Genomic DNA, 144,179 nt, shown 5'->3' with positions numbered 1-144,179 from the left:
AGCCACAGAACTCAGTATCTGACATCCCGTTTGTCTGCCTACACATCCTAAAGATCCCTCCAAGAAAGTCTGCACTGCCAACTCAGGTTGGCTGGTGGGAGCTTGGCAGGGCAGGGATACAGGTATTTGGGAGGGAGTACTAATGCATTCCACCACATTGATGCCCTGTGGAGGGGAATGCTCAACCCATGAAATATGGCATCTGTGGACTGTGGTTGGAGAGGATTTCAACACAAGGACCTTGCTGGCTGTCCCTTTAGCTCTCCCTGAAGCCACACATCCCAGTCTCTCCCTATATGAATCCAGTCTGCACTGAGCTACCTTCCCTCTGCTGGAGCCCATGGTGAGTGGCTGGAAACGACATTTTCTGCACTGACTTTTTAAGAGGGTTCTTGGGTTTCTGGCAGACTCCCTTCTCTCCCTAGTAGATGGAATCTCTGATGACTTTCACAGCCAGGAATTAGGTGGGTTTCTCTTCCTTTTGTGGTGCTCCAGGCTGGGGAGCCTGTGTTGCGTTGAGCCTGTTGATCCTGACAGTGGACTTTGTAGGTGAAATATCTCTCCAGATTCTCTACTGCTGCAGGTGTGGGGCCACCTCTTTTTGAGCCTCAGTCCATCCTACCAGTCTCCAAGTGGCTGCTTCTGTAAATCCTTGGTCATAAGACTTCTGTTCAGCTGGACTTCAATTGGTTACTTAGGTTGATTGTTCTGAAATTTAGTTGTACTTCTGGTTTGATCCTGGGAGGAGGTGAGTGTAACTTCCACCTACTCCACCACTGTATTGGATGCTGTTGGGGTTTTTTTTTAATTTAAATACTAACATTGAATCACCTCTCTGTTTAGCCATTATGTGCTTTGTGCAAAAAATAATTCAACTTGTTAAAATAGCTGTTTTCCGTATCCTACAAATTCAGGAACTGTCTTGTCCCATCATGTCTGCTATTTAGTAAGTGCCTAGCTCATTATAGGTGCTTAAAAATATTTGTACAGTTAATATATACTATACTCTTGAAAGTGTATAAAGTTTAGCTGTGATCCTTGCTAATTAACACAAGCTAATATAGATTTAAACAATTACAGCATAACCGGGACAATTAAATTTTTTTTAAATTTGGCATTTTTGAGCTAAATCCGCAAAAGAGAATAAAGTGATAGGTTGTAGATATGATCCAGGGCAGAACTGAAATTATAATCTTAGTTTCCCTAGCACAGTGCCATAACTCTAGGAGGCTTATTATCTCTAGGGGGCTAAAGAGATTTACTCAGCTCCACAATTTATGTTGCCTTTTTAGTATGTAAAAAGCAGTGTCCTTTGGACATGAAAAATGAAATGTGGGTGTATGAAAGTCAAGCCAGGCAGGGTCAGAGGGAAACCATAGCCTCCTCATCCTCATTTTGCTCTTAATGGCAGGAGAGGGACCAGGTGAGGATCACAGCCATCTCTGCCCTTGGGCACATGATACATCGAGTCAACAAATTCAGGCCTGGATATGCCATCAAGAAACATCTGTACAGTTTTTTAGTCCCGCTGCTGCTTTGCTTAGAGGACGACAACACAGAGGTGGTCAAGGTATGGGTGATCTCTGTCCTGCCAACCTCAGCCTGATACAACCCCTTCCTGCTAGAGGACAGCCCCTTCCCTTTAGTCCTCTTTCATGAGCCTTGTCTGGGATCTGCATTCACTGTACACCAGTGGTTCTCAACCTTATGGCCATTTAAATACAGTTCCTCATGTTGTGACCCAACCATAAAATTATTTTCCTTGCTACTTCATAACTATAACTTCATAACTACTGTTATGAATCCTAATGTAAATATCTGATATGCAGGATGGTCTTAGGCGACCCCTGTGAAATGGTTGTTCAACAGCCAAAGGGATCGCGACCCACAGGTTGAGAACCACTGCTCTACACCTCTTTGGTATCATCTTCTGGGCTGAATCTGAGCACTTTTACCCTCTATTGGGTGCCATCAGTCTTAGACTAATATGGTACTCCTCCCTGAGTTATGTACATATTTTCACATGATCAAGGCCCCTGATCCCAGGTACTAATCCTAACCAAACCCCTTGTGGACTAGTTTCATGGTCTGGCCTAGCTATCCAGAATTATAGAAGGTAGACTATGGATTTCCTTGTCTCCATCCCATAGGCCTGTGGAGCAGCCCTGACTGAGTGGACTAATGTGATTGGCTGGTCGTCCTTCACACAGATGTTTCAGCATACCACCCTCAGTGATCACATGCAGGTGTTGGAAGAAACATGCCATCACTTGGTGAGTGAGAGTTTCTGAGGAAGCCAGTTGCATGCTATGGACTCACTGGCAGGCTTGCTGGGCAAAGAGGAGAGGGCTGACAGAAGATATATTCTTTATTTTCCTTGATTCTCATTCTTTCTCATCAGCAAACTCTGAGAACCCACATTTGGGATGCCAGTCCCTGGATCTCCATATTTGATCCTCTTAGCATCCCAAACTCTGCCTCAGAGGCTAGGGACATCATGCAAGGTTAATAGATGCCAATGGGATAGAAGCCTTCTGGTTAGAGGAAGAGATATAGACAGGAGTCCTCAGGGCTTGATATCAACAACCATGGTGGTAACGGTCTGTAGCTTCAGTGACTTCAGTGAAGTCAAGAACAGGCCATAGAGCAGGAATCCTTGTTGAAAAGTAAACATTTAAGGGCTACGCAAGTAGGTTAGGAACTAAATGATTAATTCTAATATTATGAATTTGAATGTTTTACATAGATAGAGCACTTTACCCTGTACACTTTAACATCCATTATCCCATTGGAGCCACTGGTAGGTTCGGCAGGTTTTATTTCAACACTTCAGATGAAAAAGCTGAGGCCAGTGTCAGGGCCAGTATTCAAACATGCGTCTCCTGGCTCTACATCAGTTGTTTTTTCCCTTATCATGTTGGTTCCTAGGGGCAAAATTCTCTTTATGAACTTCCTGCTGAGTCTGCACTGTTGCTGGGGTGGGGGTGTCTGAGTGTCTAGGTTCACATCGTTTAAGCGGACTGAAGACAGAAAATGCTGCTGCTTGTGGACAAGGTGAGAGGGCCAAGGCTGCAAGACGGTCTTCAGTAGAGTTCCCAGCAGCCCCCCCCTCCTTGTCAGCGTTACACCTCTTTGACTTCACAGGTGAATACATGCAAAAGACAATTAGTGGGGGAGTTACTGTTTCAGAGCTTCAGCTTCCTGAAGAGCTCCGAGTCCTTCCTACGGACAGCTGCACTCCATTTCATAGGTAAGGGGTCCCTCCTGTCAATTCCTCCCTTCTCTCCAGCAGGAAAGCCCTCCTTGACCTTTCACTAAAGGGCTAAGCCAGAACCATGGCATGAAGAAGTTGGTTACATCCTTTCCTAGCTCTGACCTGATTTGAGATATGCTGTCAGAATCCAAAATTTGTGTTAGAAAAGCCTGGGGAGGAGGAGTAAGCTATCCGCCTTTGTCCTGGCTCTGTGTGCATCTACCCACTTTGTCAGCATGCTGCTTTGTGAGGAAGAGAAATGTATGCATTTGGAAGGAAAAAGCTGTTGCTTCAACTGGAACCCCATGGATTTCCCAAAATATTTTTTGTTTTAAACTATAATAACAGTATGTGTTTATGTTAGAAAGCATAAAATATTCAGACTGTCTGAAAGAAGACAATGAGTAATACCAGAACTTACATCATTTGGATTTAACCACTACTAACACCATAGAATTATTTTTCTTAAAAATATGCTACACAGACACACACACACACACACACACACACACACACACACACACGCGCGCACACACATATAGCACTTTAAAAAATATATGTTTTTAACTGATTTTAGAGAGAGTAGAAGGGAGAGTGAGAATCATTGATTGGCTGCCTCCTGCATTCCCCCTACTGGGGATTGAGCCCACAAGCCAGGTAGGTGCCTTGACTGGGAATTGAACCATAATCTCTCGGGTCCTGGATCGATGCTCAATCACTGACCCACTGGAGCAGAGCTATAGAACTTCCATTTATTTGATTATTTTAACATTTTTATTGATTTTTTACAGAGAGGAAGGGAGAGGGATAGAGATTTAGAAACAAAACATCCATGAGAGAGAAACATTGATCAGCTGTCTCCTGCACACCCCCTACTGGGGATGTGCCCACAATCAAGGTTCATGCCCTTGACCAGAATGGAACCGAGTACTTTACGTCAGCAGATCAATGCTCTATCCACTGAGCCAAACCAGTTAGGGAAACTTTTAAAAAATAAACTTTGGTACACAGCTCTATCACAAATACAGGCATTACTTACTCATCAACATTATATTTAATGACTACATAATGTTAATTTTATTGTATAGATGGATTTATGAAACCAGTTCTTATTTTTGACTATTGAGACTGTGTTATCTTTTGTTTTTATAGACAGGGACATAGTGGTTAAATCTCTGTATGTCATCATGATTATTTTGTTAAGATACATTGCTTAAAAGTAGAGTTTCTGGACCCAAAGGGTATGCAGAATTTTAAGGATTTGGAACTGGCCTCTAAAAAGTTAGATTCATTTTCTTTTGTCACCAGTATGTATATGAGTATCCATTTTGCCAAACATTTGGCAACCCTAGGTAATATGTTTTTAAAATCATTACCAATTTGATAGGTGAAAATAAAGAAGCTTGTTGTTTTGGTTAATTTTTTTTTAATCAGCAGCTAGGTTATGTATTTTGTCCTGTTTATTGCCCATCCATATTTTACTTTTGCAAATTATTGACTTGCGCCCCTTGTCCATCTTTCTGTTGGAGTAGGAGCCCCATGAAGTTTAACATCCTTGGCGCAGGCTCCACTTATCAGCTGGGTCACAGCTGCTCTGAGGGCTGTTCTTTCACTAGGTCACTGACATGTTGCCAGCAAGGCATCTCTTACATACATTCCTTGCTAAAATCATTTTATAAATTTCCTTGTTCACTACCGAGCCTGGGGAAAAGGATGGCCCAAAGGCTCAGGAATTCTGGATGGACTTTACATCTGTTCTGTCTTTAGCATTAATAGCTGAGAAGATAAACCTGCATTCCATACATGAGGATGATGTGCAGCTGTTACAAAATGGTGAGTCTGGGCCTCGCACCTGGGTTCTGGGTTACATAAGGGGATGGGGCAAGATAGAAATTAGGAAGGGGCAATTCCTGATGTACATGTGACATTATTTTAAAAGTTTACTCTTACCAGTATAAATGTTATATCTAAAAGTTTAAGTGAAGAGAAGTAAGAGAAAGATAAGATTATTTGTCATCATACCAGTTAGATAAAAGCTCTGCTAACAACACGTTCTTGTCACTGCTCCTCTGTCCTGTGCTCTGGGCTGACCCTGCAGAGGTGTGTAAGGCAGACATGGTTCCTTTTCCCCCGAAGAACATGCAGTTTTGTGTTCTTTTTTACTGCCTTAAAATATTTTAAAATTAATTTATATTTATAGAGCCCTTGATATATTAATATTTAAGTTATTTCAATTTTTTTGCTATTCAAACAATGCTACCATGAACATTCTTATATATGCCTCCTTATATGCAAGTGTAATTCTTACTCCAGACTAGATACTAAAAACTTGACTTTTATCATGCATGTTGAACTTAACCAAGTTTAAAGTACAACATTTTAATCTTTCCTACTATGTTGACATGAATTTCAATCACCGCCTTTCCCAATTACAGACTTTTATTAACCAATATTTTAGTTCCTTTTAAAAAATCATAATTTAAATGCTATGATTATTATTGTTATTTTATACAAACCATAGATTGACAAAGTGTTATATGCTCACCATTTTTTTTTTTTTTTTTGTATCTCTGACCATCCCTCAGGGGTCATTTTTCTCCATCCTTCTGGAAGTAACCTTTTAGAAGTTTCTTTAGTGCTGGTATCTTTTTCAAAAATCCTCACAGGAGGACATGTTTATTGCCTTCAGAGGGAGAGAAGGAGAGGGAGGGAGGGAGGGAGGGAGAGAGAGAGAAACATTCATCGGTTGCCTCCTGTACGTGCCCGATAGGGGATGGAACCTGCAACCTATTGGTGTAGGGAATGACACTCCAACCAACTGAGCCACCTGGCCAGGGCTAGTGCTGGTATCTTTTTTTTTTTTACACACTTTTTATTAATTTTTTTATTGATTAAGTTACTGCATATTAGTGCTGGTATCTTGATAATATACTGTCTTAGATTTTGTTTTGTTTGTTAGAATTTCTTCTTACCCTCATCCTTGCAAGATAGCTTTACTAGTTTTAAAATTCTACACCAACAATTAATTTCTCTCAGCATTTTGAAGACTTTCTGCTAGTATTTCCTGGCTTTCATTGTTGCTAACTAGAAGCCTGCTATTCTAGTGGTTTTTTTTTTTTTTTTTTTTTCCTTTGTAGATAATCTGTCCTTTTCCTGTGGCTGTTTTAAGATATTTTAAAGTGTTACTTAAAAGTATAGAGAATCTATCTAATAAAGAGGAAATATGCTAATTGTCCTTCATGCCAATTGCAAAGATGGCAGTGTCCACAGCCAATAAGGAGGGAATATGCTAATTATTGCCCTGCCCTCAAAGATGGCCGCACCCACAGCCATAAGATGGCGGTGCTCAGTCCCCTCAGCCACGCCAGAGCGGCAGGCACGCATGAAGGGAAGGCTGAGCCTGCCCTCAGTGGGCACGGCTGCTCCACTTGCCTGCTTCTGGAGACCTCCAGTCCCCTCAGCCCCCCAGTCACCCAGGTCCAGCCCGAGACTCAAATATCCAGGGCTAGCTGAGGCTTATGCTGCTGACAGGGGCAGCAGCAGAGGTGTGATAGGGCGTTGCCTTCCCCTGATCACCGGGTCACCTCCCACACCTGAGGGCTCCTGGACTGTGAGAGGAGCCCCATCCAGTGCATGAATTTTCTTTCACTGGGCCTCTAGTAATATAGTAACAGGTACCCATACCCCAATTTCAAGAAGTAGCAATTCATGGTCACCTTTTCTTTTTTAAAAGATATGTGGTTTGTTGTTGTTGTTTATTTCAGAAAGCGGAAGGGAGAGGGAGAGGGAGAGGGAGATAGAAACATCAATGATGAGAATTATCAATCGGCTGCCTCCTGCACGCCCCCTACTGGGGATTGAGCTCACAACCAGTCATGTGGCCTGACCAGGAATCGAACAGTAACCCCCTGGTTCATGAGTCTATGCTGAACTACTGAACCATGTTGGCCAGGTCTCCATTATTTTTAATCTTACCAAAGTCCTAAAAAAGAGGTAGGAATGGAAGTTGGTAGTGTGGAGAAAGAGGAGCTGCTATTCCCAATGTCCATCAGAAGAGAAAGTTTTACCTCACCTTTCAAAACACTTTGTTCCCTTCAGTCCCTGAAGAGCCACACCTATGTTTTATATAGGATGTACTTCTGCTGACTCCCTGCCATTGTTCTCTAGTAATTACATTTATTAATTATTGAAAACCTACTGTATACTATGTCCTGTTCTAAGCATGTGATACTGCAGTGAACAAAACTGATAACCTATCCTTCATGCAGTTTACATTCTAGTCGGGAAGGGAGGAATACCCCCTCAACAAATACGTAGATGTTAGATAAGCACTGTGGAGGTCACTATCTCCATAAGGCAAGGGGTAAGAAGGGCCGGAGTGGGGTCCGGGGTACCCCTCCGCTATGGGACATTTAAGAAGACAGCCGGAGGAAATGAGGGAGTGAACCCTATGACTCTTTGAGGGATAAGCACTTGGCATGTTCAAGGAAGAACAAGAAGAGCAATGTGATGGCATGGAGTGAGCAAAAGGACGGGCAGGAGGAGATGAGATCAGAGAACAGCAGTGGGGCCACGTTGATGCGGCCTTTAGCCACGGTAAAGATTTAGGGTTTTACTTGAGTGTAGGGTGCAGCATGGAACACAGTTCTTAACTCTGCTAATGGACACTGGGAAGAGTTTAGGTTGCTTGTGATCAATGGTGGGTGGTATAATTCATTCCAGGACCAAATGGAAAGGATTTTTAAATTACGTATTTTTCACTATTTTTCGTACCACAGTTTCCTTCCTTGATGTAGAGACAAGATGAAGAGAATGTTTGCATTTCTAGCTCCTGTTCCTATGTCTCAGCCCTTTTGTAGTTGAGAGTGTTATGTGTTTGTCTGAAAGTCCTGGCATGAATGCCACAGGCTTGCTGTTCTGGTGTTGCAGATGCCTATCCTCAGGGGCTTTGCCCTCTAGTTTGAGCCCAGTTAGAGTTTCCTGGTGCCTGCTGTGAGGTAATATTTGAGGGATGCTGTTTGTGAGGTAATGGTGGAATCCTGTCTCAGAGGAAATGCCTAGCAAACAACTGGAGATAGACAAGTCCTTGTTGTCTTCACAGCTCTTTGTCCAGAGAGTAAAATGGTAAATGACTTCTAAGGGTACTTTCTTCCACAAAGTTTGCATTACTCAGACCACTGTCACATACTAGATCTCTTGATAATGAGCCATGTGAACTTGGGGTGCCTCAGTTTCTCCATTGGCATCATGAGGATAATAATGCTGATCTTGAACATTGTTTTGAAGATAGAACACAAAACATGGGAAGCACTGAGCTTTGCTGGGCACATAGATGTCCCACAAAACATCTGTGTTGAACTGACTCAGGCTTCTGGACCAGAGGAGGGGTGGTAGTGGGAGGGCAGGTAGGGAGTATCTTTGTAGCTAAGGGAGTATATTTGTTGCTTCCCAGAGAGAAGCCATTCTACTGCTAGCACATTAACCATCAGCTGGTAGCATCTGCCCTCTGAGGGCTTGACCCTGGCTTCAGTTTTGACTCTGACATTTTATATGCTGGCTGCCTTCTTTCAGGTTTTACAGTTGAGGTCTCTACTGTGTAGTAGATACCTATTCCAGCTACAATAGTACAATTTCAGGAAAAGTATATCCAGAATGGAAATCTTGGACTCCTAAGTCTATCAGAGAATTCACCTTGCCTTCCCCTTCCCACCCAGCCTCCTAGAAAGATGCCCAAATACCTAGATAGGAGGAATTTTTTCCCAAGGAAAATACTTCTAATTACACTTCCACCCATGTCTAGTGCTGAGCAAACCTGCGGTTGAGAAGTGGTTCTTTAAAGGATTGTATATTTCTCTATATAGTGCAAGCCCAACTCTTTTTTTTTCTATTCTAAATGAGATCAAAGTGAAGCTGTAGACTTTGATGGCCTGGTTGGCTTTTACATTTGTTGAGCCCACATTCTTCCTGTCCCTTTTCTCCTTTGCAATACTAGTAATTTCCTGTCTCCATCCCTCCGTTCCCACTCAACTCTGAGCTATGCACCCCTATTCCTTAACTGGACCACTTTGTCAGCTCCTGACATCCGGTTCCTCTCTCTACACTACTCTCCATGCAGCAGCCAGGATCTCCTTGAAACATGTACACTGGTTCATGGCACGCCTTTGCTTAAACCCCTTCAGTGGCTCTCCGCTGCTGTTTGGGTCAAAGTTTGGTCCCTTACCCTGGGTCACAGGATCTGAAAAATCTGGCTTCTGACTTGTCTCCACCCTTAGCCTACATCATGTCCCCCTCACTAGAAGGGGCAGCCACTCTGGCTATTTTCTGCAGGATGACGCAATCCCTGCCTCCACTGAGACACTTTCTGCCCTTGATCTTCATGGGGCTGCCATGGAGGCTGGCTCCCATTCTTTGCATCCCAGCTCAAATGTCACCTTCTCAGAGAGGCATTCCCTGACTGGCCTATCTAAAGGGGTCCTTCCCAATTAGCTGTTCTCATCGTCCTGTTACATTTCCTTGTTTGCACTTAATTTATGTTTTCTTTATTCCTCCACTAGAATATTAAGTTCTATTTAAACAAATATCTATTTTTATTGACTTCAAAGAGGAAGGGGAAGGGAGAGGGAGAGAAAGATAGAAACATCAATGATGAGAATCATTGATTGGCTGCCTCCTGCACACCCCACACTGGGGATTGAGTCTGAAACCCGGGCAGGGTGCCCTGACCAGGAATTGAACCATGACCTCCAGATTCATAAATTGATGCTTAACTACCGAGCTGCACCGGCTGGGCTAGAATGTTCTTTACTGTGGGGAATCTGTCTTTCTTATTCACTACTATATCTCTAGGAAGTTGCATATGCCACTTTCCCTTACACCCACTTGGTCAGAACTTAGTTATATGACCACACCTAGTTGCAAAGGAGGATGGGACACATTCTTTTTCTTATAGCACAGTGCATGATGATAGTACTGTAAACCTCAAGTAAGAGCTGTTGATCATTGTTTATAACAGTGAAAAAGTGAAAGCAGCCTTATTGTTCACTAATAAGGTGTTCATCAAAGAAATTATGATAGAATCATGTGATTGGATATTAAGTTATACGGGGAAATATTTTATGGGGAGAAAAATGTTAATCCTATTTTTGTAAAACAAAGTTTCTATGTTAGATATTTAAGAAATACTGCAAGGACAGGTATGAAAATATCGTATTTTTTTTGGCGGGGTTGAGTGCTTTTTCTTCCTTTCCTTTTTAAAAAACAATTTGTATTTAAACATTTTCTGTAATCAAACAATATCCCTTTTACAATGACACAAAATTATTCTAAATGAAGTTATAATGTGACAAGTGGGGTGGAAAACAATGGAGTTTGGGTAAACAGTTTTTGGAGATTGAGAATCTGAGTTGACTTCCTTTCTGGTTTCAGCTCTTGAAAGTATGAGGAATGATCCTGTGGAATCTATCCAGATTCTGGTGACTACTCTTCTTCAAAATATTGAGGAATATGTTAATCCCGAGGACAGCTCCACTTCCATTATAAGTACTCGCTTCTTCGGATTATGTGCCAGGAAAGCCCAAAAAAGAAAGAGGCACCTATTTAAGACTGTCAGACGGGAAGGAGATAATGATACTGATCGGCCCAGGAATTGGCTCCTAGGCCCTCTAAATTTACTGTGCAGCTGGTGCAAGGGAGGGTAAAAAATAATCCCCTTCTAGTAGGCAACTTAGAAAAGTCAACACAGTCACAAGCACCAGAGTCTGAAAGTCCCCCTGAGGAAACTGAATTGATCCCGAAACAAGTTGCTCCTGAGCCACTGTGAACATTTAGAGCCGGTGGCTGAAGCCTTTTCCAGTTGTTTATTCAGAGTCAGTGCTGGACTCTGCCGTGGTCTCTCCCACCTTTTCTCCAACTGCATGGGCGACTTTGGTTTAACCCCAAATAGGTAGTTTTGATCTTAGAAGAGATAGTATAGTCCTTGTTCTTTATCTCCCCTAGGGTACTGTGAGCTATCAGTATATACATTTGTAAATAAACGTTATTTTTTCATCCTAAACAAAATGGCTTCCATCCTAGTTTGGTTAGGGGGTAAACCTGAGTGGCAGCAACAGCTCTGGAATCAGTTCCTTCTACCTTCAGGTAAAGTTTCAAATGGCAAAAGGGAGGAGCAGGTTGGTAGAATCACAGGGCACCTAGTTCTCAATCTTTCCCTCACCTCTGTACAGATTGCATGAAATTCACATGCTTGACACATTTCCACGGGTGTATTCAGATTTCAGGTTAAAGCATAAAAGGCGGGCTGTGGTTTACATACAGTGGAGCAGCAATGACTCTAACTCTCTCGCTCAAAAAGCACATCCAATAGCCATGAAAGCACATATTGTTTAGATAATTTTCAGTCCATTCTAATTTATTTATTTTTATTTTTAAAAAAATATATTTTATTGATTTTTTACAGAGAAGAAGGGAGAGGGATAGAGAGCCAGGAACATCGATGAGAGAGATCGATCAGCTGCCTCCTGCATGCCCCCCAGTGGGGATGTGCCCGCAACCCAGGTACATGCCCTTGACCGGAATCGAACCTGGGACCCCTGAGTCCACAGGCCGACGCTCTATCCACTGAGCCAAACTGGTTCGGCTCTTATTTATTTTTTTGAAATTATTCTAGAACTTAGATTTGAATCCTTGCTCCCTTTACCACAGACCAATTGTTACTGACTAGTTTGCTACACTCTTTCAGTACTCCTTGTGCCTGATTTTTCATCTACAAAATGGTATTATAATACCTCCTGGGTGTTGTCCTCCAGTATCCATCCTTCCCTTCTTCCCTGTTTTGTTATAAACTGTTATAAACTGTGCAGAACAAAGAATATGTATCCCATCCTCCCTTGCAGCTAGGTGTGGTCATATAACTAAGTTCTGACAAAGTGGGTGTAAGGGAAGTGGAATATGCAACTTCCAAGAAGTGTTCTTAAAGGCAGGGGCACATCCATTGTTGTACCACCAGTCTTCCTGGTGACTAGAATGTAAACATAGTTGGAACTAGGCATCTGCCTTGGACCATCAGGAGGAAGTGATATATTGGAAGTGATAGCAGAGCCAAAAGATAGACAGAACCTAGATCAGTTATGAGAAGAGATCTGTTTTCCAGTTTTGATAGCTTACCCTGAAGACTGTTTTTCTGGGGGATGTGGTAGAGATAAAATTTTATCTATTTTAACCAATCTTGAGTTTTCTGTCGCCATCAAATCCAATCCTGATGGATTTACTTAATCTTTCAACATTGCTATAAGGATTAAAAGAGATCATTAATATAAAGAGCTTAGCAGTTTGTCTGGCATGAAGGGAGAAGGCAATACTTTTTTTTCCAAAGTCATGAAACAGTTAGGCTATTGGAACTTAGTTCTGAGAACTTTGAAAGGGGTGAAAAAACCAGAGAACTAGTTCCCACTTTGGTCAAATTGACTAATGTTACTTCTTTGAAGTTAGCAGTGATCAGAATGATTTTGATTGTTTCTAAATTTTATGAACTTTTAGATAAATCTTTTTGAAACTTGGTTTCCTCATATAAAAATGAGAATATTTAAACTTTCTTCATGGGCTTTACAGAATTGAACAAAATAGTGTGATAGACTAGATATATCTAAGTGCTAAATAAATGGCTATAGCTATTACCCAGGTGTGATGGTTAATTTTATTTGTCAACTTGGCTGGGCCATGGTGCCAAGTTATTTGATCAAACATTATTCTAAATGTTTCTCTGAGGGTGTTGTTGGATCAGATTAACATTTAAATCAGTCAACTTTCAGTAGAGCAGATTATGTGTACTAATAAAGCCTAGGAGGCTTTGTGCGCAATATTGTTGCCACACGATGGCTGCCATACAATGGCTGACACACATGGCTTTATGTATAGCAAAGGTGGGGTCTGGCAGCTGCTCTGCACAATGAACCCTGGGGGTCCCATGGCTCCGCGCAGCATAGAAGAGGCCCATCCCAACGTCTCTCCTGCCATGCATGGAGGAGGTGGGTCACGGCAGGGGAGGGCAGTTGTGGGTGATAGGGCTGGCAGGGGAGGGAGGTTGGGCCAATCAGGCTGGCAGGGGAGGGCACTTGGGGGTGATCGGGAAGCAGGGGAAGGCAGTTAGAGCCCATGGGGCCGGCAGGGGAGGGCAGTTGGGGGCTCTCAGGCTGGCAGGCAGACGTGGTTAGGTACAATCAGGCAGGCAGGTAGGCGAGTGGTTAGGAGCCAGCAGTCCCAGATTGTGAGAGGGATATCTGACTGCTGGACATCCCCAGGAGCAGGAAGCGCACGGGCACCGGAAACAATCAGTGCTTCCAGGGGGGTTTGAGGGGCTGGGGCCTAAGGGAGAAATGATTTTAGAGGAAGCACAGAAGCTTGTGAGTGCAGGAGGCTTGGCTCCCAGGTCCAAAATCAGGAAAACAGCTCAGAAAGGAAACCTGAAGAAAGCCCCGGAAGTACCCAAAGGAAAGAAAGGTCTGGGCATCTCCACAGAAAAGCGAAAGGGCACGGGACACAGCAAGACCAGGCGGCTCTGGAAGCGAAAAGGAGCTTCAGGAAAGCGGCGAGCACAGGGGAGGGCGGGAGACTGCTGTGAGGCGGGCCCGGCGTGGGGGTGGTGTACTGGGCTGCATATCTGGTGCTTTGGCCAGACAGGTCATGCTGTGCTGTCTGTTCCTGGAACACATAGATAGGAAGGTACTGACATCAGGTCAGGCCTTGAGATATGGTCTCAGGGTCCCTCCTCAATATGCTGTGCTCTCTGTTCCAGGAAAACATAGATAGGAAGGTGATAATGCTATACGGTGTTGGGAACAAATTGCGTAAACAAGGCTTTGTAACTTTGTGGTTTTTGCAAATAAAAAGGCTGTAACTCTTGCAGTCATTACTGCAGTTCAGCCTCTGCTTCGGCAGAGTGCTGGGACTGTGGCCAGCTGGCCAGCTTAATAAAGGCTCTTAAATTTAAATTCTGAGTCGGTGGTCTATCTCGCTGAGCCAACCCATAACATTTGGAGGCCCCAGTGAGATACCCGGCAGGGAGGAGAGGGACCCCCTATTCAAGGCAGGAGGCTCTCCCCCACTTGTCGCCGGGCACTCAGCGAGATACCCCACACCTGTGAAGAACGACTACCAAGGAGGCCTCCATTCCACCCAAAACTTTCAATTCGGAAACTGAGCCACCTGGACTCTCGAGAGAGGTAAGGACCGGTCGTTAAACAGGAATTGGGACGTTCCACGGAAGGACCTATATGGAGGGCTGGACGCAGCCGTACTCCTGGTCCTGACCTGCGGCCACGACGGTGGCCGGGGTCCTCGTTTGTGCGGCTGTAGGCTGCAATGGGTTTGTCTGTCTGGTATTTATTTGTCTTGGTGTTTATTGACAAAAAGTTGTCTGCTTCTGTGTACACCCTGCTGCAATGTTTTTTGAAAAATTTTCAGGACTTCAAGGAGCGAGCTGCAGGTTCCGGGCAACCTTAGGTTGCATTTGGCTGGTTTGTTTTGTCTCTGTTCTTTGTTGTCTTTGTCTTTGTCAAAAGGGATAGGGTCAGTCATCTTCGTCGACCCCCTATCAGTCAGGCCCACTCCGAGTGAGTGGAAGGGGAGCTTGATCACCTCCCGGGAAGCCATAGAGCTCCCTTAGGCAATTAGTCAGGAATTCGTTGGATTATTTAAACTCTGAGTAAACATTTGGTAGAAGTCAAAAACTTGGACTGTCTGGTATATGAATGTAAGTGTGAGAGTCTGTGTGAAGCGAAAGCTACTTTGATTTATTCTGCTTTCTGTGAACGGGAGTGGCCCACTTTCCAGGAGGGGTGGCCGGATGCAGGGTCTTTTGATCTGACCACTGCCTACCGGGTCCATTATGTCATATACGGACGCCCAGGGCATCCTAATCAAATTCCTTATATTCAGGTTTGGGTTGACATATTGTCCAAGAAACCCCGGTGGATGAGGGCTTGCCTCCCGAGCGGAAAATTGGGACAGAGACAGACAGTCCTCTTGGCTTCGGCCCAGAAGGACAAGACTCCCCCTGTTCTCCAGGGTCCAAGTGAGGAGGCACTCCCCAGGGTCAGGCCTCCCCCATTTGCTCCCCCACCCCCCAGCCCTACGGTGGCTAAAGACCCTGGCCCGGAACCTTTGCCTCCTCCACAGCCGGTTTCCTTTCCTCCAAAAACACCAGTCCAGGACCCAGTTTCGTTCTCCCCTCCTCACATTAGGCAAGGGACAGCATATGGAGAGAGAGAGGGAGAGGGGTAGAACCGGCAGGACCCAGCGGCATCCGCCAGTCCTGCAGTTCCTATGCTGCCACTACGGCAGGCAGGCCCGTTAGATTTGGGTCCAGACGGGCAACCTTTCATGGTCTATGTCCCCTTTTCTACCAGTGACCTGTACTATTGGAAGAACCAGAATCCTTCTTTCTCCCAGAACCCACAGGGGTTAATCTCTCTTTTAGAGTCTGTGTTTTTTTTTACCCATCAACCTACCTGGGATAATTGCCAATAGTTGATGCAAACTCTTTTCACTTCAGAGGAGAGAGACAAGGCAGAAGGGAGGAGATTTGTACTGGGTCCGGATGGGCAGCCTAGCTCTGACCAAGATAGATTAGAGGCTGTGTTTCCCTCCAGGCAACCTAACTGGAATCCCAATAGTGAGAGGGGAAAGGAGGCTCTCGATCGGTATCGCCAGACTCTATTGGGGGGTATCCGAGCTGCTGCTCGGAGACTCACAAACCTCTCTAAGGTGACAGAGACAGTCCAGGGGCCTAATGAGAGCCCGGCAGCTTTCCTTGAGAAGCTGTTCGAGGCCTATCGGATGTATACCCCCATTGACCCTAATGCCCCGGAAAATTGGAGGGCTGTCATTGTAGCATTTGTTTCCCAGTCGGCCCCAGATATTCGGAAAAAATTGCAGAAGTTAGAAGGCTTTGAGGGGAAATCAATCTCTGAATTGGTTGAGGTGGCCCAGAAGGTTGCTAACAATCGGGAGGACCCGACTGCAGGTTTAAACGCCCGGATGGCAAAGATCCTCCTGGCCATAAATGAGGAAAAAGGGGCCTGAGAGATAAGGAGGACAAAGGAAAGCCTCGCGGGAGAAAACGAGTCCAACCCCGGCTTGGGAAAAAATCAGTGTGCATTTTGCAAAAAGGAAGGACATTGGAAAAGGGAGTGCCCTAAACGTGCGGGGAAACCGACTCCCGTGTTGGTGGAGGAGGTGGATTAGGGTTGTCAGGGCTCAGCTGGCCCCTGAGAGCCCAGGATAACTCTGACAGTGGGGGGCCAGGAGGTGGACTTCCTCGTGGACACGGGAGCCACTTTCTCTGTCCTGAAATAGGCAGTGGGTCCAGTCTCTACGACCAAAATCCCCATCAAAGGGGCAACTGGAAAAGTAAAATCTTACCCATAAACTGAAGGTCGGATCAGTAACCTAGGAAACGGTTCAGTGACTCACACATTCCTAGTAATGCCAGAGTGCCCTTACCCTCTGCTAGGCTGGGACTTGCTGAGGAAATTACGGGCCACAATCTCCTTTGGGGGGCCAGGACCTGAGGTCAAATTACAAAACCCAGGGACTGCAGGAATATATCTCCTCACACTACCCTTACAGGAGGAATATTTACTACATGAGGAGGAACCGGGGGAAGTCTCCGCAGATGCCTATCTTCAACAACTAAGACAGGCTATCCCAGGAGTTTGGGCAGAGGACAATCTGCCAGGGTTAGCTAAACACCGGCCCCCAATTGTAGTCCAGCTGACCAGCAGTGCCACCCCAGTCAGAGTCCAGCAATATTCAATGAGCCAGAAAGCGAGAATGGGAATCGCCAAGCACAATACGAGACTGAAAGAGGCTGGAATCTTGATTCCTTGCCAATCTGCTTGGAACACTCCCCTGTTGCCAGTACAGAAACCAAGGACTGAGGATTTCAGGCCAGTACAGGACTTAAGGGAAGTAAACAAGAGGGTTGAGATTATCCATCCCACGGTTCCGAACCCTTACATTCTTCTCAGCCTCCTCAAGCCAGAACACCGGTTCTATACTATTTTAGATCTAAAGGAGTATAGTCAAAGAGGTCAAAAGTAGCAGAGGAGGAGAAGGATTTGAGTCTCTGGGGCTTAGAGTAAAGAAGGAAAAATCTAGGAGGGAGAGAGCAGCTGAGGAAATAGTTAATGCAGAAAAGAGGGGGGCGAGTAAGCAGGGAAAGCAGACCAGAAGTTTTGTTGATTTTTACTTATCTGCTGGACTCAAGGCCGCAAGCTGCTAAGCACAGTAAGTTTTTCTCTGCCCTGTTTTGTTCTCTTTAACCCTTCCAAGACTAAATTAGACTGATACAGTATACTTGAAATTGCATAAGGAAGGAAGCACCTGCTCTTAGTAATCTAAGAAATACTGGCTGTTTACTTTATAGTAATCATTAAAGGATTGAGGTTTCTAGGAATAAGGAATTACTGAGTAGAAGATCTGAGGCATGGTTATGCATTTTTAAAGGACATGGAAAGAAGGTTTAAAGGCTAATTTAAAAGTATGAAATTTATAAAGGTTATGTATGTGATAAGAAGGAGAAGAGAAATGTTGAAAGGAAATTAATCAAATAGTACAGGCCAGTAAGCCAGAGAGAGGAAATAATTTACATTCTGCCTCCCTAAACAGAGGGTAAATAGTTATGCCAAAGTACTTAGGGGGGACTGATAAAAGAAATCTAAGTTATTGTTTTAATTCTGGAGAGTCCATAAAAAGGACTGGCAAGGAAAATCAGAAGATCTTAAGGCAGGTCAGTGGTTTTTTCTCCTTATGTAAGTCCTCTGAAATTTGGCAATGCTTAATAAATCATGGCAATACATTTCTTTGCATAAATTCAATAAGACCGGTTTCCAATAGTGGTTTTATTGAATGAAAACTTTGACTGGAGTATCATGTTTTAGAGAGCCTTGTTTGAGCTCTGAAGACTTGAAGCCAATAAGAATGCCACGGAGAAAGCCTGGTATCTTGCTTGGTAGCCCTGAAAATAGCTGGCGCTGGAGCGTCAGGCCCTACCATCACTGGCGGTTGGTCAGAGTAGAAGGGGAGCACGGAACCGCCATGCACTCTGGGCCACGATGAGTAGGAGGGCTGCTGAGATCGGCCTTAAAACAAGGTCAATGGGCAGCAGATACTGCAGGCAGGCAGCTGGATGGCTTGGCTTCCTGGTCCTATGGGGCACATTGATTCAATCATGAAATTCCAGCAAAGGTAGTCAGTTACCATTCTTGTTGTGTTTATGCAAACAATCAGGCCAAATTGAATACAGTAAATAAATTGGTATTTTAATGAACGGAGGGGTAATTTTAAGGAGAAAAATCCTATTTTAATAGAGGTTAAAACTGAAATGTTTTCTTTCCCTCCCACCAGACCATTTGTTACAGTTTGTCTCTGCCAGGTCACAAGCCCACCTCCTACTATGCCCAGGCCTCATCATCCCTCTGACAGATAGCAAGGATCTCTTGGCTCTGAAAGAAACTTCTGACCCTCCTCTGCTCGAAGTAGTTATAGAAGAGAATTCAATGCCCATTTTCCCTGAAAGAATTCATAGCCAGGATCCTTGAGGTAATAGTAGGCAGTTAGACAGACATGAGCAGAGCAAGGAAGATGGGCCAACTAGCATTGACTCCCCAGAAGCAAGAGGGAACTTGGCTGCAGACGAAGCAGCCCAGGAGGCTGCCCTAAAACCAGTGGGGCCTGTACAGGTTCTAGTGACTCTTCCAGACCCTGAACTACTCATCTCACCAGTTTACTCAAGTTCTTTCAGGTTTTACAGTCTACCCAGAAAGCAGACCAGAAGCACATCAGAGATGATCTGCCTGTAGCCGGTTCATCCCTTCCAACCTGGTGACTCTGTTTGGGTAAAGAAATTTGCCACCCAAGGACTGACTCCTACCTGGAAAGGACCACCCCCACGGCAGTCAAGATCAACGGGATCCCGACATGGCTTCATCACACCTGGCTTAAGACAGCCCAGGCAAAATAGAGATGTCCAGGACTCATTGGACCCTCATTACAGGCCCTTATAAACAGGCCCACTGACTTTATTCGGCAAAGACTTACAGTCCTCAGGGGTCAATATAACTCCCTCCCTAACAATGACCCAAAAGAGTCAATGATTTGACTCATGTACATAAAACCAGGGGGGAATGTACTGGGCTGCATATCTGGTGCTTTGGCCAGACAGGTCATGCTGTGCTGTCTGTTCCTGGAACACATAGATAGGAAGGTACTGACATCAGGTCAGGCCTTGAGATATGGTCTCAGGGTCCCTCCTCAATATGCTGTGCTCTCTGTTCCAGGAAAACATAGATAGGAAGGTGATAATGCTATACGGTGTTGGGAACAAACTGCGTAAACAAGGCTTTGTAACTTTGTGGTTTTTGCAAATAAAAAGGCTGTAACTCTTGCAGTCATTACTGCAGTTCAGCCTCTGCTTCGGCAGAGTGCTGGGACTGTGGTCAGCTGGCCAGCTTAATAAAGGCTCTTAAATTTAAATTCTGAGTCGGTGGTCTATCTCGCTGTGCCAACCCATAACAGGTGGGGGGTGGGTCTGAGGAAGTGGAGGCCCAGGGCCAGGACCAGGATGGCTCCTCAGGAAGAAACGTGCCCCCCCACATTGGCCAGAGGCGGCAGAGACCTGGAGTGACCCGCAAGTCTGGGACGAAAAGTGAAGGAGGACAGCGGGGCACCTGGCAGCAGCAGTGCATGCGGTTTGTGGGAAGGAGACAGAGCCACGCCAGGGTCCTGTCTCCTGGGGGCGCTTCAGCGCCGCGAGCTTAGACTGGGACAACACAAGCAAGCACCCCAGGCTTTAAGGCCTCACTGGGTGCTTGAGCAATTCTTTTTTTTTTATTTTTTTTATTTATTTTTTTATTGCTTAAAGTATTACAAAGGGTATTACATATGTGTCCATTTTATCCCCCCGCCCTAAACAGTCCCCCAACCTCCCCTATCCCCCAGTGTCTTATGTCCATTGGTTATGCTTATATGCATGCATACAAGTCCTTTAGTTGATCTCTTACCCCCCTACCTCCTGCCCCCCAACCCTCCCCAGCCTTCCCGCTGCAGTTTGACAATCTGTTTGAGGCAGCTCTGCCTCTGTATCTATTATTGTTCAAAAGTTTATAATGGTCTCTATTATCCATGAATGAGTGAGATCATGTGGTATGTTTCCTTCATTGACTGGCTTATTTCACTTAGCATAATGCTCTCCAGTTCCATCCATGACGTTGCAAATGGTAAGAGTTCCTTCCTTTTTAGAGCAGCATAGTATTCCATCGTGTAGATGTACCACAGTTTTCTAATCCATTCATCTACTGATGGACACTTAGGCTGTTTCCAGATCTTAGCTATGGTGAATTGTGCTGCTATGAACATAGGGGTGCATATATCTTTTCTGATTGGTGTTTCTGGTTTCTTGGGATATATTCCAAGAAGTGGGATCACAGGGTCAAATGGGAGTTCCATTTTCAGTTTATTGAGGAAACTCCATACTGTCTTCCATAGTGGCTGCACCAGTCTGCATTCCCACCAGCAGTGCAGAAGTGTTCCTTTTTCTCCACATCCTCTCCAGCACTTGTCATTTGTTGATTTGTTGATGATAGCCAGTCTGACAGGTGTGAGATGGTACCTCATTGTTGTTTTGATTTGCATCTCTCGGATGATTAGTGACTTTGAGCATGTTTTCATATGTCTCTTGGCTTTCTGAATGTCCTCTTTTGAAAGGTGTCTATTTAGGTCCTTTGCCCATTTTTTGATTGGATTGTTTATCTTCCTTTTGTTAAGTTGTATGAGTTCCCTATAGATTTTGGAGATTAGGCCCTTATCAGATATGACATTGGCAAATATGTTTTCCCACACAGTGGGTTTTCTCGTTGTTTTGATGATGGTATCTTTTGCTGTGCAGAAGCTTTTTATTTTGATGTAGTCCCATTTGTTCATTTTCTCTTTAGTTTCAAGTGCCCTAGGAGCTGTATCAGTGAAGAAATTGCTTCGGCATATGTCTGAGATTTTGTTGCCTTTGGATTCTTCTAGAATTTTTATGGTTTCCTGTCGTACATTTAAGTCCTTTATCCATCTTGAGTTTATTTTTGTGTATGGTGTAAGTTGGTGGTCTAGTTTCATTTTCTTGCATACATCTGTCCAATTTTCCCAACACCATTTATTGAAGAGACTATCTTGGCTCCATTGTATGTTCTTGCCTCCTTTGTCAAATATTAATTGAGCATATTGGTTTGGGCCGATTTCTGGGCTCTCTATTCTATTCCATTGATCTATATGCCTATTCTTGTGCCAGTACCAGGCAGTTTTGAGAACAGTGGCTTTGTAATACAACTTGATATCTGGTATTGAGATCCCACCTACTTTGTTCTTTTTCAGGATTGCTGCAGCTATTCGGGGTCTTTTTTTATTCCAGATGAATTTTTGGAGAGTTCGTTCTAGATCTCTGAAGTATGCCGTTGGTATTTTAATGGGAAGTGCATTGAATTTATAGATTGCTTTGGGTAGTATGGACATTTTAATGATGTTGATTCTACCAATCCATGAACACGGTATGTTCTTCCATCTGTTTATGTCTTCCTCTATATCTTTTTTCAATGTCCTGTTGTTTTCTGAGTAGAGGTCTTTTACCTCTTTAGTTAAGATTATTCCTAGGTAGCTTAGTTTTTTTGGTGCGATGGTAAACGGGATTGTTTTTATAATCTCTCTTTCTGAAAGTTCACTATTGGTGTATAGAAATGCCTCAGATTTCTTCGGGTCAATTTTGTATCCTGCTACATTGCCAAATTCATGTATTAAGTCTAGTAGTTTTTTGACGGAGTCTCTAGGGTTTTGTATGTATAATATCATGTCGTCTGCAAATAAGGACAGTTTTACTTCCTCTTTTCCAATTTGGATGCCTTTTATTTCTTCTTCTTGCCGAATTGCAATGGCTAACACTTCCAGTACTATGTTGAACAGGAGTGGTGAGAGGGGGCATCCCTGTCTTGTTCCTGTTCTTAGGGGAAATGGTGTTAGTTTTTGTCCATTGAGTATGATGTTGGCTGTGGGCTTGTCATATATGGCTTTTATTATGTTGAGGTATGATCCTTCTACTCCCACCTTGCTGAGAGTTTTTATCAAAAATGGGTGTTGAATTTTGTCAAATGCTTTTTCTGCATCAATTGATATGACCATGTGGTTTTTTTCTTTCAATTTGTTTATGTGATGTATCACGTTTATTGATTTGCGGATATTGTACCATCCTTGCATCCCTGGGATAAATCCTACTTGGTCATGGTGTATGATCTTTCTGATGTACTGCTGGATCCGATTTGCTAAGATTTTGTTGAGGATTTTGGCATCTATGTTCATGAGGGATATTGGCCTGTAATTCTCCTTCATTGTGTTGTCTTTACCTGGTTTTGGTATTAGGGTGATGCTGGCTTCATAGAATGAGCTTGGAAGTGTTCCTTCCTCTTGAATTTTTTGTAGTAGTCTGAGGAGAATAGGTTTTAGTTCTTCCTTGAATGTTTGGTAAAACTCCCCTGTGAAGCCGTCTGGTCCTGGGCTTTTGTTTGCTGGAAGCTTTTTGATGACTGCTTCAATTTCTTCCATAGTTATTGGCCTGTTGAGATTTTTAGATTCTTCCTGATTGAGTTTTGGAATGTTGTATTTTTCTAGGAATTTGTCCATTTCCTCCAGGTTGTCTAGTTTGCTGGAGTAGAGCTGTCCATAGTATTTTTTAACAATCATTTGTATTTCTGTGGGGTCTGTTGTTATTTCGCCTCTATCGTTTCTGATTTTGTTTATTTGGGTCCTCTCTCTCTGCTTCTTGGTGAGTCTGGCTAGAGGTTTGTCAATCTTGTTTATCCTTTCGAAGAACCAGCTCTTGGTTTCATTGATTTTCTGTATTATTTTTTTTGGTCTCTATTTCATTTATTTCTGCTCTAATCTTTATTATCTCCTTCCTTCTGCTCACTCTGGGGTTTTCTTGTTGCTCTCTTTCTAATTCTTTGAGTTGTAGAGTTAGCTGATTTACTACTTTTTCTTGTTTTTTGAGATAGGCCTGTAGAGCTATAAACTTCCCTCTCAGGACTGCTTTCATTGTGTCCCATAGGTTTTGGATTGTTGTGTTTTCATTGTCATTAGTTTCCAGGATGTTTTGAATTTCTTCTTTGATTTCATTGGTAACCCAATCAATATTTAATAGCATGCTATTCAGCTTCCAGGTGTTTGAGTATTTTGGGTTGTTTTTATTGTAGTTTATTTCTAATATTATGCCATCGTGGTCTGCGAAGACGCTTTTTATGATTTCAATCTTCTTCAATTTGTGGATACTTTGCTTGTGACCCAATATATGGTCTATTTTTGAATATGTGTCATGAGCACTTGAGTAGAATGTATATTCCGTGGCACTGGGGTGAAGTGTTCTGAAAATGTCTATTAAGTCCATCTGATCTAGTGAGTCATTTAGTATTGCTGTATCTTTGCTGATTGTTTGTCTAGAGGACTTATCCAGTGATGACAGTGGTGTATTAAAGTCCCCTACTATGATTGTATTGTTGTCGATCTCTCCTTTGATATCTTCCAGAAGATTTTTTATGTATTTGGGTGCTCCTGCATTGGGTGCATATATGTTTATCAGGGTTATATCTTCTTGTTGTATTGATCCTTTTAGTATTATGAAGTGACCTTCCGTATCTCTTGTTATGGCCTTCACTTTGAGGTCTATTTTGTCGGATATAAGTATTGCTACCCCAGCTTTCTTTTCTTTTCCATTAGCCTGAAAGATATTTTTCCATCCCTTCACTTTCAGTCTGTGTGAGTCCTTTCTAATGAGGTGGGTCTCTTGTAGACAGCAAATGTATGGGTCATGATTTTTTATCCATTCAGCCACTCGATATCTTTTGGTTGGAGCATTTAGCCCATTTACATTTAAAGTTATTATTGAAAGGTACTTGTTTGTAGCCATTTCTTTTTTGTGTGTGGCTGTTTTCTTTCTGGGATTTTTATTTCTTCTTTTTACACCAGTCCCTTTAGCATTTCTTGCATTGCTGGCTTGGTGGTGATAAACTCCCTTAGCCTTTTTTTGTCTGTGAAGCTTCTTATTTCCCCTTCAATTTTGAATGATAGCCTTGCTGGATAGAGTATTCTTGGATTCAGTCCTTTGCTTTGCATCACTTTGTAAATTTCCGTCCATTCTTTTCTGGCCTGATGTGTTTCTGTTGAGAAATCATTTGATAATCTAATGGGAGATCCCTTGTATGTAACTTTCCATCTCTCTCTTGCAGCCTGTAAGATTCTCTCTTTGTCCTGAATATTTGCCATGGTAATTATGATGTGTCTTGGTGTGGGTCTTTTCGGGTTCACCTTGCTTGGGACTCTCTGGGCTTGTGTGACTTTTTTCTTCCCCACCTCAGGGAAGTTTTCTGATATTATTTCTTCCAGTAGGTTTTCTAATCCTTGTTCCTCTTTCTGTTGTTCTGGCACCCCTATTATTCATATGTTGTTTCGTTTCATGTTGTCCCAAAGCTCCCTTAGGCTCTCCTCCTGTGTTTTAATTTTTTTCTCCAACTGAAGTACAGTTTGGGTGTGTTTTGCTTCCCTGTCTTCTAATTCACTAATTCGGTCCTCCGCTTCTCCTAGTCTACTATTGATACTTTCAATGGTGTTCTTTATTGCAGCTATATCGCACTTCATTTCTTCTTGGGTCTTACTTAAGTTGTCGATTTTTTCATCTGTTTCTTCTTGCTTCTTGGATAAGTTGTCGATTTTTTCCTCCATCCGGTGTATGCACTCTAGGACCCTTATTCTGAATTCTTTTTCTGTCATGTTGTATGCCTCTGTATCACTTAGCTGCTTTTCTGGTGAGTCCTCCTTTTCTTTCCTTTGGGGATTTCTTTGTCTACCCATGTTTGATCTCACTGACGTATATAGATATTGAGTCGTTCAGTGGCTGCTCCCTAGGTGGCAGTGGCTCCTCGGGCTGTGGTTGCTCCTTAGGCGGTTGTGGTAGCAGCTGCTCCTCTATTGTTAGCGGGTCTTCTGATGGGTGCTGTTCACAGCTGTTGTGGCTCTTCTGGCTGGTGGAGGGAGGCTTCACCTACAGCAGCTGTTCCTCAGACAGAGCGTGTGGAGATCAGGAGCCCGCTGTTGCTTGGATCTGCTGCGTTGATTTAAAGGCACAAAATACAACACAACAAGGCACAACGTACCAGGCACTGAACACAAATGAATTACGGTATTAATAACCCCAAATAAAGATGGCCACCTGAGCTAAGAGAGTTGGGGGGTAAGGAAGAAAGAAGAGAAAAAGATAGAGAGAAAAACAGAAAAAAGAGAAAAAAAAGAAGAAAAAGAAAAAAAGAAAAGAAAAATAGAATGAAGTAGAAGAGGGGAGGAGACTATTCATATGAGGAGAAAACTCCGATAGAACCGCCACTAATCCCAACAAATTCCAGCAATGGATCCCTGGAGTGAATACAAACTACAAACAGCCAATAATATCAAGTGAGGCAAGGGAAAACAGAAGCACAAAAATAACTGGCCGGGGGGGGGGGGGGATGGGATACAGAAAAAGAAAAAGAAAAAGCAGAACAACCTCACATACAATCCTTAAAGAAAAGAAAAGAAAAAAAAAACCCAATATACTCAACAATCGAGCAAGCAACAACAGAACAATAGAGAAAAGGAGAGAATAAAAAATTTGGATAGTGAAGAAAGATAAGGGAGTGGTGGCTAAGGATTTAGAGCAGGTGATTGGAAAAGGGATATATAAGTAGGGTGAAATTTAGACAGGGCGTACGAAGAATAGGGAAAATCTAAAGCAGGAATAGGGTAAGAGAAACAGGACAGCAAAAGGGGAAAAGTGGGGAAGAGAGTTTTAGCATGGCAGCACAATTGAGGTAGAGGAAAATGATGCTAAAGGAATGATGAAAATAGAATGGAGAACCTTAGTCCCAAAATAAAATAAAGAGAAAATAAAATGACACTTTAAAAAAAAAATGGTAAAATGACAGCAGTAATAATACTGGTTAAAAATAAAAATGTAGTAATTAAAAGGGTAAAATCAGGTGATGAAAAAAGAAAATAAATGGTTTCTTAGTTAAAAGGTGAAACAATAATTAAAAAAAAATAATTAAAAAAAAATGGGCTGTAATGAAGGTGCTTCAGATCTTCTGCTCCTCTTTTTGGCACACCAAGTATTCAGGAGAATGTTGAATTTCCCTCTGATACACTGTTCCTCCGTGTTGTAAGCCACAGTCCTGATTTTAAGGCAGGCTACATCGGTTTCCCAGACAGCCCTTATCTGTATTTACAGAAGAGTCAGTTCGTGGCTCTGCCTCTGGGTGGCAGTGCGTCGGGATTGACCTCTGAGGGTATAGGACCTCTCTGACCAGGTGTTCTCTATTGTACAGGAAGCTGGTTTGGAATGTCCTCCGCCCAGAGCTGGTTTTCCAGTAGTCACTCCCCACTCTGTTTCCTAGGCTCCCCCAAAACAGCCTTCCCTTACAAGCTCTGTGACTGACCCCAACTGGGTAGTCCCTTGCACTGGGTTCAACAATCAAACGCACAGATTTAAGAGCCTGGGAAGTTGTGCAAACTCGCAACGCTTCACCTTCCAAATCTGCGCGAAGTCTCTGCGCGCGCTCTGGCTCCTGGCACCGAGTAGGCGGCAAACTGGCGTAATCTGAGGCTGCCCGTTTGTGTCCCGTCCAACTGTGGGCTTATTTATAGCGTTCCCTTCTGCCAGCAGCCCTGGGGGTGCCCTTCCACACTCGTGGGTCACGCTGGCTCCAACGGCCGCGGTCTTTGTGGGGCGCAGAGCCCCCACCCCCCTGCGCGCGTTCCACTCTCCAACCTAAACTGCAAACCGCACCTTTGGGGAAAGTCTAACCTTTCTGTGGGGAGAAGCAGAGTTCCTCCGAGTTCACGTAGTCGCGCTGCTTGAGAGCCGTTGTTGCTGGGTTAGTAGCTGGTCTCTGGATGCCGGTGACAGTCACCCAAGATGGCACGATCTCCGCGGCTGTGCCGGCGCACCCGGAGAGGTTTCAGCTTCAGCCTCTAACCGTTCCCTTTATCTAGGATTTCTCTGTCTTTCCTGGCTGCAGACTGTCTCAGCTGAATCTCCTCTGCTTATTCGGGCTGTATGCTACCCGTTTCAGCTGCCTGCCCTTATCTGCTCCGGGACAAGGCACGGACACGTCTGTCTAAACCTCCGCCATTTTCCGAAGCCCTTGAGCAATTCTTTTAAAAATATATTTTTAACACATTTCAATTTCAAGAAGTAAAAACAAAACCAAGAAAGAAAAACTACGCTTTTGGAGCCTGAACATCCACAGGGACCTCAGCGCGATCCCGAGCTGACACCCGCCCCAGCGCAGGATCCGGCCTGCCATCTGCCACCAGGGGAGTGGGCCTAAGCAGGCAGGTGGTTATCTCTCCAGGGGTCCCAGACTGTGAGAGGGCACAGGTTGGGCTGAGGGACACCCCCCCTTCCCCGCCAGTGCACAAATTACTGTGCACGGGGCTTCTAGTTGTGGATAATGTGTCTAAAGACACGGAGATTAAAAAATCTGCTCAAGTCTCTGCTTTCACATTTTTGAGTACATTCCCAGAAGTGGGATTGCTGGATCATATGGTAATTCTATTCTCAATTTTTTGAGGAACTGCCATGCTGTTTTCCATAGTGGCTGCACCATTTGACATTCCCACCAGCAGACACAAGAGCTCCAATTTCTCCACATCCTTGCTAACCCTTGTTTATCTTCCTCTCTCTCCTTCCTTCCCTCCCTCCCTTGTTCCCTCCCTTCCTTCTTCCCTCCCTCCTTCCCTCCCTTCCTTCCTTCCCTCTTATTCTCCTCCCTTACTGGTTTCTTTCTTCCTTCCTTCCTTCCTCCCTCCCTCCCTCCCTCCCTCCCTCCCTCCCTCCCTCCCTCCCTCTCTCTCTCTCTCTCTCTCTCTTTCTTTCTTTCTTTCTTTCTTTCTTTCTTTCTTTCTTTCCTTCCTTCTTTCTTTCTTTCTCCCTCCCTCCCTCCCTCCTTCCCTCCCTCCCTCCCTTCCTTCCTTCCTTCCTTCCGCCATCCTAATGAGCATGAGGTGGTATCTTATTATGGTTTTGATTTCCATCCCCCTGATGATTAGTGATGTTGAGCACCTTTTTATGTGCTTGCTGGCCATTTGTATATCTTCTCTGTAGAATTATCTTTTCAACTACTTTGCCCATTTTCTAATTGGGTTATCTGATTTTGTTGTTGTTGTTGAGTTGTACAAGTTCTTTATATATTCTAGGTAGTAGCCTTTTATTGGATATATGATTTGAAAATATTTTCTTCTATTCCATATGCTGTCTTTTCACTCTGTTGATTGTGTCTGTTGATGTGCAGAAGTTTTAATTTTGTTTTAGTTCAAGTTACCGATTTTTATTTTTTTAGCCTTTGTGTGTGTTATATCCAAGAATTATTGCCATCCAATATTTTGAAGTTTCCCCCCATTTTCTTCTAAGACTTTTATAGTTTATAGTTATGTTTAAATCCATTTAAGTTTTATAAATGGTGTAAGTTCCAACTTTATTCTTTTCCATGGGGATATAACCTCCCCCCCCCCCTCTTTTTTAAGCTATTCACTCTTTAGAAATCACTTACCATAGGTTTAGTATTATCACTTACCATAGATTTAGTTCTTTTATTCAGGGGTGACCAAATCCATACATCTAGACTGCCTCTTTCCTGAATTCTAGTCCCCCATTTTTAAACACCATGGAATACCAATTGGAGTCAGTGAAAGTGGGGCAGCCTGGAAATTCAGTTTGATTAATTATTGACTATTACATGAGGAAAGAGAATATGTCCCATGCCCACTACAGTGTGGCATAATGAGCAGAAGTAGTGTAATTAGATGTACACTGGACAGTTATCAAAGAAACTGAGGTCCAGAGAGACAAGTATTATTAGGGTACACGTTGTACTGTTCCAGGGAGAGGCACATGGGGTTTGGGGGATGGGAACAACTGGTCTCTAGAAAGGTGTTTTCTCTTACAGGACAGGCAGATTTCATGGGACTTTCTCGGGCCTAGGTAATATGTCTCACTCAAATCCATGTTTTCCTGGTTTTGAGTCTATGATCAATAAGCAATTCCAACTCACATCCGCTTCCCAAGTAGAAAATTAGCTTATGCTCACTGGAAAGGGCTCCTTTATAAATACACATCCATTAGCAAATATAAATTGAGTGATTATGTATCTGTCGTGAACCTGATACTTTCTGAGTTGCTAAGATAATTCAGTTTCTGGACTGATGCTCAGTTAATGACGTTTCCTATAGCTGGTCATGTGGTTTAGATACCATGACCTTTCCTCCCTAGACATAACATCTAGGCCTCAGTTTTATTTCAATTCCAGGGCCAGAAAAGCAGCAAAACAAGGGGGGCAAGCCAGGACCAGCTAACGAATGACCCCCTTCCCTGGCATTGACCAATCAGTGGAGACCATGACCCTGAAAGGATATGCCTGGAAAAGCAGATGAATATTCTATTGAGACCCTTCTCTAAGAACTCCCCTAAACTCCCAGCCTTTAAAACCCTCAAGACAAGGACCCAGCTCTCAGGGAGTGTGCCTGTGCCTTTCCCTTTGCCCTCGTCATTCCCCACAGGTGTGCAACTCCTAAACTCTAAGGGCCTCCAGGAGACTTGCAACCAGGGGAGCAATGGGCAGCGACATCTCATCCTGGGCTAACCCCTCAATCTGTCTCCAAGGCCCCTTTACTCTGAGCCAAAGTAGCCCTGCCTCAGCTAATTTCTTTCCTATAACATTTCCAGAGGCCAAAGCAGACCGCCTAGGTCTCTCCTGTTGCTTCTTCTATCCTAAGCCCTTCCTCTTTTACTATCCCCACTGTTAATAAATATCCTCTTGAAATACCTGGATTTGTGCTGTGAAATCTTTCCTGCAGTAAGTCAAGAACAAACATACAACTGGCCTGCCTGAGGCAGACTGCTGTGGGCCCTGTCTCTGTCCACTAACTAACTCCAATTGATATTAGTGATAGTTAACCTTTTTTAGCTTTTATAATGCAGCATGCAAGGTGCTAAGCCCTTTATGTTACCAAGAGAATTTCAATGATCCCACAAAAATCCCATGGGATAGGTCCTTCCCTCCCGCCCCCAAGCTCTAAGAGAAAACTTATTTCGAAAGTCGCAGAGGTAGAAGAAATGAGCAATAGAAAAATGGGCTCCAGAAACAAGTTGGGGAGGCAATAGAAAAGGACACTTTGAACTTAGGAGAAAGAGAGAGGCAAGGAGGACCAGCCTGGGGGGAAGAAGAGAGAGGAGGGGAAGGGGAGGGGAAAGGCACAGGTGTGCTTCCAGGAGGGAGATCTCTAGGACAGGTCCTATCATTATCTCCGTTTCATAACTAAGAAAACGGAGGCTCAGAGGGTTTAAACAACATCCGAGGCCACCCAACCAGTTACTCGTAGAGGAGGGATCTGAATCCAGGCAGTGTGACGCTTACTAGCACCAACACTTAAAATTAGCAAGAAGTAATGAGAACAGGAAAAGAAACAATGCTGGCCAACGAAGAATTTAAAAGACACACAGTATTTAACTCTGTGATTACTAGGAAAAAGGCAAAGAGGAATACATAACAGGTTTAAATAGCTCTCACTGTTGAGTGATAGAAAGTATATTTGTAAATTATGTGGACCAAGGGTCCTCAAACTACGGTCCGCGGGCCACATGCAAATACAAATATTGTATTTATTCCCATTTTGGTTTTTTACTTCAAAATAAGATATGTGCAGTGTGCATAGGAATTTGTTCATAATTTTTTTTTAACTATAGTCCAGCCCTCCAACGGTCTGAGGGACAGTGAACTGGACCCCTGTTTAAAAAGTTTGAGGACCCCTGATGTGGACAAAAAGGGGCCACATCTAAACCTGACAAGCTCAGGGGAGGCCTTACAAACTCAGAGACCTGAAGTAACCACATAGGATGGTCTGAAATTAAAACTCTAAGCAAAAGCAGTTCTTGACAGGTAGTCATGTCTTAGGCTAGAATCTTCCCTGACAAAAGAATCTTTCCCTTAATTGAACCTGTCTATTGCCTATTTTTTTTCCTGAGCCCATTTCTTCTATAGCCACACTGACTGGGCTAACAGGACTTCTTTAAGGAGAAGAGAAAAGATCAAAAATATGAATAAGAAAATATAGGGAAGCCCTGGCTGGTATGACTCAGTTGGTTAGAGCAATGTCCCATATACACCAAAAGGTCATGGATTTGATTCCCAGTCATGGCACATGCTAGTACCTAGGTTATGAGTTCAATTCCAGGCCTGTTCAGGAGGCAACCAATTGATGTTTCTCTCTCTCCTTTTCGTTCTAAAAAAAAAAAAAAAAAAAAAAAAGGAAAACACTCCACAAACAAAACAACAAAAACATGTCCTCAGGTGAGGATAAAATAAAAATTTTTAAAAAAAGAAAATACAGGAAAGACAAAGCTGATTAAGGCAAACAATAAAAGCAGTGGATCAACCAACTATACAGCTAGTACAAAGGTTAAAAGGTACGTAGGAAGATCATGTATAATTACAACAATAAATTAAGAGACACATAAGAACTAAAAGTAATGATAAAAACATAAATGTAAAGGGGATGAGTAAAAATTGTAGTGATTCTAGAATGTGTTTGAACTTACGTGACTATCAACTTAAAATAGACTGCTATAAACATAGCTTGGGACAACTAAAATAATCCAACCCTGGAAAACCAAGATGGCGGCATAGGTAAACACCGGAAATTGCTGCCTCCCACAACAAATTCAAAAATACAACTAAAAGACAAAACAGACATCATCCAGAACCACAGGAAGGCTGGCTGAGTGGAAATTCTACAACTAGAAGGAAAGACAAAAGCACACTGAGACTCAGAGGAGGTGCGGAAGTGCAGAGGTACGGAGGCGCATGGGGCAAGGGCTGGCAACTGAGGATGCGGCTTTCTTTTTGAATTCGGAGGGAGTCACAAGCCTCCAACTGCTCTGAACTCCAGTTGCGGGTAAGACTCTGGGGACATAGACTCATTCGGGGAGCAACTGGACTGTCTGGAAGTGGGCAGAACTCTGAACTCGAGGGCGGCTTTCTCTCAGAGGTACTTGCAGAGATTACCAGGACACTGAGACGCGGGGCCTCTTAGGGCAGGGCTGAGGATCAGCCATAGCTGCTTGCTCCACCCTGTTGATTCCCTGAGACCCCGCCCCACCCAAGCTGTGACAGAGGCTTTTGCATATGAATGCCCTGGCCCTTTGCAACCTGAAAATTACCTAAAAGACTGCAGCTGGGCCAGACAGACCCAGAACTTCCAAGAGAAGGCCCAAGCCCCCACAGGAGCTTGCATTGCTTCATAGCTGGGCCTCATTTGGGCACCTCCAAACCCCAAACAAGGAAGGGGAATCTGCAGATCTCCTCGTAGCTCCTGCTGGGGAGCCTCAGGCAGAGGCTAAATTAGCACCTCCTTAGATCCAAGAGCCAGTGTACCCAGTGGTCAGAGTGGGACAATCCAAGTACATCTCCTCATATCCATAAAGGACACATTCAGTGGGCAGACTCAGTGAGCACCAAAGCTCCACTGAAGCAAGTTTTGCCTCATAAGGGTGTCTTCAGCACAGAAGTTCTCCCACCGTAGACACAGCTGAATCTCACAGCCAATTGGCCTGGAGGTCAATTCCTCCCAGTGATACCTACAACAATCAAGGCTTAACTACAACAAGACCATGCACAAAGCCCACAAAGGTGTGCACCAAGAGTGTCCACCTCAGGTAATTGGGGAGGCTGAGCCACTGGGTCCTATAGGACACCTAGCACACAAAGCCACCCTACCAACACAGGGAAGCATAAAAAATGCGGAGACAAAGAAACAGGTCACAACTGATGGAAATGGAGGAAAGAAAATGACTGGATATAGAGTTCAAAACCACACTTTGAAGGTTTTCAAGAACTTTCTAGAAACCGCCGATAAATTTAGTAAGACCCTCAAAAAGACTGGTGAGACTGCCGATAAATGTAGTGAGACCCTCAAGAAATCTAGTGAGACCCTTGAGGTTATGAAAAAGGACCAACTAGAAATTAAGCATACACTGATATTATGCAGAGTTCCAACAGCAGACTAGAGGATCGCAAGAATCAAGTCAAAGATTTGAAATATGAAGAAGCAAAAAACACTCAACCGGAAAAGCAAAATGAAAAAAGAATCCAAAAATAAGGAGATAGTGTAAGGAGCCTCTGGGACAGCTTCAGGCGTACCAACATCCAAATTATAGGGGTGCCAGAAGAAGAGAGAGAGCAAGATATTGAAAACCTAGTTGAAGAAATAATGAAAGAAAACTTCCCCTACCTGGTGAAAGAAATAGACTTCCAAGTCCAGGAAGCGCAGAGAACCCCAAACAAAAGGAATCCAAAGAGGACCACACCAAGACACATCATAATTAAAATGCCAAGGGCAAAAGACAAAGAGAGAATCCTAAAAGCAGCAAGAGAAAGAAACTCAGTTACCTACAAGGGAATACCCATACGACTGTCAGCTGATTTCTCAACAGAAACTTTGCAGGCCAGAAGGGAGTGGCAAGAAATATTCAAAGTGATGAATGCCAAGAACCTACAACCAAGATTACTTTATCCAGCAAAGCTATCATTCAGAATTGCAGGTCAGATAAAGAGCTTCACAGATAAGAAAAAGCTAAAGGAGTTCATCACCACCAAACCAGGATTATATGAAATGCTCAAAGGTATCCTTTAAGAAGAGGAAGAAGAAGAAACAGGTAAAGATACAAATTATGAACAACAAATATGCATCTATCAACAAGTGAATCTAAAAATCAAGTGAATAAATGATCTGATGAACAGAATAAACTGGTGAATATAATAGAATCAGAGGCATAGAAAGGGAGTGGACTGACTATTCTTGGGTGGGAAAGGGGTGTAGGGGATGCGGGAAGAGACTGGACAAAAATCGTACACCTATGGATGAGGACAGTGGTGGGTGAGGGTGGAGTGGGGGTGGGAACCGGGTGGAGGGGAGCTATGGGGAAAAAAAGGAGGAACAACTGTAATATTCTGAACAATAAAGATTTAATTAAAAAAATAAATAAAATAAAATAATCCAACCCCAAAAAACAACAACAACAACAAAAAAAACATAGCTTGGTATAGCACAGTGGTTAGCAAGCTCATTAGTCAACAGAGCCAAATATCAACAGTACAATGATTGAAATTTCTTTGGAGAGCCACATTTTTTAAACTTAAACTAGATAGGTAGGTACATTGTTATTAACTTAATTAGGGTACACCTAAACTGGCCTTTGCTAAAAACGTCCTCAATCTGATTGAAGTACATTCGCTGAGGTCGACCCCTTCCAACTCTCCCATCCACACTCCTCTTTTTTTTTTTTTTTTTATTAATTAAATCTTTATTGTTCAGATTATTACATTTGTTCCTCTTTTTCCCCCCCATAACTCCCCTCCTCCCAGTTCCCACCCCACCCTCCGCCCTCACTCCCCACCCACTGTCCTCATCCATAGGTGCACGATTTTTGTCCAGTCTCTTCCCGCATCTCCCACACCCCTTTCCCCCCCAAGAATAGTCAGTCCATTCCCTTTCTATGTCCCTGATTCTATTATAATCACCAGTTCATTCTGTTCATCGGATTATTTATTCACTTGATTCTTAGATTCACTTGTTGATAGATGCATATTTGTTGTTCATAATTTGTATCTTTACCTTTTTCTTCCTCTTCCTCTTCTTAAAGGATACCTTTCAGCATTTCATATAATCCTGGTTTGGTGGTGATGAACTCCTTTAGCTTTTCCTTATCTGTGAAGCTCTTTATCTGACCTTCAATTCTGAACGATAGCTTTGCTGGATAAAGTAATCTTGGTTGTAGGTTCTTGGTATTCATCACTTTGAATATTTCTTGCCACTCCCTTCTGGCCTGCAAAGTTTCTGTTGAGAAATCAGCTGACAGTCGTATGGGTATTCCCTTGTAGGTAACTGAGTTTCTTTCTCTTGCTGTTTTTAAGATTCTCTCTTTATCTTTTGCTCTTGGCATTTTAATTATGATGTGTCTTGGTGTGGTCCTCTTTGGATTCCTTTTGTTTGGGGTTCTCCGCGCTTCTTGGACCTGTAAGTCCATTTCTTTCACCAGGTGGGGGAAGTTTTCTGTCATTATTTCTTCAAATAGGTTTTCAATATCTTGCTCTCTCTCATCTTCTGGCACCCCTATAATTCTGATGTTGGTACGCCTGAAGCTGTCCCAGAGGCTCCTTACACTATCCTCGCATTTTTGGATTCTTTTTTCATTTTGCTTTTCCGGTTGGGTGTTTTTTGATTCCTCGCATTTCAAATCATTGACTTGATTCTTGCGCTCCTCTGTTCTGCTGTCGGGAGTCTGTATAATATTCTTTATTTCAGTCAGTGTATGCTTAATTTCTAGTTGGTTCCCCAATATAACATCGAGGGTCTCATTAGTTTTCTTGTAGATCTCATTAAGTTTATCGGCGGCTTCTAAACAGTTGTTGAGAGACCTTAAAAGTGTGGTTCTGAACTCTAGATCTTCCATTGACAATTTTGTCCTGTTTCTTTGTCTCCGCATTTTGTTATGCTTCCTTGGTGCACCCCCTAGTGGTCTGAACTTCTGTCCTCTAGGGAGGTGCTAATCTAGCCTTTGCCTGAGGCTATCCGGCAAATGCCTCTGTGCAGGGCTTGGGCAGGGTGGGTCGCACAGGATCAATGGGGTGGGCCGGAGAGAGCAGTTATGGTGGCTCTCAGTCCTGTCCCCAGGGGCTCTGCCTCTCTGAGTCCCAGCCCCGCTGCACACCTTGGAGAGAAAGCTGCACTCGCTCTGACCGAGGCCAGACAGTCCCGCTTCTCCCGTTTGAGTCTGGGTCCCTAAAGACTCGCCCGGATCTGGAGCTCAGAGTCTGCGACTCCCTCCCGATTGAAAAACGCTAACCGCACCCTCCGCCGCCAGCCCGCTCCATGCGCGCACTCCGCACCTCAGAATTTGATTTCAGCACGGCGCCTCCTCTGAGTGTCCGTATGCGTTTCTCTGTCCTCCTAGTTGTAGGACTTCCACTCAGCCAGCGTTCCAGTGGTTCTGGGTGATGTCCGTTCAGTCTTTTAGTTTTACTTTTGAAGTAGTTGTTCAAAGCAGCAAACTCCGGCGTTAACCTATGTCGCCATCTTGGTTCTCTCCACACTCCTCTTGTATACTTGTTTCGCCTATCTTTTGTCACCTGCGCGCGATTTGCGGCCAGGACTAGCACTAACCACTGCACAGGACTAGCACTAACCATGCACAGGACTAGCACTAACCACTGCACGGACTAGCACTAACCACTGCACGATGAGACTGCTGACTGACTGGCTCACTCAACTCCTGCATGAATTGCGCGCCTCCCCAGCGCTGCGTATCCTCGGCCCGCCTGTGCCTAGTCTCCCTTCCCCTGACAGACTGACACCCCTCACTTCTAATGCCACTTCTTCAAAATAGACTTGCCCAGGCTGAAAACCCACTTCTGCCCATAGGCCTCAGTTTCTATCGCACTGTACATGTGCGCCCTCACGTGGTATTTTGTGGAAGAGCCACACTCAAGGGGCCAAAGAGCTGCATGGGGCTCGCGATCCGCGGTTTGAAGACCACTGGTATAGCACATACTAACCACAAACCAAAAATTGACAAGAGATACAAAAAATAATAAAGAAATCTAAGTATAACACTATTGAAAGTCAATAACATGCAAGAGAGAAAGCAAGGGAATAAAAACAAACTGGGAAGAACAACAAAAATAATTAGAAACCAATGAATAAAACGGCAATAACTATGTACCTACCAATAAATACTCTAAATCTAAATGGACTAAATGCTCCAATCAAAGAGATAGGGTGGCGGGATGGATAAAAAAGACCCATAGTATATGGTCTATAGGAGACCCACTTTAGATTGAAAGATACACACAGACTAAAGATAAAGGGGTGGGGGGAAAAGGTATTTCATAAAAGTAGAAAAGAAATGAAATAAAAATATGGTAGCAATACTTATGTCAGACAAAATAGACTTTAAACCAAGGGTTGTAACAAGTGACTAAGGCACTTCATAATGCTAAAGGGATTACTCCAACAAGAAGGCAAAATTCTTGTAACTGTCTATACCCAATGTGGGAGTACCTGAATACATAAAACAAATATTGACAGACATTAAGAAAGATATCGACAGTAATACAGTAATAGGAGGGGACTTTAACACCCCATTGACATCAATGGATAGATCAATCAGTCAGAAAATCAAAAAGGAAACAGTGGCTTTATTTTTTTTTTTCAACATAGACATTCATTCATGTTGCCTATAACATCTTTGTCAAGATTTTGTACCAGAATTATGACAGACTTATTAAATGAGTTTGAAGCCTTTCCCTATTTGGCTCAGTGGATAGAGCGTCAGTCCATGGACTGAAGGGTCCCGGGTTTGATTCTGGTCAAGGACACATACCTTGATTGCAGCCTCCTCCCCGGCCTGGGCCCTGGTCAGGGCTCATACGGGAGGCGAATAATTGATGTGTTTCTCTCACATCGATGTTCCTCTCTGTCTTTCCCCCTCTCTTCCACTATTCCTAAAAATCAATGGCAAAATATCCTCAGGTGAGGATTAACAACAAACAAAAAGCCCTAGCTGGTTTGGCTCAGTGGATAGAGTGTCGGCCTGTGGACTGAAGGGTCCCAGGATTGATTTTGGTCAAGGGGCACATGCCCCGGTTGCAGGCTCAATCCTCAGTAGAGGGCATGCAGGAGGCAGCCAATCAATGATTCTCTATCATCATTGATGTTTCTATCTCCCTCTCCCTTCCTCTCTGAAATCAATAAAAATATTAAAACAAACAAACAACAATGTAAAAAACAACACAAGTTTGGAAGTGTTTCCTTTCTCTATTTCGTAAAATAGCCTGTATTAATTAAGTACTATTTTTTCGTTAAGTGTTCTATAGATATCACCAATAAAACTATCTGGGCCTGTAGGTTTCTTTGTGAAAAAGGTTTTGACAACAAATGCAATTTCTTTAATAGATATAGAGCTACTAAGATATTCTATTTCATTTTGTTAGTCTTGTAAGTTATGTTTTTCAATTAATTTTGCACATTTCATCTAGATTGTCAGAAATGAAGGATATACTAACTGAAACAAAGAATAATTTATAGGGAATCAACAGCACAGTAGATGAAGCCTAGATTCAAATCAGTGATTTGGAATATAATGAAGCAAAAAAAAAAAAAATACCCAATAAGAACAGCAAAAAGAAAAAAAGAATCCAAAAATATAAAGATAATGTAAAGAGCCTCTGTGACAAACTTCAAACATACCAACATTTGCATCATGGAGGTGCTGGGAGAAAAAAGAGAGAAAGCAAAATATTGAAAAACTATTTGAAAAAAACAATGACAGAAAACTTCCCTAACCTGGAAAAGGAAATAACATACAAGTCCAGAAAGCACAGAGAGTCCCAAAAAAGATGAACCCAAAGAGGCCCACACCAAGACACATCATAATTAAAATGCAAAAGGTTAAAGACAAAGAGAAAACCCTAAAAGTATCAAGAGAAACGCAATTAGTTACCCACAAGGGAGCTCCCATAATACTGTCAGTGGATTTCCCAACAGAAACTTTGCAGGCCAGAAAGGAGCGGCAAGAAATAGTCAAAATGATGAAAAGCAAGGACCTACAGCCAAGATTACTCTACCCAACAAAGCTATCATTTAGAACCTATGGACAGATAAAGAGCTTCCCAGACAAGAAAAAGCTAAAGGAATTCATCACCACCAAACCAGTATTAAATGAAATATTGAAGGGTATTCTTTAAGAAGAAGAAAAAAATATGAATAAAATGGCAGTAAATACATATTTTAAAACAAATGAATCTAAAAATCAACATAAACAAACAAGCAGTACAGAAACAGACTCACTGAAACAGAACATTTTGATGGTTGCCCGATGGGAAGGGGGTTAGTGGGATGAGTGAAAAAGGTGAAGGGATTTAGAAGTACAAATTGGTAGTTACAGAATAGTCATGGGTATGTAAAGTACAGTATAGGGAATATAGTCAATATTATTCTGATAAACTATGTATGGTGTCAAATGGGTGTGAGATTTACCAGGATGATCACTTAGTAAGTTATATAATGTCTAATCACTGGGGTATACTCCTGAATATAACATAATATTGTATATTAACTGTAATTGAAAAAAAAGATTTTTAAAAAAACAAGCCAGCAGGGTCGGGCCTGGTTAGTACTTGGATGGGAGACTGCCTGGGAATACTGGGTGCTGTAGGCTTAAAAAAAAAAAAAGAAAAGGAAAGAAAAGAAAAAAGCCACCTGGCTCAAGAACTTAACTACACTTTACCATCTACTTTTCAACAAAATTAACAAAGTATAGAGGTTTAGAGAAATTCCAGTTGCCTCAGGTCCAGGTCAATGACAACAGAGACCAAACTGAGCCTTATATTCAGATCCCTTGACATAGCACATAGGCCTCTATTATCTAGCCTATCTCTCCAATACCGTTTCTAGCTGTACTTTACCCTCAAACTCTACAGTCCAGTGACACAAAACCATATGCAGTCTCATAACCTCTCAAATCAGTACGATCTTCCTCTGCCTGGAAGGAAGAAAGGAAAAAACATTTCTCTTAGAAAAGGAAAATGTATGTTTTCCGCTCTGCCTGGGAAAGCACTAGACCAGATGATTAGAGGCAGCCAACTTGAATGAACTTAGCCCACCCTAATTTGGATTTTCTACATATTGGAATCCCCCAACTTTCAAATGACTCATACATACCACAAACAGCTGCCCAGACCCTATCCCATGCCCACTGCCACTGCAACAGAAATCATTTTGGAAAATCAAAAACAAACTAGGAACTTCCAGAGTACCTGTGGATTCAGAAGCTATGAAAAGAAGAGTAGATGAGGTGAGCTGACCCTGTAGGACTTATTCTGAATTAGAGTTGGTCTACTTAGAATAGCATTCCTGCTCCAAAATATGTACTCTACTGTTCCCCCTTTGACTTAGCTAAAATCCTATATCTAAAGAATTGGGAATTTTGGTGAGAAAGTGAGATGAGCAGAGCATGTCCACCTGGTTGGGAGAGAGGGTATGGTAGCAGATGGGTGAAGGTAGAATCAGCACAAATGGGGTGCATGTGAACAGGGGCCTTAGTAAGTAAAAATGAGACATAAAGGAGAGAAAAGAGAGTGTATCAAGAGCAAACTTCAGCTGTTTCAGAATTTAGTCTAAATCAGTGGTTCTCTACCCAAACAGATTCAATTCCAGGAATGGTATTGCCAAGAATTACATTTTCTAAAATGGTGACAAACACTTGGGAAAGTTCAAAACAATCTTCCCCCAGTTGCAGACCTGGAATTCACTATAGTTTAAAGTTGTGCCAATACTTTGTTGTTTATATGCAAAACAGTTGGATTCTAGGTTTATATAATCTAAACAGGTAATTCACCCACATAACCATCAACAACATTCCAAAGTCGAAAAAGACAAATGATAATGCTTCTTTGCGTGAAATTATTCTGGGAACTGCATGACATCAGCATATCTCAGCTGCTCATGATATGCTGGGCACATTCCTCAATCACAACCCAAAAAGTTCTTGCAGAGATATAATGATCTCAATGATCTAAAAGATCTTACTCCAAGAAATAGGAAAGAAAAAACTTTTCCTTCTTCTACTTCATCTTCCCTCCTACTTCAGATAGTCCCCAACAACCAAGACCCCCATCTAGTGAGCTTATACCATATGTGGTTTTTTTGGGTTATTTCGGAACCCTACTCAACATTATCACACTATTAGAGGCCCAGTGCATGAATTCGTGCACCAGGAAACAGTGGCTTTAAATGACACATTAGACCAGCTGGAGTTGGTTGATATTTTTACGACATTTTACCCCAAGCAGCAGAATATACATTCTGTTCAAGTGCACATTTTCCAAAATAGATCACATGTTAGGCAACAAAACAAGTCTCAATCAATTTGAGAAGATTGAAATCCTTTCAACCATCTTCTCCAATTACAATAGTATGAAACTGAAATCAATTACAAGAAGAAAACTGAAAAACACAAACATGTAGAGGCTAAATAACATGATACTAAACAATGAATGGGTTAAGAATGACATCAAAGAAGAAATCAAAAGAGACCTTGAGACAAGTGGAAATGAAAACAAAACAACCTAAATTCTATTGGACATAGCCAACTCAGTTCTAACAGGGAAACTTACAGCAATACAAGCCTACCTCAAGAAACAAGAAAAATCTCAATAAAACAATCTAACATGACACCTAAAGGAACCAGAAAAACAAGAAACAAAGCCCAAAGTAAGTAGAAGAATGGAAATAATAAAGATCAGAGTGGAAATAAAGTCTAAAAAAAAACAATATAAAATATCAATAATGCCAAGAGTTGGTTCTTTGAAAAGATAAATAAAATTGATAAACCTTTGCCAGACTCATCAAGAAAAATAGAGGGCCCAAATAAGTAAAATCAGAAATGAACGCGAAGTGACAATCAACACCACAGAAAAACAAAGCACTATAAGGAAATACTATGAACAATTTTATGTTAACAAATTGGACAACCTGGAAGAGATTATAAATTCCTAGACATATACAATCTTCCAAGGCTGAATCAGGAAGAAACAGAAAATCTTAAAAGACTGATAACTACAAAATCAAATCAGTAACCAAAAAGTTCCAACAAACAAAAGCCCTGGACCAGATGGCTTCACAGGCAAATTTTACCAAATATTCAAAGAAGAATTAATACCTAGCCTTCATAATTTATTCCAAAAAACTTGAAGAGCAGGGAAGGCATCTAAACTCATTTTATGAGGACACCATTACTCTCATACCAAAACCAGACAAAAGATCAAAAAAAAAAAAGAAAGAAAGAAAGAAAGAAAGAAAGAAAGAGAGAAAGAAAGAAAGAAAGAAAAGAAAATTATAGGCCAATATCTCTGATGAACGTCTGATGAACATAGATACAAAAATTCTCAACAAAATATTAGCAAACAGAATTCAGCAATACATTAAAAAGATCATACAACATGATCAAGTGGGATTTAATCCATCAGGCTGTTTTAATATCTGCAAATCAATTAATATGATATACCACAAAAACAAAAATGAAATATTAAAATCACATGATCATATCAAATAGATGCAAAAAAAATCATTTGAGAAAACCCAACATCCATTTGTGATTAAAAAAAAATCTCAGCAAAATGGGTATATTGGGAACATATGTCAATGTAATAAAGGCCAGATATGACAAACCCAGAGCTAACATCATACTCAATGGTGAAGAGATAAAAGCTTTTTATTTTCTTTGTAAAATTTTTAAATATCTGATAAAATTAAAAAATATATTTTTATTGATTTCAGAGTGGAAGGGAGAGGGAAAGAGAGATAGAAACATCAATGATGAGAATCATTGATCAGCTGCCTCCTGCACACCCCACACTGGGGATCATGGCCGCAATTCATGCATGTGCCTTGGCCAGAATTGAACCCAGGACCCTTCAGTCCTCAGGCCGACACTCTATCCACTGAGCCAAACTGACTAGGGCTAAAAGCTTTTTCTTTAAGATCATGAACAACAGAAGGATGTCCACTTTCACCACTTTCATGCAACACAATCTTGGAAGTCCTAGCCACAGCAATCACACAAGAAAATGAAATAGAAGGCGTCTAAATTGGAAAGGAAGAAGTAAAACTGTCATTATTTGCAAGTGGCTTAATAATATATATAAAAAACTCTAAGGAATATACTAAAAAACTATTAGAACTAATAAATGAATTCAGTGAAGTTGCAAGATGCAAAACAAAAAAAGAAATGCAGGAATGTGTTGCATTTTTATACAGCAAGTAGAGGCCCAGTGCATGAAATTCATGCATGGGTAGGGTCCCTAGGCCTGGCCAGTGATCAGGGCCCATCAGGTTCCTCGTCTCCCTGCCTTCCTGCCTCCTCTTTCCCTCACTGCCTGCTTGCTGTCACTGTTTGGGTCCCTATCTCCTGCTTTCTCTTGCTCCCTCAGTGCCCTGACACTGGTTGCCTGCCATGTTCTGTGCCACCCCCTGGTGGTCAGTGCATGTCATAGTGAGTGAGTGAACTCCTGGTTGAATTCCTGAAGGGACACTTTGCATACTAGTCTTTCATAAATAGATAGATAACAAACTATCAGAAAGAGAAATTAAGAAGAGAATCCCACTTACAATTGTATAAAAAATAAAAATAAAATACCTAGGAATAAATTTTATCAAGGATGTAAAAGACCTGCACTCAGAAAACTATGTAAGACATTGAAGAAATGCGCTGAAGAAGATACAAAGAAATGGAAGGGTATAGCACGCTCATAAATAGGAAGAATTACCATCATTAAAATGCCCATACTACCCAAAGCATTTTACAGATTCAATGCAATCCCTATCAAATTACCAATGTCATTCTTTTATTATTATTATTATTATTATTATTATTATTATTATTAGTTAAACCAATGTCATTCTTCACAAAATTAGAGCAAGTATGCCTAAAATTTAAATGGAATCACAAAAGATCCTGAGGAGCCAAAACAATCCTGAAAGAAAAACAAAGATGAGGTATTAAGTTACCTGATATCAAACTATACTACAAAGCTACAGTAATCAAAACAGCATGCTATGGCATAAAAGGACACATAGATCAATGCAACATAATAGAGAGCCCAGAAATAAACCCACACCTCAGTTAATCTAACACAGTGGACTCAAGAATATTCAATGCGGTGAAGACAGCCTCTTCGATAAACGGTGTTGGGAAAACTGGACAGATGCATGCAAAAGAATGAAGCTGGATTGCTTTCTTATAACATATCCAACAATAAACTAAAGTGGATTAAAGACTTAAATGTAAGACCTGAAACCATAAACCATCTAGAAGAAAACATAGGCAGTAAACACTTTGACATTGCTCTTAATGATTTTGTGTGTGTGTGTGGCAGGGGGGCGGGGAGGGGGGTGGTTATCTCGTCCGGGAAGGGAAACAAGAAAAAAAAGGAAATGGGACTGTCAAACAAAAAGTTTTTGGACAGCAAAGGAAACAACCAACAAAAAGAAAAGGCCACCCACTGAACAGGAGAACATATTTGCCAATGATACATCAACACCAAAAAACCCCAAACAACCCAACTTAAAAATGTGCAATGGACCTCATTAGACACTTATCTAAGGAGGGCATACATATGGCTATTAGACATATGAAAAGATGCTCAACAAACATCATGAATCATCTGGGAAAGCAAATTAAATTAAATTAAAACCACAATGAGATATCTCCTCACCCCTGTCAGAATGGCTATCATCATTAAATCAACAAACAAATGTTGGCAATGATGTAGAAAAGGGAATCCTTGTGCACTGTTGGTGAGATTGTAAATTGGTGCAGCCACTGTAGAAAACAGTACTGAGGGTCCTCAAAAAAATTTAAAATAGAACTACTTTATGACCAAAAAACCCACTTCTGGATATTTATCTAAAGGAATCCAAGACACTAATTTGAAAAGATATATGCAGCCCTATGTTCACTGCACCATTATTACAAGAAACAAGATATGGAAGCAGCCTAAGTGTCCATCCATAGATTGATAAAGAATGAATAAGGAAGATGTGGTACATATATAATGGAATATTACTCAATCATAAAAAGGAATGAAATCTTGCCACTTGCAACAACACGGATAGGCCGAGAGGGTGTTATTCTAAGTGAAATAAGACAAACAACACAGGATTTCATTCATATGGGGAATTTACAAAACGAACAAACAAGCAAAACCAAAACAAAATCACATAGAGAACAAATCGTTGGTTGCCAGATGGAAGGGGGTTCAGGGAAAAGGTGAAGAAATTAAGTACAAATTGCCAGTTATAGCCCTATGTGGTTTGGCTCAGTGGATAGAGCATCCCCCTTTGGACTCAGAGTTCCAGGTTCGATTCCCAGTCAGGGCACATGCTTGGGTTGCAGGTGATCCCCAGTGCAGGAGACAGCCAATCAATGATGCTCATCATTGATGTTTTTGTCTCTCTCTCCCTCCCCTTCCTCTCTGAAATCTATAAAAATATATATTTAAAAAATTGCCAGTTATAAAAACAGTCAAGAGGAAGTAAAGTAGAGCATACAGGAAAGTCAATAACATTTTAATAGGTAAGTATGGTGTCAGGAGGGTACTAGATTTAATTGTGTAATCACTAGGTAAGTCACATAAATGTCCAATCAGTATTGTTGTACTCCTGAAACTAATATATTGCATGACAATTGAAATTGGAAAAAAAGACGTCCAAGTTACTGTACAACCCAGTTGAGGCGAGTACTGTCCATTCAGAGGTAAAAATAACACGTTCACATATTAAGGCCCGGCAAGAGCGAGGATCAGAATACTGGTTTCTCAATTTTCTGCTAGCCTTTTTGCCTGCAGTGTTTGGTAAAGATGAGCCCATTTCTTCAAGCCAATCATCTGTGGAGATTAGAACATCTGCGCCAATAGGCGGAGGATCAAACATCCTGCACAGGGCAGGACTGCAAGGGAGGTCGCAGGTTGGCATGAACCCCAAAGGCTGTGTGTGGTCAGAAAGGCTGGCCCAGGGTCCACCACCTGCAGCCTTCCTACCTCCAGGAAACAGTCCCTGCAGGAGCCAGCCGCGCAAGCGCAGTGGTGCAAAAAGAGACCACGCCCAAGTCCCCAAGGGAGCACGCGCAGTGGCGCGGGGCCTGGAAACGCAGCATGCTCCTCTTAAGCTCCGCGACCTCATCTCTCATACCTCAGCCGCCTGGCCTGAAGCGAAGCTGTCTTGCCCGAGAACAGAGTGGTCACGGTGTCGCGTGGTAACAAAGCTTAGGACGAGGAGAACCTACATGAGAAAGGACGTCCTCCGGTGTAAGTGCTAACCAGTGGCTGTTTGCGGAGGGGCGGGGGGCGTCGGGAGCGGGGAAAACCTTTCCGGCACGGAGGGGCGGAGCTAACGTGTGATTGATAGGCGAGAAACCCGTGCAAGGGCGAATGGGAGGTGAGTGAGGGCGGGATCTGCAGTTGAACTGGAGTGGTGCTTTGGAGTAATAATAACTAACACGCACCAGGGACTTCAGTAACCCATCTGTGCTAACCGCTTTTTATAAGTTACTTATTTAGTGGTCACTGCAACCTTATGGATATGCAGTTTTATCTGTCTCTCCTTTACACGCGGGGAAACTGAGGGTTAGGGCTATTAACTTAGGCAAGAATACAGCTGGGGTCCCAAATTTAGAAGCCTGACCTCAGAGCCCATACTGGTAATGGCTCTGCCCTTCAGAAAAGCAAGGTGGAGTGGGGTCCAGTCAAGAGGGTTCGGTTGAATGGAATTGACCAGATTGTTGGAGGATGTGCAATGAAAAGTGGATAAAACACCAAGTAGCAGGTTTTTTCTACAGGATGTGAGAGCTCTGAGGCTGGAGGTGGGAGGCCGGGCCATGTCCCCTGCTGTGGGAGCATTGCAGCCCCGCTGGTGCTGTGCCTGGATTAACTGTAGGTGCAGAAAACGTGTTCTTTTGGGGCTGTGTTGTCTCCCAGGCGTGTGAAGTTAAAGCATTGTAGGGACTTAAAATGGGGATTGTGCTTTTAAATTGTTTCTGTCTTCTCTGGCTGCCATAACAAAATGCCATACATTGAGTGGCTGAAACAACAGAGTATTTGTTTGTTTGTTTTTGTTCTATTTTAATTCTCACCCGAGGATATTTTCCCCATTGATTTCTAGAGAGAGTGGAAAGGAAGTAGGAGATGGGGAGAGAGAGAAACATCGTGGGAGAGAAAGAGATTGGTTGCTCCCGCCCCTACCAGGGCTGGGGAACTTGCACCCCAGGTACCCTTGACCAGGACCCTTGGATCTGCAAGCTGATGCTCTAACCACTTAGCAGCACACTGGCCAGGGCCAGAGTTCTTTTCTTTTCTTTTTTCTTTTTCCTTACAGTTCTAGACATTGGGAAGTCGAAGATTAAGGTCCCAGCCTATTCTGTTCCCTGTCCAGGACCCTTTTCCTGTCTTGCAGAAGGTCGGTTCCTTTCTTACTAGTACTTGTCCTCACATGGCTGGTAAGGAGAGAGCTCTCTCTTACTCCTAGAAGGCCACCAATTGTAATAAGGATTAGGGCCCACTGTTATACCTTAATTTAATCTTAATTACCCTTTTCATTTTATGTTAATTGCCTCCTAAAAGCCCTCCTCCAAATAAAATAGAGTCTCATGTTGGGGGTTAGGGCTTTCACACATGAGTTTGAGGGAGGGTGGGACACAGTTCAGTCTGTAGCGATAGTTTATCCCCAAGTAAAGAACAAGTGGTAATTGAAGACTGAAGAAAATGAACACTTTCAAAACTTACACTTCCACATAACCTCTTATTACCTCATTTAATGAGCATGAGGTTTGTGCCTTAGCACTGGTGGGGAATTCTAGGGAGAACTTGTGTGGAAGGTCATGGTTGTCCTTCAGGCAGCCAATCTGAAGAGGTCAGAAAAAGCTACACCAAGCATTCTTAAAGCACACATAGTGTATCTACTATTTGTGGATTTATGTAAACCCTTCTTTAACTTCTGACTGAGCTTGTGCTGTTTCTGGAATAATGAGATCCATAATTACCATCCACGGGGAATGAAATAATAATTACTTTTTTTTTCTTTTAATCCTCACCTGAGGATATTTTTCCATTGATTTTTAGAGAAAGTGGAAGAGAGAGGGAAAGATAGGGACATATCGATGTCAGAGAAACATATCAATGGGTTGCCTCCTGCCATGCCCCAACCAGGGCCTGGGCCCGGGGAAGAGCCTGCAACTGAGGTATGTGCCCTTGATTGGAATCAAACCTGGGACCCTTTGGTCCACACGCTGGCGCTCTATCCACTGAGCCAAACCAGCTAGGTCAGTCATTTTTTTCTGTATTGTTTCCTGTTGTTATTCCTAAAGTTTGGTAAACAAGTCTATTTTCACCTTACCCTGGTGAGAGAAGAATGAGGAAATACAAAGCTTAGGAGCTTGAAGGTCTGGCAGATGTGCGTTCAAATCTTGGATTCAGGCAATTGCTATGTGACTATCGACATGTCACTTAACTTTTTGTTTTGAAAACAAATTTTTTATTGATTTCAGAGAGGAAGGGAAAGGGAGAGAAAATCATTGATCGTTGCCTTCTGCACACCTCCTACTGTAGATGCAACCTGCAACCCAGACATGTGCCCTGACCGTGATTTGAATCGTGACTCCTAGTGTCATAGACCAATACCCAACCACTGAGCCACACCAAGTGGGCAAGTGACTTAATCTTCCTGTCAGTTTCTTCATCTGTAAAATAGAGCTAGTAATAATACTGACCACATGGTTGTTGTGAGGTTATATGAAGACAGTTTGAAACGACTAAAGAACTGGCCTTGCACTAGATATTTAAGTTATGGGACATCCTCCACTGACACCTCTGAAGAGGTTTCTATAACAGAAACCTCCACCTACAGCCCCCATGTCAAGCTTGCTGTATATTCATCAAATTTTTATTGAATCCCTGCTACTTGTCACAGCACCTGGCATGCTGAGTACTAGGGGCAGGGAAGAACAAGACAGACAGAGTTCTTTCTTTTATGCATCTTATACTGTAGTGGGGAGGACTAAATGAATTGAGTTGAGTGCTAAGAACTATGAAGAAATTAAATGCAGGGTAATGACATCAAAGAGTGACTTTCCGTAGAGCGGCCTGCGTGTGTGCATGCACACGTATTTGGAGGGAGGGTGTTTGAGCACTGTAGGGGGGCCAACTAAAAGGAGAGACTTCCTGAGGAGCTGAGCTGTCGTTGAGGACTCCTCATTCCCTGGGGAGGGACAGAAAGTGCAGAGCTGATAAGATCAGGCTGGATGCCTTAGATATCTGTAGGCTGACCTGTGATCTGTTTTAAAAGGGCAGGAGCCAGACAGAAGGCTCTGATTCTTGAGGCCAAAACATTTTTTGGAGGCAGCTCTGGTTTGTACAGAAATGGAAGGTAGAATGAACTAAGCAGCAAACTAACGGTGTCTGTAAAACAAAGTTATGTACATTAACCTGTGCCATGTCAGAAAAACTGTAATTGTACTTGTAATTCTCTGCCTGTGTGTCATGATTCTATTTACAGGTCTCCCATCAGGATAAAGCAGCATTTGTCATGCAAATACCGCCCTGTGCAGAAGTGAGGGAAGACTGCTGCAGAAGTGAATACAGGCAACATCTTTGATCCCAGGGCACAGGTCTTTGAGAAGAAATCTCCAAGCCTCTCGAAGAGGCATTAGAAGGCTATCCAGGCAGCAAAAGTACCTCAGGTGAAATGCAGGGAGTTTCTGTATAAGGGCTTTCGTATTCTGCATTCTTCTAGAGCCCTTTGTGATAAATGTCGCTGGGTGGATTGCATGATTTGGTGTGGCTTCATGGGGATATGCACATGATGGAGAACATGATCTCTGCTTGCCAAATAATGTAGAGCCTAAGGAGAAAATCCGTAATCAGTATTGAGACTGCTCTTAAGAACTGTTCTAGATTTCAAGCCTGTTCTTCCTGGTTCATCAGAGAACTACCAGATATTTTTCTCCCCTTAGGATCATGGCTGATAAAAACCAGGAGATCGGTGACACCCATTCCCCTTTTCCCTTCACACCCTATTCCATCCAGATAGACTTCATGACAGTGCTGTACCAGGTGTTGGAGGATGGCAAGATTGGGATATTTGAGAGTCCAGCTGGCACTGTAAGTATGAACAGTTGCCCCAAGAGGGCTCTTGGGAGACCCTGATTACGACTAGTCAGAGGTTTATTTGCCTCTGCAGAGATTTTCATGGTTTGGAGTTGGGCAAAGTAGTTTTCTCAGTTTACCTTTCTGAGTAATGCTCACTTCCCTCTATTAAATTGTTAAACACAACCCCGGGTTCTAAGGAAAGTTAGGCTACAGGCTAAGGAGAATTTGAATGGCAGTGGTTCTCCTTCAGGGAGCAACATAGAAATTTATTGCCCTGCCAGGTTGGGCTCAGTTGGTTGAGCATTGTCCCATGTACCAGGAAGTTACTGGTTTGATTCCTGGTCAGGGCACATGCCTGGTTTGTGGGTTGAACCCCAGTAGGGGCATGCAGAAAATAGCTGATCAATGTTTCTTTCTCATTAATGTTTCTCTCTCTCCCTCTCCATTCCTCTCTCTGAAATAAATGAAAACATTTTTTTAAAAAAAGTCAAATTTATCTAATTTGGCGTGATGGGCTGGTGCTTTTAATTCTTTTGTCTGTTTCTTAAGAAATGTACTTTTCTCATAGCACATTTTGAAATTATAACCTATGTGCTCTTGTTTCCTGATTTGTGGATTTTAGTGATTGGTACCTGCCTCTTGTGATGGATAAGATGTAGCTTTCTTACCATGCCTTTTCCTTGCCACTCCTGATGTCATTAGCTGTTTTTCGTCTCTGCTAAGTCATTATACTATGATTGTTTTTTCATGGAATAATGTTATTTTTCTAGAGTTAATAATTGCCTTTTAAAAGCTTGTTTAGTGTTTAATATGCTTATGCTAATACCACACACATCATCCAGTAGTCTCTCAATATGATGCAGATTTTCACATTGTCCAGAACTATAGTTGGCCCTTGTCTGTGCGTCCTGCACCCATGGGTTCAACCAACTCCAGATCAAAAATATTGGGGGGAAAAAGCTACCTTGTTGCTGACATGTACTATGTAGTTAGACCTATGACAGTTGCTGAACATGTAGAGACTTTTTTCTTATTATTATTCCCTAAACAATATAGTATAGCAATTATTTATATAACATTCACATTATATTATCATAAGTAATCTAGACATGATTTAAAGTATATGGGAGGATGTGCATAGGTTATGTGCAAATACTAAGTCCTCTATCTACACTAATAAAGGGAAAGATGCTAATTGACCGTACCTTTGCTACACCCACCAGCCAAACATAGTGACTATGCAAATTAACCCAACAAAGATAGCATACCCAGGTGTGGCAGGCAGCGTCAGACGCTGCTAGTCGGTCTTGGCCCCAGAACGGCACCCGGGGAGACAGGCCGGGCAGCGAAAGACACCGCCCGTGGGGTCCATGCCCCAGATCGGGGACCCGGGGAGGCGGGGCGGTCAGCACCAGAAGCCACCCGCAGGGTTCGGGCCCCAGATTGAGGACGGGGGAGATGGATGGGCAGTTCCAGATGCCACCCGTGGAGTCTGGGCCCCTGATTGAGGACGCGGGGGAGGCAGGGCGGGCAGTGCCAGACACCACCCCTGTGGTCCGGGCCCCAGATTGGGACCTGGGGAGGTGGGTGGGAAGCTCCAGAAGCCACCCACGTGGTCGGGGTTCCAGACCGGGGAAAGGGTAGCTTGGGTGGGCAGCACCCGACGCCACCCGGGGAGTCAGGGCGGGTAGCGCCAGACACCACCTGTGGGGTCCGGGCCCCAGATCAGGGATGGGCGAGATGCTGCCCACAGGGTCCAGTAGAGCGAGTAAACTGGTGTCTTGGGGGGCGTGGTTCCCTCTGTCATCCAGCTTCCTCATCATAGCTGTGGAAACTGACAGCAGGGAGGAGGAAGTCCCACCCCCACAGAATTAGCCAGAATCAGCCGTTGGTCACACAGCTGTCAGCCGCCTGACAGCCAGGACTCTCATTCCCCTGTGTCTCAGACCATGACAGTAGAGAGGTGGGACTATGTCCAAAGAAGAACTGTTGATACAAGGTAGTTCTGCAGCCGAATGATGCCTGCATTATCAATAGAAAATGTCTGAAGAGCAACCTGTGTCTGATCTTGAAAGAAGGCTGCGCCTGCTACAGAATATATCTGAAGACCAGCTACTGGAAAAACATCACTGTGAAGCTGAAAAACACCGATGTCATTGACAGAAAATGTCTAAAGACCCACGTGCCTTTCAGGTTGAAAGAAGGCAGTGGTGATGACAGTCTAGAGAACAGTCATCAACAAGTACTACCAATACTGGTAGGAACTGCCTTCTCAGCAAAAATGTTGTACATGAGGATGCAATTCTCGAACACAGGTGTGGTGGAATGACTGTTCAATGTGAATTTTGCCGATCCCTAAATTTCTCTGTTGAAAAACCATCCGATGGGAAATTTACGTGATGTTGTAGCAAAGGGAAAGTCTGTCCAAATGATATACATTTTCCAGATTACGTGGCATATTTAAAAAGATTAATGACACATGAGGATTGTGACCGTAAAAATTTCATGAAAAATATTCGATCCATAAATAGTTCTTTTGCATTTGCTTCCATGGGTGCAAATATTGCATCGCTATCAGGGTATGGGCCGTACTATTTTAGAATACCTGGAAAAGTTTATCACCATACTGGAACTTTATATCCTTTGGATGGTGTTTCTCGGAAGTTTGCTCAACTCTATATTTTGGATACAGCCGAAGCTACAAGTAAAAGATTAGCAATGCCAGAAAATCAGGGCTGCTTAGAAAGACTCATGATCAACATCAACAACCTCATGCATGAAATAAATGAATTAACAAAATCGTACAAGGTGCTACGTGAGGTAGAATAGGAAGCCCAATCTGAAGCAGCAGCAAAAGGTATTGCTCCCACAGCAGTAACAATGGCAATTAAATACGATCGTAACTGTGACCCAGGTAGATATAATTCTCCCCGTGTAACCGAGATTGCTGTCATATTCAGAAACAAAGATGGAGAACCTCCTTTTGAAAGGGACTTGCTCATTCATTGTAAACCAGATCCCAATAATCCAAGTGCCACTAAAATGAAACAAATCAGTATCCTGTTTCCTACATTAGATGCAATGACATATTCTATTCTTTTTCCTCATGGTGAAAAAGGCTGGGGAACAGATACTGCATTAAGACTTAGAGACAACAGTGTAATCGACAATAATACTAGGTGAAATGTAAGGACACGGGTCAAACAAATGCAGTATTATGATTTCATCTCTCTGTGAGGGACACGTTCAATGCTATTTTAAATGCAGGAAAATTAACAGTTTATTGTGGATTCGTATTCAAAAATGGAGGCCAATCGGATAAATTTCATCAAAGCAAACCAATCTAAGTTGAGAGTTGAAAAATATAGTGGTTTGATGGATTATTCAAATCTAGATCTGAAAGTGACAATGTGCCGATTGGTAAAATGATAATACTTCCATCATCTCTTCAGTGTAGTCCCAGAAATATGCAGCAGCGATATCAAGATGCTATGGCAATTATAACGAAGTATGGCAAGCCCAATTTATTTATAACCATGACATGCAACCCCAAATGGGCAGATATCACAAACAATTTACAGCGCTGGCTAAAAGTTGAAAACAGACCTGACCTGGTAGCCAGAGTTTTTAATATTAAGCGGAGCGCTCTTTTAAATGATATATGTAAATTCCATTTATTTGGCAAAGTAATAGCTAAGATTCATGTCATTGAATTTCAGAAATGGGGACTGCCTCACGCTCACATATTATTGATATTAGATAGTGAGTCCAAATTACATTCAGAAGATGACATTGACCGTATAGTTAAGGCAGAAATTCCAGATGAGGACCAGTGTCCTCGACTTTTTCAAATTGTAAAATCAAATATGGTACATGGACCATGTGGAATACAAAATCCAAATAGTTCATGTATGGAAAATGGAAAATGTTCAAAGGGATATCCAAAAGAATTTCAAAATGCGACCATTGGAAATATTGATGGATATCCCAAATACAAACAAAGATCTGGTAGTACCATTTCTATTGGAAATAAAATTGTCGATAATACTTGGATTGTCCCTTATAACCTGTATTTGTGTCTCTAATATAACTGTCATATAAATGTTGAAGTGTGTGCATCAATGAGAAGTCTCAAATATCTATTTAAATACATCTATAAAGGGCATGCTTGTGCAAATATTCAAATTTCTGAAAAAAAAATATTATCAATCATGACGAAGTACAGGATTTCATTGATTCCAGGTATGTGAGCACTCCTGAGGCTGTTTGTAGACTTTTTGGAATGCAAATGCATGTCCAATCTCATGCAGTCACAAGATTAGCTATTCATTTGCCAAATGATCAGCATTTGTATTTTCATGCCGATGATTTTGCTGAAGTTTTGGATAGGGCTAAAAGGCATAAGTCGACTTTGATGGCTTGGTTCTTATTGAATAGAGAAGACTCTGAAGCACATAATTATTATTTTGGGAGATTCCACAGCATTATGTGTTCAATAATTCTTTGTGGACAAAACACCGAAAGGGTGGGAATAAAGTATCAGGTAGACTGTTCACTGTGAGCTTTAGAGAACCAGAACGATATTACCTTAGACTTTTGCTTCTGCATGTAAAAGTTGCGATAAGTTTTGAGGATCTGCGAACTGTAGGAGGTTTAACTTATGGTACATTTCATGAAGCTGCTAAACACCAAGGATTATTACTTGACAACAGTATCTGGAAAGATACGACTGACGATGCAATCATCCTTAATATGCCCAAACAACTACGGCAACTTTTTGCATGCATATGTGTGTTTGGATGTCCTTCAGCTCAGACAAATTATAAGTTGAGAATAAATCTCATTTTATTGAAGATTTCTGTTGGAAATTACACTGAAGAGAAGGTGCCTGTGTGAACTGTGAAATTCATGCCCTTAACGAAATTCAGGAGGTATTCACATTGCATGGAATGAAATGTTCACATTTCAAACTTCAGGACTGTCCTTTATTAATGAATGCAAATACATGTGATGAATTGTATGAGCAACAACAGGCAGAGGTTTTGATAAATTTTCTGAATGATGAACAGTTGGCAGCCTTTCAGACTATAACTTCAGCCATCAAAGAGCAAACTGTACACCCCAAGTGCTTTTTCTTGGATGGTCCAGGTGGTAGTAGAAAAACATATCTGTAAAAAGTTTTAACACATTATATTAGAGGTTGTGGTGGTACTGTTTTGCCCACAGCATCTACAGGAATTGCTGCAAATTTACTTCTTGGTGGAAGAACCTTTCATTCCACATATAAATTACCCATTCCATTAAATGAAACTTCAATTTCTAGACTTGATATAAAGAATGAAGCTGCTAAAACCATTAAAAAGGCCCAACTTCTTCTTATTGATGAATGCACGATGGCATCTAGTCATGCTATAATCGCGATAGACAGATTACTAAGAGAAATTATGAATTTGAATGTTGCATTTCGTTGGGAAATTCTCCTTCCTTCTCAAAGGGGATTTTCAACAATGCCTCAGTACTGTACCACATGCTATGCGATCGGCCATAGTACACTCAAGTTCAAAGTACTGTGATGATTAGGGATGTTTTTGAAAGTTGTCTCTTAAAACAAATATGAGATCAGAGGATTCTGCTTATAGTGAATGGTTAGTCAAACTTGGAGAAGGAAAACTTGATAGCAGTTTTCATTTAGGAATGGATATTATTGAAATCCCCCATGAAATGATTTTTAATGGCTCTATTATTGAAGCCACCTTTGGAAATAGTATATCTATAGATAATATTAAAAATATATCTAAACATGCAATTTTTTGTTCAAAAAATGAGCATGTTCAAAAATTAAATGAAGAAATTTTGGATATACTTGATGGAGAATTTCACACATATTTGAGTGATGATTCCGTTGACTCAACAGATGATACTGAAAAGGAAAATATTCGCATTGAATTTCTTAATAGTATTACTCCTTCAGGAATGCCGTGTCTTAAATTAAAATATAAAGTGCGTGCAATCATCATGCTATTGAGAAATCGTAATAGTAAATGGGGTCTTTGTAATGGTACCAGATTTATTATCAAAAGATTACGACCCAACATTATTGAAGCTGAAGTATTAACAGGATCTGCAGAGGGAGAGGTTGTTCTGATTCCAAGAATTGATTTGTCCCCATCTGACACTGGCCTACCATTTAAATTAATTCAACGACAGTTTCCCATGATGCCAGCATTTGCAATGACTATCAATAAATCACAAGGACAAACTCTAGACCAGGGGTGGGCAAACTTTTTGACTCAGGGCCGCAATGGGTTCTTAAACTGGACCGGAGTGCCGGAACAAAACTATGGATGGAGTGTTCGGGTGAACTAATATAAATTCAAAGTAAACATTATAACATAAAAGGGTATGGTCTTTTTTTTTTTTTTTTCAGTTTTATTCATTTCAAATGGGCCGATCCGGCCCGCAGGCCATAGTTTGCCCACCGCTACTCTAGACAAAGTATGAATATTCCTACCTGAACCCATTTTCGCACATGGGCAGTTATATGTTGCATACTCTGAAGTTCGAAGAGCGTGGGATGTTAAAGTTGTAAATACTTTATCCCAGGGGAAATTAGTCAAGCACTCTGAAAGTGTTTTCACTCTTAACGTGGTATACAGGGAGATATTAGAATAAGTTTAATCACTTTATCAGTCACTATTTGCATCAATATTGTTTTTATATCGTGACTTTGTTGTTATTATTTATTAATAAAATTATGTATTATTTTCATATAGAATGTACTCATTTCCTTTTATTTCTCACACTTTTACTATAGAGAAAGGGCAAATAACAATATTAAAATATTTCCTGTAATTAATTCCTTCTCAATGTGCACGAATTTCATGCACTGGGTCACTATTCTAATCTAATAAAGGAGAAACATGCAAATTGACTGAACCTCTGCTATGCCGCAAGCCATGCCCATCAGCCAATCAGAGCGATTACATGCAAATTAACCCAACCAAGATGGCGGCTGGCAGCCATGGAGCTGGAGCAAGCAGGAGACTTGGTTGCCCCGGCAATGGAGGAAGCCAGCTTCCCGCCTGCCCTGGTCGGTTGTGGCCTCTGCTCACGGCAACAAAGTTTCAATTATAGAAGATAAATAAATCCCAGATACCTGCTTCCAGTTACTGGGAGCTCTACTGGGAGCTTGGGTGGCTGGGGGCCGTGGCCAACCTGCAAACAGCCATAATCCCCTCAACCAGACTGGCCATGCATCCCAGCAGGACCCCCCACCACCCTGAAGGGAGTGTGGCCAGCCTGAAATGGCCCTCAGCCCCTTGCCCAGGCTGGCCAGGCACCCCAGCAGGGAGCCCCACCCTGAAGGGGCTTTGGCCAGCCTGCAAACAGCCATCAGCCCCTCACCCTGGCTGGCCAGGCACCCCAGCAGGGAGCCCCACCCTGAAGGGGCTTTGGCCAGCCTGCAAACAGCCATCAGCCCCTCACCCTGGCTGGCCAGGCACCCCAGCAGGACCCCCACCCTGATCTGGGACACCCTTCAGGGCAAACCAGCCGTCCCTCACCCATGCACCAGGCCTCTATCCTATATAATAAAAGGGTAACATGCAAATTGATCCTAACAGCAGAATGACTGGGAATGACTGGCCACTGTGACACACACTGACTACCAGGGGGCAGACGCTCAATGCAGGAGCTGTCCCCTGGTTTTCATTGTGCTCCGACAGGGGGAGCTCTGCTCAGCCACAAGTCAGGCTGATGGCTGCCCATACAGTGTTGGTGGTGGGAGCCTCTCTCGCCTCCTCACCAGCGCTAAGGATATCTGACTGCAGCTTAGGTCTCCTCCCCGCTGGCAAGTGGATATCCCCCGAGGGCTCCTGGGCTGCCAGAGTGATGTCTGACTGCCAGCTTAGGGCCAACCCTCCGGGGGTCAGGCCTAAGCCAGCAGGTGGTCATCCCCCAAGGGGTCCCAGACTGCGAGAGGGCACAGGCCAGGCTGAGGGACCACGCCCCCCCCCCCCCTAGTGCACAAATTTTTGTGCACTGGGCCTCTAGTCTTACCTAATAATAGACAAACATGTAAATTGACCATACCTTCGCTCTGCTAACCAGCCAATCAGGAGAGTGCAAATTAAGTAAACAAAGATGGTGGTTAATTTGCATACATATGCTCCAAGCGGTGGAGTGAAGCCTGATGGCCCAGGGCTGGCGGATCAGCGAGGCCTCACAGCCCCAGGGGCTGGCGGAGCAGCAAGGCCTCTCGGCCCTGGGGGCCGGTGAAGCAACGAGGCCTGATGATTCCAGGGCCGGCAGAGCAGAGAGGCCTTATGTGTCCAGGGCCGGCGGGGCAGCGAGGCCTCACGGCTCCGGGGCCAGCAGAGCAGAGAGGCCTGACTTCTCCGGGGCCGGAGGATCCACGAGGCCTCATGGCTACGGGGCCAGCGGAGCAGCGAGGCCTGACGTTTCCGGGGCCGGCTCCGGCTGGAGCCCGGCCAGAGCGAAGGCCTGGATCCTGGGTGCTGGAGGCGAACTGGTGCCAGCAGCCAGGGGAAAGGAAGGTCTATTGCACGAATCTCTTCGTGCAACAGGCCTCTAGTCCTATCTAATAATAGACAAACGTGGTAATTAACCGTACCTCCGACCTGCTTCCCATTGGCTAATCAGGGCGTTATGCAAATTAACTGCCAAGCAAGATTGAGGTTAACTGCCAACAAAGATGGCGGTTAATTTGCATACATAGGTGCAATCATGGGAGGCGAAAGGGATCGGAAACCCAGGCGGCAGGCAAGAGCTGGGGGCTGGGCAAAGGCGGCCCTGCCGGCAGGCTTTTCCCACCCCAAGCAGGTGATCGCCATAGGAAAGCCTGGCAGCAGGGGAGGCAACAACCCCAGGCTGGGGGTGCGGGCTGCCTGTGGCCTGTGATCGCAGTGTGGATGAGAGGGAGAGAGAGCCCGGCTGGCCTGCTTCCCCGTGATCGCCATGGCTATCAGAGGGAGAGAGAGCCTGGACGCAGGCCAGCTGGCATCCCTGGATCCCCGGGGCGGGGGGCGGGGGGACGGGGTGCTGGCTGGCCTGCTTCCCCGTGATCGCCATGGCTATCAGAGGGAGAGAGAGCCTGGACGCAGGCCAGCTGGCATCCCCGGATCCCCCGGGGGGCCGGGTGCAGGCTGGCCTGCTTCCCCGTGATCGCCATGGCGACCCCGGCACCTCAGCACCTGAAATGCAAAGGTTGGGGGTGAAATGACTTTTCCCAACCACATCTGCAAATATCCTGGGGAAGGCATCACTGAAGAGTTCACAACAACCGTCTTACTTGGCAAGGAAGAAAACAGTTGGCAACGGAAACAATCCCTTACATCAAAGTGAAGGTCCCTCTGAGTAAAAAAGAATATTTCCAAAGTAAAGGAGGGAGCAGGCAAAAATAATAGGTTCTCATGACTTCCACTGAAGTTTGAGCATATGACAGAGTCAACACAAACAGACAAATTAAAACAGACAGTGGGCCAAACCAGTTTGGCTCAATGGATAGAGCGTCGGCCTGCGGACTGAAGGGTCCCAGGTTCGATTCCAGTATAGGGCATGTACCTTGGTTGCGGGCACATCCCCAGTAAGAGGTGTGCAGGAGGCAGCTGGTTGATGTTTCTCTCTCATTGATGTTTCTGACTCTCTATCCCTCTCCCTTCCTCTCTGTAAAGTATCAATAAAATATATTTAAAAAAAAAATAAAGACAGTGAACATTCAAATGACCCAAATCAACTGTCACTGTTTGTCCCAATAGCAGCAATGATTATGTGATAATATAGTTTAACAAACACAAAACAAGTCACATGATAAGAGAGTTTTGGCTTCTAAAGTAAATTGAATATGTTCTTTAAATTTCTCATGTCCTCCCCTCTGACTATAATTCTTAATTTTCCAATCAGAAAATTACCCCAGGTGATCCAGTAACATGTAGAACTCCAGTAACCTAACTTATTTAAAACAAACAAACATCCCAACCATTTTTAAAATATTTAAATTCACATTTTGGGGTTAAAAATTGTAGAAGATATTTAGATCCAAATATATTTTCTGAATAGAAAATATTTCAGTTTTTGATTTTAAAAAAATAAATGTAAAAAAATATGCGACACATTTTCCCAAGGAACTCTGAATTAGTACCTTTCCCTCTAACTTTCTTCAAATTAAGAGAATGTATGGCGTTCCCTATACTGCACAAGTTTTAATGAAAGAAAATAAGACTTTCTAAGAGCATCAAATACATGTTTTCTTATTTACAAACATATATACTCCTCTCTCTCTCTCTCTCTCTCTCTCTCTCTCTCTCTCTCTCTCTCTCTCAAATATATTCTCACTGATTCAGAGAGGAAGGGAGAGGGAGAGAGATAGAAACATCAATGATGAGAGAGAATCATTGATCGGCTGCCTCCTACACACCCTGTACTGGGGATCAAGCCCACAACCCGGGCATGTGGCCTGACCAGGAATCAAACTGTGACTTCCTGGTTCATAGGTCGATGTTAAACCACTGAGTCACACTGGCTGGGCTCAATTCTTTTTTTTTTTTTAATATATTTTATTGATTTTTTACATAGAGGAAGGGAGAGAGAGAGTTAGAAACCTCGATGAGAGAGAAACATTGATCAGCTGCCTCCTGCACATCTCCTACTGGTGATATGCCCGCATCAAGGTACATGCCCTTGACCGGAATCAAACCTGGGACCTTTCAGTCCGCAGGCCAACGCTCTATCCACTGAGCCAAACCGGTTTCGGCTGGGCTCAATTCTTATTCATAAATTCATTCCAAGGACATGTACAGCTTGAAAAGCTTTGGAAGTAGTTTCAAAAAAACTAGCTTTTAAGTAACAAGAAAACAGTTATAGAAGAAAGTTTAAATTAAAAGAAAAAAATTGTTTTAATTTATTCAAGAGTGGGAACATCATGAAAATGTGCACATTGATGTGGATGGCTGGGTGGTCTTATCACACCTTAGGAATTCAAATGCTTTTTACAATGAAAAGAAAGAGAGTTTCATCTCATTTCTCTCCCAGGGTAGATGTCTGTCAACAGAAGGTGGACATCAATAAAAGGAGGGGCTTGCACAATCAATCCAGAAAGTCAGCAATCTATGAATAATCCAGAACCCAGTATTTATCTCCTCTGCCACACACCCTCCCTCCCAGCCAGTGAGCAAGATAATTACTCTCAAGTCAAGCTAAGTGCCTCCCAATCACAGTGGCCCAATGCTGACATACAAAGCATACAAATAATTCTCACTCTGGCATAAAAGTGACAACTTCTCTTGGAAGAAAAGCAGATACTGTAAATTTCTCAAAGTCTTCCTGAAACATTTTTTAAAGTAATTTTTACTTCTTTAGAAAAAATGCATACATGGCGCACCATCTGTAATAAAAGGCCCATTCTATAAAATTTTACCTGGTCCTACTCATATCTGCAATCATAACCATATTTACAGACAAATATATCTATACTAATAAAAGAGTAATATGCTAATTAGACTGGGAGACTTTCCAGGAGACCTTCCAGATGTTCTTCTGGACAAAGCCATGGTGGCGGGCCGAGGTAGAGGCGGTTAGAGGCCAAGAGGGAGGGCAGTTGTGATCAGGCTTGTGGGGGGCTGGGCCGTTGGGGGTAAGCAGACCAGCAGGGGGGCCAGTTGGGGGCAAGCAGGCCATCAGTGGAGGTCAGTTGGAGGTGATCAGGGCAGCAGGGGTGGGGGCAGTTTGGAGTGAGCAGGCCAGCAGGGGGAAAGTTGAGGTTGAGCAGGCCAGTGGGGATGGAAGGTAGGGACAAGCAGGCCAGCAGGGGGGGCAGTTTCGGGTGATCAGGCTGGCAGGGGGCATTTGGAGGCAAGCAGGCCGGCAGCGGGCGGGGGGGGGGTGCGACCAGTTGGGGGCGAGCAGGCCGGCAGGCAGAGTGGTTAGAGGCAATCAGGCAGGCACGCAGGTGAGCGGTTAGGAGCCAGGAGTCCCGGATTGCGAGAGGGCTGTCCGACTGCCGATTTAGGCCCGATCCCTGTGAACTGACAGTAGGACATCCTTTGAGGGGTCCCAAATTGGAGAGGGTACAGGCCAGGCTGAGGAACACACCCTCCCTCATGCACGAATTTCATGCACTGGGCCAGTAGTTTATTCTAATAATAGACAAACATGGTAATTGGCCGTACGTTTGCTACGCTTTCCATTGGTTAATCCGGGTAATATGCAAATTAACTTCCAACAAAGATGGCGGTTTACCGCCAACAAAGATGTCGGTTAATTTACATACGTAGGCACAATGCCAGGAGTCGAAAGGAGAAGGACGGAAGAAGCCACCTGCCGCTGACGGTGATCGGAAACCCAGGCGACAGGCAAGAGCTGGGTTGGCTATGGGAGTGCACCGACCACAAAGGGGCAGCTCCTGCATTGAGCATCTGTTCCCTGGTGGTCAGTGTGTGTCATAGCTACTGGTCATTCCAGTTGTTATGGCATTCCGGTCGCTTAGGCTTTTATACATATACTAGTAGCCCGGTGAACAAAAATTTGTGCACTTGGGGGTTCCCTCAGTTACTAAACGTTTATCGGCACAACACTGACCACGGTAGTGGTGGTCTTATCAGAATGTATTCTATTATGCAGATGAAAATCTATTTAAACAGATTTGATGTAGATATTTTCAAAGATGTAAGAATTGTCTCTGTCAACTATTTTTGTTGATTCATGTCTTCACTAATTGTCATCATTGCAAAGTTTTCAGTCCCCCTGTGGATTGCTGGATATAGTAGGTCATGCATCCTTGAAGCCTGCCATGTTCCACGCCACCCCCTGGTGGTCAGCGTGCATCATAGCGAGTGGTCTACCTCCCGGTTGAGGGGACAATTTGCATATTATGCTTTTATTATATACGACATCTTCAAATACTCTAGTATTCCAAATTTCCAATGGTCTGACATATTTTATATAATGTATTTTTTTGAACCACGATCCAAATAAAGTCCTACTTTATGATTTTTGAATTTGTTTTCTTGCATTTTTAAAGCAATTGTTCTAATTTATTTTTACTTTAAAACACTTTTAAAGCTATGGTTTTATTGATTTTAGAGAGAGGGAGAGGGAAAGAGAGACATAGAAACATTAATGATGAGAGAGAGTCATTGATCAGCTGCCTCCGGCATGCCTCACACTGGGACCAAACCCACAACCCAGGCATGTGCCCTGACTGGGAATTGAACTTCGACCACTTGGTGCATGGGTTGATACTCATCACTGAACCATACCGCCTGGGCTTCTTGGATTTTTTTGAACTTTGGTTTCTACTTTGATCTCTTGTTTTTCTTCCCTTGAAATTTATTTATTGAAGAAACGAGGTCATTTTTCCATATTTTGGATTTTGCTAATTATGTCTTCATGCAGTTGTCTAACATGTTTTTCTGTTCTCTGTATTTACTATAAATTAGTAGTTTGATCCAAAGGCTTGATCGGCCTGGCCAGTGTGGCTCACTGATTGAGTGTCAACCCATGAACCAGGAGGTCACAGTTTGATTCCTGGTCAGGGCACATGCCGGGGTTTGGGCTCCTTCCTCAGTGGGGGTTGTGCAGGTGGCAGCGATCGGTGATTTTGTCTCATCATTGATGTTTCTGTCCCTCTCTTTCTTACCCTTTCTCTCTCTAAAGTCAATGAAAACATATTATAAATATTTTTAAACATAAATAAAGGCTTGATCAAATTCAGGTTAAATATGGAGGGACAACAAATATTTTGCTAAGTTCTATCAGGAGGTACACAATGTCTGGTTGTCTATTTTTTTTTGGTGATATTAACTGTTGATCCATTATGGATTGAAAAATGGTGGTATTCTTATATTATTTCTTCATTGATTAGCTGGTATATTTCTATAAAGATATACTGTCCCTTATAAACTGTTTTGTTACCCAGTGGTTATATATATAAATATATATATATATACATATATATATATATATATATATATGTAAAAGTCTGTATATAGCTTGATTTATTCTTTTTATTTACAATTTTAAGATAATTGGTTGTTTCATACCTTTCAATTGCAACCAACTTTATTTTTTCTTAAGCATCAATTCCCCATCAGGACACATATAAGACTCAATCAGTGAATGCATAAATAAATGGAACAACAAATTGATATTTCTCTCCTTCTCAAATAATTAAATTTAAAAATTTTGAACCTTATATTTATAGTCAACTGATTTTTTTACAGAAGTGCCAAGAATTGTATTAAATATTCATAGAAGCGCTAACCACAAGAGCCAAACTGTGGCAACAATCAAACACCCATCAACTGATTTAAGAATAACCTAAGTGTAATATGTCTATATAATGAAATACTATTCAACCATAAAAAGGAAGTACTAATACATACTACAATAATGATGGACCGTGAAAATGTGTGTTCCATGAAAGAAGCCAGAGACAGAAGAACACATATTGCAAACTTTAATTTATATGAAATGTCCAGAATAGTATATGTACTACTTGGTATGAATATTGCACCATGTGGGTATGTTACCATGTTGATATATATCCTTCCAGTTTTTCCCTGCATTTCTGAATGATGATTGTCTTGTAGTTTAGTTGTAATTTTGATGTGGTTGTGGGAGGATGCGAGTACCATGTTTCCTGTGCTGCCATCTCGATTATAAGCCCCTCTAACCTCTTTTATTTATTTATTTATTTACTTACTTACTTTTTTATTTATTTTTTTGGTTAATCCTCACCCAAGGATATTATTTTCCCATTTATTTTTGAAAATTTAAATATATGCATATTTTTAAATATGAACCCCAGACATGTGCCTTTTACCGGAATCAAACCTGAGACCCTTCAGTCCGCAGTCCAACCCTCTATCCGCTGAGCCAAACCGGCTGGCCTAAATAAATATATTTTTATTGATTTCAGAGAGGCAGGGAGAGAGAGATAGAAACAGAAATGTTGAGAGAGAATCATTGATTGGCTGCCTCCTGCATGCCACCCACAACCCGGGCAAGTGCGCTGACTCAGAATCAAACCTGAGATCCTTAGGTCTGTAGGCCCATGCTCTATCCAAAGTGCCAAAATGGCTAGGTCCCCTTTGATTTTTAGATAGCGTGAAAGTGAGGGGCGGAGGGGGCGAGACTAAAAAACATTGATATGAGAGATACATGGACCAGTCGCCTCCTGCACAGGTCCTGATGCAGGTTGCTGAGGCCTGCAACCCAGACACATGCCCTTGACCGGAAATCAAACCCGGATCTTTCTGGTCCATGGGCCAATGCTCTAACCATTGAGAAAAATGGGCCCTTTTTTGCTTTTTTAAAAAATAAATCTTTATTGTTCAGATTATTACAGATGTTCCCTCATTTTCCCCCCATAGCTCCCCTCCACCTGGTTCCCACCACACCCCCTACCACTGTACTCATCCAGAGGTGTACGATTTGTGTCCAATCTCTGCCCGCACCCCTTACACCCCCTTTCCCCCGAGAATTGTCTGTGCATTCCTTTTCTATGTCCCTGCTTTATTATATTCACCAGTTTATTCTGTTCATCAGATTTTTTTTATTGACTTAATTTTTAGATTCCCTTGTTGACAGATACGTATTTGTTGTCTCTTTGTTGTTCATAATTTTTATCTTTAACTTTTTCTTCTTCTTCCTCTTATTAAAGAATACCCTTCAGCCCTACCCAGCTTGGTCCAGTGGATAGAGTGTCAGCCTGCCGACTGAAGGGTCCCAGGTTCGATTCCAGCTGAGAGCACATGCCTGGGTTGTGGGCTCGATCCCCAGTAGGGGGTATGTAGGAGGTAGCCGATCAATGATTCTCTGTCATCATTGGTGTTTCTATCTCTCCTCCCTTTCCCTTCCTCTCTGAAATCAATAAAGAAATATAAAAATGAAAAAAAAAATTCAGCTAAGTAAATTTGAAAATCAAATTGGCTTAAAAAATAAAAAAAGAATACCCTTCAACATTTCATATAATCCTGGTTTGGTGGTGATGAAGTCCTTTAGCTTTTTCTTGTCTGTGAAGCTCTTTATCTGACCTTCAATTCTACATGATAGCTTTGCTGGGTATAGTAATCTTGGTTGTAGGTTCTTGCTATTCATCACTTTGAATATCTCTTGCCACTCTCTTCTGGCCTGAATGGTTTCTGTTGTGAAATCAGCTGACAGTTGTATGGGTACTCCCTTGCAGGTAACTAACTGCTTTTCTCTTGCTGCTTTTAAGATTCTCTCTTTGTCTTTTGCTCTTGGCATTTTAATTATGATGTGTCTTGTTGTGGTCCTTTTTGGATTCCTCTTATTTGGGGTTCTTTTCGCTTCATGGACTTGTAAGTCTATTTCTTTCATCAGGTAGGGGAAGTTTTCTGTCATTATTTTTTCAAATAGGTTTTCACTATCTTGCTCTCTCTCTTCTTCTGGCATCCCCATAATTCAGATGTTGGTACATTTGAAGTTGTCCCAGAGGCTCCTTGCACTATCTTCTTATTTTTGGATTCTTTTTCTTTTCAGGATGGGTGTTTTTTGCTTCCTCATATTTCAAATCTGTGACTTGATTCTTGTGATACTCCAGTCTGCTATTGGATCTCTGTATATCATTCTTTATTTCAGTCAGTGTATGCTTAATTTCTGACTGGTCCTTTTCCATTTTTTTGGCATTCTCATTAAGATCCTTGAAGGTCTCACTAAGTTCCTCGGAGGTTTGTTGAAGATTCTTGAGTAACCTCATAACTGTGGTTTTGAACTCTATATCCAGTAGTTTGCTTTCCTCCATTTCTTTCATTTGTGACATGTTTCTTTGTCTCTGCATTTTGGCTGCTTCCCTATGTTGAGAGAGTGGCTTTGTGTGGTATGTGTCCTATTGGGCCCAGTGGTTCAGCCTCCCCAATCACCTGAGGTGGACATTCTTGGTGCACCCCTTTGTGGGTTGGCTGTACAGTCTTGTTGTAGTTAAGCCTTGATTGTTGTTGGTATCCTTGGGAAGAAATGACCTCCAGGCCAATGGACTGCAAAGACCCGCTGTGTATATAGGGGAAGAACTGCTGTGCTGGAGACACCCTTATGGGGCAGGACTTGCTTCAGTGGTGCTTTGGTGCTCACTGAGTCTGCCTCTTGAGTGTGTCACTTGTGGATGTGAGGAGTTGAAATCTGGTATCTGAGCACTGGGTACACTGGCTCCTGGATCTCCAATGAGGTACAAAATTAGCTGCTGCGTGAGTCCACCCAGCAGGAGCTACAGGGAGATGTGCAGATTTCTCCTCCTTGTTTGGGGTTTGGATGTTTTTGGAGCTCTTTGATCCATCTGCAGTTTGTTAGGTTAGGCTGTAAAAGGAAAGGCGATTCATTTGCACCTCTGTGCACAGCGTGGGTGGGGTTGTAAATTGGGTGGGGCGGGGTCACAGAGAATCACCAGGGAGGAGCAAACAACGATGGCTGTCCGTCAGCCATCTAAGCATCTCTGCGACTCCGCGTCCTCGTGTCCCGTGCCCCCACAGTAACAATGATCACTGCGAGCAGCTCTGCGAGAAAGCCACCCTCACTTTCCGACCCACTGCCAGACAGTCCAGTTTCTCCCCATAGGAGTCTGGGTCCCCAGAGTATCGCCGGAAACGAGTTCAGTGCAGTCGGAAGCTTGTATCTCCCTTCCGAATAAGAAAACTGCGCACCGAGTTGGAGCCTGTTTTGCGTGCTGGGGTACCTCTGCTCTTGGTACCTCCACACCTCCTAACCAGTCTAAATGTGCTTTTTTCTTTCCTTCTAGTTGTAGAACTTCCACTCAGCCAGCTTTCCTGTGGTTCTGGATGATAGCTGTTTTGTCTTTTAGTTGTAATTTTAATGTGGTTGTGGGGGGTGGCACGTACCTTATGCCGCCATATTGGTTCTCCCTGTTTTTGCTTTTTAAATTTTTTATTTAAATTATTGTAGTGATATTGGTTAATAATATATAGGTTTGAAATGTAACCTCTTTTTTTTTTGTATTAAAGTTTCTTTTTAATTTTGCTTAAAGTATTACAAAAAGTATTACATATGTCTCCTTTTTTCCCCCCACCCTTGACAATCCCCTGCCCTCCATTACCACCCCGTGTCTTATGTCCATTGGTTATGCTTATATGCATGCATACAAGTCCTTTGGTCTTACCCACCCCCCTCCTGCCCTCGCAGCCTCCCCGGCCTTCCCGCTGCAGTTTGACAATCTGTTTGAGGCAGCTCTGCCTCTGTATCTATTTTTGTTCAAAAGTTTATAATGGTCTCTATTATCCAGAAATGAGTGACATCATGTGGTATTTTTCCTTCATTGACTGGCTTATTTCACTTAGCATAATGCTCTCCAGTTCCATCCATGCCGATGCAAATGGTAAGAGTTCCTTCTTTTTTATAGCAGCATAGTATTCCATCGTGTAGATGTACCACAGTTTTCTAATCCATTCATCTACAGATGGGCACTTAGGCTGTTTCCAGATCTTAACTATGGTGAATTGTGCTGCTATGAACATAGGGGTGCATATATCCTTTCTGATTGGTGTTTCTGGTTTCTTGGGATATATTCCTAGAAGAGGGATCACAGGGTCAAATGGGAGTTCCATTCTCAGCTTTTTGAGGAAACTCCATAGTGGCTGCACCAGTCTGCATTCCCACCAGCAGTGCACAAGTGTTCCTTTTTCTCCACATCCTCTCCAGCACCTGTCGTTTGTTGATTTGTTGATAATAGCCATTCTGACAGGTGTGAGATGGTACCTCATTGTTGTTTTGATTTGGGTGATTAGTGACTTTGAGCATGTTTTCATATGTCTCTTGGCTTTCTGAATGTCCTCTTTTGAAAGGTGTCTATTTAGATCCTTTGCCCATTTTTTGATTGGATTGTTTATCTTCGTTTTGTTAAGTTGCATGAATTCTGTATAAATTTTGGAGATTAGGCCCTTATCAGATATGACATTGGCAAATATGTTTTCCCACGCAGTGGGTTTTCATGTTTTGTTGATGGTTTCTTTGGTGTGCAGAAGCTTTTTATTTTGATGTAGTCCCATTTGTTTATTTTACCCTTAGTTTCCATTGCCCTAGGAGCTGTATCGGTGAAGAAATTGCTTCGGCATATGTCTGAGATTTTGTTGCCTTTGGATTTTTCTAGTATTTGTATGGTTTCCCGTGGTATATTTAAGTCCTTTATCCATTTTGAGTTTATTTTTGTGTATGGTGTAAGTTGGTGGTCAAGTTTCATTTTCTTGCATGTATCTGTCCAATTTTCCCAACACCATTTATTGAAGAGACTGTCTTGTCTCCATTGTATGTTCTTGCCTCCTTTGTCAAATATTAATTGAGCGTATTGGTTGGGGCTGATTTCTGGGCTCTCTATTCTATTCCATTGATCTATCTGTCTGTTCTTGTGTCAGTACCAGGCAGTTTTGAGAACAGTGGCTTTGTAATACAGCTTGATATCTGGTATTGAGATCCCACCTACTTTGTTCTTTCTCAGGATCGCTGCACCTACTCGGGGTCTTTTTTTATTCCAGATGAATTTTTGGAGAGTACGTTCTAGGTCTGTGAAATATGCCATTGGTATTTTAATGGGAAGTGTGTTGAATTTATAGATTGCTTTGGGCAGTATGGACATTTTAATGATGTTGATTCTACCAATCCAAGAACATGGTATGTTCTTCCATCTGTTTATGTCTTCCTCTATAACTTTTTTCAACGTCCTGTAGTTTTCTGAGAAGAGCTCTTTTACCTCTTTAGTTAAGTTTATTCCTAGGTAGATTAATTATTTTGGTGCGATGGTAAATGGAATTGCTTTTTTAGACTCTCTTTCTGCACATTCACTATTGGTGTATAGAAATGCCATAGATTTCTTGGCGTTAAGTTTGTATCCTGCTACATTGCCGAATTCTTTTATTAATTCTAATAGTTTATTGATGGAGTCTTTAGGGTTTTTTAAGTATAATATCATGTCATCTGCAAATAAGGACAGTTTTACTTCTTCTTTTCCAATTTGGATGCCTTTTATTTCTTCTTCTTGTCTAAATGCAATGGCTAATACTTCCAGTACTATGTTGAACTGGAGTGGTAAGAGTGGGCATCCCTGTCTTGTTCCTGTTCTTAGGGGAAATGGTTTTAGTTTTTGTCCATTGATTATGATGTTGGCTGTGGGCCTGTCATATATGGCTTTTATTATGTTGAGGTATGATCCTTCAATTCCCACCTTGCTGAGAGTTTTTATCAAAAAATGGGTGTTGAATTTTGTCAAATGCTTTTTCTGCATCAATTGATATGACTATGTGGTTTTTTTCTTTCAATTTGTTTATGTGATGTATCACGTTTATTGATTTGCGGACATTGTACCATCCTTGCATCCCTGGGATAAATCCTACTTGGTCGTGGTGTATGATCTTTCTGATGTACTGCTGGATCCAATTTGCTAAGATTTTGTTGAGGATTTTGGCATCTATGTTCATGAGGGATATTGGCCTCTAATTCTCTTTCATTGTGTTGTCTTTACCTGGTTTTGGTATTAGGGTGATGCTGGCTTCATCGAATGAGCTTGGAAGTGTTCCTTCCTGTTGGATTTTTTGTAGTAGTCTGAGGAGGATAGGTTTTAGTTCTTCCTTGAATGTTTGGTAAAACTCCCCTGTGAAGCCGTCTGGTCCTGGGCTTTTGTTTGCTGGAAGCTTTTTGATGACTGCTTCACTTTCTTCCATAGTTATTGGCCTGTTGAGATTTTTAGATTCTTCCTGATCAAGTTTTGGAATGTTGTATTTTTCTAGGAATATGTCCATTTCCTCCAGGTTGTCTAGTTTGTTGGAGTAGAGTTGTCCATAGTATTTATTAACAATCATTTGTATTTCTGTGGGATTTGTTGTTATTTCGCCTCTGTCATTTCTGATTTTGTTGATTTGGGTCCTTTCTCTTTGTTTCTTGGTGAGCCTGGCTAGAGTTTGTCAATCTTGTTTATCCTTTCAAAGAACCAGCTCTTTGTTTCATTGATTTTCTGTATTGTTTTTTTGGTCTCTATGTCATTTATTTCTGCTCTAATCTTTATTATCTCCTTCCTTCTGCTCACTCTGGGCTTTTCTTGTTGCTCTGTTTCTAATTCTTTGAGCTGTAGAGTTAGATGATTTACTACCATTTTTTCTTGTTTGTTGAGATAGGCCTGTAGAGCTATAAACTTCCCTCTCAGGACTGCTTTCATTGTGTCCCAAAGGTTTTGGATTGTTGTGTTTTCATTGTCATTAGTTTCCAGGATGTTTTTTATTTCTTCTTTGATCTCATTGGTAACCCAATCAATATTTAATAACGTGCTATTCAGCTTCCAAGTGTTTGAGTATTTTGAGTTGTTTTTGTTGTAGTTTATTTCTAATATTATGGCCTTGTGGTCTGAGAAGATGCTTGGTATGATTTCAATCTTCTTGAATTTGGGGAGACTTTGTTTGTGACCCAATATGTGGTCTATTTTTGAAGATATCCCATGAGCACTTGAGATGAACGTATATTTTGTGGCTGTGGGGTGAAGTGTTCTGAAGATGTCAATTAAGTCCATCTGATCTAGTGAGTCATTTAGGATTGCTGTTTCTTTGCTGAGTTTTTGTCTAGCGGATTTATCCAGTGATGTCAGTGGTGTATTAAAGTCCCCTACTATGATTGTATTGTTGTCGATCTCTCCCCTGATATCTTCCAGGAGTTTTCTTATGTACGTGGGTCCTCCTGCATTGGGTGCATATATGTTTATCAGGGTTATATCCTCTTGTTGTATTGATCCCTTTATTATTATGAAGTGGCCTTTCTTATCTCTTGTTATGGCCTTCACTTTGAGGTCTATTTGTCTGATATAAATATTGCTACCCCAGCTTTCTTTTCATTTCCATTTGCCTGAAAGATATTTTTCCATCCCTTCACTTTCAGTCTGTGTGAGTCCCTTCTAATGAGGTGGGTCTCTTGTAGACAGCAAATATATGGGTCATGTTTTTTTTTTTTTTATCCATTCAGCCACTCGATGTCTTTTGATAGGACCATTTAGTCCATTTACGTTTAACGTTATTATTGAAAGGTACTTGTTTGTAGCCATTTCTATTTTTTTGTGTGGCTGTTTTCTTTCTGGGCTATTTAGTTCTTTTTTTACACCAGTCCCTTTAGGATTTCTTGCATTGCTGGCTTGGTGGTGATAAACTCCCTTAGCCTTTTTTTGTCTGTGAAGCTTCTTATTTCCCCTTCAATTTTGAATGATAGCCTTGCTGGATAGAGTATTCTTGGATTCAGTCCTTTGCTTTGCATCACTTTGTAAATTTCTGTCCATTCTTTTCTGGCCTGATGTGTTTCTGTTGAGAAATCATTTGATAATGATTAATGGGGGATCCTTTATAGGTAACTCTCTGTTTCTCTCTTGCAGCCTTTAAGATTCTGTCTCTGTCTTGTACATTTGCCATCGTTATTATGACGTGTCTTGGTGTGGGTCCTTTGGGGTTCATCTTGCCTGGGACTCTCTGTACTTGTGTAACTTTTTTCTTCCCCATATCAGGGAAGTTTTTTGACGTTATTTCTTCAAATAGATTTTCTAATCCTTGCTGCTCTTCTTGTCCTTCTTGCAGCCCTATTATGCATATGTTACTTCGTTTCATGTTGTTCGGAAGCTCCCTTAGGCTCTCCTCCTGCTTTTTAATTTTTTTCTCCAGTTGCTGTTCAGATTGAGCTTGTTTCTCTGCCTTATCTTCTAATTCACTAATTCGGTCCTCTGCTTCTTCTAGTCTGCTGTTGAAACTTTCCTTGATTGTAGCTATATCACTTTTCATTTCTTCCTGATTCTTGCATAGGTTGTTGATTTTCTCATCCATCCGGTGAATGAATTGTACAGCCATTATTCTGAATTCTTTTTCTGTCATGTTGCATGCTTCAACTTCATTAATGTCCTTTCTTGGTGACTCCTCATTGTCTTTTTTCTGGGTGTTGTTTCGTCTCTTCATTCTGATTATCTCCCGATGGTTCAAACGTCGAGTTGCGTGGGCCTGGGCTGTGTGCAGTGGGAGCCTCCCACCTCCCTAGTGTCACTGAGGAGCTCTGACACTAAGATGTGTGGTTGTTGTGGGTTGGTGAGAACCAGGCTCGCTCAGAGTCAGTGTTGTCAGCGCTCAATATGTCTTCGTATGCGCCCTCAGAATCAGGGACCCTGCCTGCACCATGCTGAAACAGAGACCCCCCTAAAGCGTGTTGAAAACCAGAGCCCCCTAGCGTGCGCCAGGAGTCAGAGTTCCCCAGAATCCAGTATCAGAGTCTCTGTTGCTTCGCGCGACCTTGCCTTGAGAATCAGGGTCCCTGTGTGCCCTTGCACCAGGAATTGGAGTCACTGGCTCTTAGTATGAATGCACAGGAAATCAGGATCTCAGGCGCAGGTGAAAAGAAACACAGTCAAGTCTCTGGTGCTTGGTGCTTCCACCTGCCCAGAGAATCGGGTCCCTGGGCCTGTGATATGTGGGACAAATTCCCGGTGTTCGCGCGATTGCTCCCAGCTCAGGGCTCAGAAGCAGGCAGTGCGCTTAGGCTCAGTTCCTGTGGTTTGCGTGTTTGCTTCCAGCCCAGGGCTCAGAAGCCAGCAGTGCTTTTAGGCTCATTTCCTGGGGTTCTTGCGTTTGCTCCCAGCCCAGGGCTCAGAAGCCGGCAGTGCGCTTAGGCTCAGTTCCTAGAGTTGGAGCGTTTGCTTCCAGCCCAGGGCTCAGAAGCTGGCAGTGTGGGTAGGATCAGATCCAAGGTGCTGGGGCGCTTCCAGGCTAAAGTTCCTGGAGCGCTGAGGCCCCGGCAAGGGGTGGGTCTATCAGTTAGTTACTCTGGTGCTGCCCACAAGCCTGCGGGAAGGGGGGATGGGCTCTGTTACTCACAGATCTGCCGCAGGGATTTCTGAACTTTTGGTGTCCGCATGTCTGTAGCTGTGGTCACAGGTCTCTGTCCCTAGTGGCTGCAGGGTCCTGGTATTCGTCTGAGATTAGACTGGGTGGTGCTGAGGCCAGGATCATAGTCTCAAGCAGCTCTGTTTCCCAAGATGGCGTGGTCTCCGTGCCTGTGCTGGCCGCCCAGGAGTGTCCGTGCAGGAAGCGGGACTCTGCCGCCTAGGACTGCCCGGTTTAGCAGACTCTAAGAAGACCTGCAGAATCTAACTGTCCCTAGCTCATACACACACACCACACACGTCCACACACTCCTCTATCACTTCCTTGTGCTCTCACACTCTCTCCCTCCCTACCTTCCTGCTGGTCGCCATTTTGGAAGTCTCCAAATGTAACCTCTTTAAAAAAATATTTTTTTATTGATTTATGAGAGAGAGGAAGGGAGGGGTGAAGGGAAGGAGGGAGGCAGGAAGGGAGGCAGGGTGGGAGAGAGGGAGGGAGGGAGAAAGAGAAACATGAACATGAGAGAGAAACACCAATCCGCTGCCTCCCGCACGCCCAACACGACTGGGAATCGAGCCCGTAACCTGACCATGTGCCCTGACTGGGAATCAAACCAGTAACCTGAAGTGCCTGAGACAACACTCAAGCAAATGAGCCACATCAGCCAGGGCATGAAACCTCTTTTTTGAAACTTAATGTAGTATGAACATTTTCTTATGTCATTAAAAAGTATTTAAAAATTATTTTAATGAATTGCATCATGTATTTGAACTGTAATGTACCTATATACTGTGAAATGCCGAGTATTTTGAAGTTTACTTATTGATAAACTAGAGGTCTGGCGTACTAAATTTGTGCATGGGTATGGTCCCTAGGCCTGGCCGGTGGTCAAGACCATCTTCCCAGGTGCCCGCAGCCAGCCCCCCCCCACCCCCCGTTCCCATTTTGCCATCAGGTGATTAGTGCCTGATGGCTGGGGGAAGGGACTGAGAGGTAGGCTGTTCCCGCTGGCTCTTTTTCCCCACACCTGCTGCAGGTGGCCATCGGGCGATGGGAGCCGGCTGGCCGGGGAAAGGGACCAAGAGGTGGTCAGTGCGCCTCATAGTGACTGGTCCAGCGGTTATTCTGCCCTTACAGTCAATTTGCATATTACCCTTTTATTATATAGGATAATGTCATCGTGAACATATATTTGTATATCTCTCCTTGTGCATAATTTTGATTCAAAATAAGAAAAAATAGTTCATTTATGTTATGCCCAGAGCTCGGGGTCCCCAGTAATCCACCACCAGGGAGCCTCCTCCGATGCAAAAGCAACGAGTCTTTATTGATCAATTCTAGAATTGGCTCCCAGCCTCTATCCGGCACAGCGGTGAGGCGAGAGAGAGAGACCGTATCCCAGGAGAACAAAGGTTATATAGGGCTAGCTATTTGGGGTGGGCTTTAGGGGTGGCGTGAGTTATAGAGATTGGTCAGGGTTTTACAGCATAAGGGTGAGGAAGTGACCATCACATTCTGAAGGTTGGAGCCGTCCTCCACTATAGCCTTATTAGGACCTTAGCTACATTTCTGGAGCTTCATTGGTCCACTCAGGTGGGTGGTTGGGAGAGTTAGGACAATACCAGCATTATTATTGTGGTCACTCTCGGGGGGGGGGGGTGCGGCTTGGGCTGGCTGAGGGCCCAGCCTTGCAAGACAAGATAGAGGAGAGGGAGAAGAGTATGTCCCTGCTTCGTCCTTGGAGAGGGAGGAGGGTGCATTTCTGCTTAGTTCTGCTTAGTTCTTTCAAGTTCCATTCTGTCCCTTCATTTACTCATTTTTTATCTCAACAGATATTTATGGAGTAACTGCTTTGTGCCATTTCTCTCAGGAGTCAACATAGGGGGGAGGGGCTTTCCATTCCACCTTAGGTTCTTTAGATATGAGCTGATTGGTCAGTTACAGTTGGGCATTCTAGGCTTGGTTGCTAAGATACGAATATTACTCAACCGCTGAACAGTAGTCTCAGGAGACATTTCTGTGTCGTCTGACTGCTTTCTCATAGTGCTACTTGCGCATTGGTGTTGGTGAGAGAATAGAAATAGGCTTAGGCCTAGAGTGGAGGTGAGTTCGAACATGAGAAATAAAGTTGGACAGTGGCTGTGTCAGAATAGCAAAGGGATGGATTCAAGGGGTATTTCCTAAGTACAATTTTCTGTTCTTGAAGGGCTGTGGGTGGTTCGAGAGAGAAGGAGTAAGACTCAAGCACTGCCTAGCCACAGAAATTAAGTTTGAATGGAGAGCAGATACTAAGTTCAATGTGAGATGTACTCAGTTTGAAGAACTGTAACAAATAAGGAATTCTAAAATATAGAGAGAAGGGTTTGCAACTCAAATAAGACTGGAGATATATATATTTTGTAACTCTAAAAAATTTTTAAACATTCATTCTGACTATATTTTTCTAGCAAAGGTTAAATTTCACTAATTCTCTATATTCATTCTGAACAAGCTAAGGGTCTCCAACCCCTTAATTGCCGTGTAATTCACCTTTCTCATCTTTTCTGTTGTGTTGGCTAATGTTTTAGTTCTATCACGACTTAAATTCTCTCAAATTAGGTGATTATTACTACATCATAACAGTTAATAACTTATTTAAATTTGCCAGCTTCTTAGTCAGTGTCCTAATAGAAAACAGATTACATACTCAAATTAGGACAATTCCAGGAGAGTTTAACAAATAAATTAATTAATTAAAGCAGCTTTATCTAATGAGTATGTATGGGTAGAGAAGAAGAAACCCACAAGAGGCAGTTTAATGTGCCAGAGCTTGTAACAACCAGAGTTTTAGCACTGCTAGGCCTGAAGGGATTTGGGAAAGGAGCAGTCGTAGAAACCTGAAAGAAGAGATGTATGTACGGGGTTATCTTGAGAGAAGCAGTGGCCTCAGAGAATTAACATAGTGCATTTCATCAACATCATGAAATCGTAGTGATATAGTAACTCAGGGAAAGTTCCTCATATGTTTCTCATTCAGATAGTTTCAGCAATTTATATGCATTATGGGGGCATCAGTGTTACTCCATCTGTCGTCCTCACTCTCTGTTTCTTTTTCCCAAGCCAAGGATCATCATGCCAGGAGGAACCATGAGACCATACTCTCTGACATGACCATCCTCCCTTTCTGCAGTGTCCTATTGGGGCTATTCATTGGCAAAACTCAATTGCAAGCAAGAGAGTAAGGGAACTTAGTTGATGTAGTCCATACTGGGCAGCCTCCATGACACTTAGAGTGGAGCAGGGTGTAGGGAAGATTTGGAGAGCCAACAGAAGATATTCAGGGTGCCATGTGTTTTTACTAATTCCTAGTACATAATTTCTCACATCCCACTACTCCTTTCCAGGTTTATTTTATTTCTTGGTGAAGAAAATATATTAGATTTTTTTCAGTGAGGGCTTATGAGTAATACATGTCTTAGTATATCTGAAAATGTATTCATTTTGCCTTTCACTCTTGAATGTTATAGCTGAGGATAAGTTTCTAGATTGATAGATATTTTCCTTCAAAACTTGGAGGCTATTATTGCATTGTCTCATCTACTATTGCTGACAAGAAGTCTGCCGTTGGTCTGTTATCTCCTCTGTAGTTCATCTTTTTTCTCTGAACTTTTTATGATTCTCTCACTCTCCTTGATCTTTCATCTTATTCCAATGTATCTAGGTATGAATTTATTTTTATCCTGTGAAATACTTGGTGTGCTTTTTCAATCCGAGGATTCATATCTTTAATTCTGAAAGATTCTCAGCCGTTATTACTATTACCTTCTGCCCATTCACTCTATTATTTTTGAATTCCCATTAAGCATCTATTGGAGTTTTTCATGCTATCTTTCATCTCTCTCAACATTTTTCTTCATCTCTCTCTCTATACCTGTACCATGTTCTGAGTCACTTTAGTCTACTTTCCAATTCACGAATTCACTTTCAGCTGTGTCTAGTCTACTATGAAATCTTTCTACTGAGGTGTTTAATTCATCTCGATGTTTTTCTTTTCTGTATCTGTCATGTAAAAAAGTAACTGCTGCCCTGGCTGGGTGGCTCAGTTGGTTGGAGCATCATCCTGTACACCAAAAGGTGTGGGTTTGATTCCCATTTAGGGCACATACCTAGGTTGGGGATTCACTCCTAGGTTGGGGTTTATATACAGGAGGCAACTGATCGATGTTTCTCTCTCACATTGATGTTTCTATCTCTCCCTTCTTTTTCTCTAAATAAACATATATTCAGAGGAGGATAAAAATTAAAAATATATATTTTTGTTGTTAAATAAACATTGAAAAACATACATGAGCCAATTGTGTAGACCTCAATGATTTATCACAAAGAAGGTATCAGTGTTACCACCATCTAGGTCAGGGGTCCTCAAACTACGGCCCGCGGGCCACATGCGGCCCACCGAAAACATTTATCCGGCCCGCCGGGTGTTTTTGCCGCCACTGTGTGCATAGGAATTTGTCCATAGTTTTTTTTTAAACTATAGTCCGGCCCTACAACGGTCTGAGGGACAGTGAACTGGCCCCCTGTTTAAAAAGTTTGAGGACCCCTGATCTAGGTAAAAAAATTGACATCACCAGAACTCTGGAATTCCCTATTGTGATCCTTCCTAGTCACAATTCCCTCCCAGCATAGCCCATGAAAACTTTATAAAAATCACTCCCTTGCCTTTCTTGAAAGGTTTACTACCTAAGTTTACATCCCTAACCACAGTAGTCTATATATGCCTGCTGTGAGCTTTTTATAGATGCAGTAATGAAGTTTGTGTTATTTTGTGTATGGTTTTTTTTCATTCATTTTACATTTGTTAGATTTATACATATTATTACATAAGATTGTCATTTGTTCATTTTCATTGCTGTAGACGATTCCATCAGATGAATGATATATAAATATATCACAACTTATTTATCTGTTATGATGATGATGGAAATTTGACTCACAGTTTGGGGCTATTATGATGGCACTATGAACAGGCATGTGTGTCTGCTGCTATAAGTGAACATGCATTTTTGGTAGGCGCATAGCTAGGAAAGGATCATAAAGTAGATAATACCAAATTGTTTTCCAAAGTGGCTGTTTTGTTTTACACTCCCACTAGTAGTATAAGAAAACTTCTATTGTTCCACACCCTTGCCACATTTTTCATTGTAAACCTTTTAAATTTCAGCCATTATGGTGAGTGTAGGATACATTTTTGTGGCTCTCATTTCCACTTCCCTAATCCCTAGTGAGGTTGAGTCACACTTTTTAAGTGTTTATGGACCATTAGTATATCCTCTTTTATGAATTCTTCACAAGTGTCTTCTTATCCAATTTTTCTATTTGTCTTTTTTCTTGATATGCAGGAAAGTGTTATATATTTTAGATGTGAAGCCTTTGTTGATTTTATGGTGACATTGCCCTTTTTTCATGCTGTAGTTTACCAGTTTTTACTCACCTATTGATGTCTTTTGATGACTAGTAGATTTTAATTTCTCTCCCAAATTTGATTTGAGAAAATGCCAAACCTATAGAAAAGTTGAAAGAACAGTACAATGAGCACCTATTATTCTTCAACTTACATTCACCAAATTGCTAAAGTATTTTGCCATATTGGTGTTCTCTAGTTCTTTTCCAGTCTCTCTCTCTCTCTCTCTCTCTCTCTCTCTCTCTCACACACACACACACACACACACACACACACACACAGGTCTGAATCATTTTGGAGTAAACTCAGATTTATATTATGATACTATTAGTATTCTGGCATGCATCCCCTTTGAAAAAAGCAAATTCTAATAAAATTATTATACTCTAGGAACTTACTGATACAATAACATTGTCAATATAATATAGCCTATGGTCAAATTTCCCAAATCTCCTCAAAATTTTCTTTATAGCTGTGTTTCCCCCACATAAGTTCCAACGAAGATCATGGATTGCATTCCCCTTTTAGCAAAACATTCCACCAATAATTTGTATCTTTAGTTGCCTTGTAGACTGTCCCATAATCTGGATTTCAGTGATTGTTTCCTCATTAGAGATTCAGATTAAATGTATTGAGCCAAAATGCTGCATAGGTGATGTCATATATTTTCTTTTGCATCATCAGAAGGCACATGATATCAGCTAGTTCCATTATTGGTGATGCCTAGTTTGATCCCTTCGTGAAAGTGGTTTCCATCAGGTCTTCCCATTGTAAAGTACCTTTTGTCCTTTTGCAGTTTGTAAGTAATATGAATGGTGATACCTTGAGGCCATGGTTATCTCTTGTTTCATTGATGCTTCTTGTCTGCATCAACTATTTCATCTGTAGTTGCAATTCTGTCATTTCTTCTATATTTATTAGCTGGCATATTTTGGAGTGGAATCCCCTCTTCCAGCCATCGTGCATTTTTGGTTCCAATTTGGACTCATGGGTTGGTATTTCTTTTAATATATTTTATTGATTTTATACAGAGAGGAACGGAGAGGGATAGAGCATTAGAAATATCAATGAGAGAGAAAAACATCAATCAGGTGCCTCCTGCATACCCCCTATTGGGGATGTGCCTGCAATCAAGGTTCATGACCTTGACTGGAGTTGAATGCTCTGTCCACTGAGCCAAACCAGTTAGGGCCATGAGTTGGTATTTTATTCAATGGGCTTTAATCTATTCCCATCATTATTTGTTTTGATGTTCAAATTGTTTCTCATTTCACCAATGGGAGAACCCTTTAATCGGAAACTTCTGTCCTTTTCATGTGTACCCATTAGTTGTTGAGCACTTCCTTAGTTCTGGCATAAAAAGATACTCAGATTGCACTTTTCCTCCTCCCAACCAGTAGTCAGCTCCTTCTCCAAGGAGCCGTTCTTGTTACCGAGTGCTGTGGGGACGACGTGTGGGAAGCAGCATTTGGGCAGTAGATGTGCTTTTGCTGCTGGAGTGTCATTGCTTCTAGGCTTTTCCAGTGAACAGCGATAACGATGAGTGGTGGATGTTTATTCACACTTCCAATTACAACGGGAACATCGTAAGGCTCCCATTACACATTACATCTCACATTTTCCATGGCAAGAATCCTGTTTCCTGAAAAGCATCACTACCTTTAGCACAATATGCACAATAGGTGCAGCATTCCCACCATAATAACACTACCAATAACAAACTCATTAAGCTGGTTTCAGGGCTTCTTTGCAAGTATTTTTATCCTTAGATTATATCACACTAAGGATGTCCAGTTAGAGCAGTGTTTAAAGTTACTTGAATTATTTTTTTACTGCATTGCTATTTAATCAGTTTTGTATGCAGTTAGATTCATTTTTTTTTGTTGTATTGAGTTTTTGATCCAACTGGATTTAGTTTATTTTTGAATATGTACAGCATTTACATGGTTTAAAAGTAAAAACTTTATGGAAAGGTAAAGCCAGAGGAGTTTCTTTTTTTTTAAATTAAATCTTTATTGTTCAGATTATTACATTTGTTCCTCTTTTCTTCCCCCCCCATAACTCCCCTCCTCCCAGTTCCCGCCCCACCCTCTGCCCTCACTCCCCACCCACTGTCCTCATCCATAGGTGCACGATTTTTGTCCAGTCTCTTCCCGAATCTCCCACACCCCTCTCCCCCCCCCCAAGAATAGTCAGTCCATTCCCTTTCTATGCCCCTGATTCTATTATAATCACCAGTTCATTCTGTTCATCAGATTATTTATTCACTTGATTTCATGATTCACTTGTTGATAGATGCATATTTGTTGTTCATAATTTGTATCTTTACCTTTTTCTTCCTCTTCCTCTTCTTAAAGAATACCTTTCAGCATTTCATATAATCCTGGTTTGGTGGTGATGAACTCCTTTAGCTTTTCCTTATCTGTGAAGCTCTTTATCTGACCTTCAATTCTGAGTGATAGCTTTGCTGGATAAAGTAATCTTGGTTGTAGGTTCTTGGTATTCATCACTTTGAATATTTCTTGCCACTCCCTTCTGGCCTGCAAAGTTTCTGTTGAGAAATCAGCTGACAGTCGTATGGGTATTCCCTTGTAGGTAACTGAGTTTCTTTCTCTTGCTGTTTTTAAGATTCTCTCTTTATCTTTTGCTCTTGGCATTTTAATTATGATGTGTCTTGGTGTGGTCCTCTTTGGATTCCTTTTGTTTGGGGTTCTCCGCGCTTCTTGGACCTCTAAGTCCATTTCTTTCACCAGGTGGGGGAAGTTTTCTGTCATTATTTCTTCAAATAGGTTTTCAATATCTTGCTCTCTCTCATCTTCTGGCACCCCTATAATTCTGATGTTGGTACGCTTGAAGCTGTCCCAGAGGCTCCTTACACTATCCTCGCATTTTTGGATTCTTTTTTCATTTTGCTTTTCCGGTTGGGTGTTTTTTGCTTCCTCGCATTTCAAATCATTGACTTGATTCTTGCGCTCCTCTTGTCTGCTGTCGGGAGTCTGTATAATATTCGTTATTTCAGTCCGTGTATGCTTAATTTCTAGTTGGTTCCCCAATATAACATCGAGGGTCTCATTAGTTTTCTTGTAGATCTCATTAAGTTTATCGGCGGCTTCTAAACAGTTCTTGAGGGACCTTAAAAGTGTGGTTCTGAACTCTATATCTTCCATTGACAATTTTGTCCTGTTTCTTTGTCTCCGCATTTTGTTATGCTTCCTTGGTGCACCCCCTAGTGGTCTTTGTGCGCAGTCTTATAGTTAAACCTTGATTGTTGTAGCTAATACCAGGGAGGGTTTGACCTCCAGGCCAAGTGGCTATGAGAATCAGCTGTGTCTGCAGTGAGAGAACTTCTGTCCTCTAGGGAGGTGCTAATCTAGCCTTTGCCTGAGGCTATCCGGCAAATGCCTCTGTGTAGGGCTTGGGCGGGGTGGGTCGCACAGGATCAACAGGGTGGGCCGGAGAGAGCAGTTATGGCGGCTCTCAGTCCTGTCCCCAGGGGCTCTGCCTCTCTGAGTCCCAGCAATGGCTGCAATCCTCGGAGAGAAAGCTGCACTCGCTCTGACCAAAGCCAGACAGTCCCGCTTCTCCCGTTTGAGTCTGGGTCCCTAAAGACTCGCCTGTATCTGGAGCTCAGAGTCTGCGACTCCCTCCCGATTGAAAACGCCAACCGCGCCCTCCGCCGCCAGCCGGCTCCTCGCACTCCGCACCTCAGAATTTGACTTCAGCACTGCGCCTCCTCTGAGTGTCCGTATGCGTTTCTCTTTCCTCCTAGTTGTAGGACTTCCACTCAGCCAGCGTTCCTGTGGTTCTGGGTGATGTCCCTTCCGTTTTTTGGTCTCACTTTTGAAGTAGTTGTTCAAAGCAGCAAACTCCGGCGTTAACCTATGCCGCCATCTTGGTTCTCCCCCCCAGAGGAGTTTTAATGCCATCCTTAGCCCTTCCGTTCTCCTCTTACGCACCCCAATAGTAATCATTTTCATTAATTTCTGGGTTTTATTTCTCTGTGGTCCTCTCCCCTCCTAATAAATAAAACTATACACATTAATAGGAATATATATGTGCACACAAATGTACACTTATCCTTATTTTTTTTATTACTCTAAAGGTAGCATAATTGCACATTGTTCCATAGAGATCTTACTTACACTTTGATTGCATAATACCCCACTGGGGAATATGCCGTACTATATTCCTCCAGTCTCCAACTCATAGGCAGTTACATTGTTTTCAATATTTTGCTGTTACAAATATGAAACGATATGTGGACAAAGTTACTCATTATAGTGACATAATATAGTTTCATATTAATGGCAGGGGATTTTTCAGGGTAAATTCTAGAAGTGAGAGTTTGCTGAGGGGAGAGTGAATAAAATCTGATGTTAGATGTTATGATACTTCACTCCAGGGGGTCGTGCTGGTGTGCGTTCTCACCAGTCCTGTGTGGCAGAGCTTGTTTTCCCAGCATTGCATGCTTTAAAAATTGTGTCAATCTGATATGAGAAGAAATGGAACCTTGGTGTGGTTTCAGTTGTTTCATTTTTATTAAACTTGTAATGAATTCTTTCTCCTGCCCCCATTGATTTTCAGAGAGAATGGAAGGGAGGGAGGAGTGGACGAGAGAGAGAGAGAGAGAGAGAGAGAGAGAGAGAGAGAGAGACATTGTTGTGAGAGAGACACATAGATGGTTGCCTCCCACACGTGCCCTGACCAGGACCAGGGAAGAACCTGCAACTGAGGTATCTGGCCTTGACTGGAAATCGAAGCTGAGATACTTTGGTCTGAGGGCCAATGCTAAAATTGGCCAGCGAGATTATAATTCTTTAAATAGATGTTTCTTGATCTGCAGGCCAATGCTCTTACCACTGATCCAAACCCGCCAGGTGTGGCTCAAGTGTTGAGTGTTGACCCAGGAACCAAGAGGTTACTGGTTCAATTCCCAGTCAGGGTACATACCTGGGTTTTGTGCTCAGTTCCAAGTAGGGGGTGTGCAGGATGTCTGAGAGGCATCTCAGACATTCATCTCAGACCGATGAATGATTCTCTCTCTCTTTTTTTTAAAAAAATATATTTTATTGCTTTTTTACAGAGAGAAAGGCAGAGGGATAGAGAGTTAGAAACATCGATGAGAGAGAAACATCGATCAGCTGCCTCCTGCACACTCCCTACAGGGTATGTGCCGCAACCAAGGTACATGCCCGTGACCGGAGTCTAACCTGGCACCCTTCAGTCCGCAGGTCGACGCTCTATCCACTGAGCCAAACGGCTTAGGGCTGAATGATTCTCTCTTATCATTGATGCTTCTAGCTCTCTCTCCCTCTCCCTTCATCTCTGAACTCAATAAAATATATATTTAAATTTAAAAAAAGATGTGATCCAAAGGGCAGGCTGAGATCCTAAAAGTTGGTACCTAATAACACATATCCAATCTCTTAGGATTCTCATATTGATTTTTATTACAGTAAGTTTTCGAATGATGAATAGAGTCTCCAGGATTTAATGAATTGCCAAAGGATATATTGCTAGTGAAGGGCAAAGTCATAATCAGCAACCACACTGGTCTCTTCTGGTTTTTCATTATTTTTTGTATGATTTCATCATACTATGTTACCCACTTTTGAAGAAAAACATACCCAATTCCAGCAAGAGAGAAACAGTTCCCCTCTACCAACCCTCTTTATTCCTTACAGAGATATTTAGAGCTATGGCAGTTTCCTCAGCTAACTCGAAAGGGAAGTTGAGCCAGTATATCTCAAAAGAAGACATCGAGAAATTTATGATGGCACTCAAAGTTGGAGGTCAGGTGAGGACATCTCAGACATCTTCCTGGCACTGGCCCCAGGGTGGAACCACCTCCATAAAGGTAGCTGGTTGGATGCATACCCATTCTGTCAGGAGGGGGGCAAGTATTTCCAGTCAGCAGAGCACTACTTGGCTCAGTCCCTTCACAGCTCCAGGTCAGGTTCCCATGTCCCTAGGTTAACCCATAAACTTCTCCACCTAGTTCCCCCCAATCCTGGATCCAGCTTTAATCTTCTCTCTAGACTCAGTCCTCCTCTTCCTTTCTCTACCATGGATCACTACTCTTTCTTTCTTTCTTTTAACCCTCCATCCTTCAACCTTCCTTTCTTCTTGAATCCCTTCTCTCCTCTAGATGTCAGAAGATGATATCATAAAGACCCTCAAATTACTGGAAGTCAAAATTCTAAATACTAAGATGCCTAATACATTCTGCCGGAAAATTACAGGTGTCCTTATCAACTACCTGAGGAGAATGGTGAGGAGCTCATGCCTGTGGGTTGGGGGCTATGGGGAAAGAAAGGATTCCAGATCTAAAGCCAGGAGTTCCTTTCTGGTGGGTGATGACATTTTGAAGTTAAGTAGTATTTGGGAGATGAGTACCTCAAGTTTCTAAACAGTTTCCTAGAGCGTATGTCTTATACCCTGAACATGTCTCAAGAACTGTGACCTAAAAGTTAAAGTAATGAAGGAAGGTGGTAGGGTGAAAGAAGTGAGATGGAAAGGGGGAAACGGATTTAGGCTTTGGGCCTCAAAATCTAAGCTGTCCTAATCCTCCTCCTGGGATATTTTAGGCAGTCACACCTTTGCTGTTGCAACTCAGCTAATCACCTCAATTTATTTATTTATTTATTTATTTATTTATTTATTTATTTATTTATTTATTTTTTGCTTAAAGTATTACAAAGGGTATTACATATGTGTCCCTTTTTTCCCCCCACCCTAGACAGTCCCCTATCAATTTATTTACTAACCTATTTAAATCCACCCACTTGCCTGCTAGCCCAACTTTGGACTGAACATTCATGACCACTACCTATCATCTATCCAGATACTATTATACTTAATTTTCCTGGTACTGGGTAAATCTGGTTTCTGATTTTCTTGGTTAACTGTCTACATACAAGGTGTCTTCCATTTTACCTGCCTTCTTTGGCACACCTGTTTACTGATCAAGACCTGACCCTTCAAGAAATTTTCAAAGTTACCTCCATAATGTACCCACACCTGTGATGACGGTTCACTTGTAGCTTCAGGGAAAGCTCTGTGCTCTGGAAATGCCAAGCCCCATTCCCACCCCAACACAAGCCCGGAGACTTTGCAGTTTTTCATTTCCTGCCCTCTTGCATACTCTAGGAAGCTCTTGCCCTCTATCATGGGAAAGGTGTATGTTGAGTGTGGTTGTAGGATGAGATAGGATAGTTACTGCCCTCTAGATAGAGGAGAACCACTTACTGAGCAAAGCCAATTCTCAGAAGCTGAGGGACTCATCTTGGAGATTAGTCTTGGAACACTGAGTCTTTCTTTTTCCAGGAGACAAAGGGAGAACTGGAAAAGGCCTTCACTGTGGTCCTAATGGCTCTGGGGTCACATTTTCCAGAAGTGATCATTGTCAAGCTATGGGACAGACCAAATATATACTGTCTGCCCCCAAGGAGCCTCATGGTTGCAGTGGGGAAGATCATCCTTTCCCAAGGTATTGGTCCCCGTGGTGGAAGAGTTTGTCTGAGAAAGGAACAGGGGCTACAGGCCGTGGGGGTGCTGTATGGAATTTAGAATATAGCTTTATTCTCCTGACTCCTTTCACTGTACTAGTATATCTCCACTTAGATTAGTCAAGGGTGTGTGTGTAGGGGCGAGGGGGGAAAACTAGCATCCCTGTGGGACCATTGGGAACTCAGGAGGGAGTTCCTGGAGAATAGGAGTGGCACAGGAGAGCATATTAAAGCTCAGGAAACTGTGGGGCTGGAGGTAAGACTAGGAGAACTAGAGGGAAGGCTGAATAGAAAGCCCCCATTCAACAGAGGTGGGGAGGGGCAAAAGAGAAGTGAGGAGTGCTTTGCTTAGGGCAGGGGTGGGCAAACTTTTTGACTGGAGGGCCACAATGGGTTCTTAAACTGGACCGGAGGGCTGGAAAAAAAGCATGGATGGAGTGTTTGTGTGAACTAATATAAATTCAAAGTAAACATCATTACATAAAAGGATAAGGTCTTTTTTTTTTTAGTTTTATTCATTTCAAACTGGCGGGATCCGGCCCATGGGCCGTAGTTTGCCCACGGCTGGCTTAGGAGAACCTGAAGTTTTGAATTTGATTAGAGGTTTGGAAGGTAATAATGTAGTAGGATGAGGCAGAGAATCACCACACAATCTCCATCCTGGTGGCTGTTGGTGACAGCATTAGTTCTCTTACCCATTGTATTCCCCTCCCTCAATCAAAAAGTGTTGAGGAAAAAATCAGGTCATCAGGCAAATGCCAGACCCTGCCCTTTCTTTGCCACTTGGACCTTGGGCCAGAGAGATATTGGGGGAAGTCAGCTGGCCTTCTGGGCATTAGGTTCAAAATGACAAGGCTTATGGTTTGGGCTGCATAGCAAACTCAGAGGACACAACACAGAAGCTGGAAATGTGTCTCTTGATCTAATCAGGGCAAATGTTCTCACTTTAGAAGAGTGAGAGAGCTTCAGGCTGCACAGATCTTTGCTCCATAAGGGTCCTTGGAAGGGAGTGTGCATGTGTAGGGTGTGGCAGTACCATGCATCTGCATGCTGTGCTAGCATCCATTATGGAGCTTCATTATCCCAACAGCCCTGTGAGGTGGGCACATTAGGAACTGTAGTCCTATTTAACAGCTCAGGACATGGAAACTAGCATAAATTAAGTATCTTACTCTGGGTTGCCCAGACTCTTTGGAGGCAGAGCTAGGAGCAGAACCCAAACCTCCTGGTCCCTAATCATAAGATTTTGTACACTAAGGCGGGAGGCTCCTTTCCTTTTACTCTCCCTCCCAGATACAGTTTCCTATGTTGGTTCTATATGGAGATATATCCAGCCTCTTCTGAAGTTGGCCCAAGAGAAGAATGACATGTTGGCGATATGTCATGGTAAGGGTCAGGAGGGTCTGGGGAAAGGCTTAATTGGAATCCGGGAGGGAGGAAAGAAGGCCAGGAAGAGACTGGGTCCCTCTGAATTTGGATCTCTTCAGTCTATGGAAGGGGAAGATGATGGCTGAGAGCAGGCCAGGTATGAGTACATGCTCTTCTCCATCTGACCTTTCTTGGCCTGGTTTGGGGCAAGGAGCAAACTTGATAGGGAGGCTGTAGGTGTTGACCGCCTTTCTCTTTCACTTTCCCTGCCTATCCTGGAACTAGGTGAGGTCAGAAAGGAACGATAGTTGGGGAGGTGGTGGGCAGGTGGGTCCTTCCCAGAACAGGACCCCCAAAGCCCTTTTTGGGTTGGAGAGGAGAGGACTGTACATATAGGTGTGCATGCTTTACTTTGTGGGATGGGAAAGGTGATGGGCAGCTCTAACTCCCTTCCCTCCGTACAGTATTCTATGGATTGGCCATCAGTGCCCAGAAACACCTGGATTCCTGGGATGATAAGGTGACGGGCTTTAGTCAAAGGGAAATGTCCATGAAGGCCTACATCACCTTCCGCATCTTCCTCAACCGTTGGTCTTTGAAGAGCAAGGACAAGGTGGGAGTGGGAGATAACAGGGGTTGGGTGGATGGGCTGAAGGGGTAAGGCTTGAGCCACAGGTGGGCTCAAGTTTGTCCACTTGCTGGTGGAAGGCTGACTCACGAGGGTCTTCTGGGAGAGCAGGTGTTCCTCCTCAGGCTCCTCTTACCATGCTCCAGAAAAACATAGAGTAAAAAAACACCGCACTGTCCATTCACTTATTTGTTAAGTGTTCAATTTACATTTATTGATTAGTCTCATTTGCCAGGTATGATGCTAGGCCCTGGTCATACAAATATGAATAAAGCACAACCCCTGAGGACTTTTCTTCCTTCATTCTATTGCTGATGCAAGTTTCTATATCTCCGTAGGCACAGGTGACAGAGCAGGTTCTGCAGATAATGGGCCACCTTTTCTTTTTTATGCCATCATCCAAACTCAAGAACCAAGTAAACCGGTTAACACGATGGTTAATGATTTTGATGTCCACGAAAGTGACACCTTTCTACATTTCCCAGGTGATTGGGTTGTGCGTGAGAGGGAAATTTGACTCGTTCATGTATTTCATATTTATTGCGTAGTTAATGTTGGAGTGGGCAAAGCTTGGCCCATAGGTCAAATCCATTCTGAAGCTTATTTTTGTAAGGAATGTTTTACTGGAACTCAGCCATGTCCATTTGTTGAATTCACCTCATGCTTTGAAACTCTCTGACTTCCTTGTCTCTGACCTTTAGAGCCAGCTTGAAAGGGCCTATGAGATAAGATCAAGCCTACCTGGAATACCTCCCTATGTTAAAATCAACTGGTATGGTACCTTACTTATAAATGGTGTCCCAAAATTGATGCAAGAAGTAATTTTGATAGAAAACACAGGTTTATAATTAAAAATTGTAATATTTTTATTGATTCATGAAGTATACAGTATAGGGTTATGTATAGAATAGCATATTGGGTAAAAGGCTTCTCGAAATGTCCAATTCTTGACCACAGTGCCGAATTGATTTCCTTGGACTCTCAGCTACACTCTCATGAACTGCTTTGATGTTTTGTCTTGAACGACTTGTTGAAGGACGGCCAGAGTGTTTAAGATCACTAATTGATCCAGTCTGTCTAAATTTTTTAATTAATCTCTTCACAGTTGATGAAGTAAAATCACTATTCTGACCATATTTTGCATGAAAATTGCTAACTGTAGCTGCCAAACCATTATTTTTAAAATATTGCTCAACAATGAAAACGTGTTGTTCTTTCATGCAGTGCTCCATTTTTAATAATCCTGAACTGTCAGCTGTCACGCTATCTTTTTTCTTTTTCCATTGGCAACACTTGACGGCACCAATGGTGTAAAATTCAAATCTCGGGTGAATTTTGGGACACCCTTTATCTGCAAAATCCTTTCACATCAACACCAAGCTTAGTGCTTGATTGAAAAACCAGGAGAAGGTGTGTGTATACCAGGGACCTGGGATTTTAAGGGCCATTTCAGAATTATGCCTGTGATAGAAATGTTATACACATATTAGGTATTTTTATGAACAGAGTTTCAAGAACCAGAACACAAATGTTCTGATTGTTGTTTCAGTTTTCCTTCTAATTCAATGGCATTTCTCAAACCGAGTTCCCCCAACTTCTAATGAGTATTCCACAAAAAGAAGGCGTGTTATTTAGTAAACTGGGTGAGAAATGTTGAGTTTAAAATTAAACAAATTTCTTACCTGTAGGACTTCTCCGAGTGTTCAATATGTGGGTTAGTCTGGTCCTCTAAGAAGCAGATACCAACCTGGACTAGAGGTGCAAGAGAGTTATTGGAGGGACACCTGTGAGGAAAAAACAGGGAAGGAGCCAGAGGAGGCTGGGAGAGCCATCAGGCTGAGTAGTAGTTCTGACCATTGATAAGGAGAAGGAGAAGGGGGGAAGAAGGGGGAGAAGGGAAGAAGAAAGTAAAGTTTTACATTAGAGTGTCGTTCTAAGAAAGCTCAATGCCAACAGGGAGTCAATGCCAACAGAGTCATCAAGCCAATGTCCTACATCTTGCATATGTAGGCCTGCTTTAGTGGGCCTGCCATACTCAGTCATTGGCTGGAAGAAACCTTTGGGAATCTAGCCGCACTTTTAAACAGTGACGGATTTTCAAGTAAAGAAGTTGGAGATGTCGTTCAATTATGCCCTCCAGAATAGGCATCTGAGAGGCACATTTTTCATGGTTGCTCAATATGTTAGTATGCACTTGTAAATTTCCAACAGGAGATTTTTTTTCTTTTTAGTGCAACCCCCATTAGCATCAAGTTTTCAGGGATCACCATTTGTGGTCTACCATTGCACTACCACCTCACATGCACTTTCTTTGGTGTGGGAAGATTTACCTTCCTCATGTATGTGCTCTGAGCTTTGTCCTTTAGTGGAGCAGCCAGTCTCTCATTTACTAGTACCTACCCTCCTGTCATGTGTCTGCATGTTGCCTCAGGTAAGGTCTATGAACCTGGAGCAGAGGTTTGCTCTTTGAGGTCAGTTAGCCAGTTAGAGGATGAAATTTGTAACCTACCTGCTAGTCTGCAGATTGTGCAGGTAGAGATTGTACCCTACATTTTACGGACAGTGGAAATGTTTTGGCTACTTCCTCCTCCTCTCTCCTTCTCTGTCACTCCAGGGGATAGTGATTAAGAATCGAGATATTTGTCAATCTGTAGTACAATTTGTTTGGACAGTAACTAGCACTAGCCAGCTCTACTTAGGGAGGCTGGCCCAATGTGGGGGTCTATCGGCAAACCAAAGGGGAAGAAATGTTAAATATTTAAAATCCAGTGGAGGGATTTCTGCTCTGGCAAAGATGGAGTAACCGAGGCCACAAATACTCTCTTCTCTGAAACAACTAAAACACTATGCAAATATATGAAATAATGGTTCTCAAACTATTGAACAGCAGGCAACAAACAACAGTGTCCCTGAGAGACAGTGGAGACATTGCATAAGCTCTATTGTTGCCCCTATTTACTTCCTTGAGAAAATTTCCAGTCAGTGGCAGAGGAAAAGAAACCCCAGGAAGAGTTGATGGACTTTCTGATTTGAGAAGATAGGACTGAGAGGCCAGGGAGACCAGCATAGCTAGAGTTTACAGGGTGGAGTACTAAATAGTCCGTGTGTGTGAGTAAATGCTTCCAGGTGAGGAAAACGCCCAAGCCTGAAAGAACAGTAGCCAGAACTCACACAGGGCCAATTCTTATACCTGTTCCCACCAACCAGTCTTAAAACCTTATAATTCATAGGTCGTTAGGTAGATGGGTGGCTTGGGGACCAAAATTAATGGTAGGCTGAATGCTTTTCTGTTCCTGCCTAACTAATTTTAAAAGCAAGACCCAAAGGATCAAATTATTTTCAAGTGACTTTAACTGTGTTCCAGGGAAAACTCAAGAATATTTATAGGAATACTAAAATGTCCAATACCCAATAAGGGAAGTTTACAGTGAGTCACATTAATTTTTTAAAAAATAACCAGGCATGCTTAGCAGCAGGACAATATGACCTATAATAAGGAGAAAAATATATAAAAAACTGACCCAGATCTCACACAAATGTTAGAAGTAGCACACAAGGACATTTAAACATGTTTTATAACTGGTTCTATTGGATTAAAAACTAGAAGAAAGTTTAAGTAAATAAGTAAAAACCAGGAAAATATATTTTAAAAGGACCCAAGTTGAACTTCTAGAGTTAAAGACTAGAATATCTGTGATGAAAAACACTGGATACTATTAATGACAGATTAGACATTGCAAAAGACAGTACTTGTTTATTGAAGACTGCAATTGAAATTACACAAAATGAAACAGAAAAAGTGAAAAAAATAAATAAAGAAGAAAGCATCAGCCTGGCCAGAGTGGCTCACTGGTTGAGCGTCGACCTATGAGGCAGGAGGTCATGGTTTGATTCCGGGTCAGGGCATATGAGCAGGTTACAGGCTTGAACCCCAGTGGGGGGCATGCAGGAGCCAGCCAGTCAATGATTCTCTCTCATGGTTGATGTTTCTATCTCTCCCTCTCCTTTTCTTTCTAAAATCAATAACACAATAAATTAGGAAAAAAAGCATCAGTGAGGCATGCAACAACTCTAAGCAGCTTCATTTATGTGCAATGTGAGTCCCCTCATAAAGGAAGAGTCAGAAAATGTATTTGAAGAAATAGTGGTTGAACAATTCCGAAATCTGAAGAATAGAATAAACCTACAGATCCAACACAGTCAATGAACCCAACACAAGAAATAAAAAAAACTACTCCAAATCATGTTACAATCAAATTTCTCAAAACCAGTGGTAAAGAAAAAAGGATTTTTAAAAATTAACTTTATTGAAGTGACATTAGTTAGCATGAACATGGAGGTTTCAGGTGTGGGCTTCTGTATTATAAGATCTGTATATTGCTCCCTGTGTTCACTACCCAGTTAGATCTTCTCATGTCACCATATATTAGTTTCCTCTGCTCTCCCCACCCCTTTTGATCCAGTTTGAATTCATTTTTGTACGTGGGACCAAACTGTAACCCACTTTCATTCATTTGCATGTGACTTTCCAGTTTTCTCAGCACCATTTATTAAAGAGACTATCTTTATGGTGTGTTTCTGGCTCCTTTGTTGACAATTATCTGTCCATATACATGTGGTTTTATAGCCTGGCTCTCTATTCTGTTCCATTGACCTGTGTGTCTGTTTCTATGTCCGTACCATGCAGTTCTGATGATCATAGCTCTGTAGTATAATTTGAAGTCAGATAGTTTGATACCTCCAACTTCATTCTTTTTTCTCAGTATTGTCTTGGCTATTTGGGGTTCCATACAAATCTGATGATTTCTGATTCTATTTCTTTAAAAAATGACATTGGAATCTGTATATTGCTTTGGGTAATATGGCCATTTTAACTCTTTTGATTCTTCCAATCAATGAACATGAAATATTTTTCCATTTTGTTGTGTCTTTTTCAATCTTTTTAAATATTTCTTTATAATTTTCAGTAGATAGGTCTTCCACATTCTTTGTGAAGTTTCTTCCTAGGTACTTTATTCTTTTGATTGCAATTGCAAAAGGAATTATTTTTTTCATTTCCTTTTCTGAAGTTTTGTTGTTAGTATTCAGAAAGGCAATGGATTTATTTTTTCTTGGTGCATGGGGGGAGGCTCCACCAATTGCGCCACAGCCTCCAGGCAGTTTATTAATGAGATATTGTACATTCTTTTTTAAAAGTGTTTTTAAGTCCTCAGAACCTGTTGTGTATTTTGCACTTATGGCATGTCTCAGCTCAGACTGGCTGTTTTCAGTGCTCAGTGGCCACACATGGGTAGTGGCTGCCTGATTGGCTGGTGCACTTGGTCATCCCCATGTCATTGGCTGTGAGGCAATGTTTTTTTGCACATTGATTTTTGTATCCTGCAACTTTACAGTATTTGTTTATTGTTTCTAATAGTTTTGTTTTTTTGGTGGAGTCTTTAGTGTTTTCTATATACACTAGGAAAATGTCAACTGCAAAAACTGATAGTTTTATTTCTTCCTTCCCTATTTGGATGTCTTTTCTTTCTTTCTCTTGCCTTTTTGCTCTGGTTAAGATTTCTAATACTATGTTGAATCAGAGGTGTGACTGTGGACATCCTTGTTTTGTTCCTGTTCTTAGAGGAAAAGTTTCAGGTTTTCACCATTGAGTACGATATTAGCTGAGGATTAATATAGATGGCCTTTATTATGTTGAGGTACTTTGCTTCTATTCCTATTTTATTGAGTGTTTTAATCTTACATGGATGTTATATCTTAACCAGTGCTTTTTCTGCATCTGTTGATAAGATCATATGATTTTTATCTTTTCTTTTGCTGATGTGGTGTATTACATTGATTGATTGGTGTATGTTGAACCATACTTGTGACTCTGGAATGAACCCCACTTGACTGTGATGTATTATTATTTTTTTTTTGTATATACTGTAGTATTTGATTTGCTAGTATTTTGTTTAGGACTTTTCATCAGAGATATTGAACACAATATCTCTGTGTTCATCAGAGATATTGGTCTGTAATGTTCTTTCTTGGTGTTATTTTTGCCAGGTTTTGGTATCAGGGTTATATTAGCGTCATAGAATGTGTTAGGAAGTATTGCCTTTTCTTCAATGTTTTGGAAGAATTTGAGAAGGATATGTTTTGAAAAAGAGAAAATCTTAAATACACAAAAGGATGTTTCATATGGAGGAATAATGATAACAATAATAGATTTCTCAATGGAAACAATGGAACTGAGAAGATCTATAATAAAAGAGTAATATGCTAAATAGACTGGACATCCTTCAGGACATCATTCTGGACATCCTTCCGGACAAAGCCAGGGCCAGAAGGAAGCCAGCTCACATCCGGGGTGCCTACAGGTGGCCAGAGGGAAGCCAGCCCGGCCTGTAGAAAAACACTGTCAACGATAAAAAAGAATGAAATCTTAACATCTGCAACAACATGGATTTGCCTAGAGCAGTGATGGCAAACCTATGACACGCGTGTCAGAGGTGACACGCCAACTCATTTTTTTAGTTGATTTTTCTTTGCTAAATGGCATTTAAATATATAAAATAAATATCAAAAATATAAATCTTTGTTTTACTATGGTTGCAAAAATCAAAAAATTTCTATATGTGACACGGCACCAGAGTTAAATTAGGGTTTTTCAAAATGCTGATACGCTGAGCTCAAAATGCTCACAATCACTGGTCCAGAGGGTGTTGTGCTGAGTGAAATAAGTCAGTCACAGAAAGACAAATGTCATATGATTTCACTTATTTGTGGAATCTAAGAAACAAAATAAACAATCAGAATTGTAACAGACTCATAGATACAGAGAACATTTTGATGATTGCTAGATAGGAGGCAGGTGAATGATGGGTGAAAAAGATGAAGGCATTAAGAAGTACAAATTGGCAGTTACAGAATAGACATGGGATGTAAAGTACAGTATAGGGAATATAGTCAGTAATACTGTGACAACTCTGTAGGGTGTCAGATGGCTACTAGATTTATCGAGGTGACCACTTTGTAAGTTATTTAATGTCTGGTGACTGGGTTGTGAATTGTAAATGAAAAATAAAACTTGATTTTATTTATTTATTTTAAAAAGATTTAAAATAATAAATAGGAAGGGAAAGGGAGAAAGAGAAACATCAATGGGAGCAAAGCATTGATCCTTTGATGGGCTGCCTCCTGCAACCCCCCATCAGGGAACAAGACCGAAAGCTGGGTATGTGCCTGACCAGGAATCAAACCTGCAACCTTTCAGTGCCTGGGACAATGCCACATTGGCCAGGGTGAAAAATAAAACATGATTTTTAAAACCTGGATTAATAAATTGGACTTCATCAAAGTGAATACTTTATTTTTAAATTTTATTTTATTTTTTTTCCATTTTTATTGAATGTATGGGATGACATTAGTTAACAAAATTATACAGGTTTCAGGTGCACAATTCTACAACACATCACCTGTACACTGTATTGTGTGTTCACCATCCCAAGTCAAGTCTCCATCCATCACCACTTATCATCTCTATACCCTCCTCAACTTCTCTGTCTCCCATCCCTCAGCTATCCCCACACTGCTGTCCCTGTCCATGAGTTTTTTTTCTCGTTTTAAAATATTTTGCTCAATTTCTCCACCCCCTTCACTCTCTCCACCCTCCAAAAGTGAGTAAATTCTGTTCTTTGAAAGTTGTTAAGAGAATGAAAAGACAAGTCTCAGACTGGAATAAAACATTTGCAAATCATATATATATGTATCCGGAAAATATAAAGAACTCTCAAAATGCAATTTAAAAAATTAAAAAACTGCCTAGGCCAGTGTGGCTCAATTGGTTGGAGCGCTGTCCTGTACACCAAAAGGTTGTGGGTTTGATTTCCATTCAGGGTACATATCCAGGTTTTGGTTTGATCCTAGGTTCGGTCAGCGCACATGTGGAAGACACCTGATTGATATTTCTCTCTCACATTGATGTCTCTCTCTCTCTCTCTCTCTCTCTCTCTCTCTCTCTCTCTCTCTCTCTCTCCCTTTGCTCCTCCCACCCGCCATCCTCTCTAAAATAAATTTAAAAGTATTTTAAAAATTGGCACAAAAATTGAATGGATATGGGGATAGCAAATTAGCACAGGAAAAGTTGCTAAACATCATTTAGGAAATTAAAAATTACAATGAGATGCCACTATACATCTGATAGAATGTAAATTGGCACAACCATTTAGGAAAACAGTTTGGCAGTTTTTTAAAAAGTAAGTGAGAGATTTATAATGACAGAGAGCAGATCAGTGGTTGTCTGGGGAAAGAACGGTGTTGGGAGGGCAGGGCAAGAGGGGTTAGAAAGTGACCAGAGGAAACTTTTGGGGATGATGAGTATGCTTATTATCTTAATTGTGGAGATGGTTTCAAGGGTGTTAACATTTATTAAATAGTATATTTTCAATATGTGCAGTGTATTATATATCAACTGTAGGCCGAGTGCATGAGATTCATGCCCTCGGTGGGGGAGAGGTGTGGTCCCTCAGCCTGGCGTTCACCCTATTGCAGTCCAGGAGCCCTTGGGGGATGTCCCGTGCCATGGACCCAAGAGAGGCTCCTGCAAATACAGCTGCAACTGCATGAGCCCTGCCTCTGGCTGAGCAGCACTTCCCCTGTGGAAGCGCACTGACTTCCAGGGAGCAGCTCCTGCATTGAGCGGCTGCCCCTGGTGGTCAGTGCACATCATAGTGACCAGATGTTCTTTCATTCAATCAATTTGCATATTCCCCTTTTATTATATAGGATTAGACATCAATAAAGCCTTTTTTTAAAAAAATAAAATGGCCCTAGCCGGTTTGGCTCAGTGGATAGAGCATCGGCCTGCGGACTGAAGGGTCCCGGGTTCAATTCCGCTCAAGGGCATGTACCTTGGTTGCGGGCATGTCCCCGGTAGGGGGTGTGCAGGAGGCAGCTGATAGATGTTTCTTTCTCATCGATGTTTCTGGCTCTCTATCCCTCTCCCTTCCTCTCTGTAAGAAATCAATAAAATATTAAAAAAATAAAATGGACTGCTTACACATGTGAAAAGTAAGGCTATTTGTAGCCTCTCATACAAGTGAGAAGAATAACCCATAAAACAGTACAGTTCACTAGGTAAAGGGTAGATATTTAGGCTTTAAAACGTGGTTTTCTGAATTTTGAAAGTCGGAAAATAGAACCAGTTCTTTCTTTGACCATGATTTCTTTATCCTATTTCTTTGAAATCAGCCAACACCTGCCATGTTGAGTTGCTCTAAAAGTTACCGTGAAATAATGAGGTTATTTGAAAGTAAGTGTAGCTTCTTGGGTGAGGTGAAAGAACAGGTCATGGCTGTATTTGTCTGTGGAAAAACTAGCCCCTGGGCCTCCTTGCAAAGGTCCAAGAGGGCATGTGAACTATGATACTGGGCCACCTCTAAGAGGAGATCTGAGGACAGAGGCTCTCCGTTGAGGCCGTGGCAAGGGCTGGCTGAGTGGCTGACTCTGTCCTTACACACACAGTGTATCTACCAACTCGTGGAGGCTCTGGCGCTCAGCGGCTGTGGAGGTGTAAACTTGGAATCCCAGCTGGAAAACATTACAGGCATGCTGTTCCAGCAGGTGAGTGCTGGAGGCTGCAGGTATCCTGGGCTTGGTCTTCCCCTCTTGTTTGGAGGTGATGGTTCCCCCAGGGCAGGTCACTACCTCCACACGGCCCTGGGCTTTTCTCATGGTGACTGTAACTGCACACACCTCAGGCTTCCCTGCCGGGATTCTAGTCACAGAGTGGATATTCTCTATGAGGTAAATTGGATACAGTTCTGTATGTTTCTGGGGGTGGAGGCCATTGTTGCTCCCTCTAAACTGGTTAAGGGCAGAGAGTCCAAACCGACCCATTATGCCTGTGGGAAATGGCAGGCCTTCTGTGTTGTAGCCTAGAGGAGGAAGAGGACAATTGAACATTTTGCTAAAAGGTGTTACCGTCCATATATTTGCTGGCCACTGTCTTCTTTTCTTTGGGGCTGTGTAGGTGTATTCCTGGGTCCTATTTTCACGTTCTTATGGGCAAGTGCCGCAGTTTTTCTGGCTGCATACCTCAGTTTCTCCATCCATGCCCAGAGCCCCAGATTTTTCAGTGCTCCCAGGTCTGATGCCCTTGGTCTCCCCACAGCTCTGTGAGCGAGTGAACCCAGCAGACCCTCACTCTGTGGAGAACCGCAGCCTCGCCCTGAGGGCTATCTTCATCCTGGGTAAGTCCACACATTTTCCTAACCCCAGGTATGGGCCCGGGGACCTTGTACTCAATGGGAGGCTAGGTTCCCAAGACAGCCTTCTTTCCTTCAGACAAGATGCAAAGTAATCCATGTAAAGTTTTCCTGAAATTCAATGAATCTCCAAGGGCACAGACATTCTCCCTTCCCTATCCCTTTTGTTACCACTCCCTTCCCCTGTGGTTGGCTTCCCGTTCTCCTTTGGTGATCCTGAGCTCAGAAAGGTGATACTGTGATTAGAGCACTGATGGTCACGAAAGAGGTTCTGACCTAATTGGTGTGCACATGGCGGGGCAGGGGAGGGACAGGCCTAGGTTAGGAAAAGCATCTGCCCCCAAGCCTGGCACATGGTAAATGCTGGACAAACACTGGCTCTCTTTCTTCCTGCTTCTTTTCTCCAGCCTAATAGACCCTAATTTATCCAGCCCATGGCATCAGTGGTTTGCTGTGAGCATGATTTACTTCTACACACCACCTCCCACTTAAACATACCCCTGACTCCCTTTATTCATGCCCTCTAATAGCCAAGTTATACCAGGATCAGATGGTATCCCTATTACTAACCGCCATGGAATCCAGTGATCCAGCCAAGATGGAATCAGCCCTTCAGGCATTCACAGATGTGTTCCAGGATTGTGAGTAGGAAACAAGCCTGGTCCTAGGGATCTTCTCAGGAAATCTCCTTGCTCTGGCAGATAGTCCCATTGAGTAGTTAAACGCACAGCTTTAAACTCAACATAAACTCAATGGGTTCAAATCCTGATTTTGACTCTTAATAGCTGTGCAAACTGGGGCAGATTACTTTTAGTCTGAACCTCTATTTCCTCATTTGGAAAATGGAGTTGCCTTGGCTGGGTGGCTCAGTTTGGTGGAGTGTCATCCTATACACCCCAAGACTGTCAGATCAATTCCCCGTCAGGGCACATACCTATGTCGCTGGTGTGTTTCCTGATCAGGGGCATATGGGAGGTGATTAATCAATGTTTCTCTCTCTCTCTCTCTCTCTCTCTCTCTCTCTCTCTCTCTCTCTCCTCTCCCCCCCCCCCCGCCCCCATTCAATAAAATAAAAAAAAACAACATATCCTTTGGGTGAGGATTATAAAAACTAAAAATGTAGGTAACAATTCCTACCTTTAGCCATTTTTAGTGAGAATTAAAAGACAAAACATATCTTGGATTGTAGGTTTTAACTTCAATCAAGTGTCCATCAAAACATTGCTGTGTGACTTACAGTACGAAGCACAGAAAGTACACACTTAAATAAGATATGGTCCTTGTTCTGAGGAACTCAGTCAAGGAGGGAAGATGAGACTGTTCACACAGCAAAAGGATACAGGCTAATATGTGATAAATTACTTAAATGCGATGGCAATGGGCAACAGGAATGCAGAGAAGGCGTCAGTCAGGAGATAGGGTAGACTGTGTAGGAGCAGAAAGGAGACTGTGAGTGAGTAGAAGGAATTCACACAGAAGAGCAGTGCTGGCAGTTCTAAAGGTTGAGATAGGCAAAGGGTGAGCAGAAGAGCTCCGCCAATGAGGTTGACTTGTGTGGTCAGCTGTGGGAACCTGGCAAGCGCTGAGGGGCAAGCGCTAGCTTGATGAAATACTGTTTTAGGTCACTTTCTAGTCTGGTTTGAAGCAGGGGGTGGGGGAGATAGCCTTTCGGGTTTGATCTGGCCTTGAAGAGCAGGACTGTATCTAAAATTTCTCCTGCCTGTCTGTCTTCTCATGCCTCCTAAAGCAACAAAGGGAGAGGGAGGAGACTGACCCCTCTGCATGTCTGTCTTTCCTTTAGTGCCTCAGACCAAGAAGCTGCAGCGCATGGTACTGAATTCAACCATTCTGGTGATTCAGGAGGACCTCAAACCAGTGAGCAGAATGGCAGAATGTTGGGGCTGGGAGGGCAATTGCTGTTTTGAGAACTTGAGGTGTGGTAAGATGGAGAGGGGAAGGTTTGGGTGAATGAAGAGAGAGGTAAGGCCCCCTTGCCAATCTAGTTCTGGCCTCAGACTTCTGCCCTTGGGTTACATTTGGGCTTGTCAAAACCTGAGAAAGGTTTGAGAAGTGGAAAGGTGGTTGCTTCCTATTTTCTGAGCTTTTTCTGTGGGCAATACTGTGGTGAGCCCAGTAGGGACATGGAGCTCTGAAAGATATTAATTTTGCTCCCAGAGAATCCACAGTTTGGTTAGGGAGAGAAGTCCTGAAACATCACATCTTGCATGAGAAGATATATATATATTATCAATATATGCCTATCTTTTCTTTATATACATATATATGTAAATTCTTTAAAATTTTTATTCAATTACAGTTGATATACAATATTATATTAGTTTCATGTGTACATCCTAGGGATTAGACATTTATTTATATAACTTATGAAGTGATCACCCCAATAAATCTTGTGTACACCCAGCACAGTTATTACAAAATTATTGACTATGTTCCCTGTGCTGTACTTTACATCCCATGACTATTGTATAATTGCCGATTTGTACTTCTTAATTCCTTCACCTTTTCATCCATCCACCCACTCCCCTCCCATCTGCCAACTATCAAAATGTTTTCTGATTCTGTGAGTCTGGTTCAGTTCTGCTTGTTCATTTAGTTTGTTTTTTAGATTCCACAACTAAGGGAAATCATATTGCATTTGTCTTTCTCTGTTTGACTTATTTCACTCAGTACAACACCCTCTAGCTCTATCCATGCTGCCAATGGCCAGATTTCATTCTTTTTAAGGGTTGAGTCATATTCCATTGTATATATGCACCACTTCTTCTTTACCCATTCCTCTATTGATGGACATGTAGGTTGCTTCCAGATCTTGGCTATTATAAATAATGCTGCAAGAAACATGTGGATGTATATGTCTTTTCAATTTAGCGTTTTGGGTTTCTTGAGATAAATATCCAAAAGTGAAATTGCTGGGTCCTCCTTTGGCTCTCCGTATAGTCTTTGTTTTAAAGTCTATTTAGTCTGATGTGAGTATTGGTACTCCAGCTATTTTTGTTTTGTTACCGTTTTCATGAAATACCTTTTCCATCGCTTTATTTTCAGTCCGTGTATGTGTGTTTTGACCTGAAGTGACTCTTGCAAATGGAAGCATCTTGTGTTCTTATCCATTCAATCATTCTATGTCTTTTGATTGGAGCACTTTATTTTTTTTAAAAATATATTTTATTGATTTTTTACAGAGAGAAAGGGAGAGAGATAGTTAGAAACATCGATGAGAGAGAAACATCGATCAGCTGCCTCCTGCACACCCCCACTGGGGATGTGCCCGCAACCCAGGTACATGACCTTGACCGGAATCGAACCTGGGACCTTTCAGTCCGCAGGCCGACGCTCTATCCACTGAGCCAAACCGGTTTCGGCTGATTGGAGCACGTTATTCATTTGTATTTAAAAGTACTTGTTGATAGATATGTACTTATTGCCATTTAATGATTCATATTTTTGATATTCCTTTCTTCTTCTCCTTAAAGAAGTCCCTTTAACATTTCTTGTAATATTGGTTTGGTGTTGATGAACTCCTTTAGCTTTTCTTGTCTTGGAAGCCTTATCTCTCCTTGAATTCTAAAGGACAGCCTTGCAGGTTAGAGTGATTTTGGTTGTAGGTCTTTGCTTTTCATCACTTTGTGTATATCTAGCCAGCAAAGTTCCTGTTGAGAAATCAGCTGGGAGCTCCCTTGTAGGTAACGAACTGTTTTTCTCTTGCTGCCTTTAAAATTCTTTCTTTGTCTTGAACTTTCTGCATTTAATTATGATGTGTTTTAGTGTGGGCTTCTTTGGGTTCATCGTGTTTGGGACTCTGCACTTCCTAAACTTGTATGTCTATTTCCTTTACCAGGTGAAGGAAGATTTCTGTCATTATTTTTTCAAATAAGTTTTCAATTCCTTCCTATTTCTCTTATCCTTCTGGCACCTGATGATACGAATATTTGTATGTGTGCTATTGACCCAGATGCCCCCAAACTATCCTCATTTTATTTTGCTGTTCTATTTAGGTGTTTTCTGCTACCTTACCTTTCAAATTGATGACTCAATATTTTTTGAGAAACCTTATTTTTTAAAAAGCTCTTCAGACAGGGCTGGAGACAGCAGAGACTGCTTCAGTTCTGGATCACACAGAATAGGGGAACAGAAGAGGAGGGGAGCAGTGGTTTGGGGTACCAAATGCATGACAATAGCATCATCCCTAAAAATACATTCCAGAAGGTTCATGGAAAGCTTGGAATCTTGAGGGATTTATTCCTGGCTTTCACTAGAAAGGCCAGACCATGGGACTGCCCTGGACTCAGATTCTCCCCCAATCCCACACTCCTGCTAATTTTCATATCTCTGGGGAAATAAGGTGAGGGCAAGGTAAGTACTTAGAGTTCTCCAGGGAGGTGGTGGGAGCTGAAGCGGTTAGAACTTCCGGGCAAAGTACAGAAGTGGTCAGGGTTAGTGGCTTGTGGTCTGTCATTATTGAGAGCCCACTGTAGAGTCTCACTGGGTTTAGTGTCAGGAGATCTGATCCCCTCACCTGCCTTGGTCCTCTGTGTCCTCACCTGGATTATGAAGGGTCACACTGGTAGTCCCTGACATTCCTTTCTGTCTTGTCATGTGATGGTCTGTGACTCCACAGGTGCCGAAGGTCCTCGTGCACTTCATTGAGATGCTGGGTCAGCATAACTACTTGGCTTTGCCCCAGGGGAACACTCTAATCAGCTTTGTCATCAAGCTTGTGGAGTCTGAGTCATCAGTGAGCAAGGGGCTGGGCAGGGAGGGGACCGAGGATGGGAGCACACCTCAGGGGATGGAACAAGAGGAAGGCAGGGTTGGGAGCAGGAGGGAAACAAGAGGGTATGCCTGGCACATGTGAAGGGTCTTTGGCCTGTAAAACCCTAAGCAGTGAGCCAGGGAAGGCCCTGAACCCAGAGACTTAGGTAGCATTGGTTTTAGATTTAAATCTTTCCCTTTCTCATTCTAGAATGAAGAGGACATCCGAATAATGTGTTCCAGAATCCTACAGATGGTATAAACAGCTAGGGCCAAACAGACCTCTCCGTTTACTCCTCCCCTGGCTCCCCAGATCACTACCCTGACCCCGGCCCCACCCCCAAGTACCTCACACCTTCCCCCTGCATCAGATGCCTTGTGGTGTCTCTGTCACCTCAGCCCACCTACCTTTCATTCCATATAAGTGCCTGGGGTTCCACTGAGAAGTGCTCAGTGCAGCAAAGGAGGGTCACGGGGTGTGGATCTGGAAGCCAGAGTCTGAGTCCTGATCAGCCAGTTTTCTAGCTGTAAAATCTTGAATAACTTGTTCTCCCAGCCGCAGTGTCTTCTTTTATAAAAAAGGGGGTGATTATATTTCCTGACTGTTCTCAGCAACGTCCAGGGATTCTGGGAGGCTCATATGAACTGATTTGCATCAGCACTGAGGAAAGGGCTGTGTTGTGGGAGGAAAAGGACTTTAGATTTATTCTCCCTCCCAGTGAGCTCTGCCTCCTGACCTTCAACATGTCTCTGACTCTGGAAGGTTCCTCAATGAAGGTGATTACAAGTCACACATTCCAAATTTCAAGAAGTCCTCATTTATCAAGTCAACTTATGCCTGCTATAATTTTAATCAGGACCTTGGTTATACTTTTCCAACCTGAAGTGAGGGGTTGGGGGTGGGGGTGGTGGGGAGAGAGAGAAAGAAGAGGAAGAGGAGGGAGAGAATGAATATGAATGGGTTAAGGGGGCTCTGTATACAGGCCTCAAATACTCAGTCCTGAAAGGGAGACAAGGTCTTGGGGTTGGAGACTGATGATGGGCTGACTTGGGGCTTGGCATTGAAATTCTTGCCACATCTCCTGCCAGGTATCTTTGCCCAAACTGGTCACATTGGTGTGTGAGCCCAACAACACCTTGGCCTTCGTGCCTCTGTGTAAGGCAGCCATACAAATGGCTCTGAAGGCCCGTTCCCTGGGCCAGGTTCCTTACCTCAGCAGCTTTCACCAGGATCGTAAGTACAAGGGTGGGCAGCCTGTGGAGAGGTGCTCACTGTGAAATTAAGTCTGTTTGTGGGCATGGAGTGTTGGAGTTGGGGGCTGGCTGAGACACTGTAGGGGTGATGGGTGTGGGGAAGAGGATGAAGAGGATGCTGGAGGCAGGGTTGTAGGTCCCATGCTTGGGCCATGATGGGAAGAGTAAGGCAACTACTTAAGGCCATTTGGCCTCATGAATGTAAAGGGGATGCCTCTCAAAGTCACAGTTCCTTCTTGCCTTCACTCCTCATTATAAAACACTTGATTCAAGATGTACAAACATTGTTAATTACAAAGTAATGAATACACACACTCCTGACCCTTAGTTCTTCCTTTGCCCTAACTCTGAGCCTCACTCTGTGCTCACCCCAGTGGGACTTAGGGTTAGAGTTAGGATGTCTGTTCAGCATATCATTGATGTGTGTGTGTTTTTTAAAGGCTGAAGTTGTAATGGTTTGTGTTTTAGTCTGAATCAAAATGTCACAGCCCCCGTGGCATTGACACTGATGTTCCCTCTCCTCTTTGCTCTTTCTCCTCCTCTGAAGTACTGATGGGGAGCTGCCAGTGGAGGCTGGGGGTTGAGCATCCTGAAGTGTGCACTGACTCTGCCCTCTTCTTTTATCCTCTCTCTAACTTAGCTACCGAGTACGTTTCCCCTCAGAAACTCCTGACCCATCTTATGGTAAGTGATGCCAGAATGAGTTCCACAGTCATATATTCTTCCATCCACTCATCAACCCACTCATCTATCCACTCATTTCACAAAGAGCTGGTTACTACTTTGTCTCAGGCATTATGCTGGATATGGAATAATGAGATAGGGGCCAAAGAGCATGGAGGAGGGACCTGGGAGTATAGTGGTGAGGCCTCGAGATGAGGATGTGGGCAATGGGAAAGGCCTGCCTTTCTCCTATGTGGCCTTATTGTAAGCTGCTCTCTGTTGACAGTGGACAAGCCCACATACCTTTCTGGATCTCTGTGTTGAGTTTCTCTGTTAGCCCAGACATTATGTGCTAGACATTATGCACACTTGGAATGACAGAGGTAGACCTCCCCTTGAGGTGTTCACAGACTTAGTGGGGAAGACAAGTGTGGGAATAGCTATCTATAGTCTAGTGTGACAGATGTACTAATAGATGAATACATAAGGTGCAACGGGACTTAGAAGAGCACCAGGCTGACATGGTCTCCAGGAGGCAGGAAGGCATCACAGAAGAGGTGATGTTTCCAGAGCATCTGGGTGGATGTAGGAGTTCAACAGGTGGCAAAGAATGGGCAGGGCCTAAGCTCCAGCTCTACCATTCTATGGATTTGCTTTCATTTTCTTTGTTTTCTTCTTTTAAATATTTTCTCTGCCTTCTGCTTGCTTCTCAGATGTGTTCCCGGAAGCCCTACAGGGAAAAGGAGTTTGGTACAAGCTCTCTGAGGCTATTATCTGCCCTGCATCCTATCACTTCTCTGCATCCTGTTAGAAACCATAGTGTTGGCCAGCTGTGGAGGAAGGTGATCCCACAGATGTTGGAGATACTAGATGGTAAGGGCTTGGTTAGCAGGGAGAGGAATGAAGCTGGGGCAGTGGCCAGACTCAAAAAGAGATGGCGTCCCGAGGTGCAGGATGGACCTTCCTTGGGGTGAGGAGAACTGGAACCAGTCTCTCTGTCCCTTTGAGGTGCTATTGGATGGGTCTGCTTTTGGGGGCAATGTTGTGAACTGTGCAGAAACACAGTCCAAAGTTCTGTGGCTCCAGGGTTCCCAGAATGACTCCTGCACTTTCTTATGGGCAGATCAGGGAAGAGTGTGGGCTTTGGAAACAGACAGACCAGTTTTGTATCCTTGCTCTGACACTGGTCAGCTGTGTGTTTTTGACCTTTGGAAAGTCATTCATCTTCTGGAGCCTCTGTAAAGTGGGAGAGCAGTTTCCTTGTAGGCTGAGAGCCGCATAGTACTTAAATGTTTTCTTCTCCCTGGCTGGGACCTTCTGGTTGAGTCGGTACCCATGCTGTCTCCTTTCCTAGATCATACTGAGAAGAGCCTGAATCAGGAGGAGTGGGAGGACAGGCTGTTTTGCGTAAGCACTCCCCAAGACCTTTCTCCCTCCACACTTGCCTTCTTTCCCATCTTCAGGAACCTGAGGGAGGATAGCCCCAAGCCCCCCAGAGACTGAGGCCATGATGAAGGGCCTAACTGCTCAAGCAAACCTCTTTCTGTGGTCCCCTTGCCTCCTGGCCTCTGCCTCAGAGTATCTGACTGTGTGCTAAGTCTTGAGCCCCCTTCCATACCCTTACGACCCTATATCAAGAGGGAGTAAGGGAAAGGGCCCTAGCTGTATGTCCTTGGTCAAGGTATTTAACCTTTGCATGTCTCAGGTTCTTCATAGGTTAAATGGAAGTTCTTCCTGCCTTCTAGAATTAAAAAGGATGATATCAGAGAGGACCTTGGAAATTGGAAAGGGCTTTACACATGTAATTGGCATTACCATCATTGTCACTGTAATATCATTCTTCAGTCCTAACTCCCACCATGTGTTTCCCCTTTTTTCTTTATTTACAGGCCATAAGCCCTGTCTCTTGCTTCTTCTTCTTCTTCTTCTTTTTTTTTTTTTTAAAAAATATATTTTATTGATTTTTTACAGAGAGGAAGGGATAGAGATAGAGAGTTAGAAACATCGATGAGAGAGAAACATTTATCAGCTGCCTCCTGCACACCCGCACTGGGGATGTGCCTGCAACCAACGTACATGCCCTTGACCGGAATCGAACCTGGGACCCTTCAGTCCGCAGGCTGACGCTCCATTCACTGAGCCAACGGGCTACGGCTCTTGCTCCTTCCTGACCCCACTTTTCTGGGGCAGAACAGCCTACCACTGACCTTTGTGGTCCTCTTCTCCCTTCTTCTTCCTCAGTTTTTGAGTCACTCTTTAGTGGCTATTGATGATGACCGCTGGCAGGAGCAACTCATCAGAGCCATCTTGGAGAGGATGTGTTATGTCGGCGATGATGGTGATGAGAAGGTTTGTCTGGGTGTGTGGTGGTTGCAATGCCGGGGCGGAGGGGTGCGTTGAAGGTGGCGGATGGTGCTGAAGAAACCTGGTGCTCACACAGGTGGCTGAGGAAATGTGAATGAGTACAGGCCTTGGGGAAAGAACAAACCAGTGTTCCTGCATCCTGGGAATCAAGGGGTGGAGAGGACCACAAACTGGTCGTCACACTGGCATGACAAAAATATCAAAGTGTCTTACTTTTGCTTAGCCTTTTAGGATTTATCAAGAAGTTTGCCATCTGTTGTCTTCATTGAAATCTCCTAATATTCTTAATAGAATGGAGCTTGTACTTGGTGCAGTGGAAAGATTGTTGATTTTAGAGTCCTATTTAAGCAGTCAATTCAAGTAATATTTGAGGGCATCCCATACACTGTGCTTCATGTTGGGGATACAGAGTTGAGGAAGAAATATGGGCTCCTTTGCTCACAGAGTGCAAGGTTGGTGGTGGTGATGGCCTGGGGTCCTGCCCTGGCTTTTCCATGTGCTCCCAATTCAGTCTTGATAAAGTGTCAACAATAAAGATTTTTAAAATATTAGCCTAAATAACCTATAGCTGTCGTCATCCCTACCTTGAAGTTGAAGAAACACAATCCAGGAGGATTTAAAATCTTAAGAAAATTATTGGTAAAACTGGCACCTGAATCCAAGTTTTTTTTTCCCTTCCTTCCTTCCTTCCTTCCTTTCTTCCTTCCTTCCTTTCTTCCTTCCTCCCTTCCTTCCTTCCTTCCTTCCTTCCTTCCTTCCTTCCTTCCTTCCTCTCCTGAGGATATTTTCCTATTGATTTTTTAGGGAGAGTGGAAGAGAGACAGAAAGACAGAAATATCTAGGTGAGAGAAACACATCAATTGGTTGCCTCCTGCATATGCCCTGACTAGTGACCAGGCCAGGGAGGAGCCTGCAACCGAGATACATGCCCTTAACTGGAATCAAACCCAGAACCCTTCGGTCCGCAGTCCAACACTCTATCCCCTGAGCCAAACTGGCTAGGGCCTGAATCCAGGTTTCTTGATTTCGATTCCTATTTTCCTGTCACCGAGAAATACTTTATTTGAGCTCTGGAGGTTTCCAGGAAAGTGGCCTTATTTCCAAGACGGTTTGTTCTCTCATTATTAACAGTACTTATGAAGCACCTAGTGTATGCACATCTTTGTGGTTGGTAGATTAGGGACACAAAATGAAGCAAGCGAGAATTCTGATCTTTTCAGTTCAGTTATTTAAAAGGTGCACTAGCCCTAGCCGGTTTGGCTCAGTGAATAGAGCGTTGGCCTGTAGACCGAAGGGTTCCCAGGTTCGATTCCAGTCAAGGCCACATACCTTGGTGGCAGACTCCACCCTTTCCTGGGCCCTGGTCAGGGCGAGTGCAGGAGGCAACAATTGAGGTGTCTCTCTCACATGGATATTTCCCTCTGTCTTTCCCTCTCTCTTCCACTGTCTCTAAAAAAAAAAAAATCAATGGAAAAATATCCTTGGGTGAGGATTAAAAACAAAGTGCACTAAATGCCTAGAGCAGAGCAGACACTGAGCTGGGCCCAAGGTTTTCATGTGAAACCAGCCTCTGCCTTCAGGAAAGCATCATCTGCTTGAGTGAATAGACAAGAGAGTGGGCAATTATTCTAAGCCTTGTAGGTTTCAGGGTGGAAATATGCACTGTGTGCTTGGGAGCAGGGAGGAGGCCTGAGGGGCCTGGGCAGAGCAGCTTTGTCAGAGGCGATGCGCTGTTTAGGTTTGCTCAAGACTGTTTTGATGTTAGTGCTGAAAGTTCAGTGTCTGGGGAAGCCCTCAGTGCTGGGCAAAATGGGAAGATGAGTCTCCTGCAGAGGAGGGGATAAGTCTGGGAAGATGAGTAGTCTTTGCCAGTGAAGCAGAAAAGTAGGTGCCATAGGTCAGGTTTAATTGATGCAGAGCCTAAGGTGAGGATTCTTGTCAAGTGACTTGGCGAGGAAATGCTCTCAGGAGACCTTGTGATAGAGTGAAGGACACAGGATAGGGGAGAGGAGAAGCCAAGCCAGGATGTGGCCTGATCCCATGGGAGCCCTGCTTGGAAACTGCACAGTCTATCCTGCCTGGAGACAAGTGAGGGGGCTTTTGTACCCTCTGCCCCCCAGGTTGTTTGTCATTGGCTCCAGGTTTCCAAGGTTGGTCCTGTGCAGGGAGGGGAGAGAGAACAATGCAGCGCCTGAGCATCTGGGGTAAGGAGGCCCCAGTCACCTCAGGACAGTTCTCCCCCAAGGCTGCAGGGAGTAGCTGTTCAGAAAAGTTCCTGCAGCCAGTTGAAGGGAAGGAACCCTGAGGTCTGGGCAAGGCACCATGAGCATCTGCTAGAGGGGAAAGGATACCCATAAGAGGGGGAGCTAAGCATTCATTGAACAGCAGGAATGTCCTGTTTGCCTACTGCCTCAGGCACTGATAGCAATGGGACAGAGTAATGAACTGGGTAGACACTGCTCTTGAGCGCCAGTCTCACCTGAGATGTGGGGTTGGTGCAAGTTGGGAAGTAACGGAATAAATCCACAGACAAGATGAGTGATTATGATGAATTCCTGAAAGAAGGAAACAGGGTGATGAGCTGGAGAGGGACTTTGGAGGTCAGAGATGCTCACTGAGGTGATATCTGAAAGATGAGAATGAGACTTTTTTTTTTTAGTTTATTGCTTAAAGTATTACAAACGGTATTACATATGTTTCCATTTTATCCCCCCGCCCTAGACAGTCCCCTAGCCTCCCCTATCCCCCAATGTCTTGTGTCCACTGGTTATGCTTATATGCATGCATACAAGTCCTTTAGTTGATCTCTTACCCCCCTACCTCCTGCCCCCCAACCCTCCCCGGCCTTCCCGCTGCAGTTTGACAATCTGTTTGAGGCAGCTCTGCCTCTGTATCTATTATTGTTCAAAAGTTTATAATGGTCTCTATTATCCATGAATGAGTGAGATCATGTGGTATGTTTCCTTCATTGACTGGCTTATTTCACTTAGCATAATGCTCTCCAGTTCCATCCATAACGTTGCAAATGGTAAGAGTTCCTTCCTTTTTAGAGCAGCATAGTGAGAATGAGACATTTTAAAAAATATGTATTTTATTGATTTTTTACAGAGAGGAAGGGAGAGGGATAGAGCGTTAGAAACATCGATGAGAGAGAAACATCAATCAGGTGCCTCCTGCACACTCCCTGCTGGGGATGTGCCTGCAACCAAGGTACATGCCCTTGACCGGAATCGAACCTGGGACCCTTGAGTCCGCAGGCTGACGGTCTCTATCCACTGAGCCTAACCGGTTTGGGCAAGAGAATGAGACATTTTGAAGAGCCTGGGGAAGAGGGTTCTACACAGAGAAAATGGGGAGTGCAGAGACCCTGAAGAAGGGAGTGGTGAGTCCACACAGTCTGGTATTACAAGGTGGACAGGACGGTGTGCAGTAAGCAAGGATAAAGGCCACTGACATTCAGAGGAGGGAGAAATAATTACTTAAAAGTACTTCTTCAATTATATAATTTTGGTTTTAAAATTATGCAAGTTTAAGGAACTTTTTAATTTCCTAGCTGTAAGTGGGAGTTAGGGGGGTCAGAACAAGTTCCTAAAGGATGATCCCTAAGAGGCTGAGACATTGGAAAGGCAGCTTTCTCTTCCCTGTAACTTGAACCCCTGCTCTATAGGATCACTGCCTTATCCAGATGCCTCTAGAGAGCAAGGGCCAGGGTGGAGGATGGGGCTGTGGGCAAAGGTGGTGGCTAGTATAGGAAATGCTGCCGTACCCTCATTTCAAGCTCTGCGTGACCCTGCTCTCCTTCCTTTCCTAGGCTTTTCTCTATAAATTCTTTGGCTTCGCCCTCTGGACCTCAAGAAGTGAGAAACTGGTGAAGATGATGCTCTCCGCCATCCTTCAAACTTCCCATGAAAACGTGCAGGAGAGGGAGGTGAGGCAGAGTGCATTGGCAAAGCATTTTCAGGTTGAGTCAGGATGGCAAGGTGGCTAAAAGCTTGGGCCTGGCAAACCAGAGCACCTGGGTGAGAGTTCCAGCTCTGCCACCTACTAGCTATGTGCCCTTGAGCAAGTTACCGAACCTCTCTGTGCCTCAGTTTCCTCCTCTTTAAGACAAGGCTATGGTACCTTCCTGATAGGATATTTCTTTAAAAGATTTATTGAATTTTAAATAATTTTATATTTAGAGGAAAGTTGCGAAAAAATCCCAAAGAATTCCTATTTATTCTTCTCCCAGATTCCCAAAATATAAATGTTTTTCCATGTTTGCTTTATCATTCTCTTTCTTATAAATTACATAATTTATTTAATAGCATTATTACTATATTTTTTTAATCTGAAATGAAAGCTGCAGTCATGAAGCTCATTTACCCTTAAATACTTTGCTGTCTACTAGCTAAAAATAAAGATATTCTCTTACATAAGCACAGTACAATGATCAAAATCAGGAAATTAACATTGCTACACCACTGATATCTAAATTATAGACCCAGTTTGAAAATCATCAATTGTCCCATCAATGTGTTTTAGAGCAGAAGAAATTTTTTTTTTTTTTTAGTCCAGGGTCTAATTCAGAATCAAGCTGTGCATTCAGTTGTCATTTCTCTTTATTCTTCTTTAATCTGGAACAAGTTCCTCATCTTTATCTTTCATGGCCTGGACATTTTAAAAATGCACAGACCACTTATTTTGTACAATGTCTCTCGGTTTTGGTTTCTGTCATATTTCATCGTGATTAGATTCAGAGTGTGCATTGTTGGTGGAATACCACAGAAGTGATGTGTGTTGAAGGATGGTTTTGAGGATTAAAATGTAAAACCACTAAGAGCAATGCTGGTACATAAGCACTCTCTACTTGCTGATTACTGGTAGTGCTGGTGTTCATGCCCTAGGACCTCCCTCTCCACGGCCCTTCTCCTGCCAGATTCTCAGAGCATCCATCAGCTCCACGATCAGCAACAGGTATTTACTAAGCCTGAGTTGCAAACAGTATCAATGAGGAGAAAGACATATACAGGAAGGAAACGGCTAACTATACTCAATGGTCTTCTAAAGGCTACATGAGCAGTCATTGTGGCATTGAGGCTGGCTGGGACTTGGGTTGGTTGGGGCGAGTTTAGGAGAAGGAGGGAGGCAGGTATTCCCGGTTGACATAACATTCTGAGTCAAGATTCAGGATCAAGACTTTGGGGAGCACATCTAGAGAACAGTCAATGGTCTAGTGGGACTGGAGTGCAGAGTTCTTTGACAAGGAAGTAAAAGTGACCTCTTGCTAGCACTTGGGAACAGATTGAATACAGGAGATAAAGATAAGAGGGGAAAGGGCCTCTGGGATGATTCTTGGGTTTCTGGTCCAAGTGGGAGGAGAATGGTATCCTTCCCTAAGGCCAGAAACCCAGGACAAAGGGGGAGGCAGTAGATGTAGTTAGTTTTTGACTGGGAGGGGTTGGAGTGTCAGGTGGACATGTACAGAAGCATGTAGACCTGGATCTCAAACCTGGGCTTCGTGTCTAGATTTGGGAAACATATTTTTCCTGACTGTTAAATGGGGACGACAATATTTACCTCAATGTATTAGTGAGGATTAATCAAGTAACATGTATAAGGCTGGTAAACATTAAGCACTGATGTTCTGATGATGTCAGTTATGATGATGATGTCATATGATGATGATGACCAGAAGGAGTGGTAGCCATGGCTAAGGGAGGACATAAGAAGAGGGACAGAATAGAACCCCCTTCTGATGCTCCACTAGTCCCTCTTTTCTAAAGAGGTAAAATTTTCCCTTTATCTACCTGATATCCAATGGTCTACAAGTCCCACTAAAATTTCCTCCCTCTCCAGGATCTGTGTCCTGGAGCCTGTCACTGTCCCGAGGGTCCCTCCATCTGTCTGCTCTTGCTGCAAAGTCGAATGGTGGCCCTTCCAGCACAAATGAGCCCATTTGCTAACAGCTGGTACCTGGATGTTTGCTTGAGCATTTTCTTAGCTCTGTGCTCAGTCATCCTTGTTGAGTAAGCTCTAGGGAGGGACTCAGCTGACACTGTTGTCAAAAGGGCCTGCTATGAGGCTGAGGGGTTAAGTTAAAGACTGTTCCTGGCAGGAACCACAGAATCCCGAAGTCTTCATGCTTTTGACTCTCTCTAGGTTGTGATTCCCAAACCCACTGGCACTGACAACATTTCCACTGAGTTGTTTTGCCATGATCTCCCACACAACACATTCAGAAACTCACTCTTTTCTCTCTTTCTCCAACTTAGACAGGCCTCTGTTTCACCTGCCTGTTTTGGTCAGAGTTACTGATGTTTCCTGTTCTCCTAAACTAGAAATATTGGAATTCTCTGCAAGTCTTCCTGTCTTCCATCTCCTCTCTGACTAGCTATCCAATCCTGTCAGCAAGGTGCCTGGGATTTGTTCTTCCTTCTGTTCCCTCCTCAGAGTAACCATTCTCTGAATTCCTAGTGCCTATAAAAGCATTCTCAAATGTACAGGGTTAGGTTTGACAATACCAAGAGTTTCTAAATCTGTGACTATGATTTTTCTTAATAATTTAGTTCTTCAATTACTTCTCGCAAAGATATTTGGTGCTCCACCTGGATTTTCAATAGTTCAAACGTGGAGAACCAAATCTCTTTTCCATTTCTTTCCTCTCCTTCCCCTTCCCCTCCCTCTATGTATATCCTGCTTGTGGGGGAACATAGCATGTGTCTGGCTCACCCCGAACTGTGGCATGGGGTTGAGGCTCTCTTTGTTACAGGGCATTGCTGTGGCGTTCAGCATCGTGTCCAAGAAACATCTGAAGACAGTCCTGGAGCAACTGAAAGTGTATAGTGCTGTCCTCACTGACAAGGAGTCATCGTCCATCCTCACACTGGCAAAGGTGATGTCATTCCCAGGGTGCTCTACCAGCCTCCCATACAAATCCTTCCAAGGCATCCCCATCACCCCAGCCTCCCAATTCTCTGAGGCCTTGTGACTCATCTATAAATGCTTCTCTTTCCCTGGAAACAACTGTGGGAAAGTTTCATCCTTGATCCTTTTCTCTTGCTCTGCATTTCAGGCCCTGGTATCACCAGCTACATGCCCACCCTGTCCCCCAAGCTGCTCGCCATCCCACAGTCCCATCTTCTTTCCCAAATCGTCTGAGCAACCTTTTCCTCTCTGAACCTCTGTTTCCCCCTCCCCCCTACAGGAACATCAGCGAAAGGAGTGGGTGCTTGTCTGTAACACCATCTACTTAAGCTACAGCAAGATTATTTTAGAGAGCAAGGGAGATATTTTCATGCATTTCGATGCCGTGCTGGCTTTGATCCTGCAACACTACCACAACTGCATTTTGGAAAAGGTACTTCCTGCTTACTCTACTTCTCCAGCTTTCCATTTCTGCCATGTCCTCTCTTACCACCCAAGAAAAGATGCTTGGCCTTAAATGGGAGTCACAGGCTAGTACAGTGACTTCTCCCACATTTTAATCCTTTCACTTAATCCTGCTACTTGGAGACTCTAATTGGCCCAAGGAGGAGACCACAGTAACTTTAGGTCTGTTTCACAGTGTGTCCTTCCTGCTGACAGAGCTTCGTAACCTGCCATTGAGCTCTTCACTGCCCTCTCTGATGAAGGGATGAGTAAAACCTAAATTCCCTAGTGTTTGTAGGAAGAAGCATTCAGGAGAGGCAGCGGAGCGGCCATACTGCTCTCTTGCCTTTGCTATGTGTCCAAAGCATGGGTCCCGGGTTGGAGAAGAATCCCTTTCCATTCCCAAGTCAGATATCTTTTGGTAAAACTTGTTCAAGGGAAAGACAATACCTTGAGAGACCAGGAAGCTTGATGTGTCCTAGTTACAGAGTAACATGAGGGTGGCTTCAGAAGGGGGTTGGTGAGAGGACTGGCTCTGTCCACCACAGGGATGCACTGGTCTACCCTCAGAGGGAAGATGCAGAGCATCAGCCTAAGGAAGGCTAAAGAAGGCTTAGGTCCTCACCCCGCAGACTGTGTAGGTAGTGTGCCCTGGCACAGATCCATTGCCACCTTGGAGAACCCTGAGCATACTGGTTCATTCAGGATAAGAAACTGAAGCTGGATTACCTGAATGCCCTCATCATACTGACAAAAGCCCTGGGCAGGCAGCAGCACGTGGCCTTTCAATTCAAGTTCCCCCACAAGCTGGCAATTGTTTCCATCATGCTGGTAAGTATCTTGCAGGAGGATGGAGGCCGGAATGCAGAGAGGAGGGAGGATGGGTCCACAGGGAAACCATTGGTGGCACTCCTAGGCTGGAGCTGAAGGTAAAAGCCCAGATTTTCTAGTTTCCTTTTCCCGCCTTAGTGTTCCCTTTGCCATCCTCAAGGCTGGGGTGAGTACTGTAGGGAAGGTGTGGTGGGGAGTAGGAGAGAGGTGCTGTCCTCAGAGCCTTTGCAAGTCACTAAACATTCTAAATTCCACCTTGTTATGAACACAGCCTGGAGTGGGAGGAGGCAGAGGCAAACAGGAAAAATATGTTCACCATCCTTTTGGTGTGTGTGTGTGTGTGTGTGTGTGTGTGTGTGTGTGTGTGTGTTAGGACCTAATCAAGGAGGAGCCATTGAACTCCATTTCCAGCTCTATTAGACAGAAGGCAATGAACATCATCAATAACTTCAGGTAACAACACACCATCCACTCTGTCTTCCTTGACCCAGTTCTATTGCAGCTCTTTATTCCCTAGTTGATCCCCCCTCTTAGTTTCTGCTTCTGCTTCTAGCATAAGGGAATAGTAGAAATTTACTGGCCAATATCTGCCACTTCTTTTGGCCAAGATTTTTTGAATTGGATTTTCAAAGGACCTAGTAGAGATGGCCTTCTATCTCTATAGACACTTGCTGTTAATTCTGCCCCAGGCATCCTTTTGCTTTCATCCCTGTCCCTGATAGGCACCTCCATCTCCATCAGTGATGTCCCGTTCTCTCAAAAGCTCTGGGGAACTAACAAGTAATAATATATCATCCCAAATTAGCAGCACCCTTTCCTGTAATAGTCATGCCTCCTCTCTTTCCCTAGTTCCTTTCTTTCCATCTTCCTGGCTCTTTTCACCCTTTCTTACTGTTACTCCTTTTCTTCTTTTAATACCCTTTCTTCTGATATCTTCCTCTTTCTTGCTCCGACTTATTCCTCTGTCTCCATCACTCTGTCTATACCCTTTTCAGTTGTTATTCCTGCGCACACTGGTTACACTTCTTCTCCCTGGATCGTAGGATGTTCCGGCCCCTCTTAGAGATAGAAGAAAGAGTAGAGCTCCTGGGAACATGCTTCAAGAGTGTGTTCTGCCTGCCATCCAGAGAAGTGTTACGAAAGGAGGCATCTAGTCCCAAGAAGGGCCAGGCCAATGTGGTAAGTAACTCTTTGATGTTTGTCTCTCTGGTCTCATTTTTTATTTTTTTCAGAGGTTAGGAACTATAGGTTTGGCAGTTTTATGTAATAGTCTTCTGCCTTCTTTAATAAAAACACAAAATCATTGGAAGGAAGCCCTCCTGTGAAGAAGAGGTTGTAGGTCATGTAGTCTGAACACTACTCCTGAGATCTAACTTCCTCCTTCTACCCGTTGATTACCACTGCCACCACTTTAACACTCTGGCCCAAAGGCAGACACTTGATCCTTCCCTTTATAACTGCTGTGTGATTGAAACGAGACTAGAAGGTTCAAATATGATTTTACTAACGGTTGACAGGTAAGTAAATCCAGGAAATCCCAGGAGCAAGCAATCAGAGTCTATTTCTTATAGTGCCTGCAGTGTTTCCTTAAGGAAGGAAAGAGAGATTCAGTTTTTAATTTATATTCACATATTTAATTCCTAGGAATTCTTTCATGTGTTCTGATTACACCTTTATCTTGCCTGGTCGTTCTTGTTTTATTGATGCCATAGTCTCTTGAAATGTTTTTGAAGCTATTAAAAAGAATTTAAAAATACAGGTTTCTATTATTTACCAAATTAGCTTGATTTTCTTTACGGTCAGTTGGTTTGTTCCTCTTGGGCCTCCTTTTCATCCAATTTCTGGTAATCCTTAATTTTTAGTTCACAGTTATGTCATGAAGGAAAGACTGGTACATATAGAAAAGGCGGAGGTGGGTTTTCTCTGGCCTCCCTCAGTGTGAATCTGCTTTGGATGAGGAAGTTATTTTGACAGGATTTCCCTGTGTTTGGAGCAAGCTGGGAGTTCCAGCTGCCCAGTACAAATAGCTTTACACCTAGGTAGGTTTCTTCCGAGTATTTTATTCCAGGGAGAGCTGCCTTTCTTTTTCTCCCCCCTGATTTTCAGTTTTTGTGGCTGGGATCTATCACAATGTTGCTCTGGTTCTCCCAGCAGGCCCTACGTTTAGAAGCCCTCCTTGGCAGATCACCTACTCTCTTTATAAGGCTTTGGGCAAGGCCACTTGGTTCATTCAAGGATAAGAGGGAGAAACCCACTGTCCTAGATTTTGTGAATCAGTTACTCTGCAGACAGCCAGGCCAGTCCTCCTCCCACCTGGAGCCAGTCAGCCTGTCAGTCCTGGCTGCTTACTGAAGCTGTATCCCTGGGACCAGAGTCCCAGCTGAGCTCAAGTTAGGGAGTGGGGATGGAGGAGGTGGGTAGCTATGTTGCAGGGGAACTCCCAGTCCACCAGGACAAACTACACACCAGGCAGACATTTGTGCTCTGGTGAAACAACAGAAGGATTAATTGAAGTGAATGATGGGCCAGTAGTGCTTGAATGTAGGGAAGTTTTTGGAGCAGGCTTTCTCAAGGAAGGCTGGGACAGCCAGAATGCTGAGCAGTTTAGAAGGAGGGTTGGGGCTGATAGGTCGGTAATTTTTTGAGTTTCTTTTCCCCCTCAGGATCTGTTGGAGGGAACCATGCAATCCCTCCTAGGACTAATGGAGACACTTATTGTTGAGATGCCCACCCGGATACAGAACTGCTTGCAGGTTCGTGGGAGGAAGTCCCTGAACGTCGGTTTATTCATTTCCTAGAACTGCCATAAATAAATAACACACGAAGTGACGTCAAACAACAGAAATACATTCTCTCAAGTTGTAAAGGACAGAAGTCCCAAATCAAAGTATTGGCTGGTTTGGTTCCTACTGGAGGCTCTGAAGGAGAATCTGTTCAGTGCATCTCTCCTAGCTTCTGGGAACTCCTGGCAACCCATGGTATCTCTTGGCTTGTAGACATATCATTCCAATCTGAGCCTCCATTTATTTTCACAGGGCATTCCTGTGTGTGTGTGTGTGTTTCTCTTCTTTTTTTTAAAAAAAAATATGTTTTTATTGATTTCAGAGATGGAGGGAGATGGAGAGAGAGAGAGAAACATCAATGACAAGAGAGAATCATCGATGGGATGCCTCCTGCACAACCCCACTGTGGATTGAGCTCTCAACCCGGACATGTGTCCTTGACTGGAATCCAACCCAGGACCCTTCGGTCTGCAGGCCACCCTCTATCCACTGAGCCAAACCAGCTAGGGCTCTTAATAAGGACAGCAGTCATTGGGTTAGGACCCACAAATCCAGTATGAGCTCACCTTAATTTGAATCATCTGCAATGACCCTATTTTCAAACAAGGTCACATTCTGAGTTTCTGACTGGACATGAATTTTGGGGGGACACTATCGACCTGGTGCAGTTGGGAACAGACCAGGGGAACTGTCTAGGAACTGCTTATTTTCCCAGTCAGAAAAACTAAGAAGTAGAACTGCTGATGAAATTTGGGTGCATACTTTTAGGGAAATGATAATAAGGGCTAAGATCAAATAACTAATATTGGTCTTGCCTTTAGAGGAGAAAGCTTCCTCCTTCTTCCCCTTCAGCCATAGCTGTGGCCAGCTTCTCTCTCAGCTGCCCACTGCTCCCACATAGCAGTTAACAGTTCAAAACACAGGCTGGGGACTGCCATACACTATGGTTCCAGATGGTGGCTCTGCTGTTTGCTGTATGGTCTTGGGAAGTTGTTTAACGTCTGTTTGCCTCAGTTTTCTCTTGGAAACTGGAATGACATAGAGCACCTAGTTAATACAGTCATTTGGTAATGAGTGAGGTGTTTACAAAGTGCTTGGCTCAAAGACGTGAGGTGCAGGTACAACTGATTTGCCCATTTTAAAATTGTCTTTTTATTGACTTGATGTACTCTATGCTACTGTCATTGGGATACTTGGCTTTCTCCTGAAATTGCTATTCCCCAGTTACCACAGGGAGTTCAAGACTTCTTTGCAGTTCCTGTTGTTATTAAAATATAGGTCACTGAGGACTATATTCAGAGTATTGCGTTTAAAAGTTACTTGAAATATTTTTTTCTGTATGATTATATTGTCAATTGATATAATTTTGACTTGTTTGTCTTAAATTATAGGGTTTTTCTTTTACTTAACTGAAGGGCTTGATGATATAAAGATTTACATAGTTAAAAACTTGCTAGTAAAACCATGTAAAGCTTTACTCAGAGGATTTTTGCTCCCAAGCTGATCCTCTTAACCTTATTCGCACTCACCCTCTATAGATAACCATTTTCATTAACTTCTGGTTTGTCCTGCCTGTTTTTCTTATTGTGAAAATAAGCAAATCTCTGTTTATGGTGTATTCTTATTTCCCTTTCTGTTTTACACAGTCATTAACACATTCTGTTCAGTGCTCTTGGCCTTGCTTTTTTCATTTATCCTCATCAGTTCACAGATAGATTCCTTTTTTTATGGTTTTATATATTGTGTGCATGTAATATAGTTTATTCAATCAGTCCTCTATGGATGGATGTTGGACTGCTTGTAATTATTTTGCTACTGGTTTTCTTCTTAACTTTTAAATTTGAAAGGATTGTAGATTCACTGGGAGTTGCACAAATATTACATAAAGCGTCTATTAAAACCACGGAATTTCCTTGCCAGTATGGCTCAGTGGTTGAGCATTGGGCCATGCAGCAAGAGGTCACTGGTTCAATTACCGGCCAGGGCGCATGCCTGGGTTGCAGGCTTGATCCCCATTGAGGGGGTTTGAGGGTGTGTGCAGGAGGCAGACAATAAATGTTTCCCTCTGATCAATGTTTCTCTCTCTCTCTTTCTCCCTCTCCTTTCCTCTCTCTCTAAAATCAATACAAACATATTTAAAAACACACAAAAAACCAGCGAATTGATGTTGACACGCCATTTTAAGACATAGACTTTATTCAATTTTCAACAATTTTTAAAAATTGATTTCAGAGGGGAAGGGAGAAGTATAGAGGGAGAGAAACATCAATGATGGGAGAGAATCATTGATTGGCTGCCTCCTGCACACACCCTAATGGGGATGGATCCTGCAACCCGGCCATGTGTCCTTGAGCAGAATCAAACCCAGGACCCTCCGCAGGCCGACCCTCTATCCACTGAGCCAAACTGACTAGGGCAGGACGTGTTTCTTCTGGTCAGTGTAGCATCAGTGTTCTTTTGAGTTGCTTGTGGATTTTTCACCTGCTACTCTTCTTCTTTTTCAATTATATATCATGGTCTGTGTGGTTGCATCATTGTCAGATTGATGACTGTAGATTGACAAGTAGCAGTGGTATTTAGTACCCATAATTAACCAAAGGTGAGACACTTTTCCATTGTGTTTCATGTGAAACCATTTATAGTGATATTTTTCAAATAGATTTACACACACTTTACTCTGGAATCTGTGAATGCAGTGACTGTTATTTTTTATCACCAAGTTCGTTTTCTACTGAAGAATGGGAGGCGGAGGGTAGGAGAACTCAGAGGTATGTTGAATCACTGAAGTGAATAGAGTGGATATATTTTGAGAGCCACTGTTGAACCTGAAGGAAGGGGGTTGGAATTGAGGAGATTTCTATCACCTAGACGAAGGGAAAATATGGGGCTGGAGGATTTAATACCGCGTATACTTGATAGGAAAGAGGAGAGAATGAAACCTCTGGTGCCAGACCCACATATAATCTGCCTCTTGGCAAAAGAGGTCCTGCTGTCAGAACTCTTGTCCTAAAACTTTGTAAAAGCCAGGTTCAAGAATATCTTTCTGTTCTCTGGGACACAGATGAATGGGCATCTCCTTTCATTATCTTCTTCCTCCAGCTTATGGATCCTTGGCTCAATTCCCAGAAGGATAACGAGCGGGAACGGGCCATGTGGTGTGCTGCACGTATTTTGGAGTTTACAGCAAAAATGGAGGACTTCAATGTGAGTGGGAGGCGGCCGTGGAGTCTGAATTATCATACCCTGTCTGGTTGCCCTTATCCCTACCTTCATCATATATATTACCCAGCCTCAGTCACTCATTCTCATCCTCATTCTCCCTGGCCCATACTATTTTCTCTTGTGGATCCCATCCTGTTCTCTCCTTTTCCCCTTCTGTCATCTTCTACTTGGTGTTTTTCTCCATCCATCAGTTTTATTTCATCCCACTTGGTTCAGTCTGATGTTATTTGTCTGAACAAGCAATGACTAAACACTCGCCTTGTGCCAGGCGCTGTGGTAGGTGCTATAGCGAATACACAGATGACCAAGATAGTTTCTGACTTCATGAACCTTACAGTCCACTGGGGAGAGAGGCATGCATAGAACAAACTTAAAGAGAAGGTGATAATGAATAGATAAACTGAATATAGTGGGACTAAAAGATCAAAACAAACAATTACAAGTTGAGGGGACAGGGAATGCGTCATAGAGAAGAAGGCATTGAACTAGACTTGACAGATGAGTGGGGTGTCAAGGGGCAAAGATGGGGGATAGAGTAAGGTAATTATAAAACGATGACCTCTGATGTCCTTTATGGCCACAACTCATCTATCGAATTCCATTCCCATTAACCTCACATAGTCTCACCTTTCATGTCTCTGGTATATGCATTTCCTCCTCTGAGTTCTTCCTGTGATTGCTCAGCCTAAGGCAGGGGTGGGCAAACTTTTTGACTCGAGGACCACAATGGGTTCTTAAACTGGACCGGAGGGCCGGAACAAAAGCATGGATGGAGTGTTTGTGTGATCTAATATAAATTCAAAGTAAACATCATTACACAAAGGGTACGGATTTTTTTTTTTTTTAGTTTTATTCATTTCAAACGGGCCGGATCCTGCCTGCAGGCCATAGTTTGCCCATGGCTGGCCTAAGGGAATGGCTGGGATAACTTGTGACTTCCAGCTTCCTTCCCCAGATGGCAATTGAATTCACCCGGCTGGGGCGCCTGGTAAAGCTGCTGGCCATGCGCTGCCAGGACCCAGTGGACAGCATCTGCTTCCTGTCTTCCAAGGCTGTGTATCACCTCTACTGTATCCTCTTGAAGAAAAAGCGTATGAGGAGCCTGCTCTTACCCCTCCCCCTCCAACCACACACTTAGGCCTGGCCATCCCCACACACTCATCCCAAGACAGTGAGGGCCAAGAAGCTGCTTGAGTACCTCATTTCCATTGAGGAACCTACCCCCAAACATCTACAGATAATCTCTTGGGAAAAAATACCTACATAGGAAATACTTCTTTGGAATTAGTTTCTTCTTTTTTGGCTCAGCCCCATCCTTTTACCCAATTCTATCTCTGCTCTGAGGCAGGCAAGATAGTTTGTTTGTCTTTTACCTCAGCTCCCACCATTTCTTATCTTAATGCTCATTCCTCTACTCCCAGCCCCAAAGGACATACATAGCCCCAGTAGGAGCTTTGGGCTAGAAGGTGGGAAAGGAGGAGTTTAACATGCCTTCTGAGTGTCTGAGAGGTGGGGTCGGGTGTCTCTGTTTCAGAGATGAAGAAGAAAATACAAGGCTTGTGGATAGAAGAGGACATGAATGAAGTCTATAGTGCCAACTTGTTCTATAACAACACCTTTAAAATTGCCGAGGTGAGGGAGCAGGACCAGAGACAAAGTGAGGGAAGCCTGGGCGTCTCATTTACACGCTGTAATAGACTCCTGGGGTGGGACTCCTATCCTGTCTCTCTTCCCATTCTGTTACTGGATGTGAACTTTTCCTTTGGGGGAAATTTTCCTATCACATGCTACTATTTGTCCCCCCTTGAGCATCAATGGTCCTGATCCTTGTCTTCCCCTGTCCCCCCAGAAGCATTTGCTTCATGCTAATGCTGCTTTGTGAGCAATGTGTAGACTCAGAGATGTCACTGAGGATCTTAGCCCCAGCCCTCCTCTCCTGGGGTTCTGCTCTGCACCCCCTGACCTCTGAGCCCCACATTGCACTTGAGACCAGTGTTTCCTCCCTTCCATCCCCAGGACTCTGTCCCCAGGAAAGGGTCTTCTAGGAGTTAGGCAGACAGCACAAGCCTAGGACAGAAGCACAGAAGCTCCCAAGAGAAGCCCTCCCTCACCAGGAGGAATGGCACAGGCTGTCTCGGGCAGGGGGAGCCCTGCATCCAGACTCATCGCACCATGTGATCCCACCCTGTTGCAGGCCTTTGCAGAGTACTTCACCCAGAGGCAGCTCACCAACCTGGTGCTGACATCCATGGAGGAGCTGACGGGCAGCAGGGCTAACGTGTCTCTGGCTGCAGCCCAGTTGATGAGCGCTGTCATGAAAAAGCGGGGCTCAGATTTGATAAAGGTAGTGTGGTGCTGGGTGGGAGCTCTGGCCTGAATGTCAGGAGCACTGGCTCATGTCCTGGCTCTGTTACCAAGCAGCCAAAGGGCTGTAGCCAAGTCCCTCTCCTCTACTGGCTTTAATTCATTCACTTCTAAAATGTAGGCTTGCACTACATTTCCTCTGTGGTCTCACTGAGCTCTGACATTTGTAATCCTGAGCTTGTAACTGCAGTGCCTCCTATCTGGGCGGCCGATTCCTCAGTAATGACAGCCATGTGCAGGGGTGTAGGCATTGTTGGGGGACTCACCCCAACCTGCTGGGGTGTCTGGAGCTTAGACTTCTGTGAAGGGGTAAGGCTGTGGATTGGAAACAAGGAAGTTCACAGAATGACTGACCTATGCATAAATGTTCTTTTAAGCTAGCATAAATATGGGAAGGCCTAGCATTTAGAAATCTGTGCCTCACATCACTAAGAAAAAAACAACTTTAAAATCGGGTCACATAGTACTGAGTGGCCATCATCCCCTGTCATGGGCTGTCCACCCCCTTCTCTCTATGAATCCCCAGACACCGGTTGCCTTCACTCATTTATGTGACTGCCGTGGCCTAGGTACCAGAAATGGGCGGGCACCATGACAGTCCTTGAGATATTACAATGAAAAGGACTTCCCAGAGGTCCATAGTTTAGAGCTCTGAGCACCAGTTGAGAACCCTGTGGTCTTTCCACATCCAGTGCCACTGTCCCTGCAGTTTCAGGACTGGAAGTTGACCTTAGCTGGGGGGAAAGGCCTGAGTGCCTCCAGGGCTTTGGCTTTCTTTCTGGAGGGTCTTCTGTCTCCTGAGCAACCTCAGACCACCTCTCTGGACATTGGGGCTCTGGACAGGCATTTGCTCTAGTGGGCCTTGGCCCGAGCTCCCTTTTTGGGCCCTGCTGCTCTGGCCTTTGGCACCCCGCAACTCTTCCTTGAGAAGAGAGTCAGGGACAGGATTGCAACTATGCCTCTTGAGTTTGAGGACTCAGTAGAGAGGGAGGAGGAAGGAAGGAAGTAAAGAAGGACTGACGGGGTGTTCTGGCTCTCCCCTGCAGGTGGAGGAAATTGTGGCGGGCATCCTGGAAAGGCTCAAATTGCAGCTGGAGCCCAACACAAAGGAGGAGACCCTTCGGGCCCTGTGCTTGCTGGCAGGCAACAGCACCCACAGCGTTGTGCCCCTGCTGCTCAACAGGCCCCTCCCTTGGGATAGGTACCTCTCCCACACCCAGGAGCACACTCCATCCCAGTAAACCCTCCCCTGCTCCAACCCAAGCCCATGTTAAAATCACTGCACAACGATGCATTCTTCTTGATGCCAATCAAACTTCATATTCTTTGGCCAAGTCTTCTTGGGCCTCACTCCCTCTAGAACCTGAGAACTGGCCTTTCATAGGCTCAAGACCAGATTGGTACTAGAATATGATTACCAGGGCCCATGACATAGCTGTCCCTGGCTCCTGCAGAACCATTCTGGCCGTGTGGAAGGTGTTCGGCACCGAGCGAGAGACCACAATCAACGTCCTGCAGCTGCTGATAGGCATCCTGGAAAACCACTCCACAGAGGGCACGATGGAGCAAGCCCTGCAGCCCGTGGAGGTCAGCATGGGGAGGGCGGGCAGGGGGCGGAGGACTTATGTCTGGGACTTGCGTGCAGAGGCGAAGATTAAAGGGCACCTGTCAGGTGCGAGCAGTTGTTAGGGAGCAGTGAAGAGGAGACTGTTAACACTGGACTCATGAATACTGCACATACGTTTAGTACTTTAACTTTGTACATCCAAGAACTGCATGATGTAGAAAGTGCAGGAATCAATCCCATTTCATAGACAAGGAAACTGATGTTCAGTGTTAATCAGCTTTTTTATCTCCTGAGTTTGTGTCTGGCGCCCATATTTCTGGGGCCTGGCCAGGGGCATGCGGTGCTGGGGCAGAGGATGAAGTTTGGTTGTCTGAAATTGGGTGGCCCAATTTATTTTCTGCTGAAAAATTAGAGTTGGTTCCCTTTTTGTTTTTAATGTTTGGCAATAAAGAGAGAGCAGATTACATGTGTGTGGCCCCTCATTTCCCCAGGATTGAGCTGTGGGCATTCAGTCTTCAGGTGCTTCTTAGAAACCTCAGTCAGAGTGCACTGTGACCTATGGGCAGTGACAGGGAGGGGCAGTGTGTGGGATTGTGGGACCATTTCTGTCTTTACCAGACCTAGTCAATTCTGCTTCCTCCTTTCCACGTGTCCTCCCCAGGCGGCGTGTGCCTTGTGTGAGATGCTATCCGGGACTCTGTGCCGGGAGGCCATCCTGGAACTCTACCCCCGGCTATTGCTGGCTGTGCTATGTCATCTCTTCTGGGTGATTGAACAAAATACCCCCCAGAAGGTGGTGGTCTACAGGAAGGATGGGGGCTTAGGCAAGGCCTTTGACTCCAGTAGGTAAGCCTAACCCTGGTGTGATGGAGAAATGAGACTAGTCAACTCCAGAGGGCCCTGGACAACTGATGCCAATCCCCTAGGGAAGCTGAAGAAGAGACTGACAGCAGCACAGAGCTAGAATGTCGGTGTGGGTGCCCCAACATCACGTGCTGGAATGTTCCCACGTGTTTTGAAGTTTCTCGTTACCCTTTTCCTTGCATGCACTCCTCTGCTTCACCCAGCGGTTCAGGTCTCTGTTCATGACTCGGCCCATGAAAGATTCAATTCTCTCCATGCAGCTGTGGCCATTCGAATCTGGATCACCTCTGGCTTAGCTTTGTCACTAACTGCGCCATCTCATGGAAGTTACTGCTGCAGTTTAGGGTGTTGAACTCCTAAGGAAGCGGTTGTCAGACCTTTTTAAAAAACCTCAGGGTATTCTATTCAAGTGAAATCTTACAGTAAAAAAATAAAGAAGACCAGTAACCAGAGACATTCTGGTTAGGTGGGTGTGGAGGTGAAGAGGTATCCTAACCCTGCTACACTCTGGAGAGCTGAATTTGAAAGCTGTGGCACTAGCACATCTCTATAGTCTCTTTTACAAGACTGTGGTTGGATGAGCACCAAGGTTGAAGGGGTGAGCAGACACAATTGGAGATGGGTTTCAGAGAGCCATGGGTTTTCATCAGCTGGAAAGCAGGATCCAGCTATGCACCAGATCCAGATTAGAGAACTGTCTCCTGGCTTGCCAGGACAAGGATGCAAACTAGGGCATAACACCTTGTCCATCCTTCTGTTCCTTTCTTTTCACAAACTTCGTGACGACGGGCCTTCAGTTGTGCCCTGGAGGTGGTGAAGCTTGTGTTGTTCGCAGCCGCATATGATGGAGTGGTGGTCTATGCAGATGAGCATAAGTGCTGGGATCATCTGTCCTCCTCTAAATTTTACTACATAGGCATCATGGACCTGACAAGGTGGGACCATTTCCCCAGCATGTCCAATACCACTCTAGCCCCCAATCCCAATTTTCAAATACAGCAGACTTTAACCCTCCCTTGCTCATCTCCCAGACCTCAGCCTCCACATTTTCCCTGTTCTGTGCATACTGTTCCCTTGCCACCTCCCCTCCACCACTGCCCACTCCCCACCCAGCAACTCTTGGCTTCCTCTGCCCCACCCCAGTGGCATTGTGAAGAACTGTGAAGTAGTCATGCTGCACCGAATTATGAAGCTTGCCAAGACCTTCCTTGACAGCGGAGATAATCATCGGAAGATCTTGGCCAGGGCCGTCTATGCACAGGTGAAAGCCTGGAGGGAGGACCACAGCCCTAGCCATTCATTTCCTGTAGCTGAGGAACATTTAACAGAAATGTTAAATAACTTGCCCCAGAAAGTGGAAAGAATAGAATTGAGTGGGATTGCTTCCCTGCCACTTCAGAGCCTAGTTTAAAAAAGACAGGTGAAGCCCTAACCAGTTTGGCTCAATGGATAGAGCGTTGGCCTGTGGACTAAAGGGTTCCCGGTTTGATTCCAATCAAGGGCATGTACCTTGGTTGCGGGCACATCCCCAGTAGGGCATGTGAAGGAGGCAGCTGATCAATGTTTCTCTCTCATCGATATTTCTAACTCTCCATCCCTCACCCTTCCTCTCTGTAAAAAATCAATAAAATATATTTTTTAAAAAATAAAAAAGGCAGGGAAAGCCTGGGGAGGGGATCAGCGGCATTAGTCCTCCCAGAATGGTTTTAGGATCCCAGGATCTGGCCCAAAATGCTAACGTTATCAGCGCTATCCACCATTGCCGTAGACTCTACCCCATGTGTATAGATCTACTGCTCTCAACTGGTCACAGTTCTTACCTGAGTATGTGGCCTGAGGGGAGCTAGGGAAGCACCAGGTACCCATGACCTTTTCTCCATCCATGGTTATAGTCACCTTGTTTCCACAGCTCCTCTGGCATCAATCAGTGGCTCAGACTCTGGGACAAGACTTTGTGGGCAATCTAATGAAGTGGACCAAGGAGCCCAACCTCATCATGAAAGAAATTGGACTCCGTGGAATCAGTAACCTGGCACTGCATGAAAGTCAAGTAAAAGTGGGGGGCCCAATGGGAATCAAATGTTAGTCTCTGGACCACTTAATTTATTTCCCTTGGGGTCTCTTAATTACTCAGAGCTTAGTAAATTTCCCAACCCCTCATCCTAGGGCAGTACAACATCCAGTCTCTGGACCACTTAATTTATTTCCCTTGGGGTCTCTTAATTACTCAGAGCTTAGTAAATTTCCCAACCCCTCATCCTAGGGCAGTACAACATCCAGTTTATAGACTTACATAGCCTGGCCATCTGGCCTCCCAAACACCCTGAGCACCAGCCTTCCACTTCCTCTGCACATCCAGCCCCTAGATTCCCTACGTCTGTTTCTTTTAGGCACCACTTGTTTTCTCAAAACCCTGTCCCTAAAGTGTTGCATGATGCCCAGGTGGAAAGTGATCTCTGCCTTCTTTCAAACAGTCAGAGTCTGTGAAGAACGTGTTTCTATCCTTGCGAGACTTCCTGAAGAGTGAGGCACGAGTGACAGTTCAGGCAGTGAAGGCTCTACGGAACATCGTCGTACATGCTTATGGAGAAGAGGTCAAGGCGATGTTCTGCAGCATCTCCAAGCATCTGCGTCCACTCATCAATGATGTATGGGCCTAAGTCCCTAGGATTAGTTGGGAACAGTATGGGTTGGGGCTGAAGGTAAACCCTGGAAGCTGAATTTAGGGTCCTGGGGCAGAGCTATGGGACTTGGTGGAAGGCTAAAATCACTGAGGGGCAGAAAAAAGGAGACTTGGCTACTTGAAGCAGTGCATTAGACAGGTGCAAAATTCATTCCCTATACATACAGATGTAGCACTCATCCACTTACTCTCTTACCACAAATTTCCTGAAGGAGCCACTGAAGGGGAAAATGTGACATACTGATGTAAAATTGGTTCTGACTCCAACGATCTTCTCCTGCAAACTTAAAGAGTGGGGGAAGAACTCATAACTTCTACCCTCCTTCCAAACAGCACAGGGACCCTAGAATGCTAGGAGCCTTGTTACAATACCCAAAGGATCAGAATCTGAACTTCCCAGGCCAGTAACAGCCCACTCCATGTCTCAGCCTCTTTACAGATCAGAGCCATTTTGAGTTGAAGGGACTTCACATTTGAGTGTATGCTTACTTAACAGTATTCCTGTTCTGGGATCTATCAATTTTTAATATTTGAACCTTGGATTTCAATTATTTTTGTATCGGCCTCATAATCTCGAAGAGCCTGGACACTCACTCCATGATTCATCCATTTTTCAGTTACTTTTAAAACCCAACATGTATATTTGACTTGACAAAGCCTAAAAATAATCTTTACCCTTCATCCAAACAATATAAGAACCTTAGAAGCTTGATTACACCGCCCCCGTTTTATTAATTAATATTGTCTAGTAGTTTAGTTTCACATTCTTTTAAAATCCCCAAATGTGGTCTTTAACATAATCACCACCATTGCTGTTATGTTATACAGTCAATACTCATTTAGATTTTCCCATATGTTGCTTACACATTTCTTCATTTACCTTTCCTTCTTATAGCTCTCTGCTCCCTTCTAGATTCATTTTCTTCTTTTTTCTTTGTGGCTTCATCAGTGAGGGGCTGTTAATAGCAAATGTTTTCAGTCCGGGTCTGAAAATGTCTTTATTTTGTCTCACATTTGTCTTTAGTTTTTAACAGTTTAGGATGTGTTGGCATGAATTTCTTGAGATTTAGCCTGAATTTTTGGAAATCTCTATGTTTATGTCTTTTACCATACTTTAAAAGTGTGTAGCCATTATTTCTCCAAAACATTTTCGGCACATTCGTGTTCCTCTCCTTTTAGAAATCTGATGACAGAAATGTTGGACCTTTTCCTCTTGTCCCTCGGTCCCAAGATTCAGTTCATTTTCAATAATTTTTCTCTTTTTTGTTCAGATTGGAAAATTTTTATTGATCTGTCTTCAAGTTCACTGTGTCTTTCCTCTGACACCTGTGTTTTGCTAATTTGTATTTATCAGTTTAAATATTTCCCATTTTTCTTTATCTTGTCTTCTTCTTTGCTGAGGTTTATATTTCTGAATTGATTACAAGGTTATTCAGTGTTGTTTTTGGAGTATTTTCTATCATAACTCCTTGAAGGTTTACATCAGATAATTCCAACATTTGTTTCATCTTAACTGGTATCCGTTTCATCTTAACTGTTTCATCTCAATTGGCTTTTCCCATGTGAGTCAAGATTTTCTGGGCTCTTCATATACAGAGTGATTTTTTTTTAATCTTCACCTGAGGATAATTTTTCTATTGATTTTTTTTTATAAAAGAGAGTGGAAGGGGGAGAGAGGAGAAAGAGAGAGAGAGAGAGAGAAACATGGATATGAGAAAGACATGTAGATTGGTTGCCTCCTGCTCCTGAAGAGGACCGAACCTGTAATGGAGGTACATGCCCTTGACCAGGAATTGATCCTGTGGCCCTTTGGTCCACAGGCTGATGCTCTAATCATTGAGAAAAACTGGCCAGAGTGATTTTTGATCGTATCTTTATAAATATTAAGTTATGTGACTCTGAGTCTCATTGAAATCCTATGGAGGATGTTTATAGTTTTGCTTTAGAAGGCAACTGGCCTATTTAACTTCAGGCTGCAAGTTCTGACTAGCCTTCTGTGTGCACAGTGTGATTTCCATGTCAGTCTGAATTGCCAGCCATTGCCCCCTCGAATGTTCACTTTCCCTAGGTCCTCCCTCTCTGTGACCTCCCTGATTTTACAGTTCCCTGGGGTTCCCTGGCCACAAAGCTGAGGCTTTAGTTAGCCTGCAATGCCAGGGACTTCTGTGACTGTGCCTATGTTTGGGCCAAGTGGCATGAAGGCAGAGAGAGGAAATAAAGAAATGGGGGTTTGGCCATCCTCTTGGGGCCTCAGCTCCTTCAAAAGGAAAGTAAGGTTTCCCTCCCTCAGAGTGTTGGCTCCTATAGGTTCCCCCAGGTTTGTGTGGGGGCTGTGGCATGAGAGAACAGTAGGAGAAAAAGAACTGAGGGGTTTCCCCTCTCTTTGAGCAGTGTGAGTTCCCTTTCTGGCTCTTTGAGATTAACTAGACGACTTCTCTTGGAGCATTCTGTCAGCCTATGGTGCTTGCTTCCCAGTTTCTGGTTGCCTTCTGGGCAGGTTGGGGAGACCAATCGGCAGGAAAAGCCAGGCCCCTAGGTCATAGAAACCAGTGATATCCCTCTACCCCATGGGTGCTGGAGTGTCAGCAGCCTCTTTATCTTTGGCCCTGGGAATTTCCCTTTCTTGAAATTGTAATTATTTAAATATTTCTTAGTATATTTTCTTTTGCATTTTAAGATGTCTATAATGGGAAGGTTCTCAGGTTATCTTACTTATTGCTGGAGTGGGAAGTCAAGATTTATGGCCTAACTGAAAAATAGTAAATGGCCCTTATCTACACAATGGCAACCTAGAAACTGAAAGGCAAGGGCTGTGAAATTTGGGTTCTAGGTGCTCCTTTAACATTGACCTAGTCATATACATTTACTTGGTTAAAACTCTGTAGTTTTCGCTCCCAGTCAAGATGGCAGCATCGGTAAACACTGTACTCCCCTTTTCCCATGACCACAACAACTAAACTTCCGAACAACCATCATTGATACCTGCCTGAACTCTAGCTGAACAAAAGCCCTATAGCTAAGGATACACAGAAGAAGCCACATCAAGGCTAGTAGGAGGGGCAGAGGCCTGGAATGAGCTGGTCCCACACCCACATGTACTGGTTAAAATTGGGAGAGAGATCTCAGCTGTGAAGTCTCCCAGTGTGGAGTAGGAGTCCCAGCCCCACACCAGGCTCTCCAGTTCCAGTGCTGGCAAGAGAAGTCCCTAACTTCTGACTAAGAAAAACAGTAGAGATGGTGGCTCAGTGAGGCGGGGGTTAGGGGGTTGGCAGGTGGAGGGGGCGAGGCTCCTGGAATCCCAAGCATTCCTCTTAAAGGGCTTTTGCATGGAATTACTCGCTGATGGGTTTACTTGCTCTGATCTCCAGCCCTGGGGCAGTACCTCAAAGGATGCCAGAGGTAGAACTGACTTATCTGGCTTCAAGGAAAGGCTGGAAGGGCAGCTGTCTCCCAGAGGAAGTGCTAGCAGAAGCTACTGTTCCTTTGCTAAGCCCTCCCCATGCATGTATAGGCAAGCATCAAATCTGAGTCTCCACTAACCTCGATAACACTGTTCCATACAAAAAGCTTGTCTTGGCATATGCCAACATTCCTAGAAATATCTCAAAGGTTCACAAACCCCAAAGAAGCAGCATCTGGCCCTGGCATGCCTTGCCCCGCTTCCCAAGCAGCTCCAAGCCTGACACTAGCAGCATCTGGCCTCAGTTTGCATTTTAGCCTCTCCCCGGCACCTCCCAGTCCACCACAAGCGGCAAACTTTGTAACTAATACAAGGTGGCCCCAGGCAGGTCACAAGCCACAGATAACCTTCACCTGCACCTCTCAATAGGCCCCAGAACCAACACGCCCAGTAGTCAGATGCAGACTACACCAGAGCAGCACCCAACTCCATCCATAATGACACACTCAAAGGGCAGACTCACATGGTACCAGAGTCCTGCTAAAGCAAATTCTGCTCTGTAGGTTCACTCCTGCACAATAGCTCCTCCACTGGAGTCATGACCAGTCCTCACACCCAATCTGCCTGAAGGTCAATCTCTGCCATTGATGTGCCAACAGCAATCAAGGCTCAACTACAATAAGAAGGCACACAAACATACAGAAGGGACATACCTAGAGCACCCAGCTCAGGTGAACAGGGAGACCGTGTCACTGGGCCGCATAGGACGCCTACTACATAAGACGACTCTACCAGAGTGAGGGATGTAGCAGCTCTCCCTAATACATAGAAATAAACACAAGGAGACAGCCAAAATAAGGAGACAAAGAATCATGTTCCAATGAAAGAACAGAACAAAATTCCAGAAAAGTTACTAAATAAAATGGAGACAAGCAATCTACCAGATGCAGAATTCAAAACACAGGTTATTAGGATGCTAAATGGTCTCAGTGAGAACTTTAATGCAGAAGAAATGTAAAATCAAAGGTAGAGCCTGACCCCCATGACTCAGTGGTTGAGCATTGACCTATGAACTAGGAGGTCACAGTTCAATTACTGGTCAGGGCACATGCCCCATTTGTGAGCTCCATCCCCATTGGGGGACATTCAGGAGGCAGCCAATCAATGATTGTCTCTGACATTGATGTTTCTATCTTTCTCCCCCTCTTCCTTTCTCTCTGAAATCAATAAAAATATATTTTCAAAAACCATGAAGATAGAAAATATAAAAAAAGAACTATTTGGAAATGAACATACAATAACAAAGAAATACATTAGAGCCCTGACTGGTGTTGCTCAGTTGATTGGATGGTGTCCTGTACACCTAAAGGTTGTAGGTTCAATTCCTACTCAGGGCACATGCCCGGTTTGCAGGATTGATACCCGGTAGAGAGCATGCAGGAGGCAGCCAATCAATGCCTCGCTCTCACATGAATGCTTCTCTCTCCCTCTCCCTTCCTCTCTGTCTAAAAATAAATTTAAAAATCTTTGAAAAATAAAGAAATACATTAGAAGTAGTTAGCAGTAGATTGAATGAAGTAGTGGATCAAATCAGTGATTTCGCAGATAAGGGAGCAGACCACACCCCCTCAACACAGCAAAAAGAAAAAAGAATCCACAGAAAGTTGAGGATAGTTTAAGGGGCCTCTGTGATATCAAGTGTACCAACCTTTGTATCATTCAGGTACTAGAAGAAAGAGAGCAAAGAATTGAAAATCTATTTGAAAAAACCAGAAAACTTCCCTGACCTAGGAAGGAAACAGACATACAAGTCCTGAAAATGCAGAGAGGCCAAATAAGATGAACCCAAAGAAGCCCACACCAAAATACATAATTAAAATGCAAAAGATTAAAAATGGAGAATCTTTAAAAAAAGAGAAGCATTGGTGAGAGAGAGAGAGAGAGAGAGAGAGAGAGAGAGAGAGAGAGAGAAGGGAGAGAGGGAAAAACCGTTTTGTTGTTCCCCTTCTTCATGGATTCATTGGTTGGTTCTTGTAGGTGCCCTGACTAGAGATCAATCCACAACCTTGCCATAGTCAGCAACACTCTATCCAACTGGGCTACCCAGTCAGGGCCAAAGAGAGAATCTCCATACTCTTTTCCACTTCCATGCACCAATCTACATTCCCACCAACAGTGCGTCAAAATTCTTTTTTCTCCACGCCAATAATTGTTACTTATTGATGATAGTCATTCTGACTGTGTGAGGTGATATTTCAGTGTGGTTTTAATTTGCATTTCCCTGATGATTAGCGACGAGCATTTTTTCATGTCTATTTTCCATCTGTATGCCCTCTTTGGAGAAGTGTTTAAATCAGTTTTCCCCCCTGGTGTTGAGCTGTATAAATTCTTTATAAATTTTGTATATTAACCCTTTATCAGAATATGTTAACCCATTGGTGAACATGTTCTCCTATTCAGTAGGTTGTCTTTTTAAAAAATATTTTCTTATTGATTTAAGAGTGGAAGCAAGAGGGAGAGAGAAATAGAAACATCAGTGATGAGAGAGTCATTGTTAAGCTGCCTCCTGCATGTCTACATGCCTGCAACCCACGCATGTGCCCTGAATGGGAATCGAACTATGACTACCTGGTTCATAGGTTGATGCTCAACCACTGAGCCATGCCGGCTGGACTGACTTTTCACTTTGTTGATGGTTTTCTTTGCTGTACAGAAACTTTTTAGATTGATGTAGTCACATTTGTTTATTTCTTCTTGATTCCTTTGTCCAAAGAGATATATCAGAAAGGAAAATATTGCTAAGAGAAGTGTCAGAGATTTTACTCTATTGTCATCTAGAAGTTTTATGGGTTTAAGTCTTTAGTCCATTTTCAGTTTATTCTTGTGTATGGTGTAAGAAGGTGGTCTAGTTTCTTTCTCTTTTTTTGCATGTGTCTGTCCAATTTTTTCAACACCATTTATTGAATGGACTGTCTTTACCCCATTGTATGTTCTTGCCTCCTTTGACCATATAGGCGAGGGTTTATTTCTGGACTCTCCATTTTGTTCTGTTGATTTTTTTTTTTTGGGGGGGGGGGGGCGGGGAGGGGTTTTGCCAGTACCATGCTGTTTTGATTACTATGGCCTTTGATATCAGGTAACATGATACCTCCAACTTTGTATTTCTTTCTCAAGATTGTTATTGGCTATTTGGGGTCTTTTGTGGTTCTAGATAAATTTGTGGATTATTTGTTCTAGTTCTGGGAAATAAAACATTGATATTTTGATAGGAATTATATTAAATGTATAGATTGTTTTAGGTAGTATGGATATTTTGACTATGTTAATTTTTCCTATCCAGTATAATCTTCCATTTATTTGTATCTTCTTCAGTGTATTTCTTTAATGTCTTCCATAGTTTTCTGAGAATGGTTCTTCTATCTCCTTGGTTAAATTTATTCCTAGGTATTTTATTTTATATATTTTTTTTTCATATATTCTATTGATTTTTTACAGAGAGGAAGGGAGAGAGATAGAGAGTTAGAAACATCGATGCGAGAGAAACATCGATCAGCTGCCTCCTGCACATCTCCTACTGGGGATGTGCCTGCAACCCTGGTACATGCCCTTGACAGGAATCGAACCTGGGACCCTTCAGTCCACAGGCCGACGCTCTATCCACTGAGCCAAACTGGTTTCGGCTATTTTATATCATTTTTGATGCAGTTGTAAATGAGATTGTTCTCTTAGGTTTACTTTCTGGTAGTTTATTATTGGTTTTTACAAATGCAACTGCAAAGGAAAAAAAGGGAAAAAATGCAATGGATTTCTGAATATTTATTTTGTATCCTGATACTTTACTGAATTAATTTATCAATTCTAGTAGTCTATTTTGTTGGAATCTTTAGTGTTCTCAATATACAGTATCATGTCATATGCAAATAATGACAGTTTTATTTCTTTCCAGTTTTGATGCCTTTTATTTCTTCTTCTTGTCTCATTGCAGAACTATGTTGCCTAAGAGTGGTGGAAATGGACATCTCTGTCTTGTTTCTGATCTTTTAGTTTTTCCCTGTTGAGTTTGATGTTAGTTGCATGTTTGTGATAGATGGCCTTTATTATGTTACGGTATGTTCTCTCTATTTCTTCTTTGCTGAGAGTTTTTTTAAAATCATAATTTTGATGTGTCTTGGCGTGGTTCTCTTTGGGATTATCTTGTAGAGGACTCTCTGCACTTCCTGGACTTGTGTGTCTTTTTCCTTCATAAAGTTAGGAAAGTTTTCCATCATTATTTCTTCAAATAGGTTTTTAATCCCTTGCTTTCTTTCTGGTCCTTGTGGTGCCCCCGATAATGCAGACATTGGTATACTTGATGTTGTCCCAGAGGCCCCTTATGGCATTATCATTTTTTAAAATTCTCTTTTAGCCCTGGCTCGTTCACTGAGTGTTTAGAGCATAGGCCCATGGACAGAAGGGTCACAGGGTCAATTCTGGTCAAAGGTTCAATACCTGGCCCTGGTTGGGGAGTGTGCGGGACGCAACCAATCCATGTGTCTCTCTCACATCAATGTTTCTCTCCCTCTGTCTCTCCCAGTCCCTTCCAACTCTCTCTAAAAATTACTAGATAAAATATCCTCGGATGAAGATTAACAACAACAAGAATTCTCTCTCTCTCTTTTTTTTCACTGCTCTGATTTGCTATTCTATGCTACCTTATCTTCCAAATTGCAAATTCAATCCTTTGCTTCATTTAGTCTATAGTTGGTTCCTTCTAGTGTATTCTGTATTTTTCACTGGTTCTTTTTTATAGTTTCTGTGTTCTATTACTATCTTTTCTTGTTTTCACTGAGTTCATCCGTTCTTCCCTGCGTTTATGGAGCATCCTTTTAACCATTGTTTTGAACTCTGTATTTAGTAGATTGCTTGCCTTAATTGTTTTTAGTTCTTTTCCTGGGGATTTGTCTCTTACTATATTTGGGGCGTGTTTCCTTGTATTCTCACGTTGGGTACCTCTCTGTATTTGCTTTATTGTATTAGGTAGATCTGCTATGTCTCCCCATCTTGGTATTTATTTCGTAGGTGTCCAGCGGGGCTTGGTAGTGCTGTCTCCCTGATCACTAGAGCAAGGTATTCTGGGAGTGTGTTATGTGAGCCCTCTTGTTGTAGTAGGGTCTTTTTGAAAAAGAATATTTATTTATTTTTAGAGAGAAAAGAAGGGAGAAAGAGAGAGAGAAACATCAGTATGAGAGCAACATTGATCAGCTGCCTTCTGCACTCTCCCTTAATAGGGATAGAGCCCACAATCTGGGCATGTGGCCTGACCAAGAATTGAACTGGCAATCTTTCAGTGCACAGGAAGACAACCAACCTACTGTAGCACACTAGCCAGGGTTGTAGTTGACCCTTATTGATGTTGGTGCATCCATGGGTGGGGTTTACCTTCAGGCTGGCTGAATATGAGGATTGACCCTGATCTCACTGTATGAGCTGCTGGGCAGGGACTAATCCCATGAAGTAGAATTCACCCCAGCAGGGTCTGGTATCTGCCAAAATCTTCCTTTCAATGTGCCACTTGTGGGGCTAATTGCGTTGTGCTCTAATGTGGTCTGAAGCCTGCCACCAGGTCCTGAGGCCTCTTGGGAGGGACTCTGGTGCTGGTGAATATCAGATGCTGCCTGTGACTGGCCCTGGGCTACCTGTCAGGAGCTACAAAAGATCCACATTTTGTGGAAGCCTCTGCAAGACAGGGGTGCATATGGGAGGAGCCAAAGTGCATGCCAAGGCCAGGCTCCACTAGCACCAAACCCATGGGAGGGGTCAGCAGAAGTCCCAAGGCACTCCAAGATATGCCTTTTCCTGCTGGCTTCCTGTTAGACCAAATCACTGGAATTGCCTCTGGCAATATGCAAATTGAAGTAGGTTCTCATGTTAGGGCCAGTGGTATTCACCAGGTTGATACATATACAAACCTGAAGCCAGTACTACTTCTGAGGCCGTTCAGCAAGTGTGTCATGGTACAACAAAGCCAGCTGCCAGCTGCCACCTGCATTGGGCCTACAGACATTTGTGGTGGGGTGGGTTTTTAAGGGAGTCATCAGGGTGAGGCCAGCAGAGTTTATAGGGCTAAAACAGACCAATATTTGGTCATGTGGATAGAGAGCTTTGCACAGCAATGGTGGCTCCAGTCAGCATGTGAGGGGGAAAATGACCCTCACCCTAAAGCCACAGAACTCAGTATCTGACATCCCGTTTGTCTGCCTACACATCCTAAAGATCCCTCCAAGAAAGTCTGCACTGCCAGCTCAGGCTGGCTGGTGGGAGCTTGGCAGGGCAGGGAAACAGGTATTTGGGAGAGAGTACTAATACATTCCACCAGGCTGATGCCCTGTGGAGGGGAATGCTCAACCCAAGAAATATGGCATCTGTGGACTGTGGTGGGAGAGGGATTCAACACAAGGACCTTGCTGGCTGTCCCTTTAGCTCTCTCCCTGAAGCCACACAACCCAGTCTCTCCCTGTATGACTCCAGTCTGCCCTGAGCCACCTTCCCTGTGCTGGAGTCCATGGCGAGAGGCTGCAAACAACATTTTCTGCACTGACTTTTTAAGGGGGCTCCTGGGATTCCAGCAGACTCCCTTCTCTCCCTAATAGATGGAATCTCTGATGACTTTCACAGCCAGGAATTAGGTGGGTTTCTCTTCCTTTTGTGGTGCTCCAGGCTGAGGAGCCTGTGTTGCGTTGAGCCCGTTGCTCCTGACAGAGGACTTCGTAGGTGAAATATCTCTCCAGATTCTCTACTGCTGCACATGTGGGGCCACCTCTTTTTGAGCCTCAGTCCATCCTACCAGTCTCCATGTGGCTGCTTCTGTAAATCCTTGGTCATAAGACTTCTGTTCAGCTGGACTTCAATTGGTTACTTAGGTTGATTGTTCTAAAATTTAGTTGTACTTCTGGTTTGATCCTGGGAGGAGGTGAGTGTAACTTCCACCTACTCCACCACTGTATTGGATCCTGTTGGGTTTTTTTTTTAATTAAAATACTAACATTGAATCATCCCTCTGTATAGCCATTATGTGCTTTGTGCAAAATATAATTCAACTTGTTAAAATATCTGTTTTCCATATCCTACAAATTGAGGAACTGTCTTGTCCCATCATGTCTGCTATTTAGTAAGTGCCTAGCTCATAATAGGTGCTTAAAAAATATTTGTACAGTTAATATATACTATACTCTTGAAAGTGTATAAAGTTTAGCTGTTTGTGATCCTTGCTAATTAACACAAGCTAATATAGATTTAAACAATTACAGCATAACAGGGACAATTAAATTTTTTTTAAATTTGGCATTCTTGAGCTAAATCCCCAGAAGAGAATAAAGTGATAGGTTGTAGATATGATCCAGGGCAGAACTGAAATTATAATCTTAGTTTCCCTAGCACAGTGCCATAACCCTAGGAGGCTTATTAGCTCTAGGGGGCTAAGAGATTTACTCAGCTACACAAATCATGTTGCCTTTCCAGTATGTAAAAGCAGCGTCCTTTGGACATGAAAAATGAAATGTGGGTGTATGAAAGCCAAGCCAGGCAGGGTCAGAGGGAAACCATAGCTTCCTCATTCTCCGTTTTGCTCTTCATGGCAGGAGAGGGACCAGGTGAGGATCACAGCCACCTCTGCCTTTGGGCACATGCTACATCGAGTCAACAAATTCAGGCCTGGATATGGCATCAAGAAACATCTGTACAGTTTTTTAGTCCCGCTGCTGCTTAGCTTAGAGAACGACAACACAGAGGTGGTCAAGGTATGGGTGATCTCTGTCCTGCCAAACTCAGCCTGATACAACCCCTTCCTGCTAGAGCACAGCCCCTTCCCTTTAGTCCTCTTTCATGAGCCTGGTCTGGGATCTACATTCACTCTACACCAGTGGTTCTCAACCTTCTGGCCGTTTAAATACAGTTCCTCATGTTGTGACCCAACCATAAAATTATTTTCGTTGCTGCTACATAACTGTAATGTTGCTACTGTTATGAATCGTAATATAAATATCTGATATGAAGGATGGTCTTCGGCGACTCCTGTGAAAGGGTCGTTCGACAGCCAAAGGGGTCACGACCCACAGGTTGAGAACCGCTGCTCTACACCTCTTTGGTATCATCTTCTGGGCTGAATCTGAGCACTTTTACCCTCTACTGGGTGCCATCAGTCTTAGACAGATATGGTACTCCTCCCTGAAGTTATTTACATCTTTTCACACGATCAAGGCCCCTAATCCCAGCAACTAATCCCAACCAAACCCCTTGTGGGCTAGTTTCATGGTCAGGCCTGGCTCTCTAGAATTATAGGAGCGAGACTTAGGATTTCCTTGTCTCCATCCCATAGGCCTGTGGAGCAGCCCTGACTGAGTGGACTAAGGTGATTGGCTGGTCATCCTTCACACAGATGTTTCAGCATACCACCCTCAGTGATCACATGCAGGTGTTGGAAGAAACATGCAACCATTTGGTGAGTGAGAGTCTCTGAGGAAGCCGGTTGCAATATGCATGCTATGGACTCACTGGCAGGCTTGGTGGGCAAAGAGGAGAAGGCTGACAGAAGAAGCATTCTTTCCTTTCCTTGATTCTCATTCTTTCTCATCAGCAAACTCTGAGAACCCACATTTGGGATGCCAGTCCCTGGATCTCCATATTTGATCCTCTTAGCATCCCAAACTCTGCCTCAGAGGCTAGGGACACCATGCAAGGTTAATAGATGCCAATGGGATAGAAGCCTTCTGGTTAGAGGAAGAGATATAGACAGGAGTCCTCAGGGCTTGATATCAACAATTATGGTGGTAACGGTCTGTAGCTTCAGTGACTTCAGTGAAGTCAAGAACAGGCCATAGAGCAGGAATCCTTGTTGAAAAGTAAACATTTAAGGGCTACGCAAGTAGGTTAGGAACTAAATGATTAATTCTAATATTATGAATTTGAATGTTTTACATAGATAGAGCACTTTACCGTGTACACTTTAACATCCATTATCCCATTGGAGCCACTGGTAGGTTCGGCAGGTTTTATTTCAACACTTCAGATGAAAAAGCTGAGGCCAGTGTCAGGACCAGTATTCAAACATGCGTCTCCTGGCTCTACATCAGTTGTTTTCTCCCTTATCATGTTGGTTCCTAGGGGCAAAATTCTCTTAATGAACTTCCTGCTGAGTCTGCACTGTTGCTGGGGTGGGGGTGTCTGAGTGTCTAGGTTCACATCGTTTAAGCGGACTGAAGACAGAAAATGCTGCTGCTTGTGGACAAGGTGAGATGGCCAAGGCTGCAAGATGGTCTTCAGTAGAGTTCCCAGCAGCCCCCCTCTCCTTGTCAGCATTACACCTCTTTGACTTCACAGGTGAATACATGCAAAAGACAATTAGTGGGGGAGTTACTGTTTCAGAGCTTCAGCTTCCTGAAGAGCTCCGAGTCCTTCCTACGGACAGCTGCACTCCATTTCATAGGTAAGGGGTCCCTCCTGTCAATTCCTCCCTTCTCTCCAGCAGGAAAGCCCTCCTTGACCTTTCACTAAAGGGCTAAGCCAGAACCATGGCATGAAGAAGTTGGTTACATCCTTTCCTAGCTCTGACCTGATTTGAGATATGCTGTCAGAATCCAAAATTTGTGTTAGAAAAGCCTGGGGAGGAGTAGTAAGCTATCTGCCTTTGTCCTGGCTCTGTGTGCATCTACACACTTTGTCAGCATGCTGCTTTGTGAGGAAGAGAAATGTATGCATTTGGAAGGAAAAAACTGTTGCTTCAACTGGAACCCCATGGATTTCTCAAAATATTTTTTGTTTTAAACTATAACTGTATGTGTTTATGTTAGAAAGCATAAAATATTCAGAGTGTCTGAAAGAAGACAATGAGTAATGCCAGAACTTACATCATTTGGATTTAACCACTACTAACACCATAGAATTATTTTTCTTAAAAATATGCTACACACACACACACACACACACACACACACATGCACATGCACACACACACATATATATAGCACTTTAAAAAATATATGTTTTTAATTGATTTTAGAGAGAGAAGAAGGGAGAGAGAGAATCATTGATTGGCTGCCCCCTGCATTCCCCCTACTGGATATTGAGCCCACAAGCCAGGTAGGTGCCTTGACTGGAAATTGAACCATAATATCTTGGGTCCTTGACCGATGCTCAATCCCTGACCCACTGGAGCAGAACTATAGAACTTCCATTTATTTGATTATTTTAAATATTTTTATTGATTTTTTACAGAGAGGAAGGGAGAGGGATAGAGATTTAGAAAAAAAATGAGAGAGAAACATTGATCAGCTGCCTCCTGCACACTCCCTACTGGGGATGTGCCCACAACCAAGGTACATGCCCTTGACCAGAATGGAACCTGGGAGCAAAAAGTTAGGGCAAACTTTTTAAAAGTAAACTTTGGTACATAGCTCTATCACAAATACATGCATTACATACTCATCAACATTTTATTTAATGACTACATGATATTAATTTTATTGTATAGATGGATTTATGAAACCAGTCCTTATTTTTGAATATTGAGACTGTGTTATCTTTTGTTTTTATAGACAGGGACATAGTGGTTAAATCTCTGCATGTCATCATGATTATTTTGTTAAGATACATTGCTTAAAAGTAGAGTTCCTGACTCTTCCCATTTGCAACGTCATGGATGGAACTGGAGAGCATTATGCTAAGTGAAATAAGCCAGTCAGTGAAGGAAAAACAGCACATGATCTCACTCATTCATGGATAATAGAGACCATTATAAACTTTTGAACAATAATAGATACAGAGGCAGAGCTGCCTCAAACAGATTGTCAAACTGCATTGGGAAGGCCGGGGAGGGTTGGGGGGCAGGAGGTAGGGGGGTAAGAGATCA

General features: G+C 43.2%; 1 protein-coding gene and 1 long non-coding RNA gene across 2 annotated transcripts; both read left to right on the top strand.

Annotated features, from left to right (window-relative positions):
• Positions 1-46,096: 46,096 nt before the first annotated feature.
• LOC308514232 lies at positions 46,097-50,594 on the top strand. Its single transcript, XR_013995578.1, has 4 exons — positions 46,097-46,281; positions 47,348-47,428; positions 49,523-49,706; positions 49,980-50,594. It is a non-coding gene; the product is annotated as an uncharacterized lncRNA (long non-coding RNA).
• A 34,535-nt stretch (positions 50,595-85,129) lies between these two features.
• On the top strand, positions 85,130-143,930 carry LOC308513840 (maestro heat-like repeat-containing protein family member 1; the record flags this gene model as incomplete). The annotated part of the gene is made up of 38 exons (XM_081083941.1): positions 85,130-85,228; positions 85,580-85,702; positions 86,758-86,920; positions 88,233-88,325; positions 88,772-88,920; positions 98,440-98,538; positions 99,089-99,167; positions 99,713-99,823; positions 100,984-101,057; positions 103,819-103,935; positions 104,164-104,208; positions 105,042-105,186; positions 105,847-105,890; positions 106,583-106,742; positions 107,224-107,276; positions 108,111-108,218; positions 112,045-112,161; positions 114,985-115,107; positions 115,420-115,572; positions 116,289-116,414; positions 117,079-117,194; positions 117,410-117,593; positions 119,078-119,167; positions 122,297-122,401; positions 123,375-123,510; positions 123,954-124,051; positions 124,614-124,763; positions 125,830-125,984; positions 126,238-126,370; positions 127,012-127,196; positions 128,012-128,149; positions 128,328-128,475; positions 129,124-129,264; positions 129,689-129,862; positions 140,914-141,072; positions 141,651-141,773; positions 142,652-142,757; positions 143,866-143,930. The coding sequence occupies 38 exons, from the start codon at positions 85,130-85,132 to the stop codon at positions 143,928-143,930; spliced, it is 4,587 nt and encodes a 1,528-aa protein (XP_080940067.1).
• Positions 143,931-144,179: the final 249 nt, after the last annotated feature.

Source organism: Myotis nattereri (genome assembly GCF_964212035.1).
Source record: "Myotis nattereri genome assembly, chromosome: 2".
Taxonomy (NCBI): Eukaryota; Metazoa; Chordata; class Mammalia; order Chiroptera; family Vespertilionidae; genus Myotis; species Myotis nattereri.
The sequence above is the reverse complement of the archived record's forward strand: the minus strand, read 5'-3'. Positions and strand labels throughout refer to the sequence as shown.